The 132,371-nt window shown below is 37.5% G+C and overlaps 7 protein-coding genes, 1 non-coding gene and 1 pseudogene across 23 annotated transcripts; 2 read left to right on the top strand and 7 right to left on the bottom strand.

Moving 5' to 3' along the window:
* Nucleotides 1-23,592: 23,592 nt before the first annotated feature.
* LOC104595561 (CBL-interacting serine/threonine-protein kinase 8) lies at nucleotides 23,593-34,761 on the top strand. Of its 5 annotated transcripts, XR_734907.2 has the most exons (16): nucleotides 23,593-24,197; nucleotides 26,513-26,575; nucleotides 26,697-26,768; nucleotides 26,876-26,983; nucleotides 27,063-27,137; nucleotides 27,237-27,290; nucleotides 27,398-27,523; nucleotides 27,891-27,980; nucleotides 29,767-29,889; nucleotides 30,126-30,245; nucleotides 31,301-31,417; nucleotides 33,473-33,529; nucleotides 33,639-33,713; nucleotides 33,974-34,081; nucleotides 34,183-34,230; nucleotides 34,345-34,484. XR_734907.2 is itself a non-coding variant. In XM_010256334.2 (15 exons), exons 1-14 carry the CDS (start codon nucleotides 24,039-24,041, stop codon nucleotides 34,067-34,069), a joined length of 1,335 nt encoding a protein of 444 aa, XP_010254636.1. In that variant the 5' UTR covers nucleotides 23,593-24,038; the 3' UTR covers nucleotides 34,070-34,081; nucleotides 34,345-34,761. The 5 variants fall into 5 exon arrangements, 4 of the variants coding, with proteins under 4 accessions (XP_010254636.1, XP_010254635.1, XP_010254634.1 ...); XM_010256334.2 differs by lacking the exon at nucleotides 34,183-34,230 and having other exon boundaries at nucleotides 34,345-34,761; XM_010256333.2 differs by having other exon boundaries at nucleotides 34,183-34,761.
* A 1,467-nt stretch (nucleotides 34,762-36,228) lies between these two features.
* Nucleotides 36,229-42,511, bottom strand: LOC104595560 (heat shock 70 kDa protein, mitochondrial). Of its 4 annotated transcripts, none has more exons than XM_010256329.3 (7): nucleotides 42,410-42,511; nucleotides 41,895-42,033; nucleotides 40,848-40,924; nucleotides 40,686-40,764; nucleotides 39,957-40,523; nucleotides 39,248-39,868; nucleotides 36,229-36,983 (listed from the first exon to the last, which is right to left on the bottom strand). In XM_010256329.3, the coding sequence occupies exons 2-7, from the start codon at nucleotides 41,973-41,975 to the stop codon at nucleotides 36,372-36,374; spliced, it is 2,037 nt and encodes a 678-aa protein (XP_010254631.1). In that variant the 5' UTR covers nucleotides 41,976-42,033; nucleotides 42,410-42,511; the 3' UTR covers nucleotides 36,229-36,371. The 4 variants fall into 4 exon arrangements, with proteins under 4 accessions (XP_010254631.1, XP_088745174.1, XP_010254630.1 ...); XM_088889048.1 differs by having other exon boundaries at nucleotides 41,913-42,033; nucleotides 42,410-42,438; XM_010256328.3 differs by having other exon boundaries at nucleotides 42,189-42,418.
* Nucleotides 42,512-50,081: 7,570 nt separating this feature from the next.
* Nucleotides 50,082-50,740, bottom strand: LOC104595559 (large ribosomal subunit protein uL18c pseudogene; annotated as a pseudogene).
* Nucleotides 50,741-54,482: 3,742 nt separating this feature from the next.
* Nucleotides 54,483-60,416, bottom strand: LOC104595558 (endoribonuclease E-like protein). Its single transcript, XM_010256326.3, has 6 exons — nucleotides 60,134-60,416; nucleotides 59,421-59,686; nucleotides 59,102-59,267; nucleotides 56,456-56,700; nucleotides 55,600-55,787; nucleotides 54,483-55,208 (listed from the first exon to the last, which is right to left on the bottom strand). The coding sequence occupies exons 1-6, from the start codon at nucleotides 60,339-60,341 to the stop codon at nucleotides 55,004-55,006; spliced, it is 1,278 nt and encodes a 425-aa protein (XP_010254628.1). The 5' UTR covers nucleotides 60,342-60,416; the 3' UTR covers nucleotides 54,483-55,003.
* An 83-nt stretch (nucleotides 60,417-60,499) lies between these two features.
* Nucleotides 60,500-60,572, top strand: TRNAR-CCU (transfer RNA arginine (anticodon CCU)). The gene has a single exon. It is a non-coding gene; the product is annotated as a tRNA-Arg (tRNA).
* A 7,510-nt stretch (nucleotides 60,573-68,082) lies between these two features.
* On the bottom strand, nucleotides 68,083-70,400 carry LOC104595556 (protein BRICK 1). Of its 4 annotated transcripts, none has more exons than XM_088887715.1 (3): nucleotides 70,382-70,400; nucleotides 69,559-69,710; nucleotides 68,083-68,473 (listed from the first exon to the last, which is right to left on the bottom strand). In XM_088887715.1, the coding sequence occupies exons 2-3, from the start codon at nucleotides 69,689-69,691 to the stop codon at nucleotides 68,352-68,354; spliced, it is 255 nt and encodes an 84-aa protein (XP_088743841.1). In that variant the 5' UTR covers nucleotides 69,692-69,710; nucleotides 70,382-70,400; the 3' UTR covers nucleotides 68,083-68,351. The 4 variants fall into 4 exon arrangements, with proteins under 4 accessions (XP_088743841.1, XP_010254627.1, XP_088743842.1 ...); XM_010256325.3 differs by lacking the exon at nucleotides 70,382-70,400 and adding an exon at nucleotides 69,863-70,255; XM_088887716.1 differs by lacking the exon at nucleotides 70,382-70,400 and adding an exon at nucleotides 69,909-70,255 and having other exon boundaries at nucleotides 69,559-69,704.
* A 1,945-nt stretch (nucleotides 70,401-72,345) lies between these two features.
* Nucleotides 72,346-100,501, bottom strand: LOC104595555 (putative cytosolic oligopeptidase A). 2 transcript variants are annotated; one of them, XM_088887713.1, is made up of 18 exons: nucleotides 100,063-100,501; nucleotides 99,805-99,972; nucleotides 99,526-99,649; nucleotides 98,115-98,191; nucleotides 91,823-91,966; nucleotides 91,463-91,693; nucleotides 91,293-91,383; nucleotides 85,567-85,688; nucleotides 84,306-84,413; nucleotides 83,970-84,215; nucleotides 83,392-83,537; nucleotides 80,064-80,181; nucleotides 77,136-77,295; nucleotides 77,002-77,033; nucleotides 75,483-75,548; nucleotides 72,979-73,050; nucleotides 72,732-72,867; nucleotides 72,346-72,661 (listed from the first exon to the last, which is right to left on the bottom strand). In XM_088887713.1, exons 1-17 carry the CDS (start codon nucleotides 100,447-100,449, stop codon nucleotides 72,781-72,783), a joined length of 2,379 nt encoding a protein of 792 aa, XP_088743839.1. In that variant the 5' UTR covers nucleotides 100,450-100,501; the 3' UTR covers nucleotides 72,346-72,661; nucleotides 72,732-72,780. The 2 variants fall into 2 exon arrangements, with proteins under 2 accessions (XP_088743839.1, XP_088743840.1); XM_088887714.1 differs by having other exon boundaries at nucleotides 72,346-72,867; nucleotides 99,544-99,649; nucleotides 100,063-100,455.
* Nucleotides 100,502-111,474: 10,973 nt separating this feature from the next.
* Nucleotides 111,475-120,505, bottom strand: LOC104595554 (serine hydroxymethyltransferase, mitochondrial). Its single transcript, XM_010256319.3, has 16 exons — nucleotides 120,225-120,505; nucleotides 120,065-120,115; nucleotides 119,791-119,877; nucleotides 119,355-119,476; nucleotides 119,166-119,242; nucleotides 118,868-118,992; nucleotides 117,095-117,187; nucleotides 114,730-114,822; nucleotides 114,428-114,625; nucleotides 114,177-114,281; nucleotides 113,347-113,412; nucleotides 113,111-113,188; nucleotides 112,761-112,872; nucleotides 112,369-112,479; nucleotides 112,061-112,231; nucleotides 111,475-111,687 (listed from the first exon to the last, which is right to left on the bottom strand). Exons 1-15 carry the CDS (start codon nucleotides 120,312-120,314, stop codon nucleotides 112,083-112,085), a joined length of 1,557 nt encoding a protein of 518 aa, XP_010254621.1. The 5' UTR covers nucleotides 120,315-120,505; the 3' UTR covers nucleotides 111,475-111,687; nucleotides 112,061-112,082.
* Nucleotides 120,506-122,619: 2,114 nt separating this feature from the next.
* On the bottom strand, nucleotides 122,620-129,217 carry LOC104595918 (uncharacterized). 5 transcript variants are annotated; one of them, XM_088887206.1, is made up of 6 exons: nucleotides 129,071-129,217; nucleotides 127,603-128,694; nucleotides 125,364-125,443; nucleotides 123,825-124,089; nucleotides 123,449-123,732; nucleotides 122,620-122,960 (listed from the first exon to the last, which is right to left on the bottom strand). In XM_088887206.1, exons 2-5 carry the CDS (start codon nucleotides 128,363-128,365, stop codon nucleotides 123,467-123,469), a joined length of 1,374 nt encoding a protein of 457 aa, XP_088743332.1. In that variant the 5' UTR covers nucleotides 128,366-128,694; nucleotides 129,071-129,217; the 3' UTR covers nucleotides 122,620-122,960; nucleotides 123,449-123,466. The 5 variants fall into 5 exon arrangements, with proteins under 5 accessions (XP_088743332.1, XP_088743330.1, XP_088743331.1 ...); XM_088887204.1 differs by having other exon boundaries at nucleotides 128,844-129,206; XM_088887205.1 differs by having other exon boundaries at nucleotides 128,946-129,206.
* Between the last annotated feature and the right edge of the window lie 3,154 nt (nucleotides 129,218-132,371).

The following is a 132,371-nucleotide window of genomic DNA, read 5'->3' as shown; positions in this document are numbered from 1 at the left end:
CAGGATTTTTTTTCGTTTGAAGTACGGATTTAGTGGCAAGTACGAGTCTTTGGATTCTACAATCTACGAGTATGGGTTTTTGGATTCTACAACCTATGCGTATGCGTAGGGTATGATATTATTAAATTTGATCTTTTTGACCAATGTATTGATGTAAAGCATATAAATTTTTTGAAATCAAATTTGTTCCTCACAAGAGGGTGTTCATACCATTCGCAATGTTTCTTACCAAGTATAGAGATATTTCCAATGAAAGGCTGCAACGGATTGTGTGAACAGTGTAAGCACATTCTTGTGAGTATGAATCTAATCTCAAACTTCATGTATTAGGCAAGGTTCAAAATATCAATACCTAGTATAGGCGTATTGGGTGAATTGATACAATGTTTTAGACTTTTTTTCTATTTTTTTCACAACTGGTTCAAGGGGGGTTTAGGTCTCCTCTACCCCCTGAACTGGTTAGACCTCCGATACACCCATTGTAGGGGCGTATCGGAGGGGTCTCGGAACAATACGTATCGGCTGATACGGGCTGATACGTATTGATACTTTAAACCTTGGTACTAGGTCTTAAATTTAATAATATTTTAATTTTTATATAAAAAATAATTGATAGTTTATGTATTTTTTATATGTCTTAATCAAATAAGTTAAAATTTTGTTGTTTGTGTTATTTTAATTATTTAATACTTATATATAATAAGTAATAGAAAATTAGATGTGAATTCTAAACCCAATTCATCCCTACCCTTGAATGCAAAGAAAATAGGATTGGAGAGGGTTTTACATTTTCCTATATGAGAAGGATTTAAAATCTCAAAATTTGACGTGATATAAGTTTTAGGACAAGTATGGACTGGGAGGTTTACCTTTAATTTGCATAATTCTTTGACAGCACATCTTACGTTTCCTTTTCCTTCTATGCGATCCCTATCAGCTGAGAAGAGAAAATGTGAAATATTCTCTCCTGCTGATTGCGGATCATATTTATTTTGCTATACCCAAAATTCATGAACTGGTTAGTAATTAATTACGCTCCTACTACACTTTGTGGGCTCTTTCGTAATTGCATTTTCAGGCCGTAGCAATTCAGGCACCTGAATAAAGAGTCATTTGTTTTCAATTCTTTTGATCTTCGCATGATGCCTTCGACTCTATATTTAATTAAGAAAAAAATTACCGATTTTAGAATTTTTAAGGGTATATTTCGTTCGTGGGAATAGGAGTTAAAATTGGAATTAGAATGGTCTGATTATTAGTTGGATAAAATTGGAATTCCATTCACATTTTTGGTAGAATGGCAATATCCCATGAGGGAATGGTCATTCCCTTGAGAATAAAAATCAATTCCACCCAATTCTAATTCTGGTTCCCATTCTTGTCTGAACAAAACAGGTAGGAGGAATAAAACATTTTGATTCCAATTCTAATGGATTCTGATTTTGACCAGAAGCTAAATGGATCCTAAATCTATATTTAATTTATAAGTTATCTGTTTTGGCTGTCAATACCATTATTTTACAAGATTAAGGGGAGAAAGAATATAAAGAAATATTACTTTTATTTATTTGATATAATTACGTTATTAAAATAAAAGAAAGGAAAAATTACAAAAACCCAGGGTCTGTGATAAAAACCCCCTGTACTATGACCGTGAGACAAAGACCCTTTTGTTAGCTTTTCGTTCAAAAAAACCGTTACAATATTTTTTGAGTTCTGATTGGCAAAGTTCTTCTACAAAAAAGTCTTTGTGAGAACTGGGAAGACATAAATGTATAGAGGGAGCATGGGAGTAGCCGACTCGGGAAGCAGTTTGACTTGGATTTGCAGTGCAGTCAGATTGAGATCATGTTACACATAACACATCCATCCAGGTAGCATGCATGTTTTGTTTCTGTTGCCTTTGCCTCTGCGTCTCTCTTCTCTAAATACTCAATATAAAAAATCAGCATACTGTGACTTCACACTACGTTGTTGCTGGTGCTTCTCCCCCAGGCCCTGCGCCTCTCTCTCTCTCTCTCTCTTTCTTCGTAGCCTAGAGTTCAGTGACCAACAACCCCAACGACGAAACCCCCCGACCCTTGATTACAGTTGGAGTGCTCGTATCTTACCCACAAAAATCAGAAACAACAAGGCAGATAGTTCTGACTTTTGCCCTATGAGCATAAATTCCTCCGTGATCTCCCACCCTTTAATTGAAACCATTCTTTTCTCATGATCTCACTCTCACTCACTCAGATCGTTTCTCTGTTAGAAAAACAGAGTATCTTCTTTCTCCTTTTGTTATATTCAGCCTAACCCCATTATGGATGTATCAAATTGTCAATTATCATGCACCTCTAATTCCTCATGTAATCCAAAATGGATTTCTTCTTCGAAATCCCCCCACGCAACTATTCTCTTTTGTCAAGCTCTCCCCCTCCACCCAAAACCGGCTACTGTTTTATCATTCATTGCCCCCTTCGACGATTTCCCGTTTTCCTGAACCTATACCTCTCTCTCTATCTCTTCCAGAAACTAAACTCCGTTTAAACTAAACCCTTTGAAGTATTTCTCTTCTCCTAAAAAATGACACATCATCGCTCGATTCGTTCCCTGTTGGTTCTCTTCTCTGTTTTGCTCCTCTTCCTCCTCCCTTGTTTTCCGGTCGCCTCTCTTACAGAAGACGCCATCTTCTTACACCGAGTTAAGAATTCCCATCTCAATGATCCCACCGGTAGCCTCCACAATTGGAATCTACCCCCGCAAGTCACTAACACTACTCCCTGTAATTGGACTGGCATTGTCTGTGATCTTCTTTCCCTTTCCGTTATCTCTATCCACCTCTCGGAACTCCACATCTATGGCTATTTTCCTACTGATTTCTGCTGCATTCCCGCCCTTCAGAACCTCTCCCTCGCTGATAATTTCTTCAACGGTTCCCTTACTTCTGCTCCCACCTTCACCATTTGAATCTGTCCCTCAACTTGTTTGTCGGTAACTTACCCGACTTCACTCCCGATTTTGTCAACTTGCGCTCCTTGGATCTCTCATTTAACAACTTCTCCGGCCACATCCCCCCGAGCTTCGGCTGTTTTCCCAACCTCACTATCCTTTGTCTACAAGGAAACCTGCTCAATGGTATCATCCCTGCCTTTCTTACCAATCTCACCCAGCTCACTAGATTCGAACTGGCTTACAACCCTTTCACCCCAGGTCCCTTGCCATTGCATATTGGAAACCTCACCAAGATAGAAAATCTATGGCTTCCTAACTGTAATCTAGTCGGAGAGATTCCCGAGTCTTTAGGAAATCTCATTTCGCTCAAAAATCTCGATCTTTCCGACAACTATCTTTCCCTCAAGATACCGGAGAGCATAGGAGGATTGAGGAGCGTACACCAGAGCGACAAGGCACCGACCGCGTGGAAGAAGAAAGAGGAGGAGAGAAAGGGGAAGGGGAAGAAGAGAGAATGGGGGAGAGAGAGAAATGTAAAGAAATAGTTATTACAAGGATGATACGGAGATTAAAAATATTGTAATAGTCTTTTTGGACGAAAAACTAACGGAAGGGGTCTTTCTCTGACAGTCATAGTACAGATGGGAGAATTTAGCCTAAAAGAAATTTAAGATTTAGATAAGGAATTTAGGTACCATTTATTTACAATGCAAATTTTATTTAGGTGTGAATGCATGAAAGTGCATATGATGTGAATAATAGTTTACCTTTTCTTCATATTTGATTTGTTTGTCAGATGGGGAATAAAATGATATGATTGGAATTTGGAAGTGGGAACAAGGTTATTTGCTTGAAAGGAGTAAGATATAAAGCAAAATGATGCAATTACCACTTTACATGTTACATGAAGGAGAATCAAGATAATAAAATGGCTTAAAAAACGTAGATGAGAGAGATGGGTGGTATCAATTTTACATCGAACGTAATTACAAACAAATTGATTTAAAACTGAATCAGTTGCAAAATTTACGTTTCGCACCACAAATGAATAGGGCTTCATCGACATAACTTAAGGTACAAGCAAGATTAATACGAACCATCCTTATTTGGCACAAGTAATGAAAGGGAAAATTCGATAGGTATCTTGTACTTTATGTGGAGTGTCAATTTAGTATAGTTTAGCATTGAATTTTAAAATGCCACAATCTAATACCTAAATTTTTATTTTGCAATAATCTAATACTCGGCATTAATTCATCGTTAAGTGTCATGGGAAAAGACACAAATGTCTCTTAAATTTCATCTAATTTTTTACTTCCTTTAACACCACCAAAGACAAAAAAATCAAAAATAGAACTAATAGAATCATATCGTCTGATTTCAGGTTAGGACATAACTAGACCTGTTCATAGGCCGGGCTCAGGCCGGGCTTTTACTCTTCATGGATAGAAATTTGTTAGGCCTAGGCCTGAGCTCGAGCCCGGCCCGACCAACAGACCTACAACTTGGGCCCGAGCCCGGCCCTGATAAAAAGCCCGAAGCCCGACGGTGATTGTATTTGCCAGAACTGAGTTCGCGGTGACTGTGAGCTACGATTTTAACAGTGAAAAGTGTGTCAGTTCGCGTCTAAGAAAGAGAGAGAGAGAGAGAGAGAGAGGACTCACCTCAGAAGTTGTTGTGCTAACGAATGTTCGCCGCCTCGTTGGTTGTGTGGCTGCCTGAGAGTTTGAGGACTGAGGAGGATGTGAAGACTGAAGAGAAGAGAGGTTCAGCTTAGGGAGTTAGGGTTTTTTAAGTTTAATCTATAGGTCGAGCCGGGCCTGGCTATTTTGGCAAATCCCGAACCCAACTCAAATTTATTGTGGGCGGGCTTTTTGGCCCGAGGTTAAACCCGCGGACTCATTTGCATGTTCAAGCCCCATGAACAGGTATAGACATAACCCGGATACTTCATTAAAAACTATAACCAAAAACAAACACACCAGAAACACAGACCAATACATCAGAGACACAGAAGAGACATCGCACAAAGCCAGAAGTTCAATACCAAACATCGTGAAACTCATCTACCTGAGAAAAGGTTTATTAGAAGGGATTTAACTGAGAAAAGGTTCAATACCAAACAAAATAACTGAGAAAAGGTTCAGTCACCTAGACCATTTGGCGGACAGTTGATTGAACGAGTAGTTCGAACGAGTAGTTCAATAATCTATTCTGATCTGGATTTCAAAACGCCGGCCAAATCTATTCTGACCAGTGGTCGGGACACTGGTTAACTCTGTAATTTTGAGGTCTTAAATCCAAGCCACAACATATGCTTTAAATATCAATAATGTACAGAGGTTCGTTCAAGCAGACAGAGCACAGAGAAACACGTATGCCTCATTCACTGTGGCTATAATTGCAACAGATGGCAAACGTGCTACTGAAGTTGACCTAATGAAGATTCAAAGAACGATCCATAATTGAATTTGCAGAAAAGAAAGTAGCTATTACTGTATAAATGATTCTTTTCTTTCCAGAACACAGGTGACATCCTACCCGGGGATGGAATACCAAAGCATGCCTGTAAGATTGAATGATCAACGATTTTTTGGGGAGAAAACGTTCGTGTTGATCGGCGATAGCATGCTCTGTTGTTGCTGAAACTGGTTGAGAACCGCTGATTTGTGAGGTGGGGAAAAGACCGCTGACGCTGTCTGATCTGAATACCGGGGCGACGAGGAGATTTCAGCAGTAAAGTGATCTTCAATGTTTGAAGGGGTCAGGGTCTTGGAACGAACAGATCTGTTAACAGTGGATGAACTAAGACGTGGCTAAGAGAAGCTTGACAAATCATTCAAGAGTTGCTGTTGCTGGGCTTGGCCAAATACTAGGCGGTGTAAGTGGTCATCCCGAGCCCTAGAAAAGACCAAATCCGGTAGTTGTGGAAGGAAGGTATGAACACCGTCGTCGCACAACAAGCTCCTGATTTTCCTTTTTTCGCTTTCTTTGATATTTTATTTTCCTTTACCTGTATCACATGGTTCTTAAAGCTCACGTTCACCTTCTCCTTTCTACTTCAGTACTCAATGTATAGGACGCTGATGAGATAAGCAGCCCAGTTACCGACGAGGCCGTAGAATATCTGGAATAATATGCCTGAGAGCATTCCCAGCTGAGAGAACGAGTACGGCACAGCCAGGGGCGGAGCTAGGATTTTTTAGTGGTGGGTGCCAAAACGTAATAAACGTGAGATTTAAATACACGTGGGACTAAAAGATAAGAAGCATGGATAGGAAGAATAAAACACACGTGAGATTTAAATGACTATTATAGGAATTTTCAAGACAAAGATGGAATTCATTTTTATTATCCGGGTCTTTGTGGGTTTTACTTGATACGAAGGGCAATTGAACCAGGCGTCATAAATGGAGCCCGCCATGCCAGAGGAGGAGGCTCTTCACGTTAAACATGGACTGATCTGTCTTCTCCCACTTGCACAACCGTGTGCTCGAAATGAAGAGCGGGACTTAACGCCGGGTAAAATGAACAGAGTTGAGTGAAGTTTCTTCTCCTCTCTTTCTTTTAACCCAGATTGAAAAGAAAGGGGATAAGAAAGTAGGAAGGGAAAAGGTTAGATTTGGTATTACGAAAATGCTTAAACTGCACCACCTGATATCATGTAATGGTTATCACTGACGGTGAGTTAATGCTGGATATTGTTTTAAAGTTAGAATACTAAATTAGCACTCAGGGTACCTATCGAAAAATTTTCCCATAATAAAATCATACCCTTTTTTATAATTTCCTTTTTTTTGAAAATTATCGATCATGTAGTACAATTGAAGAGTATGTGATGTACCACCGTTCCAAAACAATGCAGTACAAAAATATGCTACCAAACTGTCATGTGAATTGCGCTTACCAGAAAAAGATAATAAAAAACGTCATCTGAATTTTATGTATAGAAAAAACTGGGGTGCATGGCAGAGCAAAACAAATAATTGAAATGTGGAGGTGGATTGTGGAACCACAATTCGTAATGGTAAGCACAATTCGGTTAAAATTGAAAAACCAAACAAAAATTTTGGTTTCAGTTTATTTGGTTTTTTTATTAGGTTCGGTTTTAGAATTCGCTTATTAGATAGTTCGGTTTGATTCTCATAATTAATGAATCGGTTAATCGAAAAATACTAATTTTATTTTTAATATTATATATTTATAATTTATGATTATATATTTTTATATTAATGTATTATGCATGGTTTGCATGCTTTGGATCATTCGATGGGACACAAAACAATTATGGTCCCTGACTCCTTATTGAGTGTAGTGTTTACCAAGTTTTTAAGAAAAGGCAAAACTCAGAAAGAAATGAGGGAATAGACTATTACTCTATCGGTAGAATACAATAGGCTGGGCTGCCCTCTACTCCCCTTTTTGTAGAAGTTAAGCTAGAACTGTCTTCCTTTAATTTTGAATCAAGAATACTCAAAAGCTTTCGGTATTAGAGATATAGAGATCCAAGACTCAAGACTTTCAGTCCAGAGAGGCAAAGACTCAAGACTTACTGTTCATTTCAGGCGTTCAGATTCGGCTACAACTTTACAACTAAATAAATCTTCTTTATTTGATAGAACCAGAAGGGTAGAATTCAATATGCATATATACCGATAACTAACTAACTGAATAACCAGTATACATGCAGGCACTTAGTAGAAGTGCACATGCAGGGGTCTACTCTACAAAACTTCAGCTTATGTAAATCTTATATCACCTACAGCTACGGCTGCAACAGCTCCAACAACTGCTGGCTTCTGGGTATAGTATTTTGATGAGGCATTCTGGTATAAAATGCTTTGACAGTTTTATTACTTTGTATTTTTGAGAGAGAGAGGTTGTAATGGAGTGCAGCAACGAGCCTGAGTTGAGAGACATTGTGGAATATATTATTTTGGTTTTAACCAAACTATCCAAAAAAAATTGATTCGGTTTGATTGGTTTTAGTATATTTCAGGTTTGGTTTATCATTTTATTAAATCGGTTTTTAAAATTTTAGTTTTGAACCAAAAAACCAAATGCTCACTCCTACCAGTTGGCATTGGAATCACAGATTTAAATCTAACAAAAGGGAGTCTGAATCTACTCCTCACAAAGCGTGTCTCACACCGACTTCCCAACATGCCCTAACCGTACATTGAAAATATCTCCCGTACTTGTATTTATTATTCATGGGGATATGTTTACAATACAGGGTGGAATATGACTGTGAGGTCAGTGTGAGGCACATTTTGTGAAGAATAGATCCCAATTCCCAAAAGGGAGGCTCAAGATCTCCAAAAGTTCCATTCCCTACTTAGAGAACATATCGATTCTCACATCAATCTTATAATACATTGCAGCTACACATAGGAAATATTTCCCGTGATATTGGGTCTAGGTCTCTAGGATAATGACACTCTGTGGGCCCACACTCTTACCATCCCACACCCATCATATAACATGCACCATTAGACAAATAGGTGATACTCATCACCAAGTATGGAAGATGTTCTTAATGTGTGGCTGTAATGTATTGCGAGATTTTGGTGTGAAAAAATGCTCTATAAGGAGCAAATCTGAGCTAGTTCTCTACCTTGTGAATGTTAGTGGGAAATGCATGCATTCTTGCTACTTTAAGTGGGTATTTGGCATCGGAGTATTTTACAAGCATTACATTTTTGCTGATGTGTCATTCATGCATCAACAATTAAACAGAATCGGCAAGTTGGCAATCCTGTTTTTTAAAAAAAATATTTTTGCAATGATTAGTTCTGGGATTCAAAAAAGAAGGGGTTTCTTGAATTGTTAAATTAACATTTCTTGAATCTCTTTGGCACATTGAAATTTTAAAAAGCTGACTTCTTTTCTGAGATGTCATATATTTGTCATTATAAATATGTTATAATATTAAATTAAATCACTTTAAACACTCAATTAACATGCATCTCTATTTTTTTTTTGTATTTCTAAAATAACAAATAAAATAAAGGGTTAAGTACTCTGCAACCCAATGCAGAATTCTGAATGACAGTCCCCATAGTCTATTAGTAGCCCCCCTATTGGCATCAATTCATGGTTAGGATGCATCCCCCACGGTGGGGCTACAAAATTCTGACATGGACTGATCATTCATTCTCCCTAAAACAAACACTTGTGAATTAGGGTGCCCACTTATGAAATGAAATGCTTGTAAAACACTCTGATGCCAAAACACCCAACCCTTTTTTTTGGGAGTTTGGCTTCTATCAGAGCAAGTCAATGCTCGCACCTTACACCCTTCGAGTAACTCCTTGCAACTTTGTATTAAGAATATCTCTCATGAAATAAATCACATAACTATGAAGATATTTCCAATACAAGACTATAAAGACTATTGAAACGGACTTTACCCTGACTGAAGTCGGACTCGTTTCTTGGGTTTAGCGTGTAATGGCACCCGCTGCATACCATACCCATCACATGCACCAAACAACCATAAAAAAATAGGCGGTAACCACCGTCTACAAAGGCGAGGTAAAACCTTTTGAAGTTTTAAGTGACCCAATAAATCAAATACCCGAACCTGATTAATTGGTCAATTTGAACCACCCACATTATTTTGTTTCTCAAATGTTGATGGAATATCATAACCCCATGCTATACTGCCATCATGAACTTTAGGGCACATTATTTTGCTCGAACCATTATCTGGTTAAAATTTTGGGTCTGGTTTGAGTAAAATTCAAAGAAGGTCAAAAAACTGTTGACTTAGTTAAAAATTCTTTGATTGGATGATTGGACCATTGACTGGGTTGCATGTTGCATACTAATTGTGTATGCAAACATCAGGAGGGCATAACTTTGCACTCCGATGTCTGATTGAGGTGATTTTTTTTATATATTTTAGGTAACTTTTTGAAATCTATGCATTCCTACGGCACCTTGTCCTATTATTTTTCCAAAAAAAATCTTTTTTAACCTCAAATTGCAATTTTTAATATTTTTTACAAATAAAAAAATTTAAATTGAATTAAAAAACATAAATTAAATATAAAACATTTCATATATTACATTTAAAACATAATTATACATACCTACACACACACACACACACACACACATATATATATATATATATACATATATATTTGAATTTCCATATGGCTGATGTGGCATAGTCTGACCCGTCCAACCTGGCCGGTCGAACCAGTGATCCGTGACCTGAAGGCAAAAACAATTCAGCCTTGGAATTAGTTTTTAAAACATTGGTTCAAACCACATCATTCAAATATTAAGAAAAAAAATGAGAAATTTAGAGTCCAGTCCACCTAAGCAACTGCTATTAGTTTTTCAATTTTATTTACCCACACCTCCACTTATGATTCATTACCCCATGAACTTTGATTTATTTCCCCCACTTGTGTTTCAATTGTACAGATTATACTAAAATTTTGGGGTGGACCGAACAATAAAATCCCCTATTTTTTTTCAGAAAACAAGGAGGGGTGACCTTATCATCCACCATGCATAGAGCATTTTTTAAGGATTAATAAGGGTTTTCCTCATCATTAGGGCTATAGCCCACCTTGGCTTGTGCACCTATGACTAAGGGTGTCAATGGACCGGTTTTGGATTGGATCCTGTCCAGTCCAAAATCAATTTGGATGGATTGGATGGACCAATAAGATATTGGATTAGACCAATCTGATCCAAAATATTTATTAGACTAGATTGGATCTGGTCCGTCCAAAATAATTTTATATTGGATTGAGTTGGATTACGCCAATATCTAGTCCATTGATATAAGATAAAGAATACATGTGTCAATGGACCGAGTTTGGGTTAAAACCAATTTAAATCAAAATGAATTTGAACAGATTGGACGGTCCAAAATATTTATTGAATTGGATTGAACCTAGCCCATTTATAATGAACTCACATTGGACTCAATTAGAATGGACCAAATCCAGTCCAATTGACACCCCCTCCCTATCTGCTGTAACAAGGGTTATATATATATATGTGTGGGCTGTGGATCCGATACAGGCCCGGCCCTGGTCCTGGACTGGGAACACAAATACTAGACCCAAGTTTGGAATTTCTAACCTGAATTAAAAATGATAATCCTTATCGGGTTAAAATTTGGAGAAAACATTTTCTACAACTTCCTTAAATTTATTGCAAATGCTCAAATGTTCACATTTTATTGAAGGCTCTGCGGATTGTCATTTGTCAGGCAGAACTTCGAATTCTGGAATATGGGGCTTTGGCACGTCTAGTCCTTCGTATGTCTAACGAGTCCGGATCTCCTACCCCGCAGTCATACATGGAGAATATGTCATCCTCTGTGTAGTATTATACAGGGGGAGATGTTTCCAATTCACGGGGGTAGTGTGCTATGGGTAGATGTGGGCAGAAGATCCGGACTAAAGGCACCTCACATCGACTTTACACGCACATCCTACCATACATTGGGAACATCTCCCGTATTTATAAATTATTATTCATGGGAGATGTTCCGATGCACGGTAGATGTGCTTATGAGGCGCCCATGTGTGAGGAGCACGGTGGATATACCTGTCAGTCGTATTTTGAATTGTTATGAAAGATGGTGTTATGAAACTGTGAGGTTGGTGCGAGGTGCGCTCTATGAAGAACAAATCCCGATTCAGCACGGTGGTATCAAAAGTTATTTTTCATCAATTCATAGGCAGTTCTTCAGCCGTTCTACGACCAAATGATCCTTCACTGTAAAAGTCCAAACTCCAGATGATCGGAAAAAGAGAATCTCCCTCGGCCCCAGTCTGCGCTGAGATGAAACCTGCAAAAAGCCTAGTCTTCGTGCATATTGAAAAAAAAAAAAAAAAAACTTAATCTTCGTGCTGACCTATTGATTATTTACTACCTAATCATAAATCATCGTAATATATGTAGTTAATGAATTATGTACTTTATGGTTTCCTCATTCTGAGTACGCAAGTATAGTGGTGATTGAGGATTTGAGATTTGAGGAAGGCTCAAATTTGGACGCTCTGAGCTTGGACATATTTTGAAGATGTTGACGATATTTTATTAGGTGTTTGGTATTAGTGTTGGAAATATCATACTGTTTTATAAGAAAAATAGTGATGGGCATGTGTAATTGTAAGCACTTTGTTGTCAATAAGTTGTTTTCCGAGAAAATAGTATTGGTTTTGTTTAGTACTGGCAGCAACGTTTTTAACATATTCTATATTATTCAACGTCGAAGATGATGCCATATTATTGCACTGTCGGCAGTAATATACCATTTTTTCAAAAAACATTGAATTTGGTATTATTATAGACTATATTTTCCTGATTTTCAAAACGTGATTTAAAATAATATTTCTTTTTCCCGAAAAAACAGTCAAACAAGAGGACATTATTTAAAACACCGCTTTTCTATGATATAGTGCCTATGCCAAACACCACTTAGATGTTGTTGCCTTTGTTGGTTTTTCAACATTAATACAGGATTAATGGGTGGATGATCCTTCCGACTGCCTAATATAATGGAAGATCCGAATATGGACTTATAGTTTCTTCTTTTGTTAATTAAGCAATGTTATTTTCTGGTTTGTTTTAGCGAGAAATAAAATAATCATATTATTTAGAACAGTACTGGACATGGCTAACCCAGCTGGAGACTGGCGTTGGCTTTTGACTGTGCCTGGAACTGGGCCAGGTTATCACATAAAACTACTTAAGCTAAGAATAGCCCAACCCTATTCCAGGTTGGGCTGATGGTTATCCCTCCCAACTCCCAAGGCCCAAGCCAGGCGTAGGTGGAATTCGCTCTAGTGTCCTTACAAAGAACTCCAGAAGGGATAAAGAATCATTGCCATAAATCATGGTTCATACAAGTAGGGACTAGGCCTTTCGTTACAAACAATTAGCGTCAATAAAAAAGCAAACAAGGAGGAGCCAGCTGAGGCCCCTCCTTAAGGAACAATGAAAGTCCTTCTAGTAATCGTGGACAAGTGGGAGGCTGGGTCGGGAGCTCTTTTAGGTGCCAAGAGAATCTTGCAAGGCACACGTATAGGAGTTGGGATTTCTTACTAACAGACCGCACCTCACACTGACCTCACAGTCCCATCCCACTATATATTAGGAACATCTCTCCATAAAATACAAAGTAGGGAAAATATTCCCAATGTATGACTGAGGCGCATTGTGAGGTTGGTGTGAGGAGCAGATCCGGACTCTTATGTACAGGCAATGAGAAGGGGAATCCAAGAGGTTCTGTTTGTTTGGGAAGTCAGGTAGAATTCAAATTTCATTATAGAAGCAATAGCCATATATGACATTTATGAGTTATGAGACAGTTAGCCAAGTAAACCTTGATGATTTAATGAAATTGATGAAGAGTATCATCATTGTAAAGGGGGCGGCGTGTTCTTTTTTTTTAGATTTAGAGAGAGGGAAAGTTGGTCAATGAGATTTTGGTTCCCATTGACCAAGAATTCCATGTTCTTTTTTCAGATTAATGTGGGGATCAGGGAAAGTTTATTTTCTTAGTATCACTTCCTAGGTGGACAAATAACTTTCCCACCTGGGAGAAAAGTTTCCAACACTTGAACGGGACAAAAATGTCCCTTTTAATAATGGATTTTATGGCTGAAATGGTTATTTCCTTTTTTACTTGGGAAACAAAAGAACATGGGTAAATACACTTACCTGAGTAAGAAAAACTTATCTAGATAATTGCATTTACCCGGGTAAATAACTTACCCAAAAACGAACAGGCCAAAAAAGTCACTAACCACACCCTACATGTGGCTATTGATAAAGGGTTTGAAATGACTCCATTTCCTTGTATAGGATTTAGGGGTGCGAAAGTGGGCAGATCAGGTTTGAGGCTTGAGCATCTATCTGTTTTGCCCTGCACAGCATTTTATTTTTTTGGTCTCAGTTTGGAAGGAGTACAAATACAAATAAAATATGTAGAGTGAAAATCCTGATATTTTGTATTATTCTGTATATATTTGCCTGTACATATTTGTATGTGTACTTCTTTGGGCTGCTGCCATCATACATGGTTATACTATTATATTTACATTCATATAAGCAAGTTCCTGAACAGCAGTATTAGCTGATCTACTTTTATGATTTATACATATATAATCAAAAGAGATCAGATCCAAAACATGATCCTTGAGATGTGTCAAGTCCCATTCAACTTCAGTATCTTCATTAATAGTATTTACTACTGCTGAATTGCAAAAAACTAGCATTGATTTGATATTCAGCCCTGCTGCTTTCTTCAATCCTTCAGTAAGGGCGCTCCATTCAGCTTAGATTGCAGGCCTGGTGTGGACTCTTCGGCCTTCTGCAAGAATGACAGTTAAATCTTTAGACAATATTAAGAATCCAATGGTAGCTGTTTCTGACTATGATTTGAATGCTCCATCTATGAAAAGTAGATAATCAGGTGATTTTGAGGGGACTTTACATTGAGGTGCAGTCAATGGAGGAGCTTTTAGACTTATGACGAAAGACTCAGCTCTTTCAATTAATTGGGTTCGGTGGAGCATGAGTTGGCCATGTGCCTTTGCATTTCTCATATCCTAGATGAGTCTGAATATGATAAGGAACTTTGCAATGTATAATTGCTGTGTTTCCCTTGGGAGAGGCTTTAACTTGCATTGCCACCATTGGGATACAAACTGGCATAACTGCAGATTTGAGATGGCCTCTGGGTTTATTCCAATCTGAGAAATGAATCAGATTGCTTTGGCATAATAAGAGGTGATGAATAAGGGTTGCCACGTTTCCTGCTCCAAATTACAGAAAGTGCACAGTTGGTCTTGTTGTAGGAAGACTAATTTATCCTTGGTCTTCACCCCATTCCACCACGCTTTCAACATAAAGATTTGAAATCTTAATGGGACTTTTGATCTCCATATGATGTGCCATTGTCCGCCAGGTCCAGAGGATGTAGGTGAGTGGCTGGTGAAGAATTTATAACTAGACTTGCACACAGTATCTTGCTTTTTTGGACAGTTTCCATAATAATATATCTGCTGGGATTTGTGATGACCTGTGTATTTGGAGAATATGATTTACAGAGTTTTCTGTAAATAGGACCCTTAACAATGGAACGTTCCAGTTCCCTTCATTGTTTAGCGAATCAGGATCTGTTTTGACATTGTTTTGGTTGCTCATATTTTCGTTTAGTTGGGGGGATTCACTGTGTAATGTAGGGACCCAGGGATCCTGAATGTGGATTTTCCTTCCATTATTCAGCTGCCAAATTGGTTACCTTCGATCTGCTCCATTATGTCTACCACTTTTTTCCACCAAGATGAGGAACATGATTTCTTCTTCAACTGAAATACAGACGTCTTTCATATATTTTTCTTTAATCCATAGACCATTTTCATTTGTCAATAATCCCCACACTTGTTTGGTAAACATGGCCTTGTTGAACTCTCCCATCCGTCTGAATCACAGACCTCCCTCATTCCTTGGTTTACATAGTTTCTCCCAAGATATTGCATGGATGGACGAATTGGGTGCAAAACCTTCCCACCAAAAATTCCTTTGGAGTTTCTCAATTTGGTAAATAGTTTTTCTGGGAAGGGGGAAAGTTGACATGGAGTAAGTGGGTACAGCTTGCAAAACTGATTTTACCAGTGTGGTTCTCCTTGCCTGCAACAGGAATTTGGCTTTCCATGTGGCTAGTTTTGAGTTAACTTTCTCTATGATTTTCTTGAAGCAGTTGTTCTCCCCTGAAAACACAGTTTTGCTCCCAAGTATCTTTCGTGGGTTTTCATTTGTTTGATTTGAAGCATGTGGAGTAATATTTTCTTCTATGTATACAATTGCTGAATTTTGCTCCTTATTTGGCAAAATTTATTTTTTCTCACGAAATTTCTTCAATCTTTTTTTTTTTTTTTTATATATCTCCTTGACTTTTCTAACTTGGCTGGGTTCAGCCTTGCACACAACTATGCAGTCATCTGCAAGGTGACAATGAATAGGTAAGGTGACAATGGATCATCTTGCCTGAGCACTGTTTTCTAAGAAAACAGTGATCATACCAAACATCCCCTTAATTGCCTGTTGATCAAATCAGTTTCCATTATTTTAAAAACTGACTTAGAGCCTAAACAATTTTTGCCTTTGGGTCATTAATCAGCAGTTCAATCATCCGGGTTGAATGGGTCATGCCATGACATGTCATCATGTATATATACATATATAAATATATTATATATAATATTTGAAATATAGTTTTTTAGAAAAAGTAATCACTCACATCCATCCATTCAACTTTAATCCAATGACATCGAGTTGCCCTCATGATGTCAACCTTCAAGGTTTGTAATGGCAGGCCACTTAGGTCCTCTTTGGTTAGGTTGTGACTAAAATTCTAAAAAATTAAAAAGATAAATAAGAAAAAAAAAACTTACATGATTCGGTAAGATATTCTTTTAAAAGCCAAATCCAGTGAAAATTATGGCACAAAAAGACCTTAATAATAATAATAATAATATATTATATATAAAATTATAGAAAATAATATACATAACAAAAATATTATATATATAATATTTTTATTTTATAAATAATAATAACGAATTATTATAATTCTTAACTTTTTAAATATCAAATAAAAAATATTTTTTTATATATAATTTTTTTTATAAAACATTTTTCTCAAGTCGAGCTCAAGCCGAGCCGAGCTCGAGCTTACAAGTTTTTGATTCGAGTCGAGCTTGAATAGCTTGGCTCAAATCCACCCCTAGGCTCGAGCCAATTAAAAATAAATTCTTATTAAAAACTATAAATAAATATTTAAAATATTATAAATAAAAATATATTAAAAAACGTGATTATATATTAAAAATTATAAATAAATCAATACTAAGAATATAATCATATATTATAAAATTTGATTTTAAATTTATTTATTTTATAAATAAACTAATATAAAAAATTAATAATTATTTATATTATAAATAAAAAATGTTAAAAATAATATTTTATTAAAAGCTGGGTTAGACTTCCGAGCTACTTGAACCAGGTGTTACGAAGCTCGGACATGGCTCTACTAGGTACTAACTACTCGATTTGAGTCAAACTTGACTCAACTCGATAATCTTTGGAACTGAGTTTAAATATTTAGCAAGTCGAGCCCAAATAAATTACAAATTGGCTCAACTCGCTTATACCCTATTCTCACTCAAGGCATAAGAAAAGGACACGTGTCAAAAATATTTATTGACTGTATTAAATATGGTTTTTAAAACCGACCCAGCGATCGAACCGGTCAAGAGTCCAGTTATCAGGAAAAAATAAAAAAATTGAAAAATGTTCAAAACCATTCAAACGGTTAATTGGCCGGTTCAACAATTTGCTGACCAAAATCAACAGTTTTAGGGAAAAAAGTGGTTTTGGAGAAAAACGAAACCGGTCAAGCCTGGTTTTTCCGATCCGACCGTCCAATCTGATTCAGTTTCGAAAACCATAGTATTGAGTGTGCCTACCTGATCTAAATTCAACTATGGAAATGCAATAAGTAGATCTCATAGATCTCTAGACAGTTAAATGTGTGTGTTCATTGAGGTGTCCGACATTGATCCCAACCGGCTAAGATAGAATCCAATCTTGCTTTCGTAAATTTTGTATTTGCATGTACGTCCCACCCATCAATTGATATTATGATAGTCATCATTGAGTGTGATATACAAAGATTGTCATTTCGTGCCTTCGGAAGAAGATGAACCCCCGAAGAACATCATCGAAGATTGCTAGAAGATAAAAGACCGCTTTGAGAAAAGTATTCTGCATTGCCATATGTTCTGCGAAGCCAACCAAGCGAGTGATTGACTTACTCGATGAAGTTTATTCAAGTATATATGCATAGTGATTCAAATCTTAATACTCGAGACCTTCCTTGGCCCCCTCTTCTTACAATTACAATAGTGATAGTGATTTATGGGGATGTGCTAAGCAGTCTTATGTAGCTACTTCTGTTGTGTAATTACTGTGGAAGCGAATGAATTGAATGAATTCTCTCTTTCGAATTAATTTCCCAAACCTTATCAGTTATCCCTTTCCTTCCGAGGTTGCAAAAAGAAAGGTAATCCTCATTCAGTCACATATTTGTGAACGTGAACTGTAGCTTGACTAAGCAAGTGTATGTGGGCCACTACGAGTGATTTCAATATATGGAATCAAGAGAATATCAACTCAATTTTGAATCAGTGGAAGAGTTTGGTTAACGGTAGGGGGAGAAGCTCAAATGGTCCATTTATTAAAGAAAAATTTACATTCTGTTGTGGTTTCTATGGGAGAGCTGCAATGATAATGTATTTAACAGTAAGAAAGCCCCTCCTACTATAATCATTGAAAGAACAAAAAATGCTTTTCTGGAATTCATATCTAACACTGAGTTGGATCTGAACGAAGATAAGGTAAGGCAGTATGTTCCAGTCAGATAAGTTTTGATGCTTCATGCATGAATGCATCAAATTGCACAGTAGCTTGCTTAACTAGTGATTTTAAAGGTCAAGTTCTGAACTACAAAGCATATAAGGTTGGAATCTCTATCATTAATCTTTCTGAAGCGTTGGCTGCGTTAGAGGCTCACAGTGTCGCTCTTAACTTCTCCAACAACAACATTATAATATAGAGGGAGACTCAAAAAAATTGAAGGTTGCAAGTTGCTGGTCAAAAAATTGGAAGGTCAAGTAGTCATGTATATCAAGAAGGCAACTTGGCTGTGGATTGGTTCGCTAACTTTGCTCACTCAAGTGTTTATCTTCTACTTTTATCCCTATAGTTTAAGTCTTATTTCTATGGGATTTGTGATAAAGAGCCCCCTATATTTTATTTTGCGACAAAAACCCCTGTACTATAACCGTAAGACAAAAATCCCTTTTCGCCATTATAATATTTCTTAATTCCTATATTACCCTTATAATAAGAAAACACTATTCGTCTTCCCCAACCTCACGATAGATTAATAACAGCGGAGATACGGAAAGGAAGATCGGGGATTACCGCCGCTACAGTTATCTACCTCTGCAATATTTTTCCCTTACTTTGTTCACCACGTCTCTGTATTTTTACTCAGCATCAGATCTGGTTTTGTCGTTGACATGTTTACAGGAGCGAATCACTTCGTCCCGCGCGGAATTGTCGAATCTCCGACAAAACTTAACCTTCCCTGAATTGCTGGCTTGATCATTCTGTTTCAATCAACAACATTACTTTAGGAGTTTTAAACAATTCACTCTAAAATTAATCCTTAATTTGTTATTAACTTGAAAAAAAAAAAGAAAAGCAATATCGTTTTGTCATTGTTGTTGAGAAAGAGCAGCTTCGCATCGAGAGACAGCGGCATCGAAGCTCCCTTCGTCAGTTAGATCTACTCGAAAGAGTTTTAATTCTCCCAAACTTTGGAGCTCCAGGAGGTGCCAGACCTTCTTCAGGTTATCTATACAGTAACCCCGAAATTAAACAGAATAGATTAATTAAGTGTACGTATCTGTAGTCAACGTTAAACCTAAAATGGATTCCACCGGCCGAGACAGCCAAGAGACAACAAGAGCTTGGAACTTCCTAGTCACTCTTGTGATCAAGACAAAAAAGAAAAAGCTAGAAACGGAGGAGTAGAAAGGTATAGAAACTTCGAAGAAAGGAAGAGCTAGAAAGAGGAGGGGAAGGAAGAGATGAACCAGGGTCCCTGACAGTGGTGTTGACAGAATAGCCCTTCTCAAGAAATAATTTGACAAGAAGAGAGGCAACGAAATCGCTGCCTCCGACGACGCAGGCCGTCCTTTTTACCACCCGTAAATCAAAAATCGGAAAGCTCCCTGCCTTTCCCTCTCCATAAGTCATTATCGCAGCAGTGTTTCATGCCTTGTGCGCACCTGTCACATGCTATGATTCTAATAGATTACCCTGCCGCCGACGGCAACGAAGACGACGAGCACAGTGAAGCGGACGCGGGGGAAACCGAAGCTGAAATAATTTCAACAGTAATCTGGGGAAGGAGTAGAATAACTGGAATGTTGATTGAAGTAAAATGAAACCGAACATGATGAACATACAGATAGAAGACGGTTTTTGCAGATGTTTCTCTACAAGGGGAAAGGGTAAAGCAGGAAGAAGGGGGAAGGGGAAGATGAGAGAGAGAGAGAAATGTGAAGGAATTCAAGTTGCTGTTGTTCATAATTAGGAAAGATGAACATTGTTTTTTTAATCATTGTTCAAATAGTTATTATAAGGATAATATGGAGATTAAAAATATTTTAACGGTAATTTTTAACGGAAAGCTAATGAAAGGGGTCTTTTGTCTTACGGTCAAAGTACAAAAATACATGGGAGTCTTTCTCACAAACCCATAGGAGGGTCTTTGTAATTTACCCAAAAAAAAATCCCCATTCAGTCACTAGGTCACTATGACGACGATTGACGAATGACGAGACAAGAAGGAACCAAAATCTGATTTGTGTAAGCCCAGCCCATGACTAGACTCCACCACTTCTTGCGTGAAAGTGCATGACTCGTTTTCCAGTCTCCGGAGGATACAAAGTGGCCACATTTATACCAACTCCCACCACCCAATCTCAATCAAACACCACTAAGAATCAGAAAGTGAAATGACTATTGTATGGGCCATGGGGACATATATGCTTTGAGGAGTGATCACCTTGGATCATGGACTTAGTGGAAAATGGAAACATGGTCTCTCACCTACTTATTCTCGAACCAGGCCCACCACTTCACCGTTCCACTGCCACCATCAGGGATTCTCCTCTTCCGTCAATCCATTCCTGCTTCACTGCTTGATTGATTTGTCTTACTAGCAGTAGTGGCACAAAACTCAACGATATACTAATTACTTATCCAATTCCAATGGTTATGGTTAAATATTCGCGTTTCTCCTATCTCCATGCGGGACCTATTACATTACAGAATTTTAATTTTAGTTGATCTGCCAGTAACCAGACGTGTACAATGGGCTACATAATCCTACCAATAACGCACACGCCTATGAAAAGGCGACTAACGTGCTTATTTTTATGCGAGTCTGGATTGACCAAATACAAAATTTTGCACAGCCAACTGGGCAATTTATCATAAATGAATGCATTAATATTTTATATTTATTAGGAGTATAGTTTGGGCTGGTTACTTGATTAGGTTGGGATTTTATCAAAATTTCAGTCGGCGCAACTCAAAGCCTAAGCTGGCCAAACCCAAGTTGCACCCTTAATATATGGGCCCACATAGGACCCATACTTTATGCATACACTGATGTATTTGCCCAGTCTTTTTTTCGTTTGGGTAGGAAAGATTTAAAACAAACCGAACACAAATAGAAACTGAGCAACAGAAAAAAAAAAAAAAAAAAAAAAAAAAAAACAAACAAACAAACAAACTAACAACTAACACAAATAGAAAAGCAGAAAACTAAGACTAAGGATCCAATCCTTCTGCATCCTTTTTCAGTAAAGGAATCATCCATGAAGGGGTATTCCTCCATTCTGCACACCAATGGACCAATTCGATCTTTCTTTTAGGCCAATTCATGAGATGCACTATTAGATATATATATATATATATATACTTTAATATGGTGCATTGATAGTAAGTTCCTTTAAAAATTAAAGTAAATGATTAAGATTCAAATTTCTTAATTTATATTTTTTTAAAATACATGTATTAATAAAATAATATATAAAATAAAGAGTCATTAATTAAGACAAATTAAAAAATGAATTAATAATAATTAATTAATATATAAAAATAAGAGGTCATGGGTTTAAATTTTGCTCAACACATTTTAAAATTTCTATTAGTTAAGGACTCGGGCGGTTTCATGAAACTGAGACCAAGTCACTGGTTTTCCAGCTGAACCGCCTGATCAGTCGGGTTTCACTGATTTTTTTTAATGAAAACGGTTATTGGGGTATGACCGAAACCGACCAAGGTCTCAGGTCATGGTTCAACCTGTCCAATCGGTCAGATCAGTCAAGTTTTCTAAACACTTTCATTAGTGGACCTGTTAATAAAACTGAACTTAAGAGATAAATCATCGATCCTGCAATAAAGGCCACATCCCATCAAGCATAAGATGTATTGCCAGTATGCTATGCATAATTTTGTCTCCAACCCATTCCATTTTATACATTTTGCCTATAGCAGATCGCAACTCGATCACCCAATGGATCAGAAAACAACACAAAATTACAAGTTCAATAGCTTTAACCTTTCAACATTTAATAACCAATGCTCAAAATTCAATACAATATGAAGTGTATCGTATTGTACCTTTCCCAATGTAGCATTGCAATGGTTTGTTATGATGCTATTGGGATTGTGTGTAAGCAGCATATCTGAATTTCGTACCCCATGTGTACCAAATACTTGTGGGATTGGTTAAGCAGCAAATAATAGACAATAATGCGAGTAGCATATCCATAGCAGGAGTGAACATTGCACACAAATACTGTCTAAAATTAGATAAAAACCAACCCAGTTGGTACATCAGTTGGTTGGTCTAGTGGAGATGTGGATTCTAGTCCCGCTATCATCAACATGATCTGACATCACAAATTTCACCATAATACTAAGATCCACCATAAAAGTGAGACCCGTTTGAGGTGTCAGATCACGTTAGTAGGGTATTGGAACATATTTCATTGGTAGGTGATCCAGACTCTTTAAGAGTATATTAAATAACAAAAAAGGTAAATTGCTGAAATCTTCACGACTTTCTGACCCTTGTTGAAACCTTGCTTGTTTGATAATTGTAATGGCCTACCTTGAACTTTGTGACATAGTTGTAAGTAAACCCCCTTCTGTGAAAATCTTATATAAAGAGACATAAAAACTTCCAAAATGCCCATTTAGTTATTTTTCACAAAAATGTTTTTTTTTTTCAATTTTTCTTTTCATGTGAATCAGTAGCCCAAACCTGTTCACTCTCTTTTCTAAATTCGATTTATTTTTTAAATTTGTCCTTCCTATCAATTCTCCTAATTGTATTCATACAATTCTCCTAATTGTATGAATATTTTAGACATTTCCGTGTCTTTTGTCAGCAGTTTCTAACCGAAAAGGGTTTATTTGCAACAGTGTCAAAAAAGTTAAAGAAAGATGATTACAATTATCAATTTAGGGAAATTTCAACAATGTTCAAAAAATTTAGGGGAAATTTAAGCAATTTATGGTAACAAAAAAAGTCCGACACTCAACCGATGCGGCAGGAAAACATGACGAAAGAACAAGAAAAAACATGGAAAGTGAATTAAATTCCGGTTAATATTTTCCAAACCAAGAGATTCTTAACTTGGTATAAAAAACAGAGTGCATGTACAAGAAAATAGGAGTACATGGTACATAGACAAGAAAAGACGGACTGAGCTCCGTAAGTCGTATTATTCCGAAATCTGAGGTAGGCTCGGTTCAATGTTTCATCTTCAAGCTTCAATAATGATTAATGACTTCACTGATTTCTCGTTTCGTGTCCTCATCATGTCTTCCAATCCTACGACTATCATCTGTCGTTTGACAGAGATAGTGGCCATTTGGCAAAGCAAGAGAATTCAATTCCGCGAAAGTAGAAGTAGTCTATATATATTATAAAAATCAATGCTTTGAATCAAAATTGAAAGAAAGTAAAAGCGTAAAAGAAGTACACTACATATGACGCTGGCTTTACTCTTCTGCGAATTCCCACAACGAACCCTTCAATAAAGCCAAAGCATTATTCTATTCGCTGTTATCCTTCTCGAATCTCGGCTACTCCTCGGCCTCCTTCGTTTTGGACCGGCCAGAAAACCTGGATAATCCACTGTTTCTGTTTCTCTTTTTGCTCACGCTATTGGTTGCTTCGTATTGACACCTACCAATCCAAGCTTTTCTGCACGGATTTCAATTCAATTCATATTACATACCCTAGTTCTAGACTTCTAGTTCATCAGAGAAGAGCAGGCAAGATAGTGAGATACTATTTATTTTTAGAAAAGAATTGATATCAAAAGTGAGTGTGAAATGCTCGTTGAGCTCCTCGAGAGGAAGAAACTAATTGGAGAGGGTGAGAGACATAAGCAGAAATGGTGGTTCGAAAAGTTGGGAAATACGAGATCGGCAGGACGATCGGCGAAGGAACCTTCGCAAAAGTTAAGTTCGCTCAGAACACTGAAACTGGTGAGAGTGTCGCCATGAAAGTTCTCGATCGCAACACTATCATCAAGCACAAGATGATCGACCAGGTCTTCTTTTTAGTTTATTTTTTATTCAAAATTTATTTGCCTCCCTTTCTTTTCTTTTCATTTAATCTATCTGCACTTATTTTGCATCCGTATGTTCGCGAGAGATCTGCCGGGTTTCTAGGGCTTCATTTGCGTTAGTGTTACAATTTATTATTATAGCCGTCGAGCCTGTTTAAGGCCGATGGAGATTAAACGCGGGAACACTTCCAGTAGCAAATTTTATGGGTGTTAAGATTCGACGGCTTGATTTATTCATGGTTTGTGCCTTTAGCTTGGCCCTTGGGACCATTCTTCTTAGTTTGCTGGCTCTGTTGACATATTTTTCTAGTCGAACTCCACGACAAATTTATATTTGAAGAAAGATGGAGTTTCATATACCATGTTCTCTCCTCAACACTTCCAACTGTATCTCAACTGATGCAACCATGAGTTTGAGTTCAATTCAGCTTACCATTTGCAGGGAAAAGTTTATCCCCTCGAAAGGCAAATCCCCGAATTTATACTGTCTATTAGTTTCTCCCACTGGCATGGAACTTTTGGTACCGGTGGTATTTGATCAGCAGCTGCAGTACTGGTCTAGGTTTTTCTTTTTTGGTCAATACTAGTCTAGCTAGTTTCTCTCACTGGCATTAATATCAATTCTTCACCTATTGGCACTTTTTTGCATGCAATATTTTCGGTCATTTGGCATGAACTTCCGGTGTTTAAACTTTAGAAGTGCATCCTTTTTTTTTGTGACTTGATGAGTACTATTGACAAACTTCATTTAACATGTGGTTCAGGCACACTTTCATTGCCACACGCAAAGCTCCTCCGTTACATTTCTGTATTTTAACCTTCTTTTCTTCTTTGATGTGCAATTCAGTTATTTAATAACCCACACATGTTGTACCCCTGATCTTGTGCTTTAAGAACTATGGACTGAAACCACGCCTGAAATTTAGTAATTAGCTGATGGTGCATTAGAAACTCATTTCAATTTATAACTTTATGCTCAGTTCTTCTTTAAATACGATGTTATAAGCCATAAATCAACCCTTTTTGATGCAGAAATATGTTTTACAAATTTTGTCCACCATGGTACATTATTTATATGTGATATGACTGAACTTTTCATCCTTGTGTGTGTGGGTGGGTGTGCAGCTGTGTAGCCAGATATTCTCTTCTGGTGGACTAAGGTAGGGTAAAAGGAGGGAAATTCACTTTATGAAAATGAGAAGATCAAAAAAGGCTATAAATTAAAACTGAATATTAGGTTTTGTTTTAAGTCTTTTGTACATTTAACGTAATTCACTTGACCATATATTTCTACTATTTCTATATTATCCTTTTATAATGAATCACAACGGAAGTTTAATATCAGTTCAATCAATTATAACAAGTCACAAAAATTTATAGTGGATATTAACTGTTAAGGAAAAAGTGAGTACAACTAAAAAATGATGCAATTTATGACACAACAAAGAACCTGCAAGAAATAATAGTTGTAAACAATGATACTAAGGTTTTTTTATCAGCAATGATTCTAAATTATATAACAATAACAACTCAATAAACTTAATTTTGGTACATAAACCTAAACCTTGTCATATACAAACATATTATCGAAACAAGATCATATATACAATAATCTGTGTTAAAATGCCTTACCTCTTCAATAAAGATATCAAAAGTTGAAATGGTTGATTCTCATAGCCTCACAATATTTCTTTATATTTTTCTAAGTTAAATAACTACAAGGATTTTGGAAGAATATTAGTAGGTATTTATATATGGTGAGTTGTCAACTGTTTTTAGTAATAAGTGGTAGAGATAATTTGATTTTGCTTTAGATTTTAGGTAACTAAACATTAGCGTTACTGAGGTGCAGGAGTGTAGGACTCTCTAACAGAAACAGTATTTTTTTTTTCTTTTTGTAATTAATAGTAGACAAAATTAAAGTAAAAGCAATTTATCAACTAGTTAACTCTGTATCTGACCCCAAATAGTTGGGTTTAAGGCTGAGTTGAGTTGAGATATTAACTAATCTGGGGGAGAAGTGACAAGCAAACAGAAGTAGATTCCTTACTAAGTGGCGAGCTTGGTATTAAAGATTGTTTTGGTTTTTTTTGTTTTTTTTTTTGGGGGGGGGACTGTAATTACAGTTCATTAAATTTATGGGGAATTGTATACAATTTTCAGATTCTTTTTTTGGGGGGAGGAGAGGGTCTTCCACCCCTTTGTGTGTCTCTTTTTCCTTTCTTCCTTGAATCATGCTGCGCATTTGTAAATTTGAGTTCTTCACTAAAGTGTTCCGCTTTATTTTTACCATTCAGATTAAGAGGGAGATATCCATCATGAAGCTAGTCAGACATCCATATGTTGTTCGTCTACATGAGGCATGATTTTTACACCTTAAGTTTTGGCACATCAAAATTGTTGTATCGCTCCTCTGTTTTATAAATGTATACCTCTTTATGGTAATTAATTCTTCCCTGACTTTAATCAACCACACTTTAGGTGCTGGCAAGCCGTACAAAGATATACATAATATTGGAGTTCATTACAGGAGGGGAATTGTTTGATAAAATAGTGAGTCATCTAACTCAAATTCCAAGTGCTACACACAGAGGTGTGATATGCGCTTCTTTCCTGTTCCCTAAATTGGTGATAGAGCATGGAAGGTCATGTTTGTGCAGGTTCACCAAGGGCGGCTAAGTGAAACTGAGTCAAGGAGATACTTCCAGCAGCTCATTGATGGTGTGGATTATTGCCACAGTAAGGGTGTCTACCACAGAGATTTGAAGGTGTTCCATGGTTAGCATCTTGAGAACTAGTTTTCACTTACTATTTCATGAAATTCTTACAATTGTCTCTCTTACACAGCCTGAAAATCTTCTATTGGATTCTCAAGGAAATCTGAAAATTTCAGATTTTGGTCTCAGTGCTTTGCCTGCACAGGTGAAACTTTGGTTGGACTAAAATAATATCTTCCTAGCTTTGAGATAGTCAATGTTAAATTTGAAACCATTCATTACATGGGTTAACTTTTGCCTGCAGGGAGTTAGCCTCCTCCATACTACTTGTGGAACCCCTAACTATGTTGCACCAGAGGTACTTATCAGAATGACTTCCTGAGTTATAAGTAACTTTGATACCCATTCACTTTTTTCTTTTATCTCCAAATGTTCCCCAGTATGAAACTATGCATGCTTTTTTAGGTACTTAGCCATAAGGGCTACAATGGTGCTGTAGCAGATGTCTGGTCCTGTGGAGTTATCCTTTATGTTTTACTGGCAGGATATCTCCCATTTGATGAGGTCGATCTCACCACACTGTACAGTAAGGCATGTTGCTAGCTCAGAATTTTTTGTTATCTTACCTTCACTGGATTTGTTTCAATTCAGTTAACTTTGGGACCTTTCAGAGAAGAGGAACTCCTAAACTAAAGTTTTAGTCTAAATGATCGAAATGGATTTACAGTTTAAAGGACACTGTTTGTCCTTCTGTATCATGAATTCATGATTACATTCTGTTCTTTTATTGCATCGAAAAATTCTCAATAAATAATATAAATATGGGAGAAAAATTCAAAGCTGAGATGGAGGTCATTTATCATTATGGCCTTTTATCACTTCTATTTCTATTGATGGCTGTTTTTCCTGCAACTTCTGCTCTTAATAAAATCCAGATCTGTTGTCATATTTTCCACAGATTGAGAAAGCAGAGTTTTCCTGCCCATCTTGGTTTCCAGTAGGAGCGAAATCCTTAATTCATAGAATTTTGGATCCAAACCCTGAAACTGTAAGTATCAGCTGTGTCTGAGTGTTCATTATCCACTGGGGCCCAAAGCCTTGTACTATGATGCTTATCATTATTGCTTATGATGAAAATACAGGCACTTAATTGTTTTGGTTCCATAGTCAGGAGTCCCATTTTTTTATCATCTTACAGGCAAGCTACAACAAAAGTTGCATATCTGGGTAGTAAATTAGTAATCCATGTTAGTGAAATCAATTGAAAGCTTCTTGATGTGGTTATGAAAGGAGGATAAGTAATTTATGCTCTCAAACAACAACTCCACCCAAAAAATCTCACCTGGCTACATGAACCTGCATGATATAAGATTTATAGTTAAATGCCATCTGTACATGGTTGAACACTTCAAAGACTTATGCATGTACAAGATCACATGTTTTGCCATCATTTATGGAAAATAGTAATTTGAAGCCCATGGTTGTACATTATTAAGAAGTTGCCTTTCTTTGGTTGCATGGAACTCCTCATTAACCTTATTGACATATGAGGCAGGCTTGTATATGATTATGTTGGAAATTAGTAGATGGCTTAATTGGGCTTGATGTTTGTAGTTTGTTTAGCTGTGACACCCTTACTGTGATATTCATCTATATGTACAGATTTCATATTCATGTCTATTTTTCACCTTTAAAAAAGTCGCGTCTTTTTTCTGATATTTTGCACCATTAGTGGTAATTTGGAGCTTCAAACTCGTGCATTGCCAGGAATATATTCTCTCCTTGTTGCATTGAGTTGAGCTCTTCATTTAATAACTAATTAAGAGTCCAATGTTTTGAAAATCATAATCATATCGTAAATTGTAGAGAAAATTGAATCAAATCGAATCATGTATCGTATCGTAAATCGTAAGATTATTTCTAGTTTTGACAAACTTGTCAAAAAATTATATATATAATACACACACACACACACACACACATATATATATATATTAGAAGGCTAAATATGTATAGGAAAGTGACTTTACCCTATTTTTTATCTATATTTGCCATATATATACTTAAAACAATAGAATTTACCACTTATACAATAGAAGCCTAAGATGATACAATCAAGTTTGACTTGAAAATCAAACAAATCCACATAATGGCCCTTTAACTTACATATGATAGAAAATAAACTCAATTTCTAGTTTTGAATAATGTAAATAAATCTTTTCCTAGTAAGGGATATAAACAAAGTCTCCCACGACAAAACTAAATATAAACAAGAAAAAAGTAGAGAACTAATTCTTAATTGGATTTATTTGAATCGTAAAAATCATAAGATCTCTGAATCAAATCGTAGGATTCAAGCAAAAATTGTAAGATTTTTGCAGAAAAGGATTCAAACACAAGATTCGAATTGAAACCCTTGGGATTCATGATTAAAATCGTGAATCGTATCGGAAATCATAAGATTTTGACAACATTGATTAGGACAAAGAATTCACGGTGCATGAGCATGATACAGTTGGGAATTCTAAAATTTTAACCAGCTTTCTGCTGTTTGGTGAACAAATTGTGATTGGTAATCTAATTAATTTCATGTTAAAAATTAGGTTTGGAAATGGAAGTGCTGGCCTCTAGAAATAGTACATTTTGAATCAAGAATTACGTCAATAGTGGGAAGGGGGTTCTCAAAAGCTTAAACATGTTCATGTTGGAAATTAACACATGGGGGCTTAGTTGTTTTTTGGATATACCATTTATGTTCTTGTTTTAACAAATTTAATGGAATTAAACATTTGTTTTGTTGCATTGGTGACTCAAATTTGTCTCAATTTGTGCAGCGTATTTGCATTGAAGAGATTAGGCGTGATGAGTGGTTCAGAAAGGGCTATGTTCCTGTTAGGCTTGTTGAGTATGAGGATGTTAACCTGGATGATGTATATGCTGTTTTTGATGATCCTGAGGTTAGTGTTGTATTTGAGATTTTTCATAATGGAAAATGTTGTGTAAAACATTGGAGCTGTTCTATGGTTCATGATTTTGGTTGTAGTTATTTCTGTGAATTCTGTTCATGATAGTTATTTCTGTGAATTCTCTCCTTATATGCTTTAAATTTTCTAAAATATTTTGTTCGAGTGTTGTTTCTGTTACTTCAAATATAATTGTTTTAGTTTTTAATCAATGATACGGACTTCTGTAGGAACATCGGGTTAATGAGCAACCTGGGAATGATGATATCGGTCCTCTTATTCTAAATGCATTTGACTTAATAATTCTCTCTCAAGGGCTGAATCTTTCAGCACTGTTCAACCGTGGACAGGTTTGGACTGCTCTTGCTTCTCCAAATTTTATATTTTATGTTGGAATTACTGAAAAATTAGCATTTTACTCCCATTCCTTGACTTCCTATATGGGAGTGCATTTTCTAATTCCTTTTAGAGGGACCAAAAGGGCCCACATGTTTGTTTGACTGACTTCTATTCTTAGAGAAATTTTATTTTTAAACCCCTTGCCATATGATCGAAATGAGCCCTTCTTTTGGGCCATTTTTTAGATTAGAATCTTGATATCTTGGATTGCTCATGTAAGTTGGGATTTCTTCAACAAGACATGGTGTATAGGGATAACTTGGACTAGGGAAGTGAACCTGTGGCTGATTCAGAGAGTATCCCCTAACTAATGGATGGTTTGGATGAGCCCAGCACCCAGCATTTAGCCTGACAGGATATCTAAGGAAAAACTCCTGCCATATGGAATATTTGAAAAATTACCAGATGCAGATAGTCACCTATGCCATAAGCCAATGAATACCTAATAACCTCACTCTCTTGTGATGCTTGTTTTCAAATACCCTCTATTTTCTTTCTTTCAACATTGACACAACCAGAGCAGACCTCCAAATTTTCTTCCCTCTCCTACTCAACCCCCCTAGATGCCAACCCCCTTAACCTATTTTACTGATGAAGACAAGACCCAACATACATTCATTGCCTTAAGAAGCACAGGTCAAAGCCTCCATGCAAGTGTGCAATGAAGAAACAGGTGACCAATAGATTCAATTTCATGGTTACAGAAGACAACTGCAAGAAGAATAACCAAGCATCTTTTTCATCAAAATCTCCTTGGTCAAACATTTATTAAGTACCGTCATCCAGACCATAAAGGTCACTTTTGAAGGAATTCCAGGGTTCTACAACACCTTGAAAGGGAAACCATTCCCACTGTCACCCATCAAATTATTTCTACTTCACTGAAAGCTGGCCCAAATGCTCCTATTTCCACATCTCTCTCTCTCTCTCTCTCTCTCTCTCTCTCTTCTGATTATTTGATAGTATTACATTGTTATTGTATTAAAAGCTTGAGTTCTCCTGACAGGATTCTGCAAAGCATCAGACTCGCTTTATTTCAAAAAAACCAGCAAAAGTTGTTCTGTCAAGTATGGAAGTTGTTGCACAATCCATGGGCTTCAAGACCCATATTCGTAATTACAAGGTAGATAGCTCAGGGTTCACAATCTTTTTTGCTTCTTAGGTTTCTGTTTCTTTGCTTCATTTAGCAGTTCATTTTTGAATGTTTGTGAGATAACAAAAAAGTGGCTTAAGCCTCCAAAAATATTGAAGAAATTGAATAACAGAAATATGTAGACATAAATATAATTTCAACATGCCAGTAAATGCAAATTGAATATGTATGTAGACACAAAGGATGCAACAAGAATTTATAAAGATAATCAGAAACACACTTGTCTTCTGTGATGCATCTCATTAGCAACTCAGTTACGTCATGGCATTCCTTGGATGGTTTGAAGTTGTGCCCAGATTGCATGTAAACATGTATAAGAATGAACTAGTTTCTGTGGGGGAACCGGGGAAGTTGAGTTAGAAAATTGGGAGGAGTGGGGAAGCTGCCTTTAAAGTATTTGGGGATGCTGCTGGTTACTAGATGCAATTTTAAATTGGTATAGGAACCAATTGTTGAAAAATTGATAAGAAGTTGGCCTCTTGGAAAGCCAAGTATCTCTCTTACAGAAGCAAAATTACTCTGTTGAGAAGTGTGCTGTCTTCTCTCTGTGCATTTTCTATCTTTGTATCCAATCCCGACTGGAATGGCTAATCTTATAAAGAAGAAGATGAGAAACTTCCTATGGAGAGGGTGGAGGAAATATTAGAAGAAATATAATTTGGTCTGTTGGAATAAGGTATGTAAGCCCAAACATCAAGGAGGCTTGGGTGTGAGAAGGGCGAAAAATGTAAATATTGCTCTTTCAGGAAGGTGGTTTTGTTGATTTAGTGAGAATCAAAGGGAGGTTATGGAGGAGGGTGGTGGTAGCTTAATATGGACATAGAAACATGGGATAGGACCCTGGGTACCAAACCAATCATATGGGTTCTCGATTTGGAAAGGCATTGGGAAAGCCTATGATTCTTTTCCAAAGGGGTTGTGGTTCAAAGTTGGAAACAGATTTCGTGTGAAATTCTGGATGTATGGTGTGAAGATAAGCTATTGATGAAAATGTTTCCTGTCCTCTTTGAGCTTGCAGTGGATACAAAAGCTTGTCGGCAGACTGCATGCAGAGGTAGAATGATAATGTGGTATGGGACCATTAATTCAGAAGGAATTTGAATGATTTGGAAGTAGATTCAATGGTGGAAATGTTGCACAAATTGTATAGTATTCAAGTTGATATTGGGAGGAAGATAGAAGAATTTGGGAGTGGAAAAAATCTGGGAATTTCTCAGTTAAATCATTGTTCGATTTTATTTCTAGATATGAAGGCCAGATAATTCTGGTGAATATTGTTTGGGGCAAGAATGTTCCCACAAAGGTACCCTTTTTTGTGTGGACTGCATATTTGAACAGAATATTAACCAGATACAATCTGTTAAGGAAGGGTATGTTATTGGTGCACTTGGCAGGAGAGGAATGCAAAGATTTTCAAGAACAAAAATAGTTCAACAGACTGTATTCAGGAAATATTGGGAAAAACGTTCTCTTGGTTTGCTGTAAACAAGTTCAAAAATAGAATATTACAGCTCTTTTCTTTTTGTATATGATATTCTTTTTGTAAAGCAGGGTGTTGGGGCTATAAGGGTGCATAGGCAGTGGTTGTATAATCCCTGTGTACAGCAACTTGTGTGAGGGTATGAGGCATATTATAGCCGTTTCTAAGATTGGTCAGCATATGGCAGGTAACTCCAAGTTAACAAACGTCAATTATGTTAAGGAAAATGTTTCATCTCCTAACATTTGAGACTTATGTCTTCCATAGCCTCATACCTTGAGGCATAAGGTGTACGATTCATCTTATAGGGCCCTAAATCTCAAACCAGGCTTAAGGATTGAGACATCTCTGCCTCTTGCCTCAAGGTGTTTGGAAACTTGGCGATATTGAATAATTGGTTAGTGATATTTTTGTTTGGAAAGAAGAAACTTGGTACTTCTACTTCTCAGTGTATTGTTTCATTTTATTCCATATATTTTTTATTTAATATTTTTTACTTAACAGTTACTCTAGGACTTGAACTGAGATATTGTGTTGTTACTCAGATGAGGGTGGAAGGGCTTTCCGCAAATAAAACCACACATATCTCTGTTATTTTGGAAGTAAGACAGTCCATATCCATTTCTGCTTAGTTCTTATTACGGAGTACCTTTTAATTAAATATTGTACATGTTTCCAAAACACTCACGTTCCAACTTAATGACCAAATAGGTATTTGGAATTGCTCCCTCGTTTTTCATGGTGGACATTCAGAAAGTAGCTGGAGATGCAGTTGAATTTCTTAAGGTCAGGTTCTCTGACATGTTTGTGTCTCGCAATTCCTTGTTAACCACTGTGCTGACCCAGTGAATGTGCGGTTCTTTCTCTTATTTGCACTTAAAAAGAAGAGCCTCCAATCCCATCTCACCTTCCACAAGGAAAAAGAACGAAAGTTGGAAGGAAAAAAAAAAAGAGCAAAAAGACTTCGGAGAAAGGAACTTCATATTTGATCCGATGATGCTCTTTTCCTATATGAATACTGATGTGATTAAGCTTTTGTGCTGCAGTTCTACAATAACTTTTGTAGCAAACTTGAGGATATCATCTGGAAACCACCCAATGAAACAAGCAAGTCGTGGATCACCAAGATGACAAAGCGTTGACTTTTGTTTCTTGTAAGCTCATATGAGATTTAACTATCTAATTACAAAGAAACTTTCTAATTCCCACCCTAGAAAAAAATCGTGCTGATTTTGGCCATCTTTTGGCATTGTAGTCACTTGATGGTTGTGAGATGCAGTAGATAGTTTTTGTTTATTGCGAGGTAAAACTAACGGAATTCCTTGTATGGAAGTTTCAAATGTTCGTTGGCTAATTTTACTTGGAAATTTACACTGAGTCAATATAATTGGCTCTCTTGTTGATTTATGGGTTCCAGTCAAGGATATTAATCGACTCTCCAAATCGATCAAAGTGAAATTTATGCATGTTTATACTTCAAAGGAAGAACAATGAAGCTGCTCATTTGCTCGTTTCCAAAGATTTTGGAGATCCTTTGTTACTAGAGAATCAGCCTCCTTTATAGCTGCTGGATGCTCTACAGGAATGCCTAAGCGTGTAGCTCAGTCGGATTTTATGTGAAGTGTGTTGGCCTTGTTTTGTTGTTTCTTTTCAATTTGTAGGTTACTTGGTAGATTGTGTGTTTGTGTATTTAGTAGTGGGTAATCTGGTTATATGTTATGTAGTTTAAGACTTGAAGATTTGGGGGGGTCTATTTCCACTTTCTAGTTTCCTGTACTGTGTTGCTTTAATGAATCAGTTTCGAACAAAAAAAGAAAAAAGATTTGCACTGTAAGTACGCAATTGCTTGGCTCGAATGGCAAAGGCCCTAGAACTCGTAAAAAAAAGGCAAAGGCCCTAGAAAAATAATGAACACTTTTTTTAAGCCATGATAGAAAACACTTAATGCGTCAATCTTCATCACGTTCGCATGTTCAGGGCCTATGATATTCTCGGTATTGGATTTTGTAGGCTGCATTTGTTTTTTCTCTAAAATGGGCGGAAAACAAATATTTAAGAGATGATGCATCATCTACGGCTCATTGAACAATGTCAATTATTTTATCTCGCGTTTCAAACGTGAACCGGGACGATTCTCTGCACCAGGGTCCGATAATAGAACCAACAATGGTTTAAGCGAGTCCGGTTGGAACTTGAAAATAAACTCAACAGAAAATTGTCTTGGTTCAAGTCAGTTATCCATATCACATAATGACATGAGCCACTCAAAACTTTTGAAAATATCAAAATTACCCTTCAAAACTTTGCCTTCTACATTGTTCATTGTCTTCTACCTTAAAACTGAACTAGTTCTTTCTCCATTTCTTCCCAACCTCACCGCTTCCCATTTCTTTCTACCTTGAAACGAGAAGGCGGCACATCCCACACGTGGTTAAATTTCAATGTGGGTCGGTTGATCAATCTGAGTGTGTCCCATCCCCGAGCCCAACATATGGCCTTAGGCCCAATTCTGACTTGCCCATGTTCTAAACTTCCAATCCATCAGTCATCACTAAGATTCAAATTTTCTAACTTTTTGTTTACTAAGAAATTTTGGAGGCGAATGTTAAACAAGTAGCAACAAGATAGTCAAGTGACGTCCGCATTTGTTGAACTTAGGCCTTGGTCATCACTAAGAAGCAAGAATGCCACCAAACTGGTTTCTTCGTGATAACCGGTAATCTATCATTCCAGAAGAAATTTTATAATTTAACTTGATTTACGTAGAAGTAGCAGATAAAGAATATTAAATAACACTTGATAGGTAATTTTGACATTTCCAAAATTACCTAATACACATTCTGAAAATCAGAGTATTGTATAGACATGTTTTAAGAACCGACTTGAGACGACCCCTAAAATTCAGATTACTGATCAAGAATTTTTTCTAAACTCAATAAAAACTTAAGTGGCAGGAGCCTTGTACTTTCAATTTCACAAGGCAAGGAGCTCCTAAAGTCTATTCCCTTTCGAGTTGGGATCTCTCTCAAATCATCCCGAATACAGTGAAGAAACATCGATCTAACCCCTAAAAAAATCGGCTTCAGTCAGTGCAAGGCCCGTTCGAACAGCCTTTATAGCCATACACTGGGAATATGTCTGTACCCATGTATTTTATTTTATGGGGAGATATTCTCAATGCAAGGCGACAAAGGCTGTTCGAACAGGCCTTGCATCGACTGAAACTGAGTTCGGTGCGTTCCCAACTTCTGTGGTTATTGATAAAAAAAAAATCCCGTGTGAAAAAAAAAAAGAAAAAAAATTGAAGCTGGTAACGGCTCCCTTTCTAAACAGTTATTGTAATCGCCAGTTCTAATGCTTGTGCATGATAGCAAAACCCCTACAAGCATTCAACAAAAATACGAGATACCTGTAAAATTCTCGACACCTTGGGACCTACTATATCTACTTCTTTACTTCCTCGTATTCTGCCTCCTGGGCCTGGTCACCACCTTGAGACCCTGAAGTACTGGAGTTGCCTGCCATATGCTGACCAATCTTTGAAACGGCTTTGTTTGCAGCATCCAGCTTGGATTTTATTTCATCGATGTCTTCGCCTGCCATCGACTTCCTAAGATCTGCCACGGCAGATTCAATCTCTGACGAAACCTCACTGGGGATCTTTTCTCTGTATTCAGAAAGACTTTTCTCTATGCTATAGATGGTTGTATCTGCAGTATTCTTAATATCGATCAATTCTTTTCTCTCCTTGTCCTTCTGAGCATGTAACTCGGCCTCCTTTACCATTTTCTCGATCTCATCCTCAGAAAGCCCTCCAGATGATCTGATTGTAATCTGTTGTTCTTTGCCGGTGGCTTTGTCCTTCGCAGAAACAGTGACAATCCCATTGGCATCGATGTCGAATGTGACTTCAATCTGGGGCATGCCCCTAGGTGCAGGTGGAATACCTACAAGCTCAAACTCACCCAAGAGCTTGTTGTCAGCTGCCATCTCACGCTCGCCTTGCAGCACCCGTACGCCCACCTGAGTCTGGTTGTCAGCTGCAGTTGAGAACACCTGAGAATTCAAATGCACCAGTCAGTTGCGGATGATGAATTCAGTAGTAGGGATGACCAGATTCCACGGGGTGCAAACTGATCCAAGTCTATATTATTCATGGTACTGTCTCAAATACTTCTATTTTCCACTAGTGTCAGCATTCCCTCATAAGGCCATAACTGTGCTAACCACCCATCCTTGGGGTGACAATTCCCCTGCTGGTTTAAACACAGCAGTGTTTATCAAGGTGGTTCCAACCCAACCAGAATGGACCAAAAATAAGTACTAATATATGCCGTTATTACTTTTATGTACATTTCTTAATAATTGTTTTTTATATTTTACATAATTTACATGTAATAATTATTTTTTATCTAATTTTATATTAAAAAAACATGTAATCAGAAATAGCTCTGCAAAGCAATCAATGCGTTTTCAAACTGCGATCAAACTGTTTGAACAGTCATGAGTCACCCAACCATGTTTTTGGGTCCACTTCCCCCCAAAAAAAGCATCAACTTGATCAGCACCCTGGTGACCCATCCGGTTGTATCAGCGGACTAGTCAGCAGGTCACAGGTCAGATACTAATTCACTACTTGTGTTTTTGAATCATTTCCATTATTGATAATAATAATTTTCATTAATCACCACTTGCTTTTAATATGAAATATTTAATATTAGAAACATGCCAATTTTCTGTATTTTTTTGCAAATTGATTCATTTTTTATTTTATTTGTGACAACAGCGACCATGTTTTAAGACTTGAATGAAGATTAGAAAAGTGACCATTAATCACTGACAATACATATCTTGTAGTGTATAGTGTATATATATATATATTAAAGGAATGTGGTCAGTCAACAATCCCTCCATTCAGACATGTGGTACTCCAATTTTTTAGAAAAAATGATCTCAAAAGTGGTTAATTCCACTTCCAAATAGAATAACTACCTTAGAAGTGGTTTATTCAAACACATTCAATCCACTTTGAAGCGATACAGACGTGGCTATTTATCAAAAAAAAACACATAAAAAACTAAAAATAAATTTATCAAATAAATAGCAAATACCAATTAAATTGGGTTACTGTTTACAAATAAGACCTCATTTAATTTCTTAAATTAATAGTGATTTTCAAACAAAAATAAGTCATAATACATTGTGAATTACAAAGATGTAAGACCCATATTAATTTTTCTAATTTATTTTTTTATAATTAAATAGTAAATTTCAAACTAAATGCTACTGTAGTTGTAGTTGCTCTGTACTTAATACGGGGTCATTCTCTAGTTAAATAAACAAAATAAACACAAATTGTATTGTGGCTTAAATGGTAATATGTAATTCTTTGTAAATAAGAAGTTGTGAGTTGAACTCCCCTAATATTAATTTTATAATACATTATGAAGTGGTGGCCCAGGTGGGTTGTTGAAAGCCAGCGGGGTCACTAAAACCTAGCCAGTGCTTAGATGGTTTGCTTGGGTTAATAGTGGATCAGACGATTTGGGTAGTAGTAAGAAATGATTTAAGCACTCACGGTTTAACAGTGTATATATGGCATTAAGGATTGGTGAAACAGGATTCATGTAACTGACCCCATATAGTTGGGATAAGGGGATGATGATGGTTTTTGGGAAAACTAAAATCTAGGATTGAAATTTTCATATTTCCCTCTGGTTCCCAAGTCCAACAATCCAACCATCCAGTCTAGTCTGAGTCTTACAAGATTAACTAAGGGTTGAATCAGTTGAACCACTGACCTGCCAGATTCTGTTTCCGGGCTGTTTTTTGAAAGTCTGCAAAAAAGGAGTAGATAGATACCTATGATGCCCAAAAGCAAATACAGACATGGACATAGGTACAAGTATGGACATCCCATTTAATATGCTTATATCATCCTTTCATACTAATCTAATTTTTGAAGTGTCAATTTTACAAACTTATATTTACTTAATGTAATTGGAATTTTAATATATACAAAGCATGAAAGTGCTCCACAATATTCATCATCATATGATACAAGTTTCTACTATGTCTCGTACCAGCATGATGCCCAAATGCAAATAACCCAACCTGGATTTTCAGTGGGCTCAGGCTGGGCCAAGCAGTAGCATAAATACCTAAGCCCAAAAACGGGAACCCTAAATCAACACCAAATCTATGCTTAAATTGCCTAAATTAAGCATACTAGCCTGGTCAAAAGGCAAACCTATGTATGTAATAAACAATCATTAATTTAAAATTTCTTGAGTGATCAAAATTTGGACATGCAGACTAACCTGGCTCTTCTTTGTGGGAATGGTTGTATTTCGGTTGATCAACCTGGTGAAGATACCACCAAGAGTCTCAATACCAAGGGATAGGGGAGTAACATCTAAAAGCAGCAGCTCCTTAACATCACCACGAAGGATGCCACCCTGAATTGCAGCTCCCATAGCAACCGCCTCATCTGGATTCACCCCTTTGCTTGGACTCTTGCCAAAGATCTCTGCAACTACTTCTTGTACCTTTGGCACACGGGTCATTCCTCCAACCAGAAGAACTTCATCCACATCCTTGATGGATATGCCAGCATCCTTCAAACAATTCTTACACGGGTTTCTGGTCCTCTCAACCAAGTGATTAACCAAACTCTCAAACTTTGATCTAGTCAATGTGATGTTCATGTGCTTCGCACCTGATGCATCAGCAGTGATGAATGGCAGGTTGATTTCAGTCTGGGATGTGGATGAAAGTTCTATTTTAGCTTTCTCCGCTGCTTCTCGAAGTCTCTGCAGGGCCAACCTGTCCTTTGAAAGATCAATCCCTTCTGTTCTTTTGAACTCACTCACCAGAAATTCTAACAGAGCATTGTCAAAGTCCTCCCCACCCAAGAAAGTATCACCATTTGTTGCTTTGACCTGAAGGAGGAGAAAGATTTTAGAGAAATAAAAGAGATGATAAAATCCTAAATTGGGAGAAACAAAAGGAAAGAGATGAATTAAGTACCTCAAAAACACCATTTGAGATTTCTAGAATAGAAACATCGAAAGTTCCACCACCAAGATCAAAGACAGCTATTAGACCCTCTTTGTCATTCAAGCCATATGACAATGCAGCCGCTGTTGGTTCATTAATAATTCTCTGTACATCTAGACCAGCAATTCTTCCTGCATCCTTTGTTGCTTGTCTTTGTGCATCATTGAAATAAGCTGGGACAGTAATCACAGCTTTGGAAACATACTTCCCAAGGTAAGATTCTGCAGTTTCTTTCATCTTAGTCAGAATAAAAGCCCCGATCTGGCTTGGCGAGTACTGTTGTCCATTGGCCTCAACCCAGGCATCACCATTAGGAGCCTTAACTATCTTGTATGGAACCATCTTCATTTCTTTCTGTGTCTGAGGGTCATCAAACCTTCTGCCAATAAGTCGTTTAGTTCCAAATAGAGTATTTGTGGGATTTGTCACAGCCTGACGTTTGGCAGGAGTTCCTACAAGGAGCTCACCCTTCTGGTTGAAGGCAACCACAGAAGGTGTAGTCCGAGCTCCTTCAGAATTTTCAATAACTTTTGCAGTCTGCACCAGAAAATTTGCAGTAATCAGGAACATGAAAATAAAATAAAATAAAAAACAAAACAAAAGTAAGAATCAGATAAAGCTCCATGAAAAGAAATGAAACATCTTATTTAGGATGTTATAGAAAATCTAACAAGTGAATCTTTCAGGACGAAATTCAACCTTTCCTTCCATAACTGCAACGCATGAGTTGGTGGTACCCAAGTCGATACCAATAACATCATTCCCAGCAGGCCTTGAGCTGGATCATTACAAAAATCATCCCCAGTTAACAAAGAAGCCATGATTAAAAGCAATAACGCAACCAAAACCAGTAGCAAATACCTGAATGGTCTGGACAAATTTGCCCACTTATAACCCAATGCAGCACTAGTCCATGAGCTCTTAGCACTGCCAGTCAACTGCACAGGACAACCAAAATAGAGGGAAAAAAATGTCAATGAACAACTTATTCAAGTTTCCCCAGTTGGTTCAAGACGAACGATGTTTTAGAAAAGTTAAAGTTTCATGTTCAGAATGATGTATTAGAAATTCAATTGATAAAAACGAGAATAGTCTAAATCTTGTCACCTAATGTTATCTTCACTTGGTTGACTAAAATTCGTTCAATAATGCTAATGACCAAATGTTCAGTTACTATTTATATCCAATGGAACTGGATGGTTTAATACAATAGTGCATAGGAATTGGCTTCAGTAATGCAACATAAACTTTTGTTCACCGCTAGCCAAATAACAACATACTACCTTCTTTTTATTTAACTCCTACCTCTTAGATGAATCTCTTTTTTTATTTTCATTACTTCACGTTAATTTTTCTCGTTTTGATTCTTCTAATGCATTTTTAATTTCTATTCGTGTAATTGTAAGAGAAAAAAATAACGGGAAAAAATAACGCGTAGTAATGAAAATAAAAAAAGTTATTCATCTTAGAGGTAGGCATTAAATAAAAAGAAACATTTTTTATCAGTCTGTGATTTTGGGACACAGAAACATCAACAGCAGCAATCAATACTTTCTTCAGTAAAAAAAAAAAATCCCCTAAAGGGATACTATTATCAATCAAGGAAAAGGAGCTTCATCATCACTGCATTATTAAAAATAAATAAAATCCATTGCTAAAAGAAAAAAGAAGAATCAATAACAACTCACTTTTACAAAGCCCTATGTCCTTATCCCAATTATATGAAAATCAAGAAAACTAAAAGCAATTTGAAGCTTCTGACTAAAATTTGAAAAAATAAAGCCAATTCCAATCAACAGGATACAATACTGATACGGATCAGATAGCCTATCTCGCTAACAAGTGAAAACCAAGCAATCACACAACACGAAGAAATGGTTACTCGTGAGATGAAAACAATTCGAGGACCTGGTCGAGAAGACATACGGATCCATAAGCAGAAAGATAAGATGAACGCTTCAACGATCTAAGAAGAACCGAAGTCGCCATACTGTTCCTCCAGGCGGTTCAAGGTTTTAGATGTTCTACGGTTTTCGTTTGCTTTTTCCTACAAAACCAAAACTTCACAATAAAAAACCTATGTTTATAATTTAGGCACCAAATGAATCCGGCAAAAGCCTTCAACTTCTGGAAATATTTCTCTAGCGAAATAGGGAAACTCGAAGAACAATCCTCTCAACTAGAAAAAGAGGATTAACGAACCTCCGAGAGTTGGACTAGACGAGGTTTAAGCTTCTTTACAAAATCAGTTATTAAATCACAGAAATGAAGGTTTAGGGTTTTGGCGCGAAGAGAGAAAGGTGTGAAAGAGAAAAGAAGAAGAGGGAAGAAGCTTCTGGAGAAGATACACGCTTCTCACTGTCGTCTCGTCTCGAACTCGAAGGTTTCCTGAACTTGTAAGCATAGTAAATGACTCTTCTGACCTTACTATCATCGTTTTCCTTGACGTTCTTCTGCCAAAAATTGTAATTTTACAAAACTTGGATTCTTGGGCTGCAAGTTCCAGAGAGAACTTTTCTTTCGATAGACAACAGTTGTAATTAGTGATCGAAGCCCTTACTAGTCGATCCGAATCCGATTACGACGTCGCCATTGATTTTCCCATGTACGACTTGTGTAGGGTCTTTACTTTGTAATACGTGGAAGGATGACGTGGCGATTGAATAATCTGTTGGTGCGTATCACCAACTAAAACCCATTAGCATTTTTCTTAAACTCATCCTCATTTAACGTCAAAAACTCACCATCTCAGTAAGATAACAATAACTTCACTTCACGGACATCGTTAATTTAACATTTTACCCTTTATTATTTTCGGTCCATTTTGCAATACCAAAATTACCCCGTCGTTATTCAACTCAAAACCCAAGCATTAGCTGCTGCTTTCTTTCTTCTTCCTTCGGCCGCTGCTTCTCCTTTGTTTGAGATTGAAGAACAGAATGTGTGATGCAGCGTGGAAGTAATGGAAAATCGGAACTGGTTATACAAGCATCGGGCATTTGCTAGTTTCTAGCGAAGAGCACCGAATTCTCTAGGAAAGAGAAAAGGTGGCGAAAATAGGAAGAAGAGAACAAGAAGAAATTCTGGAAATTGAGAAGTCTGCATTGATTCATTAACTGGAAAATAGCAGTATTTATAATACATCTAGAAATTGAAATTGTAAAAGAACTGGAAATTATAAAAGAACTGGGAAAGAACAACTAGGATAGATCAAAACATCTAATCTAGATATGATCGAATTCCTCTTTGCCTGATTTCCACCGTCCGATCTCCCTAGATGCATGAATCTTGGATTATCTTGCTAATCTTGATGCTTCTTGGAGTCTTTCTTGATAATCTTGGAAGAGTCTTACCTTATCTTGCTAATCTTTGGAGGAGTCTTGCTTATCTTTCTTGGACTAATCTTGATAATCTTGGATTCTTGGCTCCTTCCCTATCTTGACTTCTTGGATCTTGCCTTATCCTTATCCTAGAGTTGCCACCCCTTAGGATGAGGTGGGCTTTCTTGGTATGGGCCTCCATCATTCTTCCCCACTTGGAGAGAACTCGACCTCAAGTCGTGACTAGGATAGGCAAGTGATATTTTTGGCAGGTACCGGTGAAGGTCAGCAACGTTGAAGGTCTTGGATATACCCATATGATCTGGTAGGTCCACTATATAGGCATTGTCATTGATCTTCTTCACGATCTTGTATTGACCATACTTCCGAGGCTTCAGCTTGTTATAAGTACCTACGGGAATTCTTTCCTTCCTTAAGTAGACCATAACCTCATCACCTACATCAAACACTTGAGGCCGGCGGTGCTTGTCTGCGGCCATCTTGTACTTGGCGTTGGTTTGCTCTAGCTTCTAGTTCACGGCCTCTTGGACGGACTGGATCTATTTTGCCATCTGTTCTGCTGAGATACTGGCACTGGGTACTCTGGGTAGTTTCACTAAATCCAGTGCATGGTTAGGGACCTTCATGTACACAATGGAGAATGGGGATCTGCCTATAGAACTGTGCACTGCATTGTTATAGGCGAACTCGGCCTGGGCTATGGCGAAGTCCCACTGTTTTGGCCTCTCCCGACATATGCTGCGAATTAAATTCCCTAAGGTCCGATTTACCACTTTTGTCTGTCCATCTGTCTGCGGATGGGTTGTACTGCTGAAATTAAGTGATGAATCAAACATTCTCCACAGGGTCATCCAAAAGTGACTGAGGAACCGTGTGTCACGATCTGATGTGATGGTCTTGCGTACCCCATGCAGGCGAACAATCTCCCTGAAAAACAATTTGGTTGTTGCGGATGCATCTGCTATTTTCTTGCATGGGAGAAAGTGAGCCATTTTTGAGAATCTGTCAACCACCACGAAGACGGAGTCCATGTTCCTCTGGGTCTTTGGCAATCCTAGCACAAAATCCATGGACAAGTCTTCCCATATAGTAGTAGGAATGGGTAGGGGCATGTAGAGACCTGTGTTATGGGTTTGTCCCTTAGTTGTCTGACAAACATAGCACTTGTTTACAATGGTAGACACGTCCCTTCTTAATTTCGGCCAGTAATATCGCCCTTTAACTGCTTCTATTATTTTGTCCCATCCCAAGTGTCCTGCTAATCCACCCCCATGCAAATCCCTGATGATCTTTTCGCGGAGGGAAGTGCAAGGGATACACAGTTGTTCCCCTTTCATAAGGAACCCATCATAAATAAAGAAGTCTTCTGTTGGCTGCTTATTCACACATTTCTCTCATACCTGTTGGAAGTCTTCATCTTGGGCATATAAGTCTTTTAGGCACTCAAAACCCACAATCTCAACACTAAGGGTCTTGATGAGAGCTACACGCCTACTATCTGCATCAGCCACTTTATTTTGCTGTCCTATCTTATACACAATTTTATATGGGAACTTGTCTAGGAAAGTAGACCATCTGGCATGTAAATCACTTCTTAATTGCTTTTGCCCACTAAGATATTTTAGGACCTGGTGGTCAGTATAGAGAACAAATTCTTTTACAATTAAATAGTGTTACCATGTCTTCAAGGCTCTAACCACTTTTCCCAGTAATACAGCCCCTATGCCAACTCTACTAGCATCACATTCAATTTCAAATAATTTATTAAAGTCTAACAAGGCAAGAACAGAAACAGTACATAATTTTTCTTTTATGAGAGCAAAACTTTGCTCTTGTTATTCTCCCCATTGAAATTTACCATTTTTCAAGTATTCAGTAATGGGAGCCATGATACTACTAAAATTCTTAATAAAGCGCCTATAGAAGGTTGTCAACCCATGAAATCGCCTGACATCTGTGACAGTGGATGGACTCAGCCACTCCCTAATGGCTTTCACTTTTTCCCCATCTACTTTCACACCATCCTTGCTTATAATAAATCCCAAGAATAATAAATTATCATTCATAAAGATGCATTTCTTCAAATTAGCATATAATTTATTTTCCCTCAATGTTTTCAGGACATCCTTAATATGTCCCACATGCTCAGTGATAGATTTGTTGTATATCAAAATATCATCAAAATAGACTACCACAAATTTACCAATGAAGGGGCACAATACCTGGTTCATCAGCCTCATGAAGGTGTTGAGTGCGTTGGTTAGCCCAAAGGGCATGACTAACCACTCGAACAAACCATCTCTAGTCTTGAAGGTTGTTTTCCATTCATCTCCGGGACGGATCCTGATCTGATGATATCCACTCCTGAGATCTATTTTTGAGAAAACTACAGCTCCACTGAGTTGATCCAACATGTCGTCCAACCTAGGAATGGGGAATTTGTACCCAATAGTAATTTTGTTAATGGCCCTGCTGTTGACACACATTCTCCAACTGCCATCCTTTTTAGGTGTTAATAAGACAGGTACTGCACAAGGACTCATGCTATAATGTGGGAGGTTAGGTAGGCTAGCACCTGGAACAAAATCAATATGGTGTTGTATATCTCTCATAGGAGGAAGTTCATTTGGTAATTCCTCTGGAACTACATCATTGAATTCATCCAATAGTCCCTATACTTCTGTTGTAATTTATTTTCATCATTAACACCTTTTCCTTTACTACTAACAAATGTACCTCATGAGTATCCGTACATTCTTTAATAAATTCAGCATAATGATGGGTGATGGTAAGGAAATTATTCTCATGTGCCTTTGGAGCATTTGTAATATTTTTTTTCAGCTATGGGTAACAAAGTATAACGTATACCCTCTTTTTCAAGTTGATAGGTATTCTTCTTACCCATGTGCCTTGCATCTGTATGAAATTGCCAAGGCCTCCCTAACAAAATATGGCAAGCATCCATATCTACAATATCACAATATACTTCATCATGGTACTTACTAATGGAAAAAGGTACCTTGCTGCGTTCCTCCACTCGTACGCCGCCTCCTTCCTTGATCCACCCAATTGTATATGGGTTTGGATGTTTTTCAGGAAATAATTGTAACATTCGTATGACATCCCTGCAAATAATATTTTCTTGACTGCCATTATCAATAATTAAATCAAATAATTTACCATTGACAGTACATCTAGTACGAAACAATCTGTGCCTTTGAGAAGTATCTTTATTTTTCTGGGACAACATTAATTTTCTCACAACACAGGTATACTCTTCATGTTCGTATGGACCCTCTTCATCTTCCCCATCAGGTCCACAGTATACTTCCTCCTCCACATCTTCTTCCTCCTCCCTTTCTACCATATTAACTGCCTTCCTCCTGGGACAGTCACTAGATCTATGTCCCACCTCATTACATTTAAAACATTTAATAGGAGCAGGCCTTGCATAAGGGTTACTGGGTTTAGGAGGGTTTGAAGGATTACCTCGAGTATGTCCTCCTGTAGTAGTCTTACCGACGTTACTTGTGCTTGCCGGGTGAGAAGGTTGTACTGCCGGGACTGTTTTGTTCCTGTCGACAATTGTCGGTCTATTGTCGCTCCCATTGTACCGGCGGTAATTATCACTGCGTGCCTTGTCTTGGAACATTAATTCTTCTTTCAAGCTAGGTTCATTGCTTCCTGTACACTGAGAACCATCTGTACACCAATTTTATCTCTGATGGACGGTCTTAAACCGCTTAGATAACGGGCTGCCTGCTGGTTATCACTTTCAGATAATTGATTTTTTCAGCTAATCTCAAAAATTCAGATGTATATTCATTAACACTACGAGAACCCTGCGCACACCTCTGATAAGATTCAAACATATATTGTTCATAATCAGGAGGTAAAAATCTACCTCTGATTAATTGTTTCATGTGCCTCCAGGTTCGAATAAGACCCCTTCCTTCTCTCATCCGGGTCTCTCTCATCCGTCCCACCAAACAGATGCGCCTCCCTTTAATCGGAAAGCTACCAGTTTTACCCTTCGTTCCTCTGGTATCTCCATGTAATCAAAGAACCTATCGACTTCTGTGATCCAATCCAGAAGTCCCTCTATACCCAGATCTCCACTAAAGGTAGGAATATCTACCTTGAGTTTAAATTCATCATTATTCCTACGGGGATTGAAATTACTTTGATTGTGCCAATTTCAACCATTTCTGTCGTTGCCGGGAAGAATTGGAGCATCACCAAATTTCAGATCATCATCACTGTCGTCGTCCAGGACTGGTCGTCGTAGCGCAATATGAACAGGTGGTCTGCCGTGGTCGTCTCCCTCGATTAGCCATCTCTACCAACTGTTGCTCGATGTTACGTGTGGTTGTACGCTATTCTTCGATTGCTCTCCAAATAGCTGGAAACCCCTGATCTCCGTCACGGGGTGGGTTGCGACTGCTACCATCTGGGTTGGACATGACCGGGCGAATTCCCTACTCTGATACCACCTGACGCAACGTGGAAGCAATGGAAAACCGGAGCTGGCTATGCAAGCACCGGGCATTCGCTAGTTCCTAGCGAAGAGCACCAAATTCTCTAGGAGAGAGAAAAGGTGGCGAAAATAGGAAGAAGAGAACAAGAAGAAATTCTGGAAATTGAGAAGTCTGCATTGATTCATTAACTGGAAAATAGCAGTATTTATAATACATCTGGAAATTGAAATTGTAAAAGAACTGGAAATTATAAAAGAATTGGGAAAGAACAACTAGGATAGATCAAAACATCTAATCTAGATAGGATCGAATTCCTCTTTGCCTAATCTCCATCGTCCGATCTCCCTAGATGCATGAATCTTGAATTATCTTGCTAATCTTGATGCTTCTTGGAGTCTTTCTTGATAATCTTGGAAGAGTCTTACCTTATCTTGCTAATCTTTGAAAGAGTCTTGCTTATCTTTCTTGGACTAATCTTGATGATCTTGGATTCTTGGCTCCTTCTCTATCTTGACTCTTGGATCTTGCCTTATCCTTATCCTAGAGTTGCCGCCCCTAAGGATGAAGTGGGCTTTCTTGGTATGGGCCTCCATCAATGCGTCTCGGAGAAGAACAATCTGCAACTCCCCCGTAATTATTCAACCCAAAACAGCCGCTGGTTTCTTCCTCCATCGGCCCCTGCTTCCCCTTTGTTTGAGATTGAAGAACAGGATGCGTCTCTGAGAAAAACAGTCTGAGAAAAAAAACAGTCTGCAACTTCTGAGAAGAACTCTCGTACCTTCATCTGATAAGAAGAACGGTCGGATGCTCATCAAGACTGTTCCCTTCGTTTGAGAAGAAGAGCAGTCCGAATACAGTCCGCAACTTCTCACCGGCCGCTGCTTCTCTCATCATTTGAGAAGAACGATCGAATTACTGACTTCAGTGTAGTGGGATTAATGTTGATCATTGCCATTAGATTTGAATCAAACTGAATCATATTTTTGCCTCTCTTTTTGTATGGACTGGAGAATCCACGCTGCTGACTCAGTTGCAGATCTACGATTGTGAGGCACCACCTTGATTACTCTTGTCTGCTGATCACTACTTTGACTCTGGAGAACTAGATTCTGAACCTGCACAGCTGGAGCCATGGGAAAAAGAGGAAGTGGATCTCTTCCTTCGGCAACATTATTTGCCCCAGTGCTCCGTGTCCTCTCACAAGGACGGATTGTTGTGCTCCCTTGGAGTTCCCTATCTATGGACATCTGAAACTTCCAATTTGCATCCCTACCCCTGTGAAAAACAATGCTAGCATAAGTTTAAAAGCAATAAGTTACATAAACAGTCATAAATCAAGAAACTAAAAGTTGTGGTCTTAAGGAGGAATTTATCTTGAGCTCAGTGAATTGGAGAATTGAATACTACTTTTGGGTGGAACCATAAGCCATTAGTTCTATGACTATGCATTTATCAATGATTAATATAGGAAGAAAAGAGACCACATGGAAGTTCATTGGAGCAAGTCTCTCCACAAATGTATTTCTTATGAAGCTCCACGGTGCAATGAATTGAGAATACAATTTCAATTTTGAATGTTCATTTGTCCATTCTGAGCACCCCTACAGGGACTTGGGGCAATATAAAAGCTGCCCAAATTGGAGATATGACTATTGGAACAAGGGCATTGCGGCCACTTTATACACTGAACTATATAAACACATTTCTGATGTACACAACCTATTTCTCTTTTACAGTGAAATTATCCCCATATTGTGCAACAAATGTGCTAATTTAACAATCCTTACCAGATTACTTTCTACATTGACTACAAAGGACAATAATTGGTCAAGCAATAACATTAATCATCCTTTGGACAGGAACATATAAATTGACACTTAGCAGAAAATATAGCAAGACTACAAGGCTCTAGAAGGCAAAGCCTGAGATGAGGAAACTAGATGCAATTAAAAAATTTCCGTATGGTATTGGCTGAAACCATCTTCTGAACACTTTTGACATTTAGTCAAAGTAAAAGAGGATTAAATAAGCAGTGACCATACAAGTAGATGTCTGGATGGAATTAAATGAACATGGATCAGAAATTTCAAAACACCTTGCTTCCGTTTCCGTTCTATACCAGTGATGAACCTCCAACCCTAACCTTCAAAAGAGTCTCTTAAAGCAGTGAGATACTCTGGGTTGAGAGCAAGAACACTCTGTTTTTTTTTTAACTGGAGAGGATAGATCTCATTCCCATTTAATTCTTTCATCAATCACATGTGACTAAGAAGACCAAGAAAATTTTCGTTCACATCTAATTAGTCCATCATGTGTGACTAAGAAGAACAAAAAAGGGTAAAACATAAAACAATGTTGATTGCTTGGAGAAACAGAAAAAGTAACTACCAAGTTTCAGAATTGAAGACCATGTTCCCTCGCAGCATTAGCAAGGGCTTCAACACGCCCATGGTAAGGGTAATCACACCGGTCAAATGCTACCTTTGTGATTCCTTTCTCCAAACAGTTCTTAGCAATGATTTCACCAACCCTCTTTGCCACTTCAACTGTAGGTCCAGAAGAATAATCAAATTCTTCAGATATGGGTTTCTGCATTGTTGAAGCTGAAGCAAGGGTGTGCATCTTAGTGTCATCGATCACCTGGACATAGATATGCTTGTTGGAGCGAAAGACAGACAACCTTGGCCTCTCTGGTGTCCCTTCAACCTTCTTTCTAATACGGGCATGTCGAGCAAGCCTGTCTTCCCTCCTGGTTGTGGCCTTTGCTTCAATAACCAGAGATGGACTTGCTTTCGCTGCTACGAATTTGGGTCCAAGAGTGAGTTGTTGCGAAGAAGCGAACGCACTGTGAAGGAAGGAAAGAGAACCAGACATGATTTCTCCTCTCTCTCTCTCTCTCTCTCTCTCTCTCTCGCTCAGAGTACACTCTCCGGTCTCGACACTCTCGCTCACTCGGCTTGCTATGCCATTTTGGGCGCTTAAGGGCATTTCGGTAAAAAAAATGGTTTAACAGGTTAAGTCACCATTCAGGGACAGTTTAGTCATAAAATATTCATTTATTTAGACTGACGTAGTCATTCAAGTGGTGTAACGGATGGTGAGTTTTGAAAAATAAAATCTCACTTATATGATGAATTTTTGACGTTGCAAAAAATTGTGGTAAGTTTTAAGAGAATTCGAAAAAATTGATGGTGGGCTTTGGACAATTTCCTTTTTTTTAAAACGTCCACTTTTCAAAATTCAGCCGTCAGAACAGCGTTAATGTTTATCGACAGAAATTATCCATGTCAGCATAAATACAATTTTTACGATTAAAATACCCTTAAATAGCGAATCAACCTTATTAAACATAATTTTATTTTATGGACAATCTACTGTTCATCGTCCCGAACAGCGGCGGTGATCAGCGATCTTCCCCTTTCCCTTCTCTCCCCCATCATCATTCCTCATTTTTCTCTCAGTTTCTCTCTCCCTCTCTCTTCCTAACCTCCATCGAGCTGAAACGTCAATCGAAAGCACTGTTTTTCGTCTTCAACTTCGAACTCGAACAAGTTGTAGCGGTAAAACTTCTCTCCTATTCTCACTCATCTCCAACATAAATCCAACCATTTTCTTCCCTCACTCTCTCCCTTCACCCCTTTACCGCGTCAGGCTTCTCCAATCATCCATCAACTTACCTAGAACAGAATCTACTGTAGCAACCGTCGTTCGAGCTTTCGTCCTTAATCGGCCTACGAAACTCGTACCAGCTTTTGTTGTTTGAGCTTCCACTAAGCGTCTAGTCGCAATCCACGGAAACCATCGCTATTCGAGGAAAAATCGATTGAAATTCCCCTGGGTGTTTGACTGCCAGTTTTACGTTTTTGAATTAAAGAAAGATGAATTAAGTAATTACTTGCTGTAAAATCGTCGTCTGAAGTTTTTGGGATGAACTTCAATCTTGCCTCTGAAAATTTCCCACGACTGAAAATGTGTATTTTTGGAGTCCTACTGTTTTTTGATTTCGAAAATGTGATTGATGCTCCTTAAATGAGTGTAAACTTTGAATTGTGCTTCTTGTTTATATCATCGTGATCATTGATCTTATCAACAGTCATCAATGGTCAGTAATACACCAAAATCAAGCATAAAGTGCGAACAAAATGCATCTCATTGTGCTGCACACACGTGCATGTTTATTGCGTAATATCAAACCCCCATACGCTCATCTACTATTTTTAAGAATTGTAAATCAGTTCCTATTGAATCACTGAAAACAAAGTTTATAATTTTTCAATGTGGGATAAGGTCAAAACTGAATTTTGTAAGAAAAATTAATTTTTCAATCAAATCCATCGAATTTAATCTCTTATGATATTAAAATCCAACAATATTCTTTTTAAAAATACCATTGCAGAAAACAATAAAAAAATAAATAAACTGCATTTCAGAAGAGCACCACTGAAGTTAGAAGAAGCCGCGCGATCAACGGAACCCATTAACGGTATTGAAGTTACACGAAACGTAAACCCTCCGGTGCAAAGAGATAAGATTGAGTGTCAGTACATCAGGTGCAAAGAGATGGTTTTGGGTCGAATATAATTAAAGGTAAAATAGTATTTTAAGAAACAGTCGTTAGTTTGTTTAACACCAAGTTACTGACATGTGAAAGCGTCTCACCTTTTCACAACTTTGAGTGTAAATAGTACCCATTATCCACCCTAAAAAAACTTCAATTTCACATGATAATGAAACCTTTGACAATGCTCAAGTGGCTAAGTTGATTTATTCATCGTTTTATCTTTTAATGTATAAAATATTTTAAATTTAAGGGTAAACTTCTTAAACTTTATTTGGAATTGGAGAAGGATGTCTACCAACAACAGTTCTTCCTTATCACTCACAAAGCCTCTCTGTGTATGCTGCCATCCACCCCTCCGAGAACCCAACTTGTAAATTTGTCTCAGGCCATTGATGTAGAATCCCCACACCTGGAAACTCCTCGACAAAGATACCCCACACCCGAAAGCAAGCCAGTCATTACCGATGAAGAAACCCCACACCCGAAAACTCCTCGACAGAGATGCCCCCGACCCCAACGAGTCTCTCTCTTCCCCGAGATTACTACCTGATTCCGTCACTAACCCCTGCCATCGCCCGACAGTGGCAGCTAGAAAACCCATGTCAACCTTCGATTCCTCCATGGCTCTGATGTGGTGGTGCTCCTAACGGCTATGTTCTTCATGGGTTTCTTTTCCGTCTACATCCGCCACTTCGTGGAGGAGAACGCCTTGAAAAAAAATTCTCAGAGGAACCGAATTGTTCCTGTACTCCTCTTCTGTAGAAGGCTTCACTGGATCACCATTGAGCTCCTTGGACTCCTCTGTTCCTACAGATTGTACCGAGTTGTTCTTGGACTCCTCTTCTGTCGCAGGTTTTACTAGGTAACCAGTAGGTTCCTGTGTTCCTACAGATGGTAGCAAAATGTCCTTCAGCTCCTCGATGTCCGCGAGTTTCCCAATATCAATATGGGCTCCACCTCGAGAAGATGTTCTACCAAATCGCTCGTCGGCTCCTCTTCGATTGAAGATTTCACCTCATTGTTTCCTCTTATGCCGCAAGACCCAGATCACGGACCAGAGATCTCAGACCTTGTGCATTAAATTAGTTGGTCTGGATCACCGGTTGTAAATGCACAAGAGAAGAATAGATCACCGGTTGTAAATGTAGCTAGAAAAACAACTGGTAAATTAGGGCAACTGTTGTAAATTAGAGCAACCGGTGATCTGTTCCCAACTGTTGTAAATGCACACTATGAACAGATCATTGATTTAATGCACACTGTGATCTGGTCTGATTTGAAAGAGAAGAGAACAACTGGTAAATTAGGGCAACCAAATAAACACTGGGAACCATCTTCCCAACTGTTGTAAATGCATAAGAGAAGAACCAACCTCCGGCCGGTTCAATATTTAACATTCATCGTGAAGTTTGATCTCTCTCTTCTTCCTGGGTGACGGCAGTGGCACTGTCCTGTAACTCTACCCAGAAGTTCTGACAACATCTAAACTCGAAGGATTGTTTAATCATTTTGCATTATTTTTTACGGAGGTTAGTGATAAGAATAAAGTTAGTCATCAGTCAATTTTCAAACAGTAAAGGTATAATTAGTCAATTAGTTAAACGATAAGGGTAGATTAAAAACTTTACCCTAAATTTAATAATCAATCCAACTTCATTTTCATCAATTAAGACCTCATGGACTGTTTGGCGCATGAAGCTCAAGTTTGTCGGAGATCCTTCCAATGAGTTTAGGTAATTTTCCTTGGGCCTTAGCTTACATCAGTTTTGCTGATATGTGGGGACGTTCTACCCCTTTTGTGTAGCCCCTATCATTGTATAATAAAAAATAAAAAAAATCTCACCACCACCTTCATCCCGCCTGGGGGGTTATGGTTTGGGGGATGGGCTACCCCCGTTGTGTAGCCCTTCACAAGATATCAAAAAAACTTACATATATATTCGGTAAAAACAAAGTCATTCAGTTCAGCCAATGGGATCATTAACCCAAGGATTAATTTGGAGCACCATTGAAGTATACAATTGCAGCTCCACATTCACCCACTCACCACACAAGGCTAAAATCTGCTAATCATTTGATAAAGAAAAGAAAGAAAAACAAAAACAAAACAAAACTATGCCCAACTAAAGATCAAGGGTTTATATATTGACAGAAGAAATTACAACAGAATGTGAATGTGCTTTTTACATTTAATTCTCATGTAACAAGTCTGATATCCTGCATTAATCTAAAACTAATAATAAACATCAAATCTAAGTTTCTGAAGTTTGTGCTTTCCTTATTCTCCTTCAAGGTTTCATGCCATTAATTTCTTCTTCGCCATGAAGATCCACTTCCAAACTGGATATGGGGGTATAATGTGAACTTACTAGAAGTAGGGATCGACTGATCTCTTTACTCTTTATGTCAAAAACTACAATTTGTCCTTTTCTTTTCGCCTACATAACATACTTCGATCTCCCTAACAATTTCTTCTCTCCTCTGCAACAAACTGAAGACAGAGTAGAAGAAGCACAAAAGTTTCTTGACAGATGAGTTCCAAACCAAATAACCACATTTATGGAACTTCATATGAACTGTCTCCAGAGGATTACTCTTGCCAATAGTTTACAAACAGGAGAGAGGAAGCGCAACATCTCAGAACTCCTTTGGTTCAGTTTCTTCTTTTGTCTCTGAGCTTCGGCTCAAGTACTCCTCTTCGATAGTTTCCTTGAGGATGAAAAGTCTCTGGATAACAACTGGTTGAGTCATCTGCCTAGCCTCCCTAATGTCAGAATCTTCTTTATTCAAGTGATATGCATCGAGCATGATTTTAATCCATTTATGTAGTTCCTTGGGAGTACTGCACCACAAAAATGAACGAAAGTGATAAAAAGTCAATAAAATAATTAGCATTCCCTCAAAAATGGAAGAGACATATTCCTGTCAGCAACATTAGTCAAAAGTAATCTCTTTCAGAATATAGATATCACATTTCCTGTAACCACCATCGCAGGACAAACCCGAGACCCCCAGTAATTTTTGAACACACCAGTGTTTTAATCAAACACCCGCTTGATGTGATATTTTATCTTTTTCAACAAACAATGGTATGTTCAAAAATCATTGGGGGTCTCAGGTTTGTCCTGTGACAGTGGTCGCAGGAAACATAATCTCCAGAATATGGCCACTCATGCAATGATCATGATTTCAGGAGAGGGGGTGGGTAACTGGGTATAGGTGTGTTCTCTTACGTGTATAGAGCAGTGGGATCCTTAGCTTCATGTTCACCTCCAGGAGAGAAAGCAGAAGCCAATGCTGAAAATCGCTCTTCAGGATCTATGATGTTCAGCAGATGTTTGAGTAGCTTTATCTCCTTTGGTGCAATGCTTTTAAGGCTGCTCTTTGTGGTTTTATATATGTGATACATAATCTCTTTGACCTGCCGATAAGTTTCTAAATTATAAGTTTTAATCCACTGGAAACCACCACAAGCACCACTACCAACAACAATAATTAGCTAGCAGCATGGTATGCACACATATACAAACACCATCAACGACCAAAATACTAGCAGCCTGATGTCAACCAGAGCACTTAGGGATATATCAGGTATCCTTATAGAAAGCCAACTTCGGTATCTAAAATTTTCAAATGGCACTATTAGTTATCTATGTTGCCAGACAAACAGAAATATGTCAATTAAACAGATATATTTCCCTGTAAAACAAGTGGCACATTGAACATTCACATAGAAATCTGCATACATGTAAATTCTGTTTAATTCTTCAACCAAAAAAAATAGTTGATTCTGTTTAGTTCAGAAGATACACTTATATAGTAGGCTACCAACAGATCCATAGGTTTCACAAAGAAACAGAAGTGGCAGGCAAAAGTTAGAATATCATGATGGAGCACATATCAGCAATCCTAACAAAAATCCAGAATCTATTTATTACAGCATATTTTCCTAGTATGGACATTTGAAGCAAAGGAAGCACCAACTGTCATTGGAGATAATATATTTTTTGTCTACCAAAGGAAATGTCATGTCAAGTTGGACAAGTTGTAGATTAATTTCAATTTATGAAGTTGTTACAATATATATACCTCATTTTTCATGGTCGTAGATTCTTTTGCTGAAGCCCAAGCACTATTTATCAGTAGGATCAAAGAAGAATCAAGCTCTTTTGCCTTGGCCAGGCTTTTGATCTTTTCACATGCCACATCCAATGAAGGAGAGTTGAGTATATCATCAAACTTTGCTTGAGCAGCTTGTAACATCTCCACATTCTCCATTGTGTTATCATATGCACAAACTGCAGACAGACATCTGGCTCCAAGTCTAGACATTGCTGTTCAAACAAGACATATATGGGGAAAGTAAGGACAAGAAATGTGCCAATTTCAAGTTTCAAAAGCAGAAATAGGCCATCTTTACAAGATAACTGGTACACATGTAACACCGCAGAGGGAGAGAGAGAGAGAGATGTTACAAGATAACTGGAATAATGAATATTCAACTGAACTCAACAAAGCTTTACCAAAACATTTGGGGTTGGCCACATGAATCCTGTTTTGTTATCGCTCTATCAAAAGCCATGTCTCCAGACAGATTGTAAGTCCTTAGATCATTTCTTGTTACCTTGACCCATGTAACCTAAACAGGTTGGTGAGGTATCAAAATAGCTACAAAAGTATAGCTTGTAAATGAGAAACATAGCTCACTGACTAGTGACTCAGGAATGACTGAGAGACCCAGGAGTTGGGGCATCTCAATTATTATTGAGGAATTTAGAAATCAGCAGAGCTCCATTTGTTGCACAGAAAATAAAGGAAAATAAATGATTTCTTGAAATTTGCTATTTTGCGGTCTTTGGTAGCATATAAATAGCTATGGAAAACGAACATTTTCCAAAAAGTGAGTACTAATTTTAGGAAATATTCCTTCTAATTTTCTATAATTCTATTTAGTCATTTCCCTAACAGAAAATGGTCCTCTAGAAATATGATTTTTTCCTGTTAGGTATCATTTTCCAAGAAATCATTCTTTTCCTTCATTATATATGTAAGTATAATCAAATGTGGTCTGAAAGAAAAACAAGGGAGAGAACATTTTTAAGGTAACAGTATATGGAAACCTCTCTGTTCAGAAAGTAGCATCCCCCTCCTCCTCCTTTCACATTCATGCTCCAATTATTACAAGTTAAGGAATAAAGGAAAGAAAGAAATTTGTAAAAATGATAGAGTAAGTTAATTAGGTTTGAATAAAAAAATGAGTATGATGATGATGAAATATAACTCTATTTTCAGAAATACCACAGACAACAACATAAAAAGAAGAAAAGAGACATGGCCATGCATGCTAATATCTATTGATCTTTTATTTTTTATGTTGGAGACTGGGGAAGGAAGGTAGCATTTATGTTAAGATTAAGGATTCTGCTGGATGTTCCTGTCAGGCAGAGATGGACATTCTTCTGTGGTTGCTTGGAACCTCCCATTTACTGGATCCTTGAGTTGCATGTGTTTATGAACCCAACTGGTTTGTAGAACATGTCTAGTGCCAGTTTGTGAGTCAACACAAACTGATCATTTTTTGGTAGTACAAAAAAGACCAACTACACTACACTTGATGGGGAATAACTTGACCTGAAAAGCCTTTGATCACAATGCGACTTAAGTCCCTGCAGGTCTCATCATTGACTTTGATGTCTTCATTAGCTTCTTTGAAACTGTTGGCAATCAGATCAGCAGAATGGATTCTTTCCTGGTACTTATGGCTGGTCCATACCTGAATGCTGTTCTCCATCTCCCAAGCAAGCTTCCAGATGTCCTCAATTTTTTGATACATTCTCCAAGGGATTGAGGTACTTCCTAAGAGGCACACTATGACTTGAGAATCTTCTTCAGCTATATATTTCAAAGTCCTTTTATCTTTTCTAAATTGATAGCTTCCAAAGCCACTTTGGCTTCTGCAACATCTCTACATTGACTTTCTCAAAAACCTTTGCATGAGATCCTCAAACCATTAACAGTGTCTGTGGCATCTCTTGCTATTATACCTGTGGCCACATATCCATTCCTATCAAAGTTTTGATCTAGGAGCAATCCATCCAATCATTTTCTCTTTTCTACTACAATTCCAACTTTGCACATCAGCCTGTTGGGCTTGTAGAAATTCAGTAAGGGATTTGTAGGCTTTGTCAATAATTTCAGTTGGCCTAGGATCCCATCTTTGGAAGGTTTGCTCGTTTCTATTTAGTAATTTGACCTACAATAAGAAAGCAATATTCTCCCACATCCCATCTTTCCTATAGGTGTTGCTCATTCTGATCCAATAGTCAATTATGTAACCATCCTCATGCTCGTTTTTGTTTTCTAAAGGTAAATATGAAACCCATAAAGGTTGTTTGAGCAGACCCTTTATTTGACAAGAACTAAATGCACCTCTGTTGCTTTGTTTTGCATAATTTTGTCTTTAACAGTTTAGCTAAATAACTTGCATAGAAATATAAAAAAAAAAACTAATGATCAAAATACCTATCTGTAGACCTGACTTGACAATCAGTGGGAATTCTCAGTGTCTTAGAATATTTGTTATCGAAAAATAAGCAAAGCTAGAGTATTGCTGCAACAAAAATCAACAAGGATTCTACAAACTCAATGCGCTAATATTAGGACTGCAAACATCATGGTAGGTCTAATAACTAATATTGAGCTGAAGCTACCATCAAAAGGTCCTCGGTATATTACCATCACGGTCTTCGAGGCTGTCATAGGTCTCTGACAGTAGAGTGAGGTGACGGAAAAACTCTCCAGTAAAGTCTTTGCGCCTTCTTGCTACAACTGCATTAACGTCTGTTGGGTTTTCCTCTACCTCTTTGAGAAGATTAGTGTGTTTTTCCATTTCATCATCAATCTGCAATTCTCGCTCATAGAAAGCAGGAGCAATAGAGCAAGACAAAAGCAAGTATAAAAAATTAAGATACACAACGAAAAAACAGTTAGTTAAATAATCAAACAGATGCAATAGACAAAAGAAAAAGCATTACATGAGAAGAATAGATAATACCTTCTTCACCTTTCTCCGTAGTACCATCAGTCTTTGTTTCATATCTGGATCATTCTCAGAATCAGCCCGTGCCTGACACCGATAATAGAAGCTTTCCCTGTACTTTTTCCATTCCTCCCTGAATACCAAAAGCTTCCTCCAGTCCTTCGTTTGGGGTCTCTCGTTCATGAAAACATCAATCATCTTATCACAAAATTGAGTAATAGTGTACCCTTCTGCAACTTCAACCTCTACTTGGGCAGTGCCAGCGCTGCTTGCTGGAGGATCTGGACATGGTTTTGGGGAATACATATGAAAACGACATGGACAACAATCATAACCTCCCATAGAACACAAAAGACGGGGATTATAATAGTCTTGGCCTTTTCATGTTCATGAAACAGAATAGAGAAAACAGCCGATACATTCAGCTTAAGCGGATACCCATGAATTAAAATAAGAAGCAAAATACTTATCAAAATTAATCAAATAACACAAACAAGAGGAAGTGAACGAAGAACTTATGAAATAAAAAGAAGTAAAGTTTTCTGTTAATTGCATTACACGCAATTTAGAAAAATTAAACCTGTTACTGGAATAAGGCAACCCAACACATAATGAACAAACAACTGTACAAGCTAAATGACAAGTACTGAAGTAAGGATAGAAGCAGAGAGAGAGAGAGAGAGAGAGAGAAGAGAAGAGCAAGGCTTCGCTCACAACCAATTACTTACAGGTTCTGAACCTGGAGTGTATGATTTTAGGGTTGAAGCTGTGATTTCTTCTTCTTCCTTTGCTGTCTCTTGGTCCGACGAGCTTAATGGGTGCAAGAAGAGAAGTAGAAGAGATGGGGAAGAACCTTAGTTTAGAGGAGAAAAGAGCATTGTCCAATAGGGAGGTTTTGGAAGACATAGATATGTCAAGGCCTAATACGTTACTCATGGCTCCCTGATAACTTTGACCAGAAAGAAAAAGAAGAGATGGTTATCTTGAAGATAGCTTCTCCGAGCAGTGGCAAGAGATTCTTGATTTTAGTGTAGATAGAGGGGAGTGATGTGGTCACGCATTTGTAAACTTGAAAAGACCATTTTTTATCGCTGGCGCCTGTAGCTCAGTGGATAGAGCGTCTGTTTCCTAAGCAGAAAGTCGTAGGTTCGATCCCTACCTGGCGCGTTTAATTGTTTAAAACGATTTAGCTTTTACCCTTACCAAGTCCAAGAGAGTTTTGGTTTTAGTCTTTTCATCGGAGGCGTGGTCAATTTTTCCAGGGAAATTGTGGAAAATTCACCATAAATTTTTAACATTATTCTTAAATTCACCACAATTTTTCAAAATATCTAAAATTTACCATGTCAATAAGTTTTTATTTTTTAAAACCCACCTTCCCTTAGTGCATCATTAATACTTCTTAACAGAGGTGAATTTTCTTGTTTTCTTTTTGCATTTTTAGTGTTTTGTTATAATTTTTAATGTTTTTTTACATTTTTCTATTTTTTACAATCTATAAATTTTCCTGTATTTTTGTTATTTATTTATAATTTTTATTTTTTTATTTTGTTTTTCAATTTCTATAGTTTCTATAATTTGAAAATAACTTTTTTATTTTGTTTGCAATTTCTATAATTTTTTACATTTTTATGTATTTATGTATTTTATATTTGAAAACATTTTTTTGAACTTTTTCCTTTTTTCATGTCTAAATATTAAAATGATAATATATTAACACCATTTTATTGTTGGCGCCTGTAACTCAGTGGATAGAGCGTCTGTTTCCTAAGCAGAAAGTTATAGGTTCGATCCCTACCTGGCGCGTTTAATTGTTTAGAACGATTTAGCTTTTACCCTTACCAAGTCCAAGAGTTTTGGTTTCAGTCTTTTCATGGAGATGTGGTCATTTTTTCCAAGGAAATTGTCGAAAATTCACCATAAATTTTAACATTACTCTTAAATTCACAACTTTTCAAAATATCTAAAATTCACCATGTCAATAAGTTTTTATTTTTTAAAACTCACTTTCTGTTAGTGCATCATTAATACTTCTTAACAGAGGTGTTCATATCAACATAAATAACAATTTTCATGACCAAATTACCTTTGAATGGTGAGTTAGAGGAAAAATGGTCTTTTTCAGTTCTCAATTTTCTTGTTTTTTTTTTTGCATTTTTAGTGTTTTGTTATAATTTCCAATGTTTTTTTACATTTTTCTATTTTTTACAATCTATAAATTTTCCTGTATTTTTGTTATTTATTTACAATTTTTGTGTTTTTCTACAATTTTTATTTTTTATTTTGTTTTTCAATTTCTATAGTTTCTATAATTTGAAAATAATTTTTTTATTTTGTTTGCAATTTCTATAATTTTTTATTTTTTTTTGTAATTTTTATGCATTTATGTATTTTATATTTGAAAACATTTTTTTGAACGTTTTCCTTTTTTCATGTCTAAATATTAAAATGGTAATATATTAACACTGTTAATTTATTTTGTATATATTTTATATTTTTCTATGAAGGTTAAAATGGTAATATATTAACACCCGTTAGTTTGTTTAACGTTAAGTTAGTGACATGGTGAGTTTTAGACATTTTGAAAAGTTGTGGTGAGTTTAAGAGAAATGCTAAAAATTCATGGTGAGTTTTAGACAATTTCCCTTTTTTCAAAAATTGGAGGTGCGACAAGTCTTGCATTGGGAATATCACCCTATTTATGTACTTTATTTTATAGGTAAATATTCTCAATGCAAAATTACAAGAGGCTTTCCCTGATCGAAGCCGAACTCTGCCTTGCTTTATGCTTCAATTGAAATATTCAAAACTATAAAATTGATGAGGCTCAGCTTGGAAGGAGTACAAATATAAATACGTAGAGTGCAAATATAAATATTTGTATTTACACTCTTTCCAAATTGAGCCTGAAACACAAATCCACCAAAAGTTTTTTATTTTTCTGTGAAAATCCATCAAATACTTAAAAATTTTGATTTTGATCACTAAAGGGGTGTTCGACAACCTGGTTGGTTGTTGTGAGCATGGTTTTCAAACTGTCGTTGACCTACATGGTCAGACCATTCGGCCCAAGAACCGTCCAGGTAACCAGTTCCGTTTTACCCCAAACCTGATCTTTGACAAAAAACCATTGAATCAGTCAATGACCCATTGACCCGGATGGTCGAATCGTCGACCCGTTCAATGTTTTTTAGCTGTTTTTTATTTTTAATTATTTTTTACTTTTTATTGTCACAATAGGCCATCCATTCAAACCGAATGATCAAACCATTGACCCTGAAACTAGTGACCGAAACGATTTCTTTTCCGGTCGTTTTTTAAAACCATGGTTGTAAGTTGTCTAACACTCCCTAATTGTGGGATCCACCCCTCCCCCTCACCCCTTTTGTAAGCAATGTTTTGAGAGGCTTTGAGCAAATAAAGCTTTATTAGGGCCAAGACACAAATCCGGTCTTGATAATTCAACATTGCCTTTGTTAGGCAGGCAACATGACAATTCAATGAGTGTCTCGGCTATGGCTGTTACGGCTATGGCTGTTAAGCCCCTGCTATTAAGGTTGCAACAAATTCAATAGCTTTAGAATTAAATGATTGGACCTTCTGGTGCTGCAGTTACATTTTACTATTCTGCCCAAACATATTTTTTATAATATATACCATAGTACTCAAAAAGAACAATAACTATGAGAAAAATAAACATAATCTGCAGAGTTCTTTTTTCTTGTTTAAACAAATTTTTTTAACTGTCCAATTACATTGAGTAAGCTTAGAGCACCTGATGGTTATGCTGTCTGGGCCCTGAGAGCCCCTGAATGCTTTCTTCTTGTAAGAAGGACCTGCTTTAATAGCCCAGGACTGAGCAGCAAACATTTTGGACCTTTTGGTGTCAAATGACCTATCACCATTGAGGAACAATGGTGAGGGATGTCTTGAATTGTGGATTAACCAAATTTTTTTGTACTAAGAGGGATGGATTGTCAAGAGAAGGAACTAAGAAAAAAAAATCTCCTCACAATGATAATTTATGATTTTTAACTTGAGCAGTGTTCCATTAGCTGTTAAATGCTAATTTACCCTATGTTGTCTCATTTCAAGTAACTGGAATGCATGGTATTTTGTTCTTCCTCCAGGAGTTCATTAGACTTGCATTGGCAAAAGCTAGTAGCTTTTGATCCCAAAAACACCAGTAAACAGGTGCTTTGATCCTTGGGCTGCTTGCGAATGCGAACTCCTCTGCCTAAGTGTATCTTCTATTATGCACCAAATACCAGCTCTATTCATCTATTGTGGTTGTAAATTCAGTAGCTCCCAATTATACATCGAACTAGGCTGCAGTCAACTTCACTGCCCTCTTCTTGTTTTGTGGGTTATGCTTGGACAGCATGATATTCCAAAATATAGGCGTTGGATGAGCACCATCTCGACGATGGACTGCTAAACCAGTACTATACACTAATAATTTTCGATGACCGCCAATGGAAACGATTTGACGAAGAATGTCTTAGATAAAGTGTTAAAATGTAGTTGAACACGTTCCCATGGATTTAGCTTCCAGAATTACTTGTGGAGGTCGATCTCCTCCACCTTATTTGATCATTCATTATCTAGACTTGCACAGGGATGATCAGATCAAACAAGACCTACATGGCTAGGTTTCTTGCAAAGGGATCCCCTTTTTGTTTTGTTTGAAAACTTTAGGAATGTTGTATCAGGGTACCACCATGAAACTTTAGTTATAACCAGTGTTTTTGAATTGTTGTTCATCCAGAAACCATCCATACAATCCATTCAATTTTACCCTAAACCCAGTCTTTGACAAAAAAACCGTTCATTTGGTCAACGACCTGCTGACCTAAGCAATCGAATTGTCGCTCATTCAACGTTTTTTGGCCTTTATTTTAATTATTTTTAATTTTTTGTTGAAACGGGCTGTCCAAAACGAATGGCTGAACCATCAACCCAGAAATCAGTGGCCATAATGGTTCCAATTTAGGATCGATTTTTAAAACCTTGGTTCTAACTTCTTTCATATAACTAGTTTTTTTATGTTACCTTTGTTGCTGTTTTGTTGTGTTTTCTTTTCTTTTTAGGTAGTAGCAAGTGTATACATGGTAATTCTAGATGATGATAATGATAGTAATAATGTATCCAATTTTTCTATAAAATTTATCTATTTTTTATTTTTTCTTTATATATATATATATATATATATATATATATATATATATATATTCATTTTTATTATTAATCAGATGCAGATTGGAAATCCAAATCTGAATATATAAATACCCCATTCAAATGTGTGATAATCGGATCAAGTTGTGAAGTTTCAAGTATCATTGATAGGCCTACTTGCTTGGCTAGATTCTTATTTTTTGTAATATTTAATCTTTTGGTGTATCTTTTTTGTTCATTTATAAAAAATATAAGATTTAAATAGAAGGAATTGAATGGGGTGAAAAGTAATAGTTCAATTTACAATTTAAACCTCATAATTAAATAGGGATTAAATTCAAAAATGAGTATTTTAGACAAAAGAAAGTTTCACAATCTTATTCATATTTTTAAGAGTAGTGTAAATATAGAATTATAGATGTGTTCAATTTTTTCTATAACTTTTTTTTTTGTATTTTTGTGTATAAAAATAATTATAATATGTCACACTTACCTTTTGTTTAATATGAAAAATATATGATATTATACATGTGACTAAATGTTATTTTTTTGCAAAATTTATGTATTTTTTTTAATTTTGCATTTTTATATTTTACTAACTTTTATTATTTATTTATGACATTAAAGGTTAACATGTTTGACCCAAAATTTGAACTATTGATCTTTACCAAACAATAAAATAATTTCATTTTTGTTAGTTATAAATTATGTATTTCATTTTCATTACCAATAAAAAAAGTTGTCTACTACACATTTTTTAATTTGATTAATAAAAATATCATAAATGTGTCTAATTTTCCTACATCTTTTGTAAGTTTCAAAATGTGTAATTTTTTCTATATTTTTTGTAAATTTTTATATTTATTTCTATTTAAAAAATTATATTACCTAACTATGACTTCGTAGGTTGATCAATTTGATTCGGATGGTTGAATTGCTTAGCTACCACTTGGATTAAAAATGGTTTTGTTTTTTAGTCAATTTTAAAATATATGGGTTTATATTATTAAAAATATTGACAAAAATCTAATTTAATAAGAGAAAATGGGAGTTAATAATTTAAGTATAAGACTTAATGAGAGGGGAGTAAATGAGGTGGGAAGTAATAATTGAAGTTACATTTTCAATCTTACCATTAGAAATAGACTAAATACACAATTATGGGCATTTTAATAACCATAAAAGCTATAATAAAATGACTTTTATACCCTTTCTCAAACAAAGAAGTAGAGGCTGATTTTAGTCCAAAAAAGTTTCACATTGCATTTACACTTTTATATATAATAATATAGATTATATAATGCACATTACAAGGGAATTAAGGGGATAAAGACAAAGCAGGGCTTATGTAAGGTCCATTGCACTTTACATAGAGAGTCTGAAGTTACATGGGTTTAACCCCACACCTACCTCCATTTTTTGAGGGATGATAAGTGATCATTTTAGCTACTTGATCATTGGCAATGTAAAAAGAATTTTCTCTACCAATGACTAGTAGTTGAAGAGCTTGGATCTTCTGTCCACAAAGGCGCTACCCACACACATCTTCAAGACACTACAACCACACACTCTGATGATTGAGATGTTCCTGATATGCAACTATGGTTGTAGTGTTGTGGGTAGGTTTATGTGTAGCATTGTGGGTAGTAGACCCAATCTCCTAACTGAGATGGTCACTCAACATCCCTCCAACAAAATAAGTGTGGGATCAAACCAGTGGAACTGCAAGCTTTCTATGACATAGTTTGCTTTCGTCCCCACTCCTAAGTCCCTTGGGTACCTTGTAAGATGACAAATGATTTTTTCCAATGTTCTAAAAACCGACCCAAAAACGGAACATTTAACCACCGGTTTTCAAGTTAACAGTTTAACCGACTATTAGGGTAAGATGGGATATAAATGTTATGAGAAAGGGGCAAGAGAACGAGAGTGAAAGGAGGGTTTGTAACGTATGTTGGCTCAAAGAAGGGAAAAGAAAGAAGGTTGAAAAGAAGAAGAAAAAGAAGAAGAAGAAGGAAGAGGGAGGAAGCAGAGGTGTGGGTGACCTAAAGTGGGAACGGTGACGACAACCAACAACAACGACCTACAGTGGCAACGACAACACGATGTATCTCTCATATCTTTCTCTTGCAAATCTGTAATTCGAGATCTCTCTTATAGATCTCATCTTTGAACATAAGATCTCTTTAGATCGCTCTCTACCTCTTGAGATCTCAAATCTGAGATCGATCTTGCTTCTCTATGTTTTTCTCTATTTTTTAAATAAAACATATTGGACCGCAAATCGTTGCCCGGGTTGAACGGTTCAACAATCAAACCATTTGGGTCAACAATTTGTTGACCAATTCAATAGTTATTAATAAGATAACGGTTCAACACTAAAATGGAACCAATACCTTGACTGGTTTCTGGGCCGAATGATCCGACCATCTGGATCAACAACAATTCGAAAACATTGTTTTTTTTTTTTTTTTGGAAAATTCCACTTTAGTACCTTAAAGTTTGGGGGTAGTGTCAAGGTGGTACCCGAACTTTGAAATGTGTCACTGCAATAGCTAAACTTTGAAAAAGTGTCAAGTTGGTCCCTGTCGTTAACCCAAGGTTCAAAAAATCAAAACGGTCCAACCATCCGGGTCAACAACAGTTCGAAAACATTGTTTTTTTTTTGGAAAAATTCCACTTCAGTACCCTAAAGTTTGGGGGTAGTGTCAAGTTAGTACCCGAACTTTGAAAAAGTGTCAAGTTGGTCCCTGTCATTAACCTAAGGTTCAAAAAATTGACACGTATCGACCTGTATTGACCGATACGTATCGTATCAGGAGCACCCTGATACACCCCCATAAAGGGCATATCGGGGTTTTGACCGGTTTAGGGGTGGACGAACCTTAAACCGACCCCCTGAACTGGAGTTAAAAAAAAAAGTACCAATATTGCCCGATGCGCCTCTACCGACGTATCGGGCGTATCAATATTTAGAACCTTGCATTAACTAACCGTCAATTATCTGTTGAAAATGTCAAAACTACCCTTCAAAAGAAGACACTATTGTCTTGTACCTTGAGACTAAACCGATTATCTTCAAAGAAAAAGAGAAAAAAAACATGAAATATGATAGAGAGAAACAATAACTAAAAGCAAAAAAATAACTAGAAAAGAATGTGTTTTGGATCTAAAGGTAGAAGACAATGACTTCATTAGTCTAGAATCTCAAACACCTCAACCGGTTCAGTCTCAAGATAGAAGACAATGAACAATGTCTTCTTTTGAAGGGTAGTTTTGACATTTTCAACAGATAACTAACGGACAATGAGCGACAGGGACCAACTTGACACTTTTTGAAAATTTAGGTACTGCAGTGACACGTTTGAAAGTTCGGACACTAACGTAACAATACCCCCAAAGTTCAGTGTACTAAAGTGGAATTTTCCCTTTCTTTTCCTTCGGCTATAAATCCACCACCAATTTGTTCACTTAACAAATCAAAATGCATCGCATAAGCAGATTGGCTTTAACAGTTTGAAGGACCTAATGGATTGTACATTCCCCATTCCGTGTCCAGTAATATTACATGCACTACTTAGTTATAAAATAGCCTAAAAAGATTTACAACTTCACTGGAATCACAATCTAACAAAAAAAAACATAAAACAGGAAGAAGATAAATTGCTCAGTGAACTGGGTTCCAAAGCAAATAAAGTTATTCACAAATAAAAAATGACGGGTTGCTTGGGGGAATACATTTTTACTTAAATAAAACCATCTGGAAAGGCATCAGGTAAAGAGAGAAGGATTGGCCGATGCTGTACTAACTTGAACTTCTAGCAATTCCAGACGACGCTCTAACATATCAAGTTTCTCGTTCAAGGATGCCAACTTGCTCTTTGTTGTAGCCTCTAAAGGCAGGAAAAAAAAAAGATCAAGACAGAAATAAATGCAAGGCACAGAAATAAATCAAATAACACATGACACTAACACATGTTGATAAATGGTTGGAAGTAATTTGATGACCTTCACCAAAGGCATCAACATCAAAACAAAAATTGGAATCTAAAATCCCTGCAGAAGTTTAGAACACATGCTACTTAATCAGAACTGATGATCACAGAGACCATCCCCTGAATACAAAACTTCATGCATGCAGAAAAGAGTAGTACACACTAGAAAACCCAACAAAAGAACAGTCAATCAGATAAATGGATGATATAAGGCAAATTTCTAAGCTTCTAAATAAGGGAAATGCATGAACAGAAAGGTCTCATCCCAAGAATCATATTGATGCAGACAAACACATAACAATGAATTCAATTTTTCAAATGATACTGTCAGAAGAAAATCTGGGGATACCCTGTGCACTAGATATGAGAAAATTGGGTAAATGAACGAACAAAAGACCCAACAAAGGGCAACATCTGTGACAGGCAGCTAATTCTAATGCTCTAAGGGAGGAAAGCCCACCCCCAAATGCACAAGGAAAACTTTCGGATATTTATCAGCACATGACTCTAACTCTTGAACTATAGTATCATATATCTTCAAAATCAATTGAAGCAAGAACAACAAAATTTATTTAACAATTCTGATTTCTCCCTTCCTATAGAACGAAAATAAAATCCAATCATTGGAAATATCTTCCATAGTAATCTAACCTGAAGCGAAGAGAATTTTCTATAATCTTAGAAGGCAACTGCCTTGCAAGGTAAGTGCCCAAACCCGAAGAACTCTCTTTCAGGATACCTCCGAAGACAATTAATAAATTGTTTGGAAGTTGAAGAACAATTCAAACCCTACAATTTATATGTGTTTTCTCTAATTTCGTGCAGATTCATTATTTGATATATAATCACAATTAAGAAAACGGAAGAAGAGAAGACATGCAATTTCAAGGGAAAAAGAAAACAAAATGACACGGAGGAAATCAGAAAATTGGAGATAAAACAGCAAACAGAAAGAGAGAGAAATGAGGGGGTTGACATTTTACCGAATTGGACGAGGAACTCAAAGAGACGACGGACATTAAGAGAGATGTGAGAGATGAACTCTCGATTTTCCCAATCAGCTTGTACTGCTATACCGACGTTGACTGCGTTCGTGATTCCTCCAGCTCTCGCCATTTCTTCCTCTCAGCTTGGACTGGAAACGGAAAGAGAAAATAGCAATATAAAGATAAAAAGGACAAACGACGAAGCACGGGTTAAATCAAGGAGAACGTCGCGAATTAAACAAACCCCAGATCACAGGACAAGAAGAAGAAGAGAGGGAACCCTAAAAAAAAGCAAACAAACCTTTGTTTACTAAATGAAAACGAGGAAAAGAACAAATGAGATAAACCTTTATCTACAGTCTCGGATCTGTCTGTAGCTTTCATTCGCTGCAACAAAGCACGAGCGAGAGTTGAGACTTTGGGGACTTGTTCTTACTTTATTTCAGGAACTCTATGATTAAGAGTTGACTAAACACAGGAGGAAGCAAAACTCAAGCAAATGAGACAGGGGGAGTGGGGAGTCATTTCCCGCCGGGAACTAAGGGCCGAAAAACTAAAAAGGAAGGGCAGTAATGGTTTTGTTTTGTTTTGTAGTTTGATGAGAAAGAGGATTGATGACTAAATCCAAATGAATGGGTTAGTGGTATCTCTTGTCTCTTTGCCTTTCTTTTCTTCATAAAACGTATATTTAGAGATTTGTTTTAATGTAAGCTTTTAAGGCAAGGCAAGGGTTCTTTGGTATGGTTTTTTAATATTTCGGTTAGGACTAGGGAGTGGCGTCTTTAAATTAAAGTAATAAATGAAATGATGATATTGCTACCTTCCAGCACCAAAGAGACCCTCCTCTTTCTTCGACATTAACCAGCAGAATTCCAGACCAGACCCAACAAATTTTGCCCCCTTTTGGAGAAGGTACAGCGTGTGCCAACTGCCAATTCATACACACCGAGTCAGAGGGAAAAGAATGCATTCACTAATCAAGATTTGTGATTCGTCAGCTTGACTGGCTGAAACTTACAAGTTTGGATCTGTTTCTCATAAAGCGCACCTCATACCGATTTTACAGCACGTTTTGGCCATGCATCTGAAATATCTTCGTACTTGAACATTTTTATTCATGAAAAATTTTTCAGATGCACAGCTGAAAAGTGCTGAGGCACAGATCCAAATTCGAAACTTACATTATTGATGGCTATGCAATCAAGTGATCCATTGGGCTCTAAGCTTACTAACAAGAGAGACAACCTCCATGCCCAACAGAAAGGAAAGAAAGAAATAGATCCCGGGTTCAAGATTAAGAAAAAGCAATAATAAGGCTGTATTTGGTTTCAAGGAAAAAGTAGAGAAAGGGGAAAAAAGAGTCAATGCAAATGAAACTTCTTTGCCTCATTTGAAGTGAATGAATGAAGTGAAAGAGTCAATGCACGCTTATGTTGATGGCAACTCAATACAGGGATGACAATATACAAACTCAATCCATTGACGTTTGGATCCAAATTAAATCTTATCTGTTGATTTTGGTTCTGATTTCTGAGTTCTGACTCGAATCGGATTTTGGATATTGAATGTATAACATGAATAAATTAAATTAAAAAGATCAGAAATGGAAGAGCTTAAATACCACCTAAATGGTTACGGTTGGTCACAAATTTTTCACATATCATGTCTTTTTGGTATCATAATCAAACCCACCCTATCATATATTATTTTTAAAAATGAATTTGATGCCATATATAATGAATAAAATGACTTCAAAAGAATTTCTACAAGAGGATCCAAGGGAACCTGTACTTTATAGTTTATACCTAGCCCTCCATATAGACCAAATGATGAGAGAGAACTTTGGCTCCTGTACAATCATACAGCGTACAATCACTTATATATGCTCAACATTGAAAAATTCAGTATTTCTTTTTACCATTGATACTCTTGAAAGACGTTTGATTTTAGTCAATACTCATTAGAAACTTAAAAATCGATACACATTGTATGATATCTTGAATTTTGGGTGGATATTAAAGCCACCTCATCCAAAATTCAAAAACTTTTGTCTTGTGCACTGTAAAAAGCGATTGTACATGCAATTTAAAAAAGGACCGAAAGTTGTTTCATTAGATTATGCCACATCATAAAAAAAAGGTGAACCCGTGGTTGAAGAAACATCATTATCCTGAAGTGGCCAACTTGGTTGCAAGTAAATGCATCTTTTTTATCAAACCCAACAATAGTCCAAAACAACATGAAGTTGGACATGTTGGTTCGCACCGATGTTGTCAGACTCAGACCTGAATGTTCGGTCAAACCTGTGATATGGTGGGCTTTCTGGGTCCCAGTCATTTAAATGGTTTTTCACAATCTAACCAGCTTGTTAATCGGTAAAACTGTGACCTAATCAACTTTCTAGTCTTGTCTGGTCCAAGTCTGACTGACAACATTGGTTTCACTCTGCAATCCGAACACCCAGCTCAATATAGCCTGATTATACATACAAAAAGCCCTCTTAAAAGTGACATTAAACTGTGGATCTTTGCCCATAAAGAACCTATAATCCTCACCTGCCATCAGGCATCAGGCCACCGATCTAAGCCCAGCATTGGATTTTTCTTATTTTCTTCTTCTTTATGGTTATCATTACGAGGATCTTCTATCTCAAGAACAGACTTAAGAGGATATTACATTTATGCAGGCCTTTCTCATTGATATCTCAATAACAGACTTCTGATGAACAAATCCAATAGCTAGTTACAACTTGCATCATAAACCACGGTGAATAACTCGCAGAAATTGGATGGTATAAAAAGATAAAACTTAGTTGGGCCAAGTTGTGACAGCTGTAGCTTACATCATATACCAAAATGAAACTTAGTTGGGCCATGTTGTGCTATGGCATGTGACCTATGCAACTAATAATGCAGCAGGTCCTACAATTGTTTTTATTAAAGAGAAAAAAATATATACACATTTAAAGCAACAATGAAAAAGAACCATAACCTTGTTTTCTAAACCCTTCTTGGCTTGATTTTGAATTCTTGTGCAAAACATCACCAGATGAGACCTAGAATGTCAGCCTTCCTTTTCACTGCTAAAACCGCAAAGCTTCCTTGCAATATAACTTTGTCATCTTAATCCACATGTGGTGCACATTAAAGAATTATGTTGAATTGACATACCTTTGCATCATTCTCTACCACATTTTTGCAGAAAAAATGATGGCTAGTCTTACGCTGAGGCTGCAACTGGCAAGAGGCCATTATGCCTCAATAATGCCTCCGGGGAAGGTTCACGCCCTCGGAATTCAACAAAAACCTGGCAATGGAAAACCAAATGCAAGAATGTTAGTTAAAAACAAAAGCTTTCACCAATTTTGCATTAGACAGAAAATTTCCAGGAAGTATACAACATTTTATTTGGTCTAACCTCAAGTGGAGACTTTCCACCTCCAAGAGCAAGGATGGTCTCTCGGAACTTAAGACCAGTTTCTTTAATAGCCTGTTGCAAGAATTTATTTTCAGTAACAATTGTAATGGAACCACAAAAGAACCAGTTGTCTGAGATTATCTGCTTCTCCACAAGAACATATATTGTACTTAAGGCTTTAATCATTGATAACAATAGTAAGAATATAAAAACATAGTTTCCCGTGTACATGGGCACAACACAACATGAGCATATGAAATAATGCTGTAAACAAGAATGTCATGTTCATTTGAATTTTCTAGGTTTCTATAAATTGGACCACAAATTCAAGCTTTTGTTTTTTAATCAAAATTACAATGTTCTGTTATGGGCCTGGGACAATAATCTCATAGCTTTATTTTCTTTTCTCCTACTAATTTCCCCCCAAAAGCCTACCCCTTCAAAAATCTTAGTTCAATTCATGCTCTGTTATGGGCCTGGGCGTAGGATCTCGTCACGGGTCGGTCCACGGGGAGAACCTCTACCTTCCCCTTGCCCCTCCCTTTGCGTGCAAACCCTATTGTGGCAACCTGATGGGTGATTTGTCCAAGAGATCACCCGAACTCTCCTCACTCTTCCCTTGACTGAAAAACTGAATGCCTTTATTCCCAATTCACAACTCCTTAAATAGGAGATTACAAGAGGTGACTCCTTATTGAATTCGACTAGGCTAGGATAATCCAACCTTAAATCAAACTCCTACTTCTAATAGGTAAACAAACTCCTACTAAGAACAGAACTTAACTCCTATTTCTAATAGATAAAGTAAGAATAGATGGGATGAGGTAAGCTGGTGGAGAGCTGGCAGGATAAGCTGTCGTGTGGGCCCCTCCTCATTGCTGCTGCCGGCAGCGGTATGTCTTCCCCACGAATGCATCCATAACATGCTCGACTTGCCTGGACTTGTATACAGACTGAAAAACTCTATTTTCATTTTTACCTTTGCTTGATAACCATGATTATTAATAATGATTGAAAGAATGCAGACTAGCGGGCAGCCCCCTTCCCTTGAACATATAGTTTTTTTTTTTTTTTAAATGAATGAAGATAATTTTATTAAACCAAAAAATTAAAGCATTACAGCTGGTCCACAGAATTTTTCCCCTCTATTAACCCCTTGCTTGGCCATAACATCAGCCAAGGCATTAGCTGACCTGTGCACCCAATTGGCTCTGCTAGTTGTCCCTGCATGGTGCTTTGATCTCCCTCATGATATTTTCATAATGCCATGGAGTTGTTTCCATATTTTTGAACCATCCAATCAACACCTTAGAGTCACCTTTCACTTCTACGATTCTGTAATTAAGTATTCTTGCTGAACTTAGATTTTGCAATGCAGCTGTAGTTCCCAAGACCAGTCAGGCCGGAGAATAAAGCTGTTAATACTCCATTCCAATCGCTGAATAATAACCCCCCCCCCGCCCCCACACCAATACCTGGAGGCCTGGGGTTACTTCTACTACACCCGTCGAGTTCAACTTGAATACACTCACCTGAGGTGGATTTCATCTTGCTGCCTGGTAGGGCCTAGAAGTAATTATCATCTATAGAGAAAGGATAAAACTAAAAGTTTTGATGCAATGAGCAATTCTAATGATGGTGCTTTTAATCCAACTTTTCCACTGAAGATTCTATCACTTCTTTCCTCCCAAATAACCATAAAACTAAAACTCCATAAAATCTTCCCTCTTCTGGAGAATCTAAAGTAAGAGGGGCTAAATAAGCTCTCCACATCTGATGGTGGTGTCCGCATGCATCCAAAGAGGCCTAAACACCACCCCCAAATTCCAGAGACAAAAGGACAGGAGATTAGCAAATAGTAAAGTAGCTTCCCTGCTAGCAATACAGAGGGTGCAAATGTGGGGAGATAATACACCAGTTCAGCCTCCTCCTCTGTTGGTTCTCACTAGTGTTGTTTTTTTTTTGAGTAATCACATTTTAGGAATGGATAAAAACCCTATTTTCATTTTTTTTAAATGAAATTGCAAATATAAGCAGTATTCACACATTTGCTGTCTCAGATAGCATTTCTAACTGGCTGCCTTGTGTGTATAATCTCCATCTCCATTGAAAGAATGTCCATCGCAGACACTAAAATTCATTTAATTATTTATGACAGGTATTACAAACACTAAAACATTAAGCTGTCAAAAGTAATAAGCAGAAGAAAATAAATTTGCATCTTGAGTTGACAAGATCCTTTGAGTAAACTTATAAAAAAGCACAGCAAAACAATTAATAAACTATGGTCACCTAATGCTCCTATAACCTATCTACGTCAACATGGATCCCATGTCACATTGGACATTTCCAACTTTTACTGTAAATTCTGTGTCTGACACCTTGTCAAGCTGTGTCCCTTCCATATCTGGGTATCATACCCTATATCTATTACAATCACAGAAATGTAGATACAAGAATTAAATAGAAGAATGTCAAAAGATGTCATAAGATTTTACGCAAACCTTGTCATTGTCCAATCCAGCATCCTCAAATGCTGAGAAAGCATCAGCTGATAACACCTCTGCCCACTGTAAAATTAAGATATATGAATTCAATAGTAAATCTGCGGCATGAAACAATATTCTTATGGTAGGAAAACTGAAATTATCCCATAAAATGCAGATAGAAAACAAAATAGAAAAGCATGCCTGTCAGTTTCCCTACATAAATCCAGCTGTCCAAATAATATTGATCACCAAATAAAAACTCATAAATTCTGAAAATAGAACAGTACAAATAGACAGGAAATTTCAACTTCTAAAGAAGCGCCATTTCTAGAAGACACGCAAAAGAAAAGACAAGAGTGAACCATTTTATAGAAAAGAAATGATGCAAAAGACAAGCGAACTAAGGAGAAAGGATGTCTTTAGAAGCTACATTATTTAAATTTTCTAGTCAATTGTGAAACACAATTAACCAAATGATCAAAACATATTGAGAATTTTACATTAATTCAGGTGAATAAACTTGGTCAAAAATTTTATTATATACACAAAGTGAACAAGGTTTGACCAGCCAATAGAACCAGATCATCCAGTTCTGCTCAGTCAATGTCTAGTTAGTTTAATGACGCAGAAAATACAAGATACATGGACTTTCTCATCTTCCATAATGCCACCTCTTACATAGATTAGCTAATAGTGATTTGACCTATATGAATCCCAAATGCACTCGAAGGCATCCAGAATTTCTGGAAAGATTTTTGACCTCATGCAGAAACTAAAAAACTCATCAGCAAGACAAGGGAAGGCGCCACAGATGTTGATGACTTTTTGGTAAGAGTACAAGGTAAAAATACCAAGACAAAACAGTTAAAATTTAATATTATGGCACTAAACAGAACAGAATGGCAAAACAGGATGCAAGTAGCTGAGCCCATATAGTTGGGATAAGGCTTAGATGATGATGATGATGTCTTTCATGGTGAGTTGGTGACAACGGCACCTAAGTCAGTGACACTAATCTTTGATGGTGATTTGGGCATGTCATGTTCTGTTATGAGGAGGGTATACCTGTAACTGTTACTTAAAAAGAAACTGCTTAAAAAGACAAAGCTAACTGTATGTATTAGTCCAATTGTAATTTGTAACCATGGAGACATTTCTTGTCTTTTTGTTGGGAATCTACCCAGTTTATCAAAAGTAAGATGTGCCCAAGTCAGTCCCCTTTATTTTTTTACTGCCTAAATACAATTAACAACAATGACATGTGTAATGGGGACAACTATCTTGAAACCTGTTATGTCGACAAAAACAACTTGCATTTACAGCATTAAATTTATTCCACTTCAAAATTATCTTACCATTCAATGCCTATACTGCCTTGGCCTATACTTGCATGTGCATTTGCACATGCCAAATGCACATGCCACTCAACTAATAATCGTAATGGTAATAAACAATTTGTCTAGATAAGTAGCTGAAAGAAAGCATGAATATCAAATAACGCCATACAACCATATGAAGATAATATGTGTCTCACCTTGTAGCTATAGTATCCACCAGCATATCCACCTAATATGTATATAAGCAAAGAAATGAATAATATAGCCACAAGGAAGAAGCAGCATTTAAAGTCAAAAAAGCAATAATAAGAAAAAATTCCACAAGCAAAACCTGCAAATATATGGCTAAAACTACAAAGGAACCTATCTTCTGGCAACACTGGAATCACTTGCGTTCTCTTCCCAACACGTTGGTCAACATCGTAGATTGATTCTGACCCATTTGGAATGTATGTAGTATGCAGCTCCAGATCTAAACTTGCAAAACGTATCTATAAAAATAATAATAAGGCAACAATTATTTACCTTTACAGTTGTTGCATACTTCCTTTTTTATCAGTAAAACAATTTCATCAAGAATCAAATAAGAAAAGGGAAGCATAAATTCTCACTCTAGAGAAATAGGAAAGAGGATATCAAGCCTTGAAATAAGTGACTAGGGAACCAACAAGAAGATACAGGACAGAAATACCAGCAACTCAACCATGAGAGATGAGTGAATAAATGTATATAAAATACCAAAAAGCAATACAGTGTCTGTTAAACCCCAGCCTCCAATCATTCATACACTACAATTTCTAGGATAGCCAAGTACACACAAGTAGAACTATCTTTCTTCATGATCAGCTAACATATCAGGAGAGTTGTTTAGAACTCCTTGGCAATTCTGACTTCATTGAACTGCATTTACTGCTCTTAACTCTTAGTTGGTAAGGCATCACTTGTACTCCTAGGTTAAGATATAAATTAGCATTCAATATGCAGGTCATAAATTAAAAGGGAATTGCACCAACTCACAATGGTTCCAATACAGCTTTGTCACATACAAGGAAAACTTCTCAATTAAAAAAATAGAGGGCTATTGTATTGATAAAATAATTTCGATCCAATGTCAGAATAAGGTTGGCATGGACTCCAGGTTTCAAGACATGGCTAATCCAAAGTGTCTCCTATCTGATGAACGTTCTAGATTAGCACATGATTCTTCAATGTGGTTACAATAGTGGGTTGTGTAGGGAAGCTCCCTATTTGATCCAATTAGGAAATCATAAATATACAGAATGTGTATGTACAATTAAATAGAGGATGCTTACAGTCATGAGAAAATAATTCTTTCTATCTCTCACGTTTTGAAACTAAAACAAAAACCCAGCTACAACAATTTCTATCTCTCAACTTTAGGACAACAAAACTCAATAAGAGAAGCAGCATTGAAAGATCTGAGACTAGCCAAAGCAAATAATTACAGAAACAAAAATGGAAGAGGACTCAAAAGTGCTGATAAGATGGCTCAAGAATGAGGAGTTGATCCCTTTCAATACAAGAACATTATGAAGGAAATCAAGGCCCTGTTTGGCAACGTTCCGCGAGAACGTTTCGCGTGTTCCCAGTGTTCTCTCGGAGCAGAAACACGTTTGGTACAAGAAAAACAAAAACCGGCAACATTTCCGGCCAGGAACGCGTCAACAGGTATGTTGTCTCGTCACTGCACCTGGTTTTGTATCGTGTGCTCTGTTTTAAACTCACCTTTTCTCCGGCAAAATTCACCTGAAATCATTTTAGCTCCCACCGCAAAGATGAGTTTTAAACAATCTATAACTGATGCGATCTGAAATCGTTTTTCTTATATTATTTTGCTTGAATTTGTTATATGTTATGCCAAATGGGTGTAGTTTCTTCTCTCATCCCATCAATGGTTATATGTTATGCCGAATGGGTGGGGTTTCTTCTCTAATCCCATCGTTATGTTCTGTTATGTCTTTTGTTATATGTTGAATATCATGAAGATTGTCCTTTGTTATGTGTTATGAACCTTTGTCCATGTGTTGGATTGTTATGTCTTTTGTTATGTATTCTGTTACAAACCTGATGCAGGATGAACATTTTAAATTTGAAAAAAATAAAAATAGATAAAATAATAAAGAAATTAGCAGATCTATATGAATGAAAACATAGGGAAACTACTGGGAATCGGCAGCTCATATTAAAGAAGCAAGTCTGGTGTTGGTACCAAATAAATAAGCCAAAGGTTAAAATTTTTAGTTTGATGGATTAAGTTCCATACAAAAACAAGTCTGGTATTTGTTGATGTATTTTTTTTTTTTGTTCAATGGATCAAGTTCCATACAAAAAACAAGTTTGGTATTTGTTGATGTTTTTTTTTTTTGTTCAATGGATTAAGTTCCATACAAAAAACAAACTCCACTATATAATGAAATGGAATGTTTGTTGATTTTAGAGCTCCCACACCCATCATGACTGAAAGTTGATTTCAGCTGATGGGGATTTCAGATCTCAATTTTTTTTCTTATCAAATGAAAGTTGATTATAATGACTGAAACAAGATGATGTAAATCAGATGGAACAAGCTCCCACACCCATCATGACCAAAAGTTGATTTCATCTGATGGGGATTTCAGTTCTTATTTTTTTTGTTGATTATCAACTGAAAGTTTATTATAATGACTGAAACAAGACGATGCAAATCAGATGGAACAAGCTCCCACATCCATCATGACCGAAAGTTGACTTTAGCTGATGGGGATTTCAGTTCTCATTTTTTTTTATTTGTTGATTATTGTAGTCCTTATTGTATTGTTTCTCTTATTTATTAAGATTTTCACTTCAGCCATGCAAGGGCCTCTCTGTAAATTCTCTAAATTCTGTTGCCCTACAAAGGCCTCTCTGTATTAATCTCATTTTCTATATAAAGGACCCTTGGGATAGGGTCAAACCATCCATTCTTCATCCCCAGAATTCTGTATTCTGCTCTGGGTCTGTTGACATGACACAACAGTTATTCTAGGCTCTATTGTAAACTAGTTATATGGGCATTGTTGTTTTCTGTATTTTTGGGTAAATGGTTACCCAATCTGCTGTAACTTTTACCTCCCATTAATAAAATTAATTTTCTGATAAAAAAATAATGTAAATTTAAGTGAAAAAACCAAAGAGGGAAGAAAACCAACCTACCTATGTAGATAACAGCAAAACAGTAAACATAATAATTGTGGGTGATTCATGAATATTGTAACCTAACCTGACGAAGGCTTAGTGAACCTGCACGGAAAGTCCTTGCAGCAAGGAGCTTCTTAAATACTTCTTCAGGGAGACTCTCTCCAGTTTCATAGTGTTTTGCGATGCTCAATAGGGTATCCCTATAAAATTCATCAAGAGAGTGAAATGACTAGGGTGGATGCTTACAACAAGACATTGTATAAAGTACCAAAACGCATCAATTGATTGAGATAACTTCATAAACTAGTGGCCAATATATATGATTTTATATTTTTTGAAGAAAGGTAAAGTAAATATTTCATTAGGATAAAATGATTAGCCCCTATACAACAAGAGGCTACATCAGAATGTACAGAAATAATATCTCTGAGACCTACACAACCACCCCTTTACTATTGACAAAAAGATTTTCAAAAACAAAAAAAAAAAAAGGAATATGGTCTTTTCCTGTAAAATCTTTGTGAACTGCCAGCCAAGAGTGTGATTTTCCTAAAATCTGTAAATAGACTGACTCCGCCAAAACCCTCTTCCCTTTGAAAACTGGGGTGTTCCTTTCTTGCCAAATCATCCATAAGACTGCTGCTGGGATACTGTTCCATAAGATTCCTCCTCTTTTGCTCAGGCCTTCCATTCTCCATCTCTTAAGAAGATCCTCAACTGAAGAAGGATAACATCCCTTGATGGCAAATAATTTCATCACTTTGGACCAAGCATTGTTGGCAAACTTCAGTGAATGAATGTGGTCAACCGACTCGTCAAGTGCTTCACAGAACTCACAGGTTGCTCTATCCACCACCATTCCTCTCTTCAACAGATTGTCCTTTGTCAAAATCTTATTCATATAAGCTGTCCAAACAAAGAAAGACTTCTGAGGACACACAATTGTTCCGCACAGCATTAGATGGGAAGCCACTGTCCTCTTGTGTTATTAAAAGGTTAAAAAAGGACTTCACTAAAAACCAACCAGAATTATCCCAGGTCCACACTCTCCTATCTTCTCTGCCAGAGTCTATCTGGGCATTGTACAGCAACTGCAGTATGCCCATCAGAGGTTCAACTTCCCAGTCATTCAATTGCCTCCTAAACTGTGTTGTCCACACCCTGAGTCCCTGACTCCATTGTTTCTGATAAATACTCTGCGACCCACACCTCTTTGTTTGTTGCTTGCTCATACAGGGTGGGAAGTCATCTTTCAAAGTTTGTTTCCACACCAAAATTCCTTCCAAAACCTTACTCTTTGTCCATTCCCTACTGCATACCTTATCCCTCTACTGAACTCTCTGTGGCTTTTCTCAATCCCCCTTCCAAACAAATCACCCAAAAGACTGATTGGTTTCACCCGGCTCCCACCCTGAGCACACTGTATTTAGCTTCAATTACTTACTTCCATGGCTCCCCATTCTGCTCACTGAATCTCAGAACCACATTCCCAATAACGCTACATGCACCTCCTTCAACTTTCTCATTCCCGAACCTCCAGCCTTCTTCATCCTACAAACCCTTCCCCAATTAACAAGATGAATCTTTTTTTTCTTCTTTCCAATGCCTATAAAAAATCTCTCATCTTCCTTTCCAATATAGAAGATTTTATGTAAAATCAAAATTTTCAGACTTAAGACAGAAGATGCACATTATTGGATATGGTAGTTGCATATGCAACACTTGAGTAATATTTTGTATATAATATCAACTAGACCTTGATAAAAGGACCATTACCCAATATGTTGGTCACTTGGTCAGTTGGTCCTATCTATATAGGGTCTTGGGAGGGGGCTCAGGGGAGAACTGGATATGGACCAAGCAGTGGGCCTTATCACCTTGATGATGGCCATATATGAGACAATAGAAAATCTAATTGCGTTTAACACAATAATTCAAGTCATTAGCCTGTTAAATGCCAGAGCGATCCTAGGAGTGAGGACTGGCTGCTCATCTAGTGATTGCCCGGTGAGTGGTGACATGGATAACCCAAAATTTGAGAGTTTAAATATTAACTAAGAATAGACTACTAACTTGAATACTTTAATATAAAACTGTACATCATAAGTAATTATGTTAATCTGCCTGAGCACAGTATAAGAAGGGCCAACAAGTTCAACAGTGACACAATTTAGCTTCAAAACAACAAAATAGATAAAAAGAAGTAAACATTACTATGTAACCTCCAAACTTTTTTTTTTATGTAAAACATTTCCATGTAGCCTCCTACTTGACCACTAGATATGACCAAATTACTAGAATTTAAGATGCCCAGAAAAAGAAATGGGCACAAAAACAGATATTGGAAGTGGAGACATGATTTTCCATGTCCTGACTCCTGAGATCCAGGATAAAACTACTGGTAGAAGTATCATGTCTCATGTTGATACCACACTTACATTTCTGGTCCCTTTAAGATGGTATTGTTTCTCAGTCTTACATGTTACCTAGGGCATACAACATGAGAAAAACCTTTACCAGATCAAGATCTGGACCCAGGTAAAATCTAATAAAGTGTATTTGTATCCAGTCCATTTGCAAGCTTAGGTTGTACCCTGTGGAAAGCATACATTGGATGGGATCCAGATCAGATCCATTTTAATATACAAATATTATGCATACTAACCTGTTGGGAGAGACTGCAGCTTGTGCCTCTTCATGGGCTGTTTGGATCAGTTTCAAATTATGATTTAATATTTTTTTTAATGGCATGATTCTTTGAACAGTTCAACTATGATACCAGAAAGGCATGATAAAGTTGTAACCAATCAACCAGTATCATAATGGTGGTAACCAATCAGGTTGATATTTATCAAAATTCACAGGGGGGGTTGAACTTTTGATTGGTCAAAGCTCTTTGGTATCATGTCTTTTCAGCATCATAGATTTCCCCTTATTTAAAACATATCAATTACATGCTTTAGAAAGTGATCATCATATATACTCCAGAACTCTCTGTGCAGTATCTACTGTTCTATTGGGTACATGTGTTCAACACTAGTATGCTAAGGAAGTAAACAGAACCCAGTTATCGTGGAAATGAGGCCTGTGCCTTGTGTCTTAAACAGCTTCCCTGTAAGAAGAATTCCAAGGTTAAACTACAAAACATTTAACCTTTTAAATATGTTTTTAAATAAAATGCATTTCCACTTAAAAAAAAAAGAATCCCGGGCATGAAGCTCATTGGAAGCACACTATGTTCAAGCACCACCTTGGCGCTCTATTGCCTAGGAACAAGCATAAACAAGTATTCTTATTCAGAAACAAGTACATAAAGTGTCTATATCATGGATTGAAGAGGGAAAAGACGATGAGAATATTATGTATCACATATATAACGAAAGATTAGATTTTAGTTAAGAGAACTTTACTTGTGATAGCACCAATTTTCCATAAACTGAGAAGGCAATTCAACAGCATCCCATTCTATCCCCCGAATACCAGAACAAAGACTCTCGTCTTGCTTGGTGAGCATATGCTGAAGTGCATGTCCAAATTCATGAAAAATGGTCTCAACCTACAAATGATGCCACCTGTTTGTCAAAAGGATAGTGCTTTTGTAACATTTGAATTAAAATTCATCATGCAAGCCTTGTCCCAAACCATTTGAATTAAGATTCATAACAAAAGGAATTGATCTTCCCAATAAATTGGAAAATGAAAACATGAAAAATATGAACAGAAATGATTAAAACATGAGATTTGATCACAAGAAAATCTTCAATTAGAAACTATAGGTTTTGGACATATATTTTGCTTGTCCAAATTAAAGGAAAATTTGGCTTTTGGCCTCACTTCTTTCACAGTAGCTTCACTACATGATTATGAGAACAAAACTAGTTCCACTATGTCTATAACCCATGATTCATTTGGGCTTTATACATGCCACTTAAACTTTTGAAGAACCACTAGGAAGTTAAATAAAGATGTTTACAGTGCAAAATTTTACCTCACGAAAAGTCATAAGGCTTGGCTTGTCTCCAACCGGAGGTGTTTGGTTACAAACCATGTGGGCAATGGGCAATCTAGAAGAGGTGCCATCACGTGAAAGTGCACGACTTCGAGCAACAACCTCACCCATCCATGCCCCACCACGTTTTTCAGAAGGACGGGAATATGGATCAAAGTAGAAGTATGCTATTGGACTTCCCAAAGAATCTTTTAAACAATAAAATCTAACATCATTATTCCAAACCTGAAGAAATGTAATGCAATAAATATTAGGATGCACGATTAACGAAAAAACATCAAAAATCAAGAAATGAAGCAATAGAATAGAGATTACTGGAGCAAGGCCATCAGCTGGCTCAATATCAATTCCAAACAGCATCTTTGCAAGACCAAAAAGGCCATCCATGACCTTTGGCAGGGAGAAGAATGGACGCAATTCTTCCTGAATGATAGAAAGGAGGAAGACAAATAAATAAGCCTCTCTTCACTTAATAGGCATGTTGTAGTGCAACAAAAATCATGCATGATGCACATCAAATTCATGTATACCCCTAAAGTGGAAACAAGTTAAAGAGAAAAAGAAAATCCATCAGACCTTGGTATGTGCTACAAAATGACTATTTAGCATAATAACAGGCTATCTTTCCTAAGTGCAATAATTTTTCCATGACATTGAAGATACAGTGCTTTCATAATGCTCAAATATATTTCCCACTTCTCTAAATTAGGGGTTCAACTTGGGTGGGCTTGGGTTGGGCACTTGTCAAAATTGAATGGGCCTGTCCTGAAGGTCCAAGCACAAAGCAGTGTAATAACTTAACTTGGGCCAACCCAAGTTGCACCCCTCCTCTAAACCCTACAACCTCCTTTATGCCTACAATCAGGCAAGTTGATGCATCCAAACCAACAAATGCACAATGATTTTTGAACAGAACGAAGCCCAAAATGGCAAAATTTGGAGAACAGTCCACAATACTGTGATTGCAGAAACTGATGATATTCCCTGAACGATCTGAACTTGTGTACTTTACTTGGAAAAGTATGCACAACTAACACCTGGCTCACGTTTCCAACAATGTTAGATGCTTGCTTTGTTGGTTATAGAGAATGGGCAAATTTGGTTTACATTCCCAAATTACCATCAAAAGTATTAAAATCATTAAAAAGTACTGTCCAAGCTCAAATGCAGTAAAAGATTCTTAAAAATTTGCAGAAGTAGAACAAAGATCTATTGTCTGTTGCTGATGAAGAGTGAATACCAATAGAATATAAAAAATTTACCACTCAAAATATGAATGCAAGGACATGGAGGAGAACTCGTTCACAAACAGGGATTCAACTAGTTGTACTACACCCAAGTTCCACATTTAGAAAGATATAAAACGTTAAAACCCCATGTTGTATGCAATGCATCTGTATGTTTACAACTTTATATAACAACCACAAGGTGATAGACTGATAGGTAGTGCATCTAGTTTTAAGAAATACCAAAAACATAAAACTTTCAGTATTTCAATGTGTAAACAAGTGACTCTAATACATGATCTCAAATATATATGGAATCAAAACCTAAATTAGACTATAGGGATCCCCACCTCTTTTATGTCATACTTTGATTCACGAAGTCTCTCACTCCAAAAGGCAATGTCCCAGTGGCTCAAATTATTAGCTTCTTTGACACCTTTTTCTTTGGAGAATCTCTTAATGTCTTCCATATCTACAAACATCGAACAAATATTTTAGATCACCAAATTTCTCTAAACCTAATGAACTTGTCTTCTAAAACTGAAAAATGTCCACATAAGGAAGTCTGGAACGATAAACTGCAGAGAAAATAAATTCTAAAAGATACAGAAGAGTAGATTAAATCAGGCAATGCTATGACTGTAATAACTTTGAAAGAACTCAAAAACCTAAAGCGTGCTTAACTTAGATTTATTTCCATGTAATCTAATTATCTCCATCTTATGCAGGTGATAAATTTTAAATAATTACACCAAGAACCCGTGGAAAATTGAGAACATTTGGTCCTTTACTTGTTAAGGAAGGAGGAAGTGATGCAAGATACACAATTTGCTTACTTTTAAGGCAATCCCCATTGACATTTTGAACTCTTAAAAAGAAGCACATAGTTCTGTCAAATGCATATATATATATATAACTCATATTCTAGAAAGATTTCCATTATCAACTAGAGTAACGATTACCCAAAAAATAAGAAAAAAATAACTAGAACTGCCACCCAGGTGACTTGTGTCAGAATAGGATTGTCAACCAAACCAAGTGCAGCCCTAAGGAAGGAACAGTCATTGCATAACCATGATAATCAACTTAAGGCCAACCAGAACTTAGTCTACTTAATACCAACATAGATCAAGTTACATGGGGTTAGGATGAGTTGCATCTGGATGGATCAGAATAGGCTCATACAAATATACCTAAGGCAAAAAGCAAGTAGTAGTTAGGCTGGTTTTATCAACTGGTTCAGTCGAAGGTCTAAAGATGCCATACCAACTATAACTGTTGGTGAATATAGCCCAATTAGATTTGGGCAAAGTCCAGCCATATGAAATTTAAAGAGAAATGGTTTAGTAGGTAACTCTAAAGTTAAAACATATGACTTGCTTGAATCAGGTTCTAGATAGACCTGGTTGCCTAAGACCTAGCACAACCTAATAGTTAGGCTGGTTTTATCAACTGGTTCAGTCAAAGGTCTAAAGATGGCATACCATACCAACTATAACTGTCAGTGAATTTGGTCCAATTAGATTAGAGCAAAGCCCAGCCCAAGTTGCACCTCTATTAACAATGCATGTTCATGGACCAATATGTGGAATCTATGCAGCAATCAGTCTATGGTGGTCTTATATCCAACTTCTAAGAAATCTAAATTGGCCCTGTTCCATGAATCAGATTCCATATTTTGATCTGGCAATTAACTGGCATGACCTAGAAACAGCTAAACCAACTAAACTCAAGCGGCTGCCTAAAGTTGTGATACATGTTGACTGAGGAGTCCACCAAATGTCCTCCGATGTATGATGGCCCAGATTTTCCAAATAATCTACTATTGAATCCATAAAAACCCTGCCCAAATGAGCTAGGATGGGTGCAGGTTCTGGTGACTCGCAGAAGAATAAAAGATCACCACCAATTTTTTTTTGATTGCTAACAAGATAAAAGAGACTTTACGAAGACCTCAAATTATTATTCAAGGCAATAGAACTAGTTCCTCTAAATTTATCTGCAAGAACACAAGAGGAGATTAAACAGGCAATCTCCCTAATGGCAACACTAAATGAACTCTTGTTCTTAAAGGTTCTCTAATTTCTTTTTTCCAATAATCCTTCAATAACTGCACAAGGAACAACTTGATTTTTTTTTCTTTGATGATTGAAGAAGAATTTTATTAAGAAAATATGAAAACTGTTACAAGCATCCCACTAAGAGGCACAAGGTGCAACCTCCCTTAAAAAATGAAAATTACATAACACTAAGGATCAAGATTACAAAGTAGCCCAGTACAAATGTTCCCTCAAAACCCCTTGTTTAGCAATAGCGTTTGCAGACCTGCCAACCCACTGTATGCTAACATTCATGTTTCTTAATAACCAGTTGGCCTTCCTTGATAGGTTCTTGTAGCACCAAATAATTGAGCTCGGATCTGTTAACCAACCTACAACAATCATGGAGTCACCTTCAATTTGAAGGTTCTCAACACCAAATTGATTAGCAATCTGAATACCTTGTAAAGCTGCCAACAACTCAGCGAGTCTCCTATTCCCACTGGGCCCGAGTAGGCGAGTACAAGGCTAAGATATTGCCATCTTTATCTCTCAAACCCCCCCCCCCCATACCTGAGGAGCCAGGATTGCCTTGACTACTTCCATCAAAATTCAGTTTTACACAACCTTCCGGCGGCGGATTCCATACTATAGATGTCCTTTCCTTCCTGAGGGAGCTACTAGCCACCTCTATCCTTTTTTTTTTTTATCAGTAACAAGAAACTTTATTAATGATATGAAACTTGGTGAAACTTTAAGTACAAAGGCGGGAGGTAAAATGTCTTAACTTCCCACCAACAGAATACATTGGAAGAAAGTCAAAAGTTAGCCCAAAATATAGATTCCCTATTCACCCCTTGCTTGGCTAACCCATCAGCAAATGAGTTAGCAATCCTCTTCACCCAGCTGTAATGCAACACAATATCCCTACTCAGCCATTTGAATTTTTTCTTCTCATTGTTATAACTCCACAAACCGCTGTCTTCTTCCCTTAGCCACCTAATCACCACCTCTGAGTCACCTTTAAGGACCAAACATTTGATGTTCAAATCTCTTGCTCTTTGGATACCTTCCAGAGCTGCAAGAATCTCAGCCCTAAGAGAGTCTCCTTCTCCAATTGGGCCTGAGAACATGGCAGTGATAACCCCATCCTCATTCCTGAACACTCTCCCAATCCCAAAAAGCCCTGGATTCCTTAAGCAACTACCATCAAAATTCAGTTTTATGAACGCAGAGGGAGGAGGGGACCAAGAAGAACTACGAGTCCTCTTACATAGGGCAGAGGAAGCTATCTCTTTACAATTTCTTACCAAATCAGCCACAGAATAACCTGAGAACAGCTCCATAGTTTTCAGCCAGTGGGCTACCCTTACAAGTATTAGATCTAATAAGTTTTCCAGGGTTCTTTCCTTGTCTGAAAATATTCGTGAGTTTCTTTCTTCCCATAGGGACCAACACACTGCCGCCCTAATGCTTCTCCACATAACCTTCCCTTCTCTTCTTCGGCCACCTTTATCCAATTCCTTCTAAGGTCATCAAAGGAGAACAAATGGAAGAATTCTAAAGTTCTCAACCAATGAATTGCCCTTGTTAAGATACACTCTTTGATATCCAAGAGACTTCGCTCCTTTTCTTGCAAAATTCTTGCATTTCTTTCCTCCCAAATTGTCCAAAGTGCAGCTGCTCCGATGCATTTCCACATGATCCTCCCTCGTTTTGAGGGCCATACAAAGACTGACACGTCGAAAAGCAAACTTACATTAGTGGGTAAATTCCACCTACAACCAAATTAGAGGTGTAAATCAGGTTGTGCCACTCGCGGACCGTGCCAGGCTCGGCACAATCGTCTGGGTCGTGCTGGGCCTAGAGTTTTAGGTCCGCAAGCCGGGCCGGCACGGCACAACCGAGCAGGATGTGCCACCCGCAGCCCGTGTGCCGACACAGCCCATATATATTATTTATATATATAATATATTATATTATATAAATTATAATAATATAGTATATAATATATTAATAAATAAACAATTGTTTTCAATTTTATTATACTAATTTATTTAATTATTGTATATATAAGAAATTGTATACATCAAAATTCATATAAAATTAAAATTTTAAGTTTTTTTCAATTTTTTTAAATAAATAGCTTTGGCCCAGTCCACGGCCCGACCTGGCCCAAGGCTTGGCCCTCAGGCCAGCCCGGCCCGCAACATGGCATGGCACCGCACAGGCTTGGGCCATGGGCTTGTGCCGGGCCGACCCCCCCAAATTATCCCAAGGGAGGGTGGCACGGCCGGGGGCCCGTTTTACACCTCTAAACCAAATAAGGCAAAAATTAAATCCCAGCTAACAACAGCAAAGGAGCAAGAAATTAGTAAGTGGAAGTAGTCCTCACCATTAGCTTTGCAAAGAATACACCAGCTAGGGGACAAGCATATAAAAGGCTTCTTATTTTGTAGGTAGTCTAGAGTATTGATTTTCCCATAAAACACTTCCCAACAAAACAAGATAATTTTGGGGGGAACAGGCTTAGCCCAAAGCTCCTTTACAAGAAAAACCAAGTGAGCGGAGGAAGAACAAAGGGATTTCAAAAAGGAGGCACAAGAAAAGAAGCCTTTTGGGTGGGGAGACCAAATCCTCTTGCCTGACTGTAAAGGATCCAAACAAACATTATCAAGAATCAAAACAAGTTGAGAAACATCACCAAGTTCAGCATCCCTCAAGCCCCGAAAGAATCCAAAAGGTCTTTTAAGGCTGAATTTCCCACCCAGAAGAGGGGAAATTAGAGACAACCTTATTCTTAAACAAGGAAATAGAGTAGAGAAAAGGGAAAAGGTCTTTTAAGGCTGAATTTCCCACCCAGGAGAGGGGAAATTAGAGACAACCTTATTCTTAAACAAGGAAATAGAGTAGAGAAAAGGGAAAAGGTCTTTTAAGGCTGAATTTCCCACCCAAACATCTTCCCAAAAGAGAACAGAATTCCCTAAGCAAACATCATACCAGACAAGATTAAGAAACTGAGGAAGGATGCTATGAATCGCTTTCCAAGGAGTTATCAGTTATCAAAGTAGCCCGTCAGCCTTAGAAAGTAACCTACTGAAAACATCTGCTACAAGAGTAAATAGAAAGGGGGTAAGGGGGTCACCTTGCCTTAGTCCTCTAGTAGCAGGAAAGAAATCCTTCACAAGGAACAACTTGATTTGTTCCCTCACTCTATGAATTTGATTCTTTATGGATTCCTACAAGCTATAATGACTTCTCTCCATTGAATAATAGCTCAGCATGGTTAAACGGGCTTTCTTTGTGACTATGGCTTGAATGGGGGAGGGAGGGAGAGGGGGGAATGGGAACGAATTTCAGCTTACAAGACAAGCAACCTAAAAAAGAAATAAATTTAAAAATAAATATTATGGGAAGAGAATCTTTATGGATCCTACAAGCTAATAAAAACTGTTTTCCATTCAATAACTCAACATGGTTAAATGGGCATTGTCTGTGACTCAAGGTTTGATGGAGAGAGAGGGAGAGACAGAGAGAGAGAGAGAGAGAGATTTCAGTTTGCAAGACAAGAAACCTAAAAAATAAAATTGAAAGAATCTTCATGGATCCCTGCAAGTTATAAAAACTGCTCTCCACACAATAATTTAGCATGAAAAAATGGGATTTCTTTGCAACTATGGCTTTGATGGAGCAGGTTCTAGTCTTGGAAACATAAAGGGTCCTTTTGGAGTTGGACCTCCAAGAAATATATGGTTTCAGTGGGAATTTTAGGAATACCTGATCTTTCTGCTCAAATGTCTATCTGGTTTCTTATTAAATTTAATGCATGCAATACAAATTATTGATGTTATATTGTTATTATGTTGATCAAGTTTGTGTTTAGATAAGAATTTACTAACCTCCCGTGGTATCACTTAAGTTTGGGGTTTAAAAACACCAGATATATGGTTTACATGTGATGGAAACCTTGTTCTTGACATATGTTCCCCTGAACTTTCAAGCTCATAAAAGACTAGCACCCATTCTGGGGTATATACCTTGAACTGCAGGATCCCAAGAGGCACTACGAATCTTTTCTAGGAGCTCCACCGCTTTATCAACTGTAGCCATTTTTGTTGCCATACTTACCTTGACAGTTGACATAAGGAAAAAGTTACTTTTGTAAGTTTGTAAAAGAAGAACATTGCAAACAAATAATATATCATACCTCAGCATAGTTGTTGTAACCAAGAATCTTAGCCTTCTCCAACCTAAGTGTTAGAATTTGGTTAATGATAGGTGTATTATCAAGATCTCCACTAGAGGCACGTGTTATGTAAGAATGATAGATCTCTTCACGCAATGACCGATTCCATGAATGTTGCATAACAGAAATAAAGCTTGGAGCATCCAACGTAATCACCCAAGGCCCATTTTCAGCAGTAGCATTTTCATAACCCTAGTGTAGTTAAGAATATGAATATAAACAACGAAAATGGAGCAAAAAATGGAATGCAATTTCTAGGGAAATGGAAATATGTAGGATATGACAGGTGCAACTACCCAAATAAATTTCAACATGAGGTACCTTGGAATTTGCTGTTTGTGCAGCCAAACCAAGTGCAGTAGCAGGCAATCCTTCAACATCCTTCTTGTCTGTAATTAGTTTTTCAAACTTCTTTGTGGAATCTAAAACATTTTCCCCAAATTTTTGTGACAGTTTTTCCAACTCCTGCAAATCAATTCAAGAGTGAAACGCAAGGAAAAACCAACAGTATGACAGAGGTAAACATTTCCTCATCCCAAAAAGAAATGGACTTAGTGTCAACAGGTCAGGTCTGGGTTAGGTCTGGGTTAGGTCTAGGTAGAACCAGTCACGAACCGACTATTAATCAGGACAACCTGAAAACTATTTTTTATTTAAACAATAACTTAAAATTTAAAATTTTGATAATATAACCTTAATAAAATTGATAGAAAAATACTAAATTATAAGTGAATCATTTTTAAGTAATATTATCTATCAAATTGACCATTTTGAACATGAAATATGATAAAAATTATAAGAAAATATTAAATACATTTAATAAAATAACTGGATCCGGGTCTAAATCGGTTCAGTACAGGAAAGAACCGGAACCAGCCCAATTATTAATCAGGACAAAATCATGGAACCAGAACTGTTATAATCAGTTCAGTCTGTTTGGGTCCATCGGATATACCCAACCCATTGACAGCCCTAAATGGACTAAATCCATTAATAAATACAAAGTTACAAGTTCAACTTTTATGCAACAAACAAGATAATTGTATGCCAATTTATTGTATTTACTTTTTATAAATGTTTTTCACCTTTTGCCTTTGTCTGGGCCTTTAATCCACTTGCATGGTTGCATCTTAATCATGTTGTGTTTAATCAAAGACGCTGAAGTTATATTAATCCAGATTGCTACACTGCTTGTTCAATGTCTCAGAAGCTTTTTTTTTTTTGGTAATAAATAAAGAAGAAAATTTTATTAAAATAAAAGAGAGTACAAAGGAGAAGTAATGAGAGATCACTTAATAAAGAAAAAACACAGCAGTACACTATTACATCATCACTCCCCCCCCCCTCCAATTCCAATGTTAAACCAGTGTTTTAAAAGCGCAAGGGTCAATTTGCGCCCAAGGCGCACGCCTTTTTGAAGCAAGGCGCAAAAATACAAAAGAATGCTAAAAAATCAATAAAAAGAAAAAGAAAATTCAAAAAAATAAAAATATTAAACATAATATTAATAAAAAATATAAATAAAATTTTAAAATGAATGTTTTAAAAAAACTATTATCTAAAATTTAAATACATAAACATAACATGTAAAGTGTATTCAAATGAAATTTTAAAAATAAAATAAAACATATAAAGCATTTTCAAGCATGTAAAACCCACAATCTCTTTTTTTACTCAATTGCATTACTTCAAGTAGCTAATGTGATGTAAAACATATTGCATTCCCGATTCTACGAGTCGCCTTTGTACCACGCCCCTCAAGGCAAGCCCAAACAAGTCCACGTTAGGGTCTTAAATTCTTAATTCTCACATAAAAAGTAATGATTGTATAACTTTAATTGCCTTTTAAGAAGATATTTTATTAGAATGAATGAATTTACAACATTAGCAAACAGGGGGTTCTCGGAGCGTAGAATTTTAAAAAGGCGCACACCTGGACTGAGGCACAAGGCACATCAAGTGCATGCCTAGGCGCGCCAGGCGTGCGCCTTTTGAAAGGGATGTTCCTAGGACCTAGGAAAGGTGCATACCCTAAAAAGTGCCTTGCCTGTGCACCTGGGCATGCCTTTTAAATCACTGTGTTCAACAGAGATCAAAACCCAAAACCGAGTGACTCCTTACTACCCTCTAAAATTCTGGAAGAATCAAGAACCACTCCAAGATCCTTTGCCAATAATTGAAGCGAGATGATCACCTATTTTTTAAAGACAACATGATTAATATCCCAATTTTTTCTTTGATAAAGGAGAGATTCCCTCAAAAGCAAAGCACAAAGTTACAGAAAAAAGACTTATGGGATACAAACACATTACACTGAGAAATGATAATTAACTAAAATGCCTTCCCAATGATATCCAAAGTGCTTCAGTTTAAATACTTCAAAAACATTAGGCTCCGTTTGGATTGTGGGAAGATTTGGGTGGGATAGGAAAGGATGGGATCGGATGAGAAAGTGTGAAATTTTCACTTTCCATTGTTTGGTTATACAAAAGGGGAAATAGTGGGAAAATTCTTTTTCCCAAGTTTGTTTTGTTGGAAGAAAACAAGTCTGATTAAGGAAGATAAGAGGGGAAGAAGAAAACAAGTCTGATCAAGCACAATATTGTTAGACTTCATTGATTGTATCGTGTCTACATAAAACACAGAACTGGTAAAATGTTAGATATAGCCCATTTTATGCATTTTTTAGATGAAAGATAGCCTAAACCCAAATCTTCAACTAAACCACTTTGTAAGTACATGTAGATTAGAATCACAGAGATTGCGATAAAGATCACAAATTGTAAGTACACGTAGATCAACATTATGATGAGGATTGTGACAACACAAAGAGAACAACCTAGAACACTTGCGATAAGAGTTATACTTGTTAATGAATCCGACGAGCAAACACAACCGCAGACCCTTGCGATGAGTCAATCACTGAGAAACACTCCAAAGTGATAAACGTGCCCATTTACACCCGCAATGTCATGTACACAACATCGCTTAGAGTCATTCGGAACTCCAATGAATAGGGTTCGTCTCACACCCAGCCGCAATAGGGAACGACGACTTGCCTCATCACAGTAGGTTGTGTCACCAAGACAAAGTCATCATCCTAAGAACTTAAGAACCTTATTCCTAACACGTGACATGAGCAAGCTTGAAAAGGCCGTAGCCAAAGATGCATCATGTGAAAATCTTAAGGTAAAGGGGAATCCTAAACCCAAAAGATCCTCACTGGACATGTGGAAAAACCCCAATAAGGCTTCATCATCCTAAGAACTTAAGAACCTTATTCCTAACACGTGACATGAGCAAGCTTGAAAAGGCCGTAGCCAAAGATGCACCATGTGAAAATCTTAAGGTAAAGGGGAATCCTAAACCCAAAAGATCCTCACTGGACATGTGGAAAAACCCCAATAAGGCTTACCCGCTAAGCACCAGAGAATCGTGATCCACTTTTCTAACAAGAAAAGTCCTTATTTGTATGTTTCTCATTATAGCTTAGGTAGCCTCTCTATAGAAGGGAGAGACTCAAAGGTCTCCACACGAGATCAATCTCAAGAGTCCTTGCCTTCCAACCTTCTAACTCCTTCCCTTCTGCAATTTCCTTCTCCTTAAGACTTCCCCGACATCCTTCACCGACACAAACCTCCAGTCATCCTCTATCTTTCAAGAAGACCACCTCTTATGCCTTACCACCCTACCTACATTAGAATCTCTTGTTTAACTTCCTTGATGGGAACTGAAGCGCCTATTCCCCCACAATCGAGCGACCGTGCAGACATAGAATTTTTGTCCCACAAAGTCTATGACTTTGAGGAGCGCTTTGTTCGCATGGACCAGATGCAAACCAAGATGAGACAGACACTACAATTGCTCCTGCAACATACAACCACACCGAAAAACCCTCCTTTTCACCCCATCCAAACCATCCACTTAGCCCTCTGTCCATCTCGGGACCACTGTACCAGAACCCCGTGACCTTCGTCAACAAAATACTCACGGGCTAGCCCTACCCACAGGAAACACCACCCGAGCACCCCATACCTCCGGCTCTTCCACCCCCACCCCACTAGTCATGACTAAGAATGCTACCCCTTCTGAAGCACCTATAAGTTGCATAGAACTGCAGGAGTATGTCCAGAACCTCATAGAAGCTATCCAAAACAAAACCCAAGCCATCACCCTCCTTCAGAAGCCTTATTCAAACCGGATCCTCCACAAGCCCTACCCAACTGGATACACACCACCCCAATAGTGACCCCTATATGAAGGGCAGAGAGGCAGCCCTCAGGAGTACGTTAGTAAATTCGAGGACGCATTGGGACCCTTCGCCCTAGACAAGGATCTCAAGGTGCGAGAGTTTTCAAAATCACTTATCGAGCCAACCTACTCATGGTTCGTCAACATGACCCCCAGAAGCCTAGATTCGTGGGGTGAGTTCACCACCAAGTTCCTATCCAAATAGTTCACCCTGGAACGATGACTCACCATCGCCGACCTTGTAACTCCTTCCCTTCTACTACACTACAATTCCCTTCTCCTCAAGACTTCCCCGACATCCTTCACCCACACAGACCTTAGGTCATCCTCTACCTTCCAAGGAGACCATCTCTTATTGCCTTACCACCCTACCTACACAGTTTATCAAATGAAATATAGTAATATAAGAAAGCAAAAAATAAGTAATTTCATTATACTGTCAAACGACAATGAAACAATATAGACTTGAACCCTCCCCCAAATCTTTGGATCATCCTAGCCTAACATGTTACCGACATCATTAAATAGCTAAAACGAAATGAAAACAAAGTAAATAGCTTCAATCTACACAAAAATGGGATAAAAATGTTAGATCTAAGAGCCCAATGTGTATTTTATTAGTTTTACAGATGGAAATCCCGCACATGGTTTAAAATATGTCCCTAATTTCCCTAATATTTCCACGACATATTTCCATTTCCATGGGTAGCGACACAATTTTACCGGAATCGACACTTCCCCAATGAACACTACCAACACTATGTGGAGTACCACAAATAGTTTCCACAACATATTTCCATTTCCACTTTCATGGGTAGTGACATGAAATTTTACTGGAATCAACATATTTCTCAGTGAACACTACCAATACTATGTGGAGCCCAAGAGATAGTATTATAACATAAGTTGGTAAATATTGTAAATATGTTAAGTAACAATTTTATTGTCCGCCTAACTTACATGATTACCACTTTGAGCTAGCTCAATATTCATTTCAAACATGAAGTTAAATATTAGTTTTTTGTTTGTGTAATAAATTAATTGGTTGATCTATTACAACCATTTACATTTTCTGAGTTAAAATTTTGCTTTAACTCATTTTATCATGAAGCTCCGAATCTTAAAGTTTACAGGGCAACTTCAAAACGTATTCTTTTGTCTATAACCTTAGTTTCTTAGCTTTGTTTAATGATTTGCAACAAGATAATAATTTAAAAGGGTATGTCTATGCTTCTTTTATCATTTCATAAAATATCTTTCTATATTTTGCATATTTTAAAATGTTTCCACCATGTCTATAATTTTTACAATATTTCCATATGATATTTCCGACATTTCCGACATGTTTCTTATATTTGGATGACCGACATTTCCACCGACGTCGACATTTTAAACCTTGACCCCGCACACATCAACGACAAAGAACAGCATGAACGCCAGTCAACCGGATTTCGCCAATGGGTAGACATGAGAAAAAATGAAAACAAAAGGAAATGGAGGTCACTAACAAGACCCAAAAATTTTTCTCAACAAAGTTTTCTCACTATGGTCGCACTATTTTGGTGCGGTCCTGCTTACTCAATTTTGGGATCCTGTGCCCCACATTTTTCCCATACCATACCCCTATTTCCCTCAAAACAAATAAAGGAAACCCATCCTGATCCTACAAACCAAACACAGCCTTAAAAAGTCAATACACAACATCTAAGAAACTTCTTGGTTCTTCCAATCCCAACTTCCACTCCACTCCCCTTTTGTTCACAGATCCTCTTGTTTATCTCCTTCCACAGCAAATGGGATTTACTTTCCATAGGATTCTTCCCCTCACACTAAAGCCTTTGAACTGCCAAGAAGACAAAAGCATAGATAGATCTGCTGGGATCACTCAAATCCTGCTAAACAGCCTTATGAAGTTTACCCATACAGCTCGGGATAGATCACACTGTACCAAAATAGTAAATTGACTCCTCTGCCCATTTGCAAAGTGAACAAACAATATTCCAATTTCTGTCGTTTCCTATTCAGATTTTGTCAAGTTACCATTTTAAATTACCCCTGGTGTATCATGTTGTGTTATACGTCTTCCCTATATCAAATAGCATATTAATTCAATTAGTGAATCACATTAACATACAAAGTACTATGAAATAAAGCTTTATAGTTAGAGTGATTAAACTTTAGATTTAGCCATCTACCAAATGAAGAATACATGTGGCCAGAATGTGATCAATATTTCCATTAAAATCTCTTTGCTGAACTTAAAACAAAACAAAGAACAAATCCTTGACATTAGTAATTCCACTGCACAATAATGTAGGTTTGAAAGATAAAAGTGGACAAATAGCCTACAACTGGAACAGACCTGCTCAATTTTGTTAAAATGGTCTCTGTCAGCATCTTCTAGAGACACACCATTAAGAACTGCCTCCTTTATCTGGGCTGCAACAACAGAAGTGAACAGTATTTAGTTAAAAGATCAAAACAAATAAATCATTCCTAAAATATTTATCTACTATTTAAAAGAATTGAGGGAAGACCCTATTAACATGCTAGCAATGAAGGGGACAAATCTATCTAAACAGGTAATAAAAAGCTTATATTATGTTGACCACATTTGGATCAACAACAGCATGTCAATAAGTTTATGGTTCCAACTAGTGTCGGTGTCATAACTGATAATCCTTGCAGATGCACGAGAGAGATTGTAGTCAAGTGTATAGCGACGTTTAACAGATTTATGGCACCTGCTAGTACATGAACTAGTAAAAGGAGCAGAGCCACATAAGAGCTGTTGTTCTCCATTTCCAGTCCCACTATGACTTCACAAGTTCTAACTGTTGCACATTATACCACTGGTACGAAGTCTCGCCCATTTCCTACTCTGGTGCCTTCTAGACTATTGCAACTGAAGAATAAGGCAGGATGAAATATCAAAATATCTCCCGGTTCATACCACTAGCAGGAGATACCAACATCTAAAGCAGCCACAAAGCAGACATAAGAGTGGTCAACCAAGGAACCACACCCCTCAGAGGGTTTGAACAAAGGTCATTCATTGTTTCAATAAATGATCTTTTCTAGGGGTTATCTCTGCTAAGCTGAGGGATTCTTTTTGATATTTTGTATAGGATCTGTCTAAGGATCTTTTTTTTTTTTTTTGATAAAAAACTGTCTAAGGATCTTGGACAGCTTTGTCACTCCTTTTGTTAGTAGGTTCATTTACCTCCATACCTACATACTTATCTTCTTTTCAAGCTAATATACTCATTTTCGTGAGCAATGTTTATACTGTTCAAATTTTCATGGTATAGACACAATGACTAGCATCTTCTTCTACCTTATTCCAAAAGCCACTAATTTTTACCTTGTAATAATTATATCAGTTGCTTTCTCAGTACAAATCTTTACTACATAATGCAAAAAATTGATCTTGGCAAACAGCCCCACATCAATATGACCACTAAATCACTAATATCTAGAACCATATGATTTTCTCTTCATTGACTTTACTCTGAAAGCCATAATGCATGCATGCATAGCAGTACATTGCTACATATCTCAGTTCCAATCCTCACAAATATTAGAAATTCAATTAACTTAACAAATTTTGAAGACTAGAAATGGTGAATGCCAAATCACTTTGAGAAACATAATTTGTGGACTTGACATAATTAAACAGTCCTCCAAACGTATTAAAATTAAACAATAGCGATTCCAAGCATATCAATACTACTGTCAATACCATAAAGATGCAGAAAAAACAAGATGGTTACCCTCCACTATACGCTTACGAGCATCAGTCATTGCCTCCCACTGTGAGGATTCTCGGATAGCCTTAAATGCATTATAAATGGGTTTACTCTGTCCCAGTCTAAGTTGAAATTTAACCTTCTCCGGCTGCAAAATAAAGTTAAACACCGTCAACAACAAGGTGGAAGAAACTGTGGAATGTCACACCAAACAATATGGCAATCAACAAAATGGCAAGTAAAATCACCAGTTCCACAGGGGAAAAATATCGTTCTTAATACTCCACAAAGAACAAGCCAAACCTGAACTTCTTCGATGGCAGAGCGTAGTTCAGGAGAATCCTTGACAGACTTGAGATGATTCACTATTCCCCAAACCACTTGGAGGCGATCAATGATCTTCTCCAATGGCTCGACTAATTTCGGCCAAGTTGGTTCTACCGTCTCCTCTAATTCAATCAAATCTTTCTCCTATAAATACATCGTTCAATCATTAAATCCCAAATAAAAAGGTAAAAAAAATAATCACAATAAAGAAAATGAAAAGAAAAGAATCCTTACGAGTTTCGCTAACAAAGCTCTGATCCCAGGTCGAACATGCTTCGCCTCGACAACATGGTAGGGAGGGAAAACGAAGTCCTGCAGGAGAGGGTTCTCTTCGAGCTTATCTTCCGATGGCACTAATTTAGCTTCGGACCCCATTGACTGAGAAGAAGAACAACAAAAATCGGAGGTGATAGAGGTTGATTTATGGAGTTTGTGAAGGCAAAATAAGAAAGAAGACGACCAAAGGGGACAAGGATGTGATTTGGGGAGACGTTTAGGAGTTTTAAAGGGATAAGAGGAGTGTAATAGAGGTCGGAAAGAGCGGGATACTGAAATGCACGTCGCCATGAACATGTTGACCAGTATAACGAGAGCTACGAGCCTTCCTATGTTTACCCTCATCCTTTCCGATCCTTCTCTATTAGCTGTTACGATGGTTGTTTGGCATTTTGTTGCATAGACAATAGATATTAGGGTAAATTTTTTAAACAACCTCTACTGTTTAGCTAATTGATTAAGTGTATTTACTCTTTATAAATTGACTAATACTACCTCTACTGTGTAACAATTGATTAATACTTCCTTTAATAAAAAGACGAAAAAACTATTTTACCCTTACTATTTATAAGAACCAACGAATGAAACGTCACACCCTTCATCCTCTTTCTTCTTCAACAACGGAGTCCTCTGTTAAAAAAGCAGAGTGAACCAAATAGGGGCGGCGATAGCAACCCCTCTCTCGGAATTGTATGCGCATTGGGCCTAGGAAACCCGAAAACGAAAGCCAACAAATCGGAGGACCCCTCTTTTCTTCTTCAACAAAGCTCGTGAAGCCCCTATTCGGTTCACTTGTTCTCTCTTTTCATTGTCATTGGTTCACCGAAGGACCCTTCTTTGCTTCTTCAACAGAACTTGCAAAACCCTTTGTTCGGTTCACTCGTTCTCTCTCTTCATTGTCGCTGGTTCACCATAGGACCCTTCATTGCGGCAGCGGCAACCCCCTGAACGACAGTGGTAGGGGATCAGTAACTAATTGTTTTTCTTTCCCTTCTTCTTTTTCTGTTTTGGCTCTGAAAGTGTTGAATCTGCTGGTGGAGTAGTGATATTTCCATCCCACTGTCCCACAATGATAAGTTGTGAAAAATCAATAATAATTAATTAAGAAGTGGCCTTTAATGGTGGAATATTAATTCAAAGTGGTACACGCACATTGCATGCAGATCTGTCTGAGATGGGTATACGAGCAAGGGGTGGGTTTGTTGGTGAAAAGCTGCAATGAGGGGAGGTTGAAGAAGAACCTGGATATATTCAATTGGGTGTTGAGCGATGAGGAAGGGTGCAGCGCCAGGCAGTTAAATACGTCATGGTAGACGAGTGGTTGTAAAGAAGATCCAACATGCTCCCCTACCTGCGCTGCTTGCGACCTACCGAAACCGAGCTCGTACTCCGCGACACTCATGAGGGTCTGTGCGGCGAACACTTGGGGGGCAGGGCCCTTGCCCAAAAAGCGCTTCGACAAGGGTGTTATTGGCCAACAATGAAGGCAGACGCCATTGAACTCGTTAGAAAATGTGACAAATGCCAGAGACATGCCAATATTTACCACCAACCCGCTGCCGACCTCAAATACCTCACCAGTCTGTGGCCCTTTGCACAGTGGGGCATCGATCTACTCGGGCCATTCCCGTTAGCAACGGGTGGAAGGAAGTTCTTAGTGGTAGCAGTGGACTATTTTACCAAGTGGGTAGAAGTCGAACCCCTCGTAACAATAACAACCCGAAATGTCCAAAACTTCTTTTGAAAGAACATCATATGCCGCTTCGGATTACCTCGGGTATTGATTTCCGACAACAGCAAACAGTTCGAAGACATCAAATTCCAAGACTGGTGCCAAGATATGGGAATCCGACAGAACTTTACTTCAGTCGCACACCCTCAGGCAAACGATCAGGTAGAAGTAAGGAACAGAGTCATCCTCCGCGGATTAAAGGCACGATTGGACCGAGCTAAAGGATTGTGGGCAAATGAGCTACCTAGTGTTCTATGGGCATACCAGACCACGGAGAAGACCGCTACGGGAGAAACACCCTTCAATCTCACCTACGACATCGAAGCAGTAATCCCTGCGGATATCGAAGTACCTATACTACGACTAGAAGCATACAATGATCAAACGAATGAAGATGAGCTGCGCACCAACTTTGATCTACTCGATGAAGTAAGGGACCTCGCGTACATCAGAACACAACCTACCAACAGAGAGTAGCTCGGTACTATAACGCCAGGGTCAAAAGGCGAAACCTCCGCATCAGCGACTTGGTCCTTCGTAAAGTTATGGTACCCGAGCCCGGCGCCGACAAGCTCGGGTCCAACTGGGAAGGTCCCTACCGAGTAAAGCGAGTGCTCGGCGAAGGAACGTATGAGCTCGAGACCCTCAAAGGGAAACAAGTACCTCGGGCATGGAATATTGTCAACTTAAGACAATACTATCTGTAGCAACCAAGTAGGCCACGAGCCGCTCCCAAAGCCCAAGGGCAAAAATGCCGAGCTAACATGACTTCGGCACAACGAGACCCGGTCGCCTTCGAGGCACGGACAAACTTCAAAAATAGACTATAAGTCACCCCCAGCCTAAGGGCTAGAACGCCGAGATAATAAAAAGACCTCGGCAGCATACAATATCTAGTTGTCTCATCGGCATAGGCTAAATGCTTGCAAAACCTATGGCACAGGCATTTCGGCCAGGAACCCTGTGACGGATAGCCTGCCTTGGCGTGCAACAAGTTAAACCCGTAAGAGACAACCAACGTCAACTTAACCCGGGTGCAGACAGATCGGACATGTACCCTACTATGTCACTCACCTCGGTATACACAAGGCTACCCCTACTAAGTGTCAGAATACAACTCGGGACCATGATGATCGAGGAACCCACACCCCGGGTAATCAGCCTAGTAGTCCAACAGTTCAGAATAAGACAACCACTTCGACAAGTAAAAGAAAATTACGCAAGTATTTGGCGAAAAAATGTTCTTCATTATATAAGCCCCATTACACTACATAAATGCGTCCAATACAAGAAGCGCCTGACTACTTGGGAGGCTCATCGGCCTTACTCGGGGTTTCTTCAGGGGTTTCCTCAGAAGAATCGGTTAGATCGATGGCGTCAGCCTCCCCGTTGCCGCCGTCGTCTTCAGAGTCCGGGTCATCCGCGGCCTGGCATGCCATGTCATCTGTAATGTTGAAAGAAGTAAAGGCACTTATATCCAGATCGGGGTAGGTATGCCTTATCCACCATCGGCCAAGCTTGAACCCCCTGCGGTAGGCCTTCGACATTACGTTGTCGAACCTCGAGGACTTGACATAGTCGATGACGGACTGAACCTTGGTCTGTTCCAGAGCATCGTGAAAGATCCCCGTCTTCTCCTCGATATCGACATTGAGAAACTCCACTTCGTTCTCTAGGGCCTCCTTGGTTCCCTTGAGGGCCTGCATCTCGAGTTGCGAAACCTTCTGGGCCATTTTGAGGCTTTCCACCTCAAGCTTTAGGGCTTCCCGACCAACTCGGAGCCCGTTCACCTCTGCCTTCAGCCTGTCTCGTTCCCGAGCCAGCTCCTCCCTCTCTAGTACCAAAGTGTCGTTCAAATATTTCTGGGCGGTGGCAACACTCTCCAATTGATGGACCTTGTCCTGCGCTGCCTTCATCTCGGCATGGGCCACACGGGATGACTCCTCAGCAGCCAAAGCGCGCCTCAGGTGTTTATCAGACTGGAAAGTTAAGGCGTGCACGACAGTGTTCGCCTAACAGAAAGAAACTAGTCAACCAAAAAAAAAAGAAAAAAAAACAAAACAAACAAACAAACGAACTTACCACCATGATGTGGGTTGTTGTGCGACCTCCGAGCTGACCTGGGGAGAGTTCGGCCCAGCTCATGGCTTCTGCATTGATGACACCCCTCTTTCTTCGGTCGAGGCTGACCTCGGGATCCAAGATGGATTCCTCCTCTTCAGTCCCCGAGCTAGACGTCGCTGCTTCTGCAGTATGCTGAGCTGACCCCTCTGTAGCCTCGGCGGCCGCCCTAGCTGAACTCGGAGCCTCAGCAGTAACCCCTGCTGGCTCGTTCTCCAACCCTCTTGCAGCCTCAGGTATTTGGGGGGGGGGCGGGGGAAGTCACCCTCCAGATCTACCACCGGAGGGGCACTGTTGAGTCCGGTCTCAGGGGCAGGAGCCCGGGAATGATTGGGTTCAGGGGAGGGAGCCCTCGGTGACTCCACACGAGCCCTTTTGGCGACCTTCTTCGGGTCCGCTTCTTCCTCCTCTTCTTCATTTGGCTAAGGAGCCGGGTAGCCGTGATCCTCTCTTCTTCGTCCATGGGGGCTGCAACGGAGTTGGCGTCAGTAAATCCAAAAACGACGAGCAGATAAAAATAAAGCGCCAAAAGACAGAAATAGACCTACCCGGGCTCAAACCGGCCTGAGCGAGCTTCTCTTTGGTGATGTATTCCCGATGATCGAGCTCAGCCTAAGCCCACGAGTGGAAAGCCTCTCACGTCTGCTAGTTGAGGGCGATGCTGGTCGCCTAGGTAGCCACCCTCCAACTGGTAAGGAAGGGCCATCTTGTGCTGGCCCGGACCACAAATTAGTCCCGTTTCCAAGCCGGGACCTTACTTGGGAACTTGTGCAGTAGCTTAAAACCTGGGCGAGGAGATAAGTAGTAGACCTGCCCGTGCTCAGGGGGAGCGCTAGATGCACTCTTTTTTATCAGCAATATGGAGCAGAGTATGTCCGCGTCCAAAGAGAACCGCTTTTCATGACAAAGAGAAATGGTCCCCACTAAATTCCGAATGGAGTTGGGGTGGAGCTGATCCAGCGTAATATTGAAATGCCTTAACACCTCGGGGATGAGAGGGTGAAGAGGGAGACAAAGCCCGCCGACGAGCTGTTCCCTGAAAATCACGACCTCATTCGGACCATGCTCCCAGGGGAAGTTACCAGTGGGAAGGCTGTAGTTGTATTCAGAAGGAAGGTTGAATTGCTGGATGAGGTCTTGAAGCCTCTCCAGTGTCAGAGTAGAGGGACCGAACTGGTCCGGCACCCGACCTCGATGGGAGGTGGACGCCAACTTACCCGAAGCCGCCCATGCTTCGCGGGCAGGTCGGGCCGGGGAAGGGTCACCATGACCCGAAGTGCCCACCCCGGGCTCATCTGAGAAGCTACTCTCGCTAGACATAAGGATGAGCTAAGAAAAGACAAAAGAAAAGGAAAGGAAAGACTCAGAGACTCACCTGAGCTAGGCGAAAACGAACTAAAAAGACCCGAGTTTGAAACTTCAGACGTGAGCTCAAAGCGAAAGCTACTTAGCAGCGAAAGGAATGCCAAAATCCCACTATTTATAGACGCGGGGCCCGGTGACCAGCGGTCAGGATTGGATCAATCCGACGGATATCAGAGAAACCGGCTGTGGGACTCCTAGTGTGAATTCAATTTAGCGCACTTTTTGGCGTCCGCTCAGCATAAAAGGCCTGACGTATGCACGTGAGTTGCACGAGACGTGGGTTTTTTCCGTAAAGAACCAAGTGCCTGGCCAGTCCGGCCATTGAACCGCCTAGCACGACAGTGTGGACAACTGAGCCAAATCCGCCCGGTCAACCATGAACTCCACGCATTGGGGCCCCCCGTCCCCAGTACGGGGAGTGGGGGGCAATTGATGGAGGGCGATTTGGCTTAACCCTATGAACCCAGGACACGTGCACATGACCTGGCTTGGTGAACAGTCCAGCCTGGCAGCACGATCCTGGCTCGGCGCGGAGGAAGCGCCAAGTCAAAGAGAGTCAACTCGCCGAGGGCTAATACCTCGACAAGTTGGTCCCCCGCCCAGCTCGGAGAGCCCGGGTTCTCCCCTAAGGGATACCAAGCTTTTACCCACCTGGGAAAGAGCACCTCGGTGCTTCTGGGCAGGACCCCATCTGCCCTGAAGCACCCCGGTGTTTGTGGCAGCTCGGCGAGTCGCATGAGGGAAGGCAGGAAGATCTCCTGCCCGACTGTCGTACCAGACAAATCTGGTGACAGTAGTCGTGTCCCTTGTCAGGCAGCATCATGCCTGCCACCTTTAGAAGGTGTCCTACGCCTGACAGACACGTACTCAGCGGTGACGGCCCCGCGCGTGCCACCTCGGCCCCGCCAATAATAGCTGCGGCAGGTTGGCAGTGACGGTTATACCCGCCATGTCAGAAGTTGATGGGGAGAAGTAACAGACTTCTACTATAAGGAGTTCAGCATCGAAGAGAGGGGGGATTCAGATCTACGGTACGCGCGCTATCTCACTCTTAGCCTTCATCTTCCTCCTTGCTTCCCCTACCCAGTACTAACTTAATCGTCGGAGTGTTCCCGCCGGGTGATTCCCCCCGGGAATTTCCTTCTTCTCAGGTATCTTCTAGGAGCCACGTGAGCGCCAGCTAGGAGTGACTGAATCGCGCTACATCAAATATATTATAAATATTTTAAAAATATATAATATATAATATATTTATAAATAGATTATTTTAAATATAATATATGTATATATTTATATATATAGTGAATATATATATTTATATATGATATATATTAAAAATATATAAAATATACATACATATATATATATATATCGGTTGGTTCGGCTAACCGCATTTTGTGGTTCAGTTCGGTTTTTTATGAATACCCTTAGAGACAAACGGAAGGCTGAGGGAAACTTCCCTAGATTCCTTGCCCAAACTCAACCTGCATAAACATTTGCGAACTCCCCCGCCCCCCAAAGTGATGTTTGAACACGTCGGGGACAGACCTGAGACCCCCAAGTAGAGGTCTAAATAGAGCCATGTTGGGCCGACATGGCACGGGCCACCCAGCACTTGCCAGCCTATGGGTTGTGCTTCCCTCCCCTGGGGTACTTTTGAGGGGTCGACCCGACACGGTCCACAACCTGAGCCTACACAAGCCCGTGCCATAGGTTGTGCTTGTCTACGGGGCTGAGCCTTGGGTCAGGCTGGGCCACAGATCGGGCCAAGCCATGATAAATATTCTTTTTTTAATTGAAAAAATAATAAAAAATTTAAAGTAAGTTAACAAAAATAGAGAAAAAATTAAAACTTTCTTTTTATGAATTTTGATGTATACAATTGTTTATATATGCATTAATAAAATGAAATGTTATAAGAAAGTCTACAATAAAAGTATATATATATATATATATATATTATATGGGCTGGGCTGGGCTGGCACATGCCGACCCATGGACCTGAAACCCAAGTCTGGCATGACCCAATTTGCACATCTACCCCTAGGAAATGTGTTCTCGATGAGATCATGCACGGGCCAAAATAAGTTGGCACATGGTACAAAATACCAAATTTGGTCAAAATTTATAAGTTGGACTAGCTAGAACAAGTTTGTACACTTGTGCGAGTAATAGATCCGAATTAGACTATTCATGGGCCGGGTACCCTGATGACCCCGCTCGGCTCGTTCTAAGTCAGACTTGAACATGAGTTTAGGCCTACAGACTTAGGCTTTCTCAAGAAAGCCGGGTCCAAGCCGAGCCCTGACTTGATAACATATTATAGAGCAAAAAATATATATTTTGTATAATAATATATATATATATATATATATATATAATATTATTTTCTTTGTTTCTCTTCTCTTTTTTTAGTTGTAATCATTTTTTTCATTATTTTTTAGTTTTGAAGTTTATTAATATAAATAAATTAGTCTTTTATTGAGTAAAAAAAGAAAAAAAACACATTTTTCCCATTTTCTTGTTAGGCTTCGGGCTTTATATGAGGACCGAGATTGGGACTAAATGTTTTATGTTAATATAAAGACAAAGCTCAGCCAGGCTCGGTCCATGAACAGGTCTAATCTGGATTGGGTTTATCTGTAGGTAGAAGGCTAGAATTTGGAAGCTTGGGTATGGTGAAATAGGACTCATAACCGGCTATGGTTCGGTTAACCATGGGCCTATTTTTGAAACCGAATTGGTGTTATTGGTTTATGGAAAACTGATAACCGAAGCCAATCAGTTAACTAGTTTACCAGTTCGGTTAACCGCCGATTAGGTTTGTCATTTTTTCATTTTTTTTTATATTTACAAATATATTATAAAATATATAAATATATAATAAAAACTAGAAATATATAAAATATTATATTTTAAATAATAAATAATAAATAATATATTATATATTATAAATATATATTTATATAATGCATATTTATTAATTTATAATATATAGAAAATATAAAATATATAGTATATGAATACCGGTCAATTCGGTTTACCACTGTTTTCTATATTGGTTAACCGAAACTGAACTGGTACCTTCATTTTTTTTAAATACTGAACTGAAGGTTTTCGAATCGCCGTTGACCCGGATGGTTGGACCATTCGGATCGGGAACCGTACAGGCAACCGGTTCTGTTTCACTTAAAATCCGTTTTTAGTCAAAAAACGTTGAAAAGGTTAACAAACTGTTGACTCGGGCGGTCGAAATGTGGACCCGTCAACCCATTCAATGGTTTGTGACAATTTTTTTTAATTTTAAATTATTGTTTTTTATTTTTTTTAGAATGTGCCATTTATTCAGACCGGACGATCAAATCATTGACCCAGAAACCGGTGGCCAAAATTATTCAATTTCCGGATCGTTTTTTAAAACATTGACTGAACTGAAACCAAATCGACCAATTCGATTAACTGAAATTTCCATTTGATTTTAATCGGTTTCATATTGATTCAGTTCGGTTTTTCTTGCTCACCCCTAGGTGATGTTTTAGTAATTTGGCATATTTCACCCCAATTGAACCACCACATTGAAGCTAACGTGGCTGAAGATATGACCATGAATTCAACTAGATTGGCAATGTGGAGCATCATCACGCGTCAAAGACAACAATACGATGCACATTGAGAACCTCAAACCGAGAGGGGCATGTGGCGGATGACGGAGTCCTCTACATGTCCTCCCATGACGAGGAGCATACATGGAATTGCCCTACATGTCCTCTAAAGTTCTTTCAGCTCTGCTTGGCTACGATCAATTCATGACTCTCAAGAATCTTTTATATTGTTGTTTTGAAAATGGTAACTTTACCACCTATACTAATTGGAAAATGTTTAAGGAAAGGCTTATGGTATTTTATTTCAAAAATGCCCCTAATACTTCATATCCAATTTTTAAAATCAACAAATGTTTGATTTTCAGATCTATCACACAATGTTTGATTTCAGAAAAATGAAGAAGAAAAGAGAAAAACTGCATCTAAGGTTATGATTTGCAGTAGTTGAGTGCTCCATGAAGCTTCAAAATCAATCGAGGCAAAGATCAGCTTAAATTAGGATAAAAGATGAGTACTTTGAAGAGAAAAAAAATTGGTGATTATTTTGGCTTCTTGAATGAACACACCATTGAAGAAAATTTACAAGCCTTGATACAATGCTGGCTATCCATAAGTCGAGTGCTCAAAGGAAGCTTTCTTAATTAAACGCCTGTCCCTTATTAATTGTATCTAATATGTCTAGTGTGAAAAATATTGCCACTTAGGTCATGTTTGGTTCACTGTTATGGGCCTAATTGTTTTAGGCTCAGTTTGGAAGGAGTACAAATGCAAATATGTAGAGCGCAAAACCTTATATTTTGTATTATTTTGTATGTATTCATATTTGTATTTGAATTTGTATTCATTCCAAATGGGCAAGAATGTAGAGCGCACTTTACATATTTGTATTTGTATTCATTCCAAATTGAGCCTTAATTCTTATTCATTTTAGATAAAAATGGGCAAGAATGAATAATATTAGAGTGTTGGTTACAAAATTTTTGTAATGGGTCACATTTTTTTTTAGAATGAAAAACCAACCCCATAGCACAAAAGTTGAGTAGCTTGGCATTATGAAAAATAATCATACCTCATCTTGCTCATTTCCATTCTTTGAGGAAACTCAACCTACAAAATTGTTACCATGGATGTTTACTTTTACGAAAGCACTTTTATGAAAGTACTTTTATAATAATATAAAAATACTTTTATGCGAAAGCACTTTTACATGAAAGCACTTTTACACGAAAGCACTTTTAGGAAAGTACTTTTCAAAAACCACTTTTATAGTAGTACTTTTATAAAAACATTTTTACAGAAGTACTTTTTACGAAAGTACTTTTCACAAAAATACTTTTATAAAAGCAATTTTATGAAAGTACTTTTATAATAACACTTTTACGAAAGTACTTTTATAAAAGCACTTTTATGAAAGTACTTTTACAAAACATCTATGCCAACTGGTAAATATTGACTGTCGGCCATCCACCGGTAAATATCTATACCAATAGTTTTGGAGACTTAGGTTGGCGACTTGGCGGTTTATGAATACCGACACAATTTTTTTTAAAGAATGAAAATGAGCAACATAGGACACTTGTCAGTCTGAAAATAATTCATTTTTAAGAAAAAAATACGGTTTTTAAAACAACCCAATGACCGAACCGGTCAGGGGTCTGGTTATCGGGTCGAGTAGTTCGATCGTTCGAACCAAATGCTCGGCCCGTTCTTACAAAAAAAAATTAAAAAATAAAAAAAAAATGGTCAAAACCTTTCGAACGGTTAACCGCCCGTTTCCAGTCCAACCATCCGGTCTGGTCCGGTTTTGAAAACCATGAAAAAAATATTTAGTTCATAGCAATATTTTCTCATTCTGTCTATTTTTACCTATTATTATTATCCATTTTAGAATTTTCATTTTGGGTAAAAATGAGAATTGAACCAAACATGGCCTTAATTACCCGCAAAAAGTAATCTGCCCTTCACTTCCGTAGTTAAGCAACTTTTTGATGAATCGTTTATCCGCAATTTGGCTGATGCCAATTATTGAAAGGTTGGTCCGTAACTCCGTATGCTTCCATCGCAACTGTAATGCCCTTCACTTCCGTAGTAGCAAAAAATGTTCCTTCCCGAAAACTCTTGGGACAACCCACTTATCGAATCTCAGAAACACGGTAAAGTGACAAACTTACGTGGGCATTGGGCAAATCATTCATTAAAATTTGCGGGCTCAAATCTAGTTAGATAATTGTAACCTTCCAGACCCCATATTCTAACACCAGAAAGCCGACGATGATGATTAGTAATCTGATGGTATCCAATTTTGGCCTAGGAAAGAGCCTAAAGGCCAATTGGTTAACAGGTCGAAAACCCCATGTATGCAGTTGTGCACCATTGGACTGCAAGGGGGAATGCACCAGTTGAAATGCAGATATATCTATACAAAAAATATGCAGATAATGCAGTGCAGTCCACCTTCAGTCCATCCTGACCTCAGTATTCCTTCTTCGAATTATTTTATGCAGCTATAATTCCAATTCCAGTTCTAAAAGAATACATAAACCATAGATCTCTTCTGAAACCAAGGAGGGTTTATATTGCAGAGCATCAGTAAATATATGTACAGAGTACGGGCATGAATTAAACTGATATAGAGCAAAAGTTCTGCTTGATTTTATAGCTTCGTTCTCTGCAAATTTTTCATCATTCACAACAGAAAGTCTTCTCTCTAATCATCTCCATTCATTATGATTTTGAAGCAATAATTCCCACCGCCTGTAACCACTGCAGAAACAGCATGAGAATAAATGTTAAGAAAAGAAATGGGATTCATAGTTTCATACACAAAATGGACCTAAGAATGAATCTTGTATACTTTTCTTGGGCCAATTTGCATTCTTCCTACAAAAGAGAAGAATGTTTGTTTGGGTCTCTTTGAGTAAACAGAGTCAGACATGTAACATGTATTCTTATTATTATTTTTTAATTACAGAAACAGTATATTGTGTGTTAAAGATCTCCATGAAACAAGGCAAAGTCCTCTGATACAGAGACATTGTGATACCAGAAGCATCAAAATGTTATGCATAGAGAATACGAGTAAATACTATTTTATTGCATAAATCCTCAAATGATGATACTTCCACATTTAACATACCTTGCAGGAAAGGATATTTTCCCTAGTCCTTGTACTTCATTGTCTCCTTGTCAAACCCAATTGTAGGAAATTGCTTAGCATACTCCTCAACTTCATGGCGAAGTTTTGAAATCTCAGATTGGACATTAGCGCTTGTTTGGATTGTAGCCAGAAAGTCCTTCAACTTTGTCCCTGGTTACAGAAACCATCATACAACACACCTCAAATTAGCAATCACACCTAAGTACATAGACACCATTAAAAGCATTTCAAGAAATATACTAAAAGCAAACATTTATAAAGACAATATACGCTTGTGAATTAGGAACCTTTGGTTTCAGCTTTTATCTTCACGGCCAATTTCACAGCAGTGTCAAAAAAATCAGCTACTTTTACAAAATCCTCTTCAACAAATCCTCTTGACGTAAGGGCTGGGGTTCCTGAATCACCAAAGACAGAGGAAGCTCATCAAGTTGAAATCTGTATAAATAGGCTATTTCCAAAATGTTGGTCACAGCTATCTTAGGTCTTGGGAGGGGTAGACTGGATACGGACCTAACCTTTGGCATTTTCTGCACAAAGTGGCCGCTCTCAGACTTGAACCCGCATTCTTATGCTTGTCATCCCAAGAATTCACCATTAAACCAAGCAATGGCACCTTAGTTGAAATTTATATGAATCAAATAATATGTCCAAGCCAATTAAGGAAAAAGGTCTCTACCCATTCTGATGCCACCAGGAACCATGGCAGACACATCCCCAGGAACAGTGTTCTTGTTGGCTGCAATATGGACCAATTCCAATACCTTTTCAACTCTAGAGCCATCAATACCCTGTACAACAGAATTTCCAAGGAATTAATGCATTTAATTTCATGCTAAAAATAGTATATTATCTATGCATATCTAATTATCTAGTATCTGGCATCATTCAAATATTCCAAAATCAAGTCCTTGTAGCAGAAGATTCAAATCTCACTAACATCCATGGGGTTTGGAGGGAAAATAAAAGAAAATACGAAGTAGTTAAAATCAAGATGATGAAAGGAATAGAAAACATTGTCTATTTTACCTTGTTCTTAAGGTTCACCAAGACTAAATGGTTTTCAGTTCCACCAGAGACAAGCTCATAGCCCTTCTCTACTAAGCTCTGCAAAATTAGTGCACTTCAAAAGCTAAGTAGAACTATTATATTAATAAGAAAATACCAGGCAGTATTTACAAATCTGCATTCAATAGAAAAGAACAACACTGGAAGAAGGAAAGTAATGATCATATAAAAATCATGAAAACTGCCTATAGCTATACCTGGGCGAATTTTGAGCAATTACTGAGAACTTGTTCTTGATAGGCTTTGTACTCTGGAGTCATGGCCTGCATCCATATAACCATAAAAGATGAATCTATATGAAGTTGACAAAACTAGGAAGGCATAGATAGACACACAAGTAGATCTTAATATGCCTCAGTCATATTAATTACAAGGACTTGTGCCATGCACTCCAACATTTGACTGGAGCAAACTTGGCTAAAGAAGAACAACTACAACAAACAAAAGTGGACAAAAAGGGAAAACCCTTAACTGTGCTCTAATCCAAGTAGAATCCTGAGTTTAAATAAGTGAACCCCTTAATAAGAAAATACTAGTGTGAAAAAAAGTGAATGCATTGTGGCATGCCACATGATGTAGCATCCCACAACAAATGACGCTAAAAAAGAGAAGTTGAAGAACTTCTGATACAGTACTGGCCTCTTTACCCAAGAAAAAGAAAAGTAAACAAGGTATAGCATTAACCCACATTGATCAGAAACAAAGACAACTGTAACAAGGATCAAGGATGTGCTCCATATTGCATAAATCTGCCATGTTAGACAGTTGTAATGGAGTACAAATTTATGTCCTCGTTTCTGTAAGATCACTCAGATAGCCCCATCAATAATATAAAATTTCAGAAAGCCCCAAAGGTCAAGCTCCAAACTGGACTTTGTTGGAGGTTGACAATAACTGATATAGGACTTTGAGTAGTGAAAGACTAGTTGATTTGACTCATCTGATGGAGGCATGAAAAACTGAAAACCACTTTATACCAACCATATATCTCCATATAAGATGAAAAATCATTTAATCAATATAATACCTGTTTCAATGCAACAGCTAATCCAGCAATTGTATGATTATGTGGACCACCTTGAAGCCCTGGAAAGACAGCCTGGTTGATTTTGTCTTCATAGTCATAAAAGACCTTCAGGATTCAATGGAACAATTAGTTTTTGTTGCACAAATTTTTACTCTGAAACCTCAGTTTCACTAAAGAAATGTGCAAAAGGGTTTAAAACTTCAGCAAAAATTAACCCAATAGAGTAGAGGTTCTCTCTTCATAAAGCTCACCTCTTGGCCTTGCTTGTTGACCTCTTTCACCCCCTTTCTAAAGAAGATCATGGCTCCACGTGGTCCACGAAGTGACTTGTGTGTTGTAGTGGTCACTATATCTGCATACTCAAAAGGAGATGGAATCACACTGGCTGCAACCAACCCACTAATATGTGCCATATCTGCCAGCAGGATAGCTTTCTGCTTGTCACAGACCTGTCAAAATCCATGACAAACTCTCATTTTATTTTTAGTTTTTTCAGTGTGTTGAACAATGTCAAAAATATGTTTCCTTGATTTTCAAATCTAAAGGAGTTTACCTTGCGAATGCGAGCATAATCATAGAGGCGTGCATAAGCACTTGCACCAGCAACTATTAGTTTTGGTCTGAAGAGTGTGGCACTTTTCTCCAACTGTACTAAATTTCTTAGGAGTCAACTCTTTGTAAAAAAAGTACAAATCATGTAGAGAAAATTGCATGAAATAGGGATGCATTTTATGTTAATGATAACATCAGTATAACTTGAAGTTATGCACTGATATTAGTAAAGGGCAGTTAATACAAACAACCAATGATATAAAACCAGATTGTTTTTTCTATGTTTGTAAGAAGGATCATTTTGGAAAAACAAAGGATATGAGTCTCAGTATGCAGAATGGTGATAAAACTATTTATCCACCATGTTTATGAAAGGAATCTGTCTACAAAGTACCGGCTGTTTTGGAAAACATGCTATTGGTCTTGGACTTGAAAGTTGTGTATATTTAAGCCGCAAGTGGGAGACAATTAAGGTTCTTGCTTCAATATTTTATTGGAAATTTGCAATGCTATATGAGCTACAGTTTTGACAAGGGTCTCATACTTGTCAAAAATCATTGGTAGCCACTAAGGTGTGTCAGAAATAGAAAGCTAAAAGTGAAATGGACAGTTTGTAGCACTTGTAGGATAAAGCACCTTCAGATTACGGAGAATTAGGGGTGTACACAGGTCAGTTTGGTTCAATTTCACTTATTTTTATCAACTGATCCAACCATGTCAGGTTGACTTATATGCCAAACGAAACTGACTTACTTGATAAAAAAATCCATAACCGGATGTAATTGAGGGACGGATTAGTAGGTTTGAATTAAACCGAACCAAAATGTAGCCCAATTCTCAAGTAAAAGTTTCTAACCCAATAACCTCACGTCACATTACCTAATTCTCAAGTAAAACTAATTTTAGTAGAAGAATTATTGATTGCAAAACATATAAATAAAAAAAAGTACTAGAATGTAATCAATGCATAGACTAATAGAGAGGTCAGTGCATAGTCGTAGACTTTGCAGCCTGCCAGTCTAGAAGATAGGTCAACCTGTCAAAGCCTCAAAGGACTGAGGAGTGAAGACTGAAGAAGGAGATGAATGAAATTATGGGTATGGAGAGTAGTGGCCGACATAAGTAAGAGAATAATAAGGTTCATAGAGTTTTCTGCAATATGCCGTAATCTGCAAATGCATAATCTGCAACCGAATTGAGTTGTCGGGTTCTACCATTTTATAAACCAAAACCAACTGACTGATTTTTAGAACCAACCATCTTGGGTGGAGTCAGTCTGGTTTGGTTGATTTACAACACTTCCTGAACAGTCCTATGGAGAAAGCACAAATGCTAGTGTGTGAAAACACTAGTCATTTCATATGATATGAAATGAACTATGAGCCACACAACTCCCCTTGCATCGCCATGTGTCCCACGTTATGACCTCAGCTCCCATCAAGTGAGAGGCTGAGGTTTCTCCTTTCTCATGTGAAAACTTACTTTTTCCACACAGTAGTAGGACTCCTAAGAATGATATGAAATTTGCCTAACATGCTTAAGGGAACTTGCTATTTCTCACCAATTTACATTTTACCATAAGAGTGGATCCCTCATATTTGTTCCTTTTAGCAATCATTATACAATTCTCTGCAAAACTTGAGAATTTTGTGCTTTCTTTCCAGAATGTTTCCTAATAACTAGTTATGTGATTTTCAAGTGGTGAAATGAATAAATGATCCTTTGTGAATGAAAACGGAAATTGAGAAATGATAATTTCAACTCCTAGCTCCTCAGCAGTTAGAGTGCAAATAAAAATGTCATTGCTTTATCTATGCTCTCCAGTAAGATGCTGATCTTATGGACACACAGCAGGAGGACTCATCCTTGGGTAACAAAATATTTAACATTTGAGTATCCAGATTTTCTGCATAAGTGTTCTTAGAATTGTAATATCATATTTCTATTCTCTATTGACAGTAGCATGTACCTTCTGAATTGCAACCTTGATCTGAATTATCCAAACCAGTTACAAAATTTTTTTTTGATCAATCAAACTGGTTAAAAAATTTCTGTACTATTCTTTGAAATAAGTGCTGAATTATTATTTTTTCTAGGATATAAGAACCACAATATCCAGATACCTGCATGGGTGTTGTGTTGTCAGGCATTTCAATTTTATGGCAAGTTCTGTTCCCTGCACCTTGTCTATGCCATATTTGGATATCAAGGTTCAGCACTCATTTCCTTATTAATACCAGACATTAGCACCAAAGATGACGATAATAACATTTAGTACAATCAACAGTACAACAGCACATCATTATGCAAATTTGCTTGATACGAGAATGAAAATTATGGATAATAAAGAAATACAAAAAAAGTACCTGGTCATAGTCAATGTATCCAGTACTTTCATTCAATCTATAAGGCATTGTCTCAAAGAATATAGAGACAGCAGATATCTTCTTGGTGTCGGTCTGCATAAAACCAGAAGACAAAATGAAACTTACAATAGACAAACCACAATCAAGAATATACTACAACCAGTAACAGTTCAGTGTCTGAAATGGAAAATAATTCCTTGAAATCATTTAGTGTATTTAATGGTTGAATTCATTTGGAACAATAAGATATTAAATAAACTCTTGATTATTTATGATCCTTTAATTGTACACTTGGAATTTTCATGTCATTTCCGTTTCAGGTATTTCCTAGGTATAGTTAAGTACTTCCAGATTTTACAAGCTAACTTGAACTTTTTTTGGCCAAGTCTATTCAATCAAATATTCCCCATGAATAGGAGGGCTGGCTGCATTACAAAGAAAACTTAGTTAGAGAAAATTCAAATAGTTACTTTAAATGAAGTTGGTCATTTGTACCAGATGGTTAGCACACAACCAAGACATCACAGGATTTTTGAAAAACAAAGTGGCCAGGTAACCTCCTTTGAGCAAGTTATACCCGTTAGATAGATTTAGAAGGTAAACGTTTAGTCCACACAACAGCACTAGACAATAGTGTTCACGGGTCGGGTTGGATCGGTTTCTTGGGATTTTCCCACCGACCCGACCTGGTCGGGTTAGCTAAGGTGGGAACCGAAACCGACCCACTGATAGGCCAAACCGACCTGGTCGGTTTGAGTCGGGTTGGGTCGGTTTCGGTTTTGCTCCTGTACAAAGCCAAATAAAATCTGAATTAGTTGATAATTTGATATTCAAGAGTCCAAGATAAATCTAAATTTAATTCAGGTAAAGAATAAAATCAATAAATTCTTCATGTAAAAACAAGTGCCAATAATGGGCCTTCTAGAGTACAAAACTAGGTAAATCTAGGTAGGTAAATCAATAAAATAAAAATTTAGAAACCTTCTAAATTCTAATCTAGGTAAAAAACTAAAAAAAGACACCTAATTGAATTCTAATTGTAATTGCCTAATGGGCCTTCTAGAGTTCTAGTTCTAGTAGAAGTCTAAAAGTGGAAGACTAGTAGGAATTAGGAAACTACTCAAACTAGGAAGTAGGAACTACCAAATAAAATCTGAATTAGTTGATAATTTGATATTCAAGAGTCCAAGATAAATCTAAATTTAATTCAGGTAAAGAATAAAATCAATAAATTCTTCATGTAAAAACAAGTGTCAATAATGGGCCTTCTAGAGTACAAAACTAGGTAAATCTAGGTAGGTAAATCAATAAAATAAAAATTTAGAAACCTTCTAAATTCTAATCTAGGTAAAAAACTAAAAAAGGACACCTAATTGAATTCTAATTGTAATTGCCTAATGGGCCTTCTAGAGTTCTAGTTCTAGTAGAAGTCTAAAAGTAGAAGACTAGTAGGAATTAGGAAACTACTCAAACTAGGAAGTAGGAACTACCAAACTAGTAGAATACTAGTTCGGTTCGGGTCGGGTTGGTTTCGGTTTTCACGCAAGAAAACCAAAACCAACCCGAGATTTCGGTTTATGTATGTGCCCAACCCGAAACCGACCGGTACGGATGAAAACCCAGCCGACTTGGGTTGGGTCGGTCCGGGTTGGTCGGTTTGGTCGGGTTGGGCATTCTTATGAACAGCCCTACTAGACAATATTATTTGCACTAATCTCTAGGGGCAAACTAATATTTCCAATTTAGCTGGGAAAAATGGAATGTTATAAGCACCTGATAGCCATGCGAAAGATGTCCACCATGTGGAAGATCAAGTGCCATGATTCTTTCATGAGGTTTCAACAATGCAGTGTATACTTGGAAATTAGCAGGGGACCCAGATAGTGATTGCACATTAACTGCAGGAAATAAAGTAAGCTAAGCATTCCACAAAGGAGGTTAGTTCAAAAATAACATAAACTATAAATAGAGAACTAGTTGGCCTATTGTAGACACTGAAACAAAGGCTTCAAGCAGCACAATATTACTGAATTATTTTATCTTATGAGCTCCAAATATCATACACATTTACCTCCCCATTTCGCAGGATCCAACCCAAATGCTTCCAAGGCACGCTTCTGGCATAAGGATTCTGCCATGTCAATGTACCTGGAGGGTGCAGTTTACACAGTTTGATATCAGATCCAACCAGGAAATCTGAAAATAAAGGATAGACCATAAATGGACAATAGAGGTAAATTGGGAAGGGGGATTTACTTACTCGTTTCCTCCATAATATCTAGCACCGGGATATCCTTCACTGTATTTATTAGTCATGATAGACCCAACAGCTTGCATCACAGATACAGACGTGAAGTTCTCCGAAGGTATGAGTTCCAGTCCCTTTTCAAACACAAGAAAAAAGAACACCGCCAAGAAATTCACATTATATACTAAATTTCAAATTAAGGTTCATCACAGATAGAGATCCGGACAGGAGCAGAGAAAGCTGAATGCTCAAAATTAAGATCCTTGACATGTAATTTACAACTAATTAAAACTACTATGCTGTCAAAGAAAATCACATCCGACCAGAATCTGAAAGTTTCCAAAATTCATCTAATTGTCTAACTGAACAGTCCACACCTACGTGGCATCAAAACATTGAAACCTTAATTTTCAATCCATAACAAAGGACAATAAATGTTGGAAAGCACCTTCCATTGTCTTGCTTTCTCGAGCTCGATGATATTTGCAATGTCCGGATCGACCTCCTCGAGCGGAGCATTCAACTGCTTTGGCCACTGGAACCAAATTTCCCAAGTAAGAGTTAAAATCGAAAGTGAGACAAAAAAAACTGTGTGCAGAAGATCTAAGGGCGAATCCCAGAGAAACAAAGACCATACACGGGAAGAAAATAACGGTAGTAAATCGAAAACTGAATCAAATTAAGCACAGAAAAGGAAGAAAGAAAGAGAGAAATTTGCTTACCGTAACACCAGATTTCTCCTTATCGTAAACGGCTTCATTCGGCAAAGAAGACTAAACAGGAAAAATGAAATGAAATATAAGGAAAGCATGAACTTCAAATCTCTGGTTGTCGGTAAAGAACCAAATGTTATTTTGAAATTGAAGGAAAACAAAAGCATACCATGTAATATAGAGAGCCACCATTAGAGAGAGGAAGAATCGGCTTCCTCACGGACGAGGATAGCCTGCGAAGCGCCATTGCCATCGCCATCTCCTACTCTCTCTCTCTCTCTCTCGTGTATGTGTGCAGTGTGCTTAGTATCTTCCTCTCTTTTCAGGTTTTGGTATTATTGGTCATTGGCTCGGGGTTGGTGATAAAAAAAAATAATAATTAATTAACATTTTCAAAGTTTTGTCCTTATTTTCACCACCCAGAGTTTCTGACTCTCTGAGTTCTTCTTTCGTTAAAAAGGTGGGTGGGTTGGTGGCAGTTAAAAATAAACCCGATTTAGGAAATCGATATACAAAACCGAGAATCTATTCGCTGATCAAGAGAATAACTGCAAAAAGATACAAAATTTTTAATCGACAACCCTAAAATACGAACTTCGATCACAGAAAATCAGAAAAAAAAAAACGAAGACAGGGAGTTTTTGTTCACCAAAATCTCGTAATTCCAAAATTGTCCTCGTGGCATTTCTTTCGTTTACCAACCAACTGGCCCACAATTTGACATTGTGATCAGTGATCCTACGGTCAAGTTTGCTGAAGAGAGGATCTATAATTGTTTATTCATCAACACATAACAACAAGAACGAGGACCCACAATATAGACGGTTGAGAAAAGCACACTGACGGTTACATGGCTCATTAACATGCAAACAACCGCTTTAGGAGTATCTGTAGAAGACTTCTTCACCAACTCTAACACCATTTGGTCCTTCAACGTGGGAAAACAAATAAAAAAAAGGGATTACATACATTTAATCAATACGCGAGTGCAATGCACGTGCGCACTGCTAATTAATAAGACTGACACGAATGGGATTACATACATTTACCATGTGATGTAGGAACGAAATGTCGGTGAAACTTGGTTACATTTCTTTTCTGATATCGGTCTTTTATTCCCACCGAAATTTTGGAATATTGTAACTGTAAAATATAATAAAACGAATAATATATAATAACAGAAATTGAGAAATAATTAAATTCTGTAAAATTTGTTCACTTAATGAGGTGGATATGAGGCAGAAGTAGATTGAGGCCAAGTTGTGCTTGTGCCACGTCTAGGAACGCCATCCCAAAACCAACCACCCGTGCCCTATCCATTACTCCCCAAATCTTAACCACATGGCGACTTCTACAGAAATGATCAAATGAATATCCTCCAGTCATTTTCTTTTTCTCTCTCTTTTTTTTTTTTTTTCCTGGGAGATGTTTCGTTTGATATTTTCATAAGCCTTTTCAATTCATGGCTCAAATTAATGCGTCACTTTCTGGTTCGAGGGAAAAAAATAGGGTTATCATGTTTCTTCTTAACTCTTTTGCAGATCCACTGTGTGGATTAACTGGTTTGAAATTTGGATCACTCCCTGACATTAGTGAATTCAATTTTTTCTAAACCCCCCGCCCCCAAAAAAAAAAATAAAAAAAAAAATCACTTGAATCCACAAAGCCACGCATACAAATGGGCCATCTTTAACAAATTTTCTACACAGTAGGCCCATAACTATATTAGGCCGCCTAAGCCTAATACGCCAGCACGCAATCTGCAAGCCTATATCTAGTCCAAACCCATTAGCCCACTTTGCATGCTAAATGGGCTGATTTGTCATGCCTCTAGGGCCAGCTGGGCAAGATGCTGAGCATTCGGTAGGACTACTTAAGAACCCGTTTGGGAGGGCTTCTGCGGTAATTGAATTGTAAGCTGCGTACATCTGTCCCTCCCAGCCTCGTGAACTGGGTTGCCCCTTTTAAATTGAAGAAAGGTTTTAGGATTTAACTAAATTTGCATAAATTTGGGTTATAATTATGTACTCGGATGTTGATCTGCTTAATTGGTTGGTCGAACTGCAAGGAAAGTATGTTTCAAAGAACTTGGGGTGGTTTATCCGGTGTGGGCACTCCGATGCCTAAGTTAGCAACTGTTACCCGGGGTTGTTTACAAAGCTCTTCAGCTCGTGAACAATAGTTGCTAACTTAGGCATCCGAGTGCCCACACCGGGTAAGCTACCTCGGGTTCTCTGAAGCATACTTTCCTTGCAGTTTGATCGGCCAACTAAACAAACCGATGTCCGAACTGCCATCCAGCTAGGAGTGTCCAGATCGTACACCATCACCTATATTTTATCTTCTTTCAATGGTCTAGATATCGACTCAGCTCAATATAAATTTATTATAGATGAATCAGGTTCAATCCAATCAATAAATATTTTGGACCATTAATTCTATATTGATCAAATATGTCTTTTTGGTCTGTCCAATCTATCAAAATTGATTTTGATTTGGATGGGGACCGATCCAAAAGCAGTCCATTGACACCCTACGGTCCCATAAAGCAGAAACACATGAAGTAAAAGGTGTAAAAGCTGGCTAAGGCCATTGAAGGCTATTAAACATTGATTTAAATTTACTGTACAAGTTTAGAATGAGCACGGTAGAAACCCAAAACTGAATGACCTTTACAAATACCAAAGAAAAATACATAAATAAAGACTTCAATGGATGAATACACTGTACAACTGAAAACTGCCTTCCATATCCAAGAGGAATGGGCAAATCTCATTCTCAGTATATATACTACCAGCTTATTTGTACGAGTAAGATGTATTGAATGTGAAGTAAGGTCCCAGGTATCTTGAAAGACTTGAGGGCATAGAAGTTCCATAAGAAATGGCTGGACAAAGGTGTTCCCCTGGGACAGTTCATAGTTAAGTAACTGTTTATAAAGACAAGCTATAAGTCAAAGATTAAAATTTCACAATGTATCAAAGCATATTGGACGATGATATATATCGTATCAATTAATGACGTTCCAATACATCCCTACAGTAAGTGTTTTGGGGTTTCACCTGTTTCATAGAATAGACAGGCATAGAACTTATACAACTGAGTTCACATCTGCGCCCCACAATGTCCCACAGCATATTTTACCGTGTATTGAAAACATCTTCCGATGATGTACTAAAAATAATGATATCATCATCTGGAGGTATTTCCAATACACCGCGAAGATGTACTGTGGGGCACAGATTTGAACTATATACAACTCCTCTTGAACAGGCTTGAAAAAAATTATAACATCCCATCCAGCATATTGGCCTATATTGATATTTAAAACCTTGTTACAAATTATTTGAAGCCAAAAGATGCAGAAAGAAAAGAAAGAAAGAGGGCACTTACAATAAAGGTTGTCCAGGATTATCTAAGGCGGAAATAGCCCCTTCTTTCCTGAAACCTGCTACCAATAGTTCTTTTCAAGATTGAGTCCCTATTAAAAGACCAGCTCCTCCTCTTCATCCGTCTCTTCCAAGCATATAAGTGGTCATAGAGAGATGGTAAACTAAATATAAATAGAGGAACAAATATCATAAAGCCACAGAGCATCATAACATTTCGGAACCCATCTTTTATGGTAGGATCTATTTGTCCTGTCCATGGAACTCCTCCCACATTCATCCCAAACACTGTTCAGAGCAACCGGTTGATGTTAGATGGTTCTGAGCTTCTCAAACTAATCAGGAACAGTTAGAGAAGATAAAGAAGGGCATGTACGTACCTCCAGTAATGATCGACAAAGGAAGGAATACTATTGAAAGTACGGAAATAATATAAAGCTTTTTATTTATTTGCTCAGACTGCCAACTGTCCAGACTGGCCTGTATTGCTGTGACACGATTTACTATGAACCCAACATTCTCTTTGAGCCGTCTGAGACGTCCAACTAGCTCTTCCAGGGAAACAATGTCCTCAATGGAAAACCAATTTTTTGTAGAACATTTTTCTTTAAGACGAGGAAATACTTGTTCCCCATGTGCGATGACCTGAATCATAACAAATTATAACCGAATTATAGTTTGAACCCAAATAGAGGACATCCACACTTGGCGTGCTCACGGTTCGTGGGGCATTTTTTTAACCGAGTCGGTATTATCGGTTTTCCAAAAACCGATAATCGGAACCGAACTGAATTCAGTCGATTAACCGGTTGACTGGTTTGGTTAAGTGTTGGTTTGATTTATTGGTTTTTCAGTTTTTTAATTTTTATAATATATATAAAAATATACAATAAAAAATTATAAACATATATAAAATATTATGTTTTAAATAATAAATAATATATTATAAATATATTTATATATAATACATATTTATTAATTTATAATATATAAAAATATAAAAAATATATATAATATACATAAATATATAGAAATATATGTATACCGGTCAGTTTGGTTAATCGCCGGTTTTCTATATTGATCAACTGAAATCGAACCGGTACTTTTGGTTTTTTAAAAACATCAAACCAAAACTGAATCGAGCAATTCGATTAACCAATTTTTTGATTTGGTTTCATCGATTTTTTTCAGTCAATTCGATTTTTTTGCTCACCCCTACCACACCATGCTTGATTTCATATTTTGTATTGAAATCAGCCTTAATTAATCTAGACAAAACTCAATTAGAAAAAAGTGATTTTGAATTTATAGCGATAGAAATGTCAGGGCTTGGGGCTTAGATTGATGAGTGGTAAAATTAGAAATAATGGAGTTAAAGAACCTAGGAGTTGCTCCAATGGGAGTCTAGATCGCCAGCACACAAAAAGCACACAGCATCCAGTAGTTCATCGGGGAACATCTCTCATGAATGAATAAGGGTGACAATTGGGTGGGTTGGGTTTGGATTGAGTTTCAACCTAATCCGTCTAACCCGCCAATCTATTAATGACCCATTTAGTTCTAATTAAATGGGTTGGGTTTGACCCAAATCCACATTGACCCAACCCAATTTATTATTTTTTTTTCAATTTATTAAAACACAAAACTACAAAAAAGAGAAATTATAAAACAGATAAAATTAAGATAAATAGAAAAAATTACAGAAAAAATCATAGGAAGTAGTAACTGTGAAATAACTAAGAAAATAACATGAAAGATGAAAAAAAATATAAAAATTATAAAAAATAGACAGTAAATGAAAAACAAAAACTAAATTACAAAAAAAAAATGCATAGACTGTCCACCCATTCAACAAGAGGTTTGATTTGAGACTTTCCATGGAGAGCATGATTTCGCTTTGTTCTGATGTTTGGGGTTACCTGAAGCAGGCGTTGTAAGTTGAGATGCATTTTGGGAAATTTTCTGTCGTCCAGCATTTGCTTTTTCAAAGCACAACAGTCTACCATCGACAAAAATAGATCATAATTACACATTTAAGCAAAAAAGGGTAAGCCATGTAAACTCAAATAAAAAACAAGATGGTGCTTATATAGACAATATTACACCATAGATTAGCAAATTATACAATCCATTTTCTTAGGCTCAGTTTGGAAAAAGTATAAATACAAATATGTACAGTATAAATACATAGAAAATAAGGGCCTGTTTGGTTTGCACGAATAGAGGTTTGGAATCGGAATTGGAATGGACTATTCCAGTTCCAATTGTTTGGTTGGACGGAATGGGAATCCCATTCTCATTCCTGCTGGAATGACACTCTCCCATTTGAGGGAATGGCCATTCTCTGCCTCTCCCTTGGGAATGGAATCCCATTCCTATTGATTTTAATTCTCATTCCTATTCCTGTTTGCATCAAATAAACTATGAGAATAGACCATTCTGATTCTAATTCCAAAGGATTTTGATTTCAATTCCAATTCCGATTCTGACTATGAATCAAACGGACCTAATATGTAAACCTCATTGAAAGAGATAGTAATAAGGGGAAATTCATTTTTCAGAAACAAATTATGCAAGCCAACACATCCCTGAGTGCCTTTCCCATTAAAATATCCATCAATATCTATAATTAGCCTCACCAGGTCAGTAAGAAAATGCTTGATGAAGTCTTCTCTTGTTCGCATGATTCCGTTTTCCAAACACTAACTCATATTTCCTATTGGTAAATGATTCACAATCCATTTCACACTGTCCCATTTTACTATTATTTCTCTTTTACATCGTTCAAATCCTTCTGAGATTAACATCCAGGTTTCTTTCACTACCACCACCCTGTTACACCTTAAAATTCAACTATAAGACTGCATTTAGTTTGTTGAAAGATTTTGGTGGGATGGGATGTGATGAGAAGGGAAAATGGATGTAAAATTTTCATATTCCATTGTTTGGTTGCAAAAAAGGGAAAATAGTGGAAAAAGCAATAATAATAACTATTAATAACTAATTAATTATGTAATTAATAATATTTTATATTTACTATTAATTATTAATATTTTAGTAATTAATTAATATAGATAAATATTTAATTATTTATTAATTAAGAATATATTTAAAATTTTATTTTATTAGTATTTACTATGAGTTAATTAATATTTTGACTTTGAATTATTAACTATTTTTAATTATATAACATTTTTATTATTTTTTTTCATTTTAAATCATGAATTAGATTAATAATAAAATCATTATTTATTATTAGTTTATATTTTATTATTAATATTATTATCAGTAATTAATATTTTAATTTTATTATTAATATTATATTATGATTAATAATTTTAATATTTTAATGTGAATTATTAATAGATTATAAACAAGTTTCCCACTTGTTTTCCACCAAAATGGTGGGATTCCACATTCCAAGAATTGGGATCTATAATCCCACCTTTTTCCCATCCCATTCCCATCTCATGTAGGTGTCAACAAGTCGGATCTGGGTCGAGTCTAGGTAGAATCGGGACCCACTCGACAACAAATATTAAAGTTTCAAAACCGAACCAGACCCTATAGGGTCTGTAATTTTAGACCCAGAACTGGGTTATTAGAACAATCAAGTTTGACCTGATGGATCCTACATATGGGTAGAACCAAAACCAACCCAATCGATTCAGGTCCACTGGTCTGTCGAATTGGGCTCAACCCTAATCTAATGATATCTCACAAACCAAACATGGGAAGGGAAGAATATTCCAAAACATTCTATATTTTCACTTCCCATCTACAAACCAAACAGAGCCTAATGTCTCCCATGTTAAATATTTATTTCCTAGTTTCTAGCTTCACAATACATGTTCTCATGTGCGATATTAAGTTCAGAAAAATAAAAGAAAACTAGCCAAAGCATGGTTTTCCGCCATTCTGAATTCTGATTTCAACTTAAACCCCCCACTAAACTCAACCTGGGAGAGAGTAAGAAGAATAGAAGCATACTATCAAAGCAAGAACAAGATCATAATGTTAAGAATTCCAATTGCATATAAAACCCTGTTTTCATTAGAAACAAAGAAGAGAGAATAAATAAAGGAAACCATTCAAGATGAACTAAATAGAAAAACATATTTATGTTACAGCTTACGGTTGCTATTTGATGTCTATTACCTTTGTCGAGCTCATGTTCAACCGAATCCAACTCCAACTCGAGCTTGGTCACTATATCTTGAATGTAATCCACATGTGTGTCAAGAAAATGAACAACAAGTCTCGAGACAGTACGGGGAACTGGATTATCAGCCTCCTCAGAGTGATTCATGGTTAACAAAAACTCAAGAACGTGCTCTCTAATCACAATCCCATTCTCTTCCATGTCACTTTTAACCGTATTGGGATTCTCCACACTAGGAATCTGAGAAAGAAGAGATTGACCCATCTGAGAGAAACCCAATCTGGGAACACGACCCACAGTGACGGTGATCACCGAGTTCTGAGTGATTCTTGCAGCAATTCTGAGGGTGAAATTGCTTGAAGCAGGGCCCGGCGAGCACACCCTGAAGAAAAGAGCTCCGTCAACATGCCCACAAAAGGGACCATTGCTGACGAGTGAGAGGATGTCTTGGAGTTTGAGAGGAGGACAAAGAACGTCGATGAGGTATTGTGCAGACAATGTGAGCTTCTGATTTCCCTTTGGAAGTTCAACATGGTACCAACAAAACTCTTTCCCACTCCCTTCTGTGAGATCCCAATCCTTGGTAAAGAAACCCCCCAACCCATCGAATCTATAAGCTTTCTGCCTCACAGCGCCAGGAAAAATGGTCCGATAGAGACGGGTTCCCTTGAGAGTAGTTTCTAAAGGCTGCTCGCGATCGGTTTCTGGCTCGGAATTTCCAGTTTGTACTTCATGGGTAAGCTCCTTATATGCACTCATGATACCCAGCAATCTCGCTTCCAATGTTAAGTGTTAACATCCAACACTTTTCCCTTATTATTTAAAAAGAAAATCCTAGTAATTCTAAACCCCAGGCTTCAAAAATCTTAATAATTGCAACACTATATCAAAATGTTATCACCCATACCTCCCGATCAAATTCAGTAGGAGAAACGAAAGATGACCCCAAATTGAAGAAATTCCATCAAATCAAGAAAGACCCAACTCTATAAATCAAAAACCCATATTTGAATTGTAATCAGTTAAACAAAGAGAGTTGTCCCTCGTTTCCCTTTCCAAGAAAAGACCAAGATATCAATCTTCAGCTTCTGTAAACCAAGAAAAAATAATTAAGGTTTCACCTTTTATAATGCATTACTCCAAGCGCCAAAATTGTCATCCATTACAACAGATTTTTCCACATTATCATCATCACTCAGACAAGACCAAAAGAATATTGGAACCTAAAAGTTCTTACCCCATTACAACTCTCGAAAATCATGCATCCATCCTTGCCCAATTCAAAACCAGCAAAAAAAAAAAAAACGCAAATCATCAAAAACGAAAGAAGAAAACAAACCCGCTAGCTGTTCCTCTCGTTCCTTTTGAAGTAATTCAAACAAACAACAGGGAGGACATTACTCTGTTTTATACATATAACAGGAAGGAAAACCAGAACTAGAGCAATGTCAGCAAACGACGTACTCGATTGGGGGACCAACGGTGGTGCCGTTTGCCTCCTCCACCGCAGACCTGCAGTTTCCTTGATGATTCCCGGTTCCCAACCCACCTCCGTAGGATAATATTGTTGGTCAATTATATTTTACTAAATTTAAATATTTCCCAAATCAAAATCAAGTCTCCCGCCACTCCGTCACAACCGATCAAGTTTTTTTTCTTAAAAAATTTGTTACATGCTTTTGTCTGAATTTGGTTCCATTAGGTGTAGCGACAGAACGAACCAGATTTTATTGTCAAATATCCATTTCTGGGTATGTGTGCTTATATTTAGACAATTGGGGCGGCTGGCTGGCGAGGTCTTGAGGAAGAGGAGGAAACGTCGGAACCGAACGTACGCCGCAAACCAGGATTTTTTCTCCCTTTTCTTATTCTTCTCTGCTTCTGTCGCGTCGTTCCTACGTTGACCACCATTCTGCCTCTCCGCCACAAATGTTTTAAAGCCTTTCATGACGGTGTCATGCTTGTTGATTAAACTTGCAAAACCTACGTTCCACCGCTGCTTGAGCGTTCACTGTTCACTGGTTTGCAAGCTTTAAGCAAAGCTACCGGACTCGCAGTGTTGCTATGGACGTAAGATTGAGGTTTTCCATGGCAATACCCAACACTAGCGTCATTTAGCCTATAGAACCTCCACGGTTATATGTTCCTACTGAAGTTGACGAGTCTAATACTCAAACAACCATGACAAACACCTGCATCTAAATCCCACTGTTATATAATTGATTGGATGCATTAAAGATCTCGAGCCGAGCCGAGACTTCTGTAGCCTATTCTGTATGTCATGGCTCGGTTCGACTCAAATAATGTTGGAGTTTGAATTCGGCTCAAAAGCTTCAAAATGAATATATTATTCTTATATCTTATCTTATCTTTTATATATATAGGATTGAGATGCTCTCTCAGTGCAGAAAATGGTATCTATTCGTGATATATAATTATCTAATTATATAAATATATAACAGTTATTATAAATATTATAAATATTGTTAATCCCATTTTCTATTAATTATATAAATATTGTTTATATAACTATCTAATTATATAAATATATAATAGTTATTATAAATATTGTTAATAACTAGATATCTAAATGTTTGAATGGTTTTGACCGTTTTTTATTTTTTTAAATTTTTTATGATTGAATCAAATATGAATTCACCTCTATCCGATCCCACATAATCTATCATAGTTCGATTTAAATAGGGGTGGTGTCCCCATTCGCCAAATGGCAACCCTTTAATATATATATATATATATTAAATATATATAATAAGAATTTAATATATATACGCCTCCGGTTTCAGGTCGATGGTTCGACCATTCGGTTCGAACGAAAGGCCCATTCTGACAACAAAAATTACTAAACTGTTATGGCCACCGGTTTCAGGTTGACATTTCGATTGTCTGGTTTGATCGGACGGTCCATTTTGATAACAAAAATTACAAGAAAAAAATTGAATGTGTGAGGTCAACTAAGCAATATCATACGTGTTATGTCATTTGAGTGTGTGACTCATACGACCCAAAAATGGAACCATTTTGGCCACTGGTTTTTGAGTCAACGGTTCAATTGATTGGGTAAATGGTTCCATTTTTATGTATTTTAAGTTGAGATTATGTGTTTTTATACATTACTAATTGATATTTAAATTTACATACGAGAATTTATTATTTGCTTGGCTTTTTTGTTAATGTAAAAAAGTAAAATAATAAAACAGAAAATAATTGGTGTAATAATTAAAATATACATATGTTTTGTGTCTTGAAATTTTGAATATTGATTATCAATAAAATTGTATGACATCTATAATGCTAATTTAATATATTTTTTCATATATACCAATAAAAAATATATTTTTATATATTTATACATAATATTCGATCTTAAATTTAATGTATTTATAGAGTTTGTATAAATATCTTTAATGTATCAACCGTTTTCTATATCAATGTGTTTTTAAAACACATCAATGTCCAAGTTATTCAATACGATATCAAGGGGAATGAGACAAATAACAAGTGGACGGGTGTGTGTCTTTTCAAGGAGATCAATTCCTAAACGTTAGTCGTTAACAAATAATTATTTTTGCACGGTGATTGGTGAACAAAGTGTCTTACGTATTACACGTGTGTACGAATGTGTGGGATGTTTCATCGTAAGCTAATGGCCATTGCGATTTGCAGGTATTAGGATACGGTTGGGCTGAGCTTCTAAGGAAGTACGTGGTTGAACCAGCACATATGTGGTGGCTCAGTACTCTCGTTCAGGTCTCCCTGTTCCGGTATGTAATTAAATAATTAATCACACACTACACCACTCACCACTCACCACTCACCACTACATACATACACACACTTTCTCATCCTTATACCCATTACCGAACTCCTGACTTTATAGGTGATGGGATTCCTTATGAGCAAAAACTTCATACCATGTTATGCCTATCTGATCCGGACTGATTATTTGTCAGGGCAGATCCACAATGCAGAAAAAATATGAAATTAATGGCTCCAGTATGATATACGTCTATTGCATCACAGTATCACACCGTGGATCAAATCCTGCTGCCATCAGTGTTGGAGGTTAAGGGAGGGGATGGGCTAGCCTATATAATAGATGCACAAACTGGACTAACATTATCATTAATTTAACCATAGACTATTTAATATTTTGAATATCGAGCTACTCAGCTATCTACAAACACAACACCATATAAGATACAGTAATAATTTGTCGTTTCTAACTTTCAACTTGTCTTATTAAGTCCAGAAATGGTTGCTAATGCAAATCAAATGTTAAGAGCATGTATAAATAAGCCAAAATAGAACTTGAATATGGGCTTCTCGTACACCAATGTTTGTTATCTAGGCTCCATTTAGAACTTGCATATATTTGTATTTGCACTCCTTTCAAGCTGAGCCCTAGGAGTAAGTCCATCTTTTTGTTTTCTGTTTTGCTCAAGACAAAATTTTCTAGTTTAATCCGTTTTTACTGTTCACAACTTTTTACCCACATTCTATCCATCTTGAATTGCAGTCATACGTGGCTTTTTTACATCGGGAGATGTGTGACTTCATTGTACTGCAGGTAGCGTGGGTAAAGAAAGTGAGTAGGAAATTTGAATTCTACCTAGTCAATCAAAGTATCGTGATCAACTTTTCTTTTTCTTTTTTTTTTCTCAATCATGGAAGTCATAAGTGGGAAGAGGGAGTTCAATTCAGTGCCGGCCGTGTATTGTGAACATTTCCTGATAATAACATCATC

Source organism: Nelumbo nucifera, chromosome 5, assembly GCF_055504915.1.
Source record: "Nelumbo nucifera cultivar China Antique chromosome 5, China Antique-T2T, whole genome shotgun sequence".
In the NCBI taxonomy this organism is placed as follows: domain Eukaryota; kingdom Viridiplantae; phylum Streptophyta; class Magnoliopsida; order Proteales; family Nelumbonaceae; genus Nelumbo; species Nelumbo nucifera.
This window is presented reverse-complemented; position numbering and strand designations above follow the sequence as displayed.

Coding starts and splice junctions, on each gene's coding strand:
- LOC104595561 (XM_010256334.2), top strand. CDS start 24,039: ATGGTGGTTCGAAAAGTTGGGAAATACGAGATCGGCAGGACGATCGGC. Junction 27,138..27,236: donor TCAGTGCTTTGCCTGCACAG/GTGAAACTTTGG, acceptor TTTTGCCTGCAG/GGAGTTAGCCTCCTCCATAC. Junction 27,524..27,890: donor TCACCACACTGTACAGTAAG/GCATGTTGCTAG, acceptor TATTTTCCACAG/ATTGAGAAAGCAGAGTTTTC.
- LOC104595560 (XM_010256329.3), bottom strand. CDS start 41,975: ATGGCGACTTCGGTTCTTCTTAGATCGTTGAAGCGTTCATCTTATCTT. Junction 40,925..41,894: donor CCGTATGTCTTCTCGACCAG/GTCCTCGAATTG, acceptor TGTCCTGTGCAG/TTGACTGGCAGTGCTAAGAG. Junction 40,765..40,847: donor AATTTGTCCAGACCATTCAG/GTATTTGCTACT, acceptor GTAATGATCCAG/CTCAAGGCCTGCTGGGAATG.
- LOC104595558 (XM_010256326.3), bottom strand. CDS start 60,341: ATGAGTAACGTATTAGGCCTTGACATATCTATGTCTTCCAAAACCTCC. Junction 59,268..59,420: donor TACGGAGAAAGGTGAAGAAG/GTATTATCTATT, acceptor CGAGAATTGCAG/ATTGATGATGAAATGGAAAA. Junction 55,788..56,455: donor CTACGACCATGAAAAATGAG/GTATATATATTG, acceptor ACTTATCGGCAG/GTCAAAGAGATTATGTATCA.
- LOC104595556 (XM_088887715.1), bottom strand. CDS start 69,691: ATGGCGAGAGCTGGAGGAATCACGAACGCAGTCAACGTCGGTATAGCA. Junction 68,474..69,558: donor TGAGTTCCTCGTCCAATTCG/GTAAAATGTCAA, acceptor TCCTGCCTTTAG/AGGCTACAACAAAGAGCAAG.
- LOC104595555 (XM_088887713.1), bottom strand. CDS start 100,449: ATGAGGGTAAACATAGGAAGGCTCGTAGCTCTCGTTATACTGGTCAAC. Junction 91,384..91,462: donor GTTACAACAACTATGCTGAG/GTATGATATATT, acceptor TCAACTGTCAAG/GTAAGTATGGCAACAAAAAT. Junction 72,868..72,978: donor GTGGAAAGTCTCCACTTGAG/GTTAGACCAAAT, acceptor TTCCATTGCCAG/GTTTTTGTTGAATTCCGAGG.
- LOC104595554 (XM_010256319.3), bottom strand. CDS start 120,314: ATGGCGATGGCAATGGCGCTTCGCAGGCTATCCTCGTCCGTGAGGAAG. Junction 114,626..114,729: donor ATTATGCTCGCATTCGCAAG/GTAAACTCCTTT, acceptor GGATTTTGACAG/GTCTGTGACAAGCAGAAAGC. Junction 113,413..114,176: donor TAGCTGTTGCATTGAAACAG/GTATTATATTGA, acceptor ATATGGATGCAG/GCCATGACTCCAGAGTACAA.
- LOC104595918 (XM_088887206.1), bottom strand. CDS start 128,365: ATGAGTGCATATAAGGAGCTTACCCATGAAGTACAAACTGGAAATTCC. Junction 125,444..127,602: donor TGAACATGAGCTCGACAAAG/GTAATAGACATC, acceptor TGTCGATGGTAG/ACTGTTGTGCTTTGAAAAAG. Junction 124,090..125,363: donor ACTTACAACGCCTGCTTCAG/GTAACCCCAAAC, acceptor GTTATGATTCAG/GTCATCGCACATGGGGAACA.